The sequence below is a fragment of the Perognathus longimembris genome, chromosome 7 (assembly GCF_023159225.1).
Source record: "Perognathus longimembris pacificus isolate PPM17 chromosome 7, ASM2315922v1, whole genome shotgun sequence".
NCBI lineage: Eukaryota > Metazoa > Chordata > Mammalia > Rodentia > Heteromyidae > Perognathus > Perognathus longimembris.
In genome coordinates, this window is record NC_063167.1 from 63,387,581 (window position 1) to 63,493,364 (window position 105,784).

General features: G+C 39.1%; 2 protein-coding genes across 2 annotated transcripts; both read left to right on the plus strand.

Annotated features, from left to right (window-relative positions):
* The first annotated feature begins 1,949 nt into the window (after positions 1 to 1,949).
* Positions 1,950 to 30,040, plus strand: Clca2 (chloride channel accessory 2). The gene is made up of 14 exons (XM_048349951.1): positions 1,950 to 2,135; positions 3,018 to 3,155; positions 5,701 to 5,851; positions 8,521 to 8,629; positions 10,175 to 10,334; positions 12,197 to 12,424; positions 15,889 to 16,119; positions 17,231 to 17,408; positions 17,871 to 17,977; positions 20,936 to 21,160; positions 22,496 to 22,766; positions 26,426 to 26,596; positions 27,880 to 28,101; positions 29,598 to 30,040. Exons 1-14 carry the CDS (start codon positions 1,950 to 1,952, stop codon positions 30,038 to 30,040), a joined length of 2,820 nt encoding a protein of 939 aa, XP_048205908.1.
* A 22,496-nt stretch (positions 30,041 to 52,536) lies between these two features.
* Positions 52,537 to 77,585, plus strand: Clca1 (chloride channel accessory 1). The gene is made up of 14 exons (XM_048349952.1): positions 52,537 to 52,698; positions 57,060 to 57,200; positions 57,353 to 57,500; positions 59,875 to 59,980; positions 62,714 to 62,894; positions 65,897 to 66,115; positions 66,910 to 67,137; positions 68,245 to 68,419; positions 70,019 to 70,125; positions 72,266 to 72,481; positions 73,888 to 74,149; positions 74,805 to 74,975; positions 76,189 to 76,425; positions 77,209 to 77,585. The coding sequence occupies exons 1-14, from the start codon at positions 52,537 to 52,539 to the stop codon at positions 77,583 to 77,585; spliced, it is 2,730 nt and encodes a 909-aa protein (XP_048205909.1).
* Positions 77,586 to 105,784: the final 28,199 nt, after the last annotated feature.

Below are 105,784 nucleotides of genomic sequence, written 5' to 3' on the forward strand. Positions count from 1 at the left end.
ACAAGCAACATTCCGTTCTTCAACACACCCAAGGAACCACTAAGACCCAATGCAAAGGAGAAAACTGCCTTAAGCAATCTCTGTCAGTGATTATCCTTTCATAAACTGCTATCTTTCTTGTTAAGAGTGAGCTCCTTGGGAACAAGAACTGATTCTTGATTCCTAATATCACCAGTGCTTCCCCCTTGCATTGCATTCATGAACAATAATTGTGAGGGGAGAGAAGAGTTAGTTATAAATGCCATGGTATAGTAGCAATAACTGACATTTAATATATATATGCCATTTACTATATGCTAGGTAAAATTACTATTAATTATATTAGCTAATACTTATATCTACCAATCTGAGATGGATAATATATTTCCTTGTTTTCTGAAAGCTGATAAGCACTAATTCTTGATTTGTAATCTGAAGACAGCAATAACACTTTGCCCACCATAAAAACTGCCTGTTATAATTGTTTGCCAAAGGAAAATCAGGAGGCCCAAACCCTGGTTCAGAAAACTCTAATTTTTAGGGAAAGAACATCAGTGAACCGACTCTGAAGATGGCAAATAAAACAGCAAGAAGAATTCCTTATCAAGAACATGGGTAGACCTGCCCTGTTACTACCCTCTCCCTCCCCAATAGCTTTCAGAGTCACCACATCAGAGAAGAGTACTAAGTGGCTAAATGTTTTCAGACTTACTTACTCTTGTCCATAATCGAGTAAATAAAAAGCTCCCTTCGTTTTAGAAATAGCTGTCACTGCAAATGGAGTTCTTCTATGTAAATACAGGACAAAATGATGTTGCTAGAATTACTGGGTAACAGAGAAAACATATTACATGGAAAAATAATGGATTTAGAGTGCACTGGTCTAATTTTAGCAATATGCTTATGCTCAACCTTTAAATACGTTTTAGACATTACAAACCTTAGTTCTGGCATGTACAATCCAAGCAGAATAAAACCCATTGCTCAATTAAAAGCGTATGTTCCTTCCCTCATTGACTGTCAGAAATCTCTCTGAGAGTCAGTGTCTTTACTTAAAAATGGTGGGGGGGGAGTCAATCTATATCAGGGAATTGATATTTAAATTGGTTAATGTATGAACTCAGATCAATATACACTGACCAGTTATTACTAATGTGTCATAAAATATTTGTGAATCCTACTATATATTAAATTGTGTAATAGATAATGGAAAAAGATAAGTTGACAGACCTGGTTTCCTCTCAAGAGTGTGTTTCTTGGAGATAAATCATTTTCTCTATCTGATCCAGAAAAATAGTCGGTGAAGCTAGGGGAAAAGCTTTGTGGCCTGCACAGCATCCCTATTTCTGGCACTTAGCCCTCCCTGGGGATGGGAGATATCTGACACCCTTTCCACAACCATCAGCTGAGAGCTTGCCCAGACTGCCTAACCTGGGCTGCAGGATGGTTTCCAAGGCTTCAAAATAAGCAGGCAAGGAATCTTACAAACAACCCTGATCGAAGCACAGAAGGGAAGTAGTTACTTGTGCTGACAAACATGAGGCTGTCAGGAGGAGCAAATGAAAGGCACTAAAGGATTTTGTGGTTCTACTGCAAGAGGATAAATCTGAATACACTGAATTTCAGCCCAGCCAGGCAGCCCTCCTTCTTTTAAGGTCCATTTGTTTTATGTACCTCTTCCTTCTATGAAGATATAAAAATGAGCAAGGGGTGGAAGGTTTCTTGCCCAACTATGATTCAGGAGAAAGCGCAACTACAGAACAAGCAAGTATGGCATCACCTTAGAGAAAAAAAAACTTGTACAGACAGGTCTTAGATAGATCCACCCCAAATTTTTCAAAGAAGGCACCTCCTTCTTTTTAAATTCTAGGATCTTCCAGTTCAGGAAGAAGCTATCTGCTTCCAAATTGACCACTGTATACAATGTACCCTACTGGCCCTCTGTGAGTAAACTGGAGTTTATCTACAATATGACCCTCAGGAGTAATGCTGGAGCCTTCTACAGCCTGAAGTTTGTAACTCTTCTGATTGCCCTAAATCCAGAACTTCTATTCCTGGAAGCGGAAGTGCAGCTTCAAGGCAATGGGTATGATGGATTACTTGTGGCAATTAATCCCCTGGTACCAGAGAATCAGAACCTCATCCCAAACATTAAGGTGAGTAACATTATGAAGTCAATGCTGTTTTTCCATTAGACCAAACCAAACCAAACCAAAGGTGTTAACCTTTAAAAAAAAAAAAAGCTGACAAGATAACAAACCTTCCTGGCTTGAATTTGAGCCCTAAGGAGAGCAGTATTTTTTAAAGATAGCACCAAAAAATGTTAGTATAATCAGGTCAGTTTTTGCTTCTAATTCTGTGTAGTGTTGCTCACAGCATGTAATCCAGTAATCCAGCCCTCTTTCTTTTTTCCTTTTCTTTTTCTTCTTCTTCTTCTTCTTTTTTTTTTTTTTTTTTGGCTATTGTTAGTTTAAGGGTTTTTGTTGTAGTTGTTTTCCTATATGGCTCAGGGATTGTAACTTAAAAAAAAAATGCCAGCCCAGTGTAGGAAAGAAAGACAATATGTTTGTCTGATGAACAAACATAATAGGTATTTATTAAAATTATCTTTTGAATCCTATCCTGAAGTTGAGAATTTTCACAGAAAATTCCATTTAATTTCCTATAAAGTAACTATTTTCCTGTTACTGAGACAAGGGAAGGAAATTACTTAAGAGTCCTTTGTGTGTTGCCTGAGTGAAAATAATATCCTCATAAGGTGCAGACCTGAACATGCCCACAGATGTACCATGAGGATTTCCTTGGTAAAAGCTTCAAAGCCTTTCACACAAAGTTAAAAAATTCATAAAGACAAGCCCAGGCACCCAATCACTGTCCTCAAACCTGTTCCAGATATTCATTTAAATTTGTTTTATTTTACTCGTTAATTTCCATGAGCTCTTTAAAAAGAATATTATTTTTATGATTTATTTTAACTATAACCAAAAAGTCAAAGCATAAAAGATTTTTAAATGAATTTTTCTTTTGCTTAATTTTAGGAAATGATAACTGAAGCTTCTATTTATCTATTCAATGCTACTAAGAGAAGAGTGTTTTTCAGAAATATACAGCTTTTAATACCTTCCACTTGGAATGCTCATAATTACAGCAAAGTAAAACAAGAATCATATGAAAAGGTAAAAAGTCAGAATTTCATTAAATAAACTTCACTCACTTAGAGGGGAAATTTTTCAAAATACGAAATGCCATTGCTATTAAAATAGGTGGATGATATTGCTGGAGTTATTGGGAAAATGTATGCACTGTATCTTGTAAGCACAGGTAATTACTATGTATCCAGGTTTTAAACTAAAGAATATAAAAGGACAACAGAGGGAAATAAAACAAATGAGTTTTAAATTATGGAGGAAAATTAAATAAAATACTATTGCCCTAGGAACTTCCCATATCTCTTTGTTTTATACCTTAAAAGACTATCTTCATTTATCATCTTGTCAGGGGTAACAACATGCATATCCATATAGAAGCATAAGTCACCCATGTATATAAAAATATTGCTATTTTCTTCCCAGGCCAAGGTGAAAATAGCTGAAATGACCTTAACCTAAATCAAGCATGTTGACTTATAGGAGTGAGAAGAAACAAAGGGAAGTCCAGAAGGGTGTTGTTTAATGAGGAGCATCTATTTGTGACATTTGGTGTGAAATTTCATTCGATTGTTTTAATTCTTGGTTCTCCTTTGAGGATATGCTCAGAAATTGAATGGTCTAGCAATGTAGATGGGTATTCTAATGTCATGAAGAAGTTAAAGAAGGTCTTAAAAGCATGTGATTTATAATTGGATGAAAGTCTTTCACATTGCTAGACACTAAGAAAGATGGATAGGGTAAAATTGGGAAGAGGGCTAGTATATATTAAACTTTGATGCATGCTAGATATTTTGCATATGCTATTTAGTGTTCATATGTGCAATTTCATATCTGAAATTTGTTACTGTTATCACAAGTAAGGAAACTGAGGCTTAGGTAAATATTTTGTCCCCCAACAATGACGTCATGAATTACAGAGCCACAATTTGAATGCATATTTGATTGTAAAAAATCTGTTTATATTGAACTATACAGGCTCTTGCTGTCTATAATATTAATCAGTTTGTTCTTTATTAGAACTGAGAAGAATTAGAGACAATCAGCACAAAACCAGGTTGCCTTAATCCTAAAGGCAGAGAGAGAAAGAAACAAAACATACACAAGAGTATGACCAAGCCGAATGATCAGAGGAAAGAAAGTCATTAGCTAGCTATGTTCATGTATCTCATGGATGCCATTTCTGTTAACATTGATTAATGAATGATTTTTACAGAGGGAGAATTATCCAAAGACATAACATATTTAAAAATATTTGTGTGTGTGTGTGTGTGTGTGTGTGTGTGTGTGTGTGTGTGTGAGAGAGAGAGAGAGGGGGGGGCAGAGAGGGGGAGAGAGAGAAAGGTAATTCCCTTGGCTTTCTAAAAGTAATTGTTAATTATTCTAAAAGTAATTCATGTTCATTGGTGGAAAAATCCCAACATGTAGAAATAAGAAAAATATTTTGTATATTCTTCAATGGCACATATACATATGCAATGCATTTTCCTAGCATACTAGTGATATTTACATGCATTGGATTATATTAGAACTAATTGTTCAAAAATTAAGTCTTCCACACCCCCACCACCACTTTTTAAACTTATATACTTAACTTCTAAGGGTATGTCTCAGATAACATATTACTAAAATGAGAAAATATTTTCTATAAAATTGTTCTATCTCTGCAGTTATATAAATACTATTTAGTTTTTTACTTAAGAACTTGTTTCAGCAATAGTAATTGAAATGGTCAAGACACACAATGGAATATAATTTCACTAGAAATATTGCTTTTTTATGTCACTAGCTATGGACCAGGCTAAAAAGAAACATACTGTATTTCTTTGACTGGTGAAGTAACCCACTGAAATTTGTTTGCAAAAGGCTGTCACTCTTTACAATATGGTTTCAAATGATTTGTAAATGTTCTTAAAAGTTCTTTAAATATTTTATTATATATTATAATATTGGATAATATCAGACTTTTATAGTGTTGTCTTTTGAAAATATTTTAATCTGGAAAATAGTAAGGTAGGGTCTCACTTTAAACACTGCAACTGGTCTGGAACTGAGACCCCCTACCTCTGCCTCTTAACTGGAACTACAGCATGCAACTGGTGTAATTTGTTATGCTTTTTAACTAGATGGGTTGTTTGTTTGTTTGTTTGTTTTTGCCAGTCCTGGGCCTTGAACTCAGGGCCTGAGCACTGTCCCTGGCTTCTTTTTACTCAAGGCTAGCACTCTGCCACTTGAGCCACAGCGCCACTTCTGGCCGTTTTCTGTATATGTGGTGCTGGGGAATCGAACCCAGGGCCTCATGTATACAAGGCAAGCACTCTTGCCACTAAGCCATATCCCCAGCCCCTAAATAGATGTTTTTGAAATTGCCAAAAGATTTAGGTAAGGCTTAGCTATGAGTACATCCTCTCATTTACAGGGCATTTCTTTTCCTTCAATCAAGTTTTAAAGCAAAGTATAGTAAATGGTACAAGTCTTAGATATATGGTTCGAAGAATTTAAAAATTGTATAATTGTTTGTCCCCAACATCACAGTTAAGGTATAGTGTACCACACTTCATTCTTCCTAATTTAGGCAAATGTTATAGTGACCAATTGGAATAGTGAACATGGAGATGACCCATACACCCTACAATATAGAGGATGTGGAAAAGCAGGAAAATACATTCATTTCACCCAGAACTTCCTGCTGAATGATGACTTGACAACTGGCTATGGATCACGAGGTAAGTTTCAACTTATAAAAAAGTAGCCACTGGTCAGTACGATTTACTGTGTTTTGTGCTTAGTGATGAAAGGACTAGAAACCTGTTAAGGATTTAATGATTGGATGGGGAGACAGGCCATGTATAGGTCACATGCACATGCAACTATGAAGGACAAAATGAGCCAGGAAGGCTTAAGCACCAAATTAGTGGCCCAGAAGAATCCAGGGAAGCAATTTTAGTCTAGGTGGTTAGAACAAGACTCACAAAGGAGAGGGGCCTCAGGAGCAACATTATTTTTAATTGTTTTGAATTGTTTTGAATGAATCTATGGCTACAGAGGAATCCAAGGCATGTTCAACAGCATTGGGCCCACTGACAAGGCAGATTAGGTACAGGAGAAAATGCTGAAATGTTCAGCCTAAAATGCTGACATGTTCAAGTCACCACTGAAGGTTGGTAAGCACAGGAGTAACAGCATCATTAAGACTTGTTTTCATCTGACTTTCTCTGTGAATGCTCAAATAAACAAGGGACAAACTGGATAGCAGAAGAATAAGTGGGAAAAATCCAAGAATGAGGCCATGAGACTTGAATAAGGATGGAGGCAGTAAGACAAGAGGGCAAGAAAGATAGTCATGAGAACAGGAGACTTGAGTAAGGATGGAGGCAATAAGACAAGAGGGCAAGAAAGTCATGAGAAGAGCGAGGACTTCCTTTGTGCCTATTACTCTGTGCTTGCTTCCTAAATATTTTTGTATTTTATCCTAACAACCGTTGTGATGAAAAATATCTCAGACTTTAAAAAGAGAAATAGAAATCTGGATTGCCACACAGCAAAAGCTAAGCGTTTTATGCAAATGGTGTAATGAACAGGACATGTCAGAAATAGAGAGTATTACTGAAAGGGGAAACTATAAGTCTGAATTTAGGAGAGAAGATGGCCAGGTGCAGTGGACTATCTTTCTTGCAGAAATATTCAAGATATGGATAGAAGTTGATGGCTGGAACTTAGGAGAGAAGTCACCAGTCATATCTCTGTAGGTGGACAGTGGGTGATATCTGAGGAAGAAGCAAAGACATGCAGGTCAAGAACTAACTCTCCAATCTTAATTTTTGTTTTGCATTTTTTCTTATTTAAATTTGTTTTGTTTATTTTTGGACATTTAGACATTTGCATAAGATTAGTTTCTTGAAAACCTTTTTCATTCAGCCGCTACCTTTCAAATAATGTTCTAATTTTAATTTTATTTAAATGGCTTTTGTGATTATATTGTTAACAGCCAGCAAAGTGGCACACTCTATAAAATACACTTTAGGGCTGGGAATATGGCCTAGTGGCAAGAGGGCTTGCCTCCTATACATGAAGCCCTTGGTTCGATTCCTCAGCACCACATATATAGAAAAAGGACAGAGTGGCACTGTGACTCAAGTGGTAGAGTGCTAGCCTTGAGCAAAAAGAAGCCAGGGACAGTGCTCAGGCCCTGAGTCCAAGGCCCAGGACTGGCAAAAAATAAAAATAAAAAATAAAATAAAATACACTTTATAAAACTGCAAAAAGCCTAGTGCCAGTGGCTCACATCCTAGGTACTCAGGAGGCTGCTATCTAAGGATCACAGTTCAAAACCAGACTTCACCAGAACGTCTGTGAGACTCTTATCTCTAACTAATCACACACAAAAAAAGCTGGAAGTGGAGTGTGGGTCATGTAGTACAGTGCCAGCCTTGAACAAAAATGCTGAGGGAAGTATCTAGAATCTGAGTTCAAGACCCAGTACAAACAAAGCAAAACAAAAACCACCTGCAAAAAGTACCAGGAGATGCTAATAATCTCTGCACCAGCATATGCCTTCATCAGAATGTCTAAATTTCATAAGTCAACACAAACTTCCCCTTAACCATCCATCCAGTTTTTTCTCCTCTTTTTGTTTGTCTCAAGATGTAAAAATTGTACAACATGACATAACCTGAGTCAGCTTAGCAAATTAATGAGTTCCTAGAACTGAAAAGGATGATGTAGTTTAAGGAATTTCATTTGGAAAGCATCTATGACGAAGAAGTACGTTCCGATCTGAACTTTGAAGAAATGTGACACTTAAAGAGGTTGAGATAAACTTATAAAGAATTTGATGCTTAAGATACAAATTTCCTTCAATATGTTTGGTAAACATAAGCATGGAAAGCAATGAATAAAATAAAAGAGAAAGGCATATTCAAAAGTTCTGTGATATTTGTGTTTTTTTCTTCCTGCCTGGTTCCTGGGTTTCAGTCATTGTATATACAATGAGTTACGTGTAAGAAAAAACAGACATGCTTGGACAGCGCAGGCTGACAGCTGAAAAAGCTTTATTTATTTGCCTGGATAAATATTTTCCAAGAGGAGATTCTCCATGAAGCTAAATAAAAAGTTGTTAGAAACTTCACTGGAGAAATGAGAGAATACGGGATTCCTTCTTAGCTTCTAATAAATGGACATTGAGTAAATAACTGCTTTGCATTTATAAGACCAAATATATTTTCATGTAGCTTTTTTTATGATGATTGGATGTAGAATAGGAAAAAATACAAGAGAGAACTGGACGTTGGTTCTTAGGACTGAGGATTAGCAAGGCCAGCTTGACTGACTAGGTTTGCAAGGTCCATTGCTGAGATTTCTGGGAGCTCCAAAACAAAAGTTCTCTCTTCCACAGGTAGAGTGTTCGTCCATGAATGGGCCCATCTGCGCTGGGGTGTGTTTGATGAATATAACAATAACAAACCTATCTACATAAATAGGAGAAATCAAATTGAAGTAACAAGGTCAGTACTTTTCTTGTGTTTCAAATTTATTATTTATTACTCTAGCATTAATGAGTTTACTGAATATTTCAAAATATTAGAAAAAGGGACAGATAAATGGTTGACAATGGCAATGGAAACAATTGACAAGATCCTTCCATTTTGTTTTTAAATTATATTGCTTTTTCAAATAGGAATATCTATTTATCAGATTTACCATTGTCTTAATTGGGTTTCCTTTTGTCACTTCTATATTGGTTTCTTTCTTTCTTTCTTTCTTTTGACAGTCCTGGGGCTTGGACTTGGCCTGAGCACTATCCGTGGCTTCCTTTTGCTCTACCACTTGAGCCACATCTACTTTTGGCTTTTTCTGTTTATGTGGTGCTGAGGAATCGAATCCAGGGCTTCATGCATGCTAGGCTAGGCAAGCACTCTACTGCTAAGCCACTTTCCCAGCCCCCTATATTGTTTTCTTATTTTCTGTGTCTCTTCAGGAAAATCAGTAAACAAGAATACATATTCTTCCTTTAAAATAGTATAATATTCTATTGTGTGAATGCACCATAATAATTCAATCACTCTCCTCTTGTTGGACATCCAGATTAATTTCAGTATTTTGCTATTGCCAATAACATAGTATGCCATAGCATTATATATATACTATTGCTATGAATGCAAGAAGATTCAGGAATCTATAGGTGTCTTCCAAGAAATAGGAGCTCAAAGAGTTATTCTCTCAGCTGTAATTTTGATAGATATTCACTGACTCTTTTCTTAAAAGCAACAGTGTTTCAAGTTCATTGACAATATTTGAGATTGTTCACTGAAGAAGGAATTATTTTAAATATCATTATCGCATCTTCATTTTGTTTGTTTTCTGATGAACAAATTCCCTTCGTGAATCCCAAGTGAATACTACTTCAAGATATTGCTGCTCATGTCCTTCCTTAGGCCTCCCAAAGTTGTCCATTTCTGAATGTTTTGTTCTGGCCCTATTGAGTTTGGTTGTTGAAACCTTCAGCAATTAAAAAAAAATGCTGTTCATCATGTTCTGATAACATAATAAAGTGGAGTAATTTTTCTAAAGTAAGAACAGGTTTAAGCAGTGTGTGTGTGTGTGTGTGTGTGTGTGTGTGTGTGTGTGTGTGTAGCAAACTATAATCCTTGAAACAAATTATTATAAAAGCTAATCAAGAAAGAAAAACTATAGGGCTGGGGATATAGCCTAGTGGCAAGAGTGCCTGCCTCATATACACGAGGCCCTAGGTTCGATTCCCCAGCACCACATATACAGAAAACGGCCAGAAGCGGCGCTGTGGCTCAAGTGGCAGAGTGCTAGCCTTGAGCGGGAAGAAGCCAGGGACAGTTCTCAGGCCCTGAGTCCAAGGCCCAGGACTGGCCAAAAAAAAAAAAAAGAAAGAAAGAAAGAAAGAAAAACTATAAAGGCAGGATCAAGCATGAGGCCAAGTGTTTAAACTCAGTACCACCAAATGAAGAAGAAGAAAAAAAACTATAAATATCTCTAAAACAGATCCAACTCCCAGTTCTGTCTCCTTCTATTTTTAGGTGTTCATCTGATCTCACAGGTATTTTTGTATGTGAAAAAGGCCCTTGTCCCCAAGAAAATTGTATTATCAGTAAACTTTTCAAAGAAGGATGTATATTTCTCTACCATAAGATCCAAAATGCAACGGCATCAATAATGTTCATGCAAAGTTTGTCTTCTGTAAGTATGTCTTTGTAATTACATGCTTCTGTACGGTGCCATCACTTCCCAAGATAGACTAATTCTTAAATTATTTAAAATATAAGGCAGTTAAGATCAATAGGCCCTCAGCTTAGGAACCGTAGAGCTAGCTCATCTAATTTTTTATTTTACATATTAAAAAGCTGACTTTCCCTCAAGATGAATATTCCTTTAGAAAATGGTAATCTGCTTTTCAGGGAAGATGATTTAACAAGTGGACTCTGGTATCCACAAAGGAAATTACTCATGTGGTAGTGTTCTTATATCCATTCATAGGAAAATATATCAAATTAACGAAAGTGAAATAACAAACACTTGTGTTTCTCTTACTTGAGGTAGCAAGCACAACTATATTTTAATTGTTTTCTAGTCTAGAATTTGAAAAGTATTTATCACCAGGGGAAGTCAACTAACCTTCAGCTTTGCACCTCAATCTTGCTATAATTCTATGTTTACTTACACATGCTACCTGAATAAAATCTAAAGTATTATTTTAGAACTTATTATTTCTTAAAAGGGTATTCTGTGATGGGCATTTTCTATTATCTGGCCAGTGCATTTTCTGTGAAGGAAGTTGTCTGGAAGAGCCTAAGCTTGTCCAGAAGCATACTCTGAGAGAACTTGGAGTCAGAAAGGAAGGACCTAACAATTCAGAGGTTCTTGGGACTCTGCCTTCCCCATTGCACTTACCTACCCAACTTCCCAGAGCTCAGTGAGTGTAGTAGGCAGGTATCTTTGTTGAGTTTTTTGTTTCCATGACTGACAGATGCTGCTGGGATTAAAGCATTATTTTTGTTTTTGTTTGTTAATATTTTAGGTAACTTTTTCTTCAGTTTGGTTTTACTCAAGGATAGACATCATTTGTAACTTCGAGTTGACTTCTTGTTTTCCTTGTCCTATTTTTAAGTAACATGTTTAACATTTTTAAGCCAACATAGTTCTAGTATTTGATCCATATTATTTGACACTATTATTTTGGTTAGGAACACTCTTTAAAATCTTGTGAAAAACCTACTGAAATTAAGCAATCATGAATTCACTTTGGTCTAGGTATAGTCATGAAATTGAAAGGAACAAAACTGATTCTTCACCTGTCTCCCTTCCATCCTACTGAGAAATTCATGTACAAAGCAGACTTTCAAAGCCTCAGCTTTCTTGTCTATGAACTTAATGGGACTAGAGAGCCCAGAGGTTCCTTCCAGCTCTGAGATCCCACACTGTAAACAGGAAGTATCAGTTCTTGTAGAAAGAGAGCCAAAGGTAATAAATGATGATCACTTACTTTCACAATGCAAACCATATGTTAAAATGGAATTCTGACATGGTTTTGTTATCACTAAACAAGTTATACCTATATTTCTAAATATTAGGAGGGTTTGAGGAAAGTACATTTGTTTTTTCTTCTGTCTTGTACGTACAGCGGTCAATATTTGGACTAGATAAGATGCTTGCTTACCTATAAAAAAGATGAGGTGATCATTTAGTGATTCCAAAGAGTAGTCTGACCAAGATAACATCTCCTGGGGCGTTTCCTTAACATAATATGATGCTAAGGAAATCATGAACATTTTTTTTTAGATTAAGATATATGTACATGATCTGCTCTGTTATCCATGCACAAATAAACTTTAATAGAAATTACTTTCAGTACCACGAGGGAGCTAGTGATTCACACAAGGAGTGCCAAGGTTTATTTGTAAACTTGTGGTTATTTGTGCAGGAAGAAGTAGCACTTCCCTCTCAGCTTACCCTTTCTTTTATTTTAGTTTCCTGAGAATGAGAAGTATGTTTGGTCTGGGAGGAGTGCTTTTACTCTCTGATAGACTTTGCTCTTTTTCTAGGTGGTTGAATTTTGTAATGCAAGTACTCACAACCAAGAAGCTCCAAATCTACAGAACCAAATGTGCAGCCTCAGAAATGCATGGGACGTAATCACAGATTCTGATGACTTTATTCATAGCTCTCCCATGAATGGGATTGAGATTCCACCTTCGCCTACATTCTCCATCCTACAGGCTAGCAACAAAGTGGTGTGTTTAGTGCTAGATGTGTCTAGCAAGATGGCAGAGGTAACATTTTGAACTGAAGTGATGATAAACCATTCGTCTTTTTTTTTTCTATCAGGTTTAAATTACTTTTTTTCATGTGCTAAGAATGAGGGTGGGTGAGTGAAGGCTTGGAACAGCCAAAAGCATCTTATTTTCTTGGAGATGAGAAAAACAAATTCAAAAAATTGCAATAAGTAGATAAAATATGCAGATAACTTTTCACCCATTTTTTCCAACCAACTTTGACATATGACACACAGCCTCTATATGGTTACATTCTATTAGGGATCACACCTTACTGAGACCATAAACTGGATTTAAAGTAAGCATATATGTTCATTATGTGTTTGTGTCCACATTTTGTGGACAGAAAACCTTAACTCAGTCACCTGGTGATATAGAAGTCTTCTGGGAACCCTTTCTGGAAAATACCAGCTTGCAGAGGAGTTAAAGGAATCAAAACCGATGTTGCAACATCTTGGAGCCTTCACTTACAGTCTGTGTAATCAAGAGTAAGATTGGGCTGGGGATATAGCCTAGTGGCAAGAGTGCCTGCCTCGGATACACGAGGCCCTAGGTTCAATTCCCCAGCACCACATATACAGAAAACGGCCAGAAGCGGCGCTGTGGCTCAAGTGGCAGAGTGCTAGCCTTGAGCGGGAAGAAGCCAGGGACAGTGCTCAGGCCCTGAGTCCAAGGCCCAGGACTGGCCAAAAAAAAAAAAAAAAAAAAAAAGAGTAAGATGACATTCCTGAAACACAGCATTTTCTTCCTGTAAAATTAGGATAATAATATCTACTTCGATGATGTTGAACTGTTAAAAATTTTATGAAACATGTAATTCAATTGTTAAACATAGGCACTATAAATATAAGATACATGGGGGATGTTGCTCAGTTAGTAGGTGCTTGGTATATATGAAGGCCTGAGTTCACTTCCAACACCAAAATTTTTTTTTTACTTAAAGTTAAGCAAAATCTACTAAAAACACATGTACTAAATGCTCAAAACACATCACATCAGCTTTGTTTATTTTAACTCTTCCCTATGCCTAGGAACAGACAGCAGACTGGGCCCATGGGCCAAGACTGAGCAACAAGATTGATCACAGCTCATAGCAAACACTGTTTTCCACATTTTAAATAGTTAAGAAAAAAATCAAGAGAATAGTATTTCATGACAATTACTTTTTATGAAATTCAAATTTCAGTGTTTATAAAATTAGAATACAACAATTCACTTGCTATATGTTATTTATTGCTACTTTAGTCCTATAATAGTTGCAACAAAAAATGTATAGCCCATAAAATGTAAACTATTTGCCATCCAGCCCTTTACAAAAAGGATCCTTGATCTATATTACTAAGATTTTTCCTAGTCTATTAAATCTATATGTGAGCTACCAAATGTCCCTCACACTTCTGTATTCAGAGATGTCACACTGATAGCTTGAAGTCAGCCATGGTAAGAATATTTATCCCAAATATATTGGCAATTGCTAAGATTAGGGCTCATTTTCTAAAAAATAAGAACGCTGGCTATTAAATATTGCTAGAACATTACCACTGGCAATAAGGTTATAGGGGGGTGGTTGAAGTTTGAGGTTCATCAATATTAAAAAGAAATAACCATATTTTACTTAGAGTACTGAACAAGGAGAGAACTTGCTTTGCTTTAATTTCTAAATTTATAGTCCTGGATATTTGCATTTTTGACTTGTCTAATTAGAAACACCATTAGTAAGTAAAATCGCTACTGGGTAATTTTGTCATATTGCCTACCTGCATTTGACTAGGACATGGTTTTCTCATATATAGTCTCTGGGCAATTTATATTGGCTGTCTCTGTTAAGCAAGAACAGATGGAATGAAAGGGAAGAATGCTTATACTGAAGAAAAGGCATGAGATATGTAGGAGAGAAATAAGCCCATAGTAACACATTCATAGCAAAGAAACCTTTCCTCACTTTTCCTGAGTAGTGTCTTTGACTCATCTTGGTCAATAACTCATTAATCAGGTGCTCAAATTTATCAGGTGCTGGCCTAGGGGATACAGAGAGGACAAGAAAAGGCATCTGCTTTGAAACACAATCTCATGTCATGTATTTGCATGGCAGTGTGATGTGAACCCACAAAGCTGAGAGTTTCTGTGGCAGCATTACTAAAGCAGCACCTAGTATTATAGAAGACTTCATTACGAGGGTGTACTTGAATTGAATTTTGAAAGACAGTTAGTTGGGTTAGGTAAGGTGAGGTAAGGAAAAAAAGGGAGGACATTTCTAGGAAGGAAAGGTTATATAGTAGCCAAGAATAAAATTCACAAGCACTTGTTTAAAAAGAAGTTCTGTCTAGGATGGCTATCACTAGCAGAGGATGGATCTGAAGAAGTGATCAGTAGAATGGAGATATGGTATGTACTGAAAGAAATCTAGGACACTGAGTCAATAGATCTGTTAAGGATATGTCTGCTTACTGTTTACAAACAGTACAAGAGAGCCTGTGGTTTCTGACTTATTTAGTTGGAAGTTTATGAGGGAATGATGGCTTAATGACCATGGTGAGGGCAATCGTTGTTATATTCTGTGTGTTTACATAGTATTCATTGGGTGGATGAGAAAACCAATGCTATAAAAAAGAAGTAATTTTTCGAGGCAAGCACTCTTGCCACTAGGCCATATTCCCAGCCCTAAAAGAAGTAATTTTTCTATGGTCACATAATAATGCAAAGATAAAAGTAGGATTCAGTCTTGTTTTGTCCACTCTAGTAACTTATTTCCTAATTTGTACAACAAACAGTATTGCAGAAAAAATGTGGTGAATTAAAAGTGTATTGATTTTGAGAAATCAAGGGGACATTAAATTAGTAGTTTCCTGGGGGCTGGGGATATGGCCTAGTGGCAAGAGTGCTTGACTCGTATACATGAGGCCCTGGGTTCAATTCCCCAGCACCACATATACAGAAAATGGCCAGAAGTGGCGCTGTGGCTCAAATGGCAGAGTGCTAGCCTTGAGCAAAAAGAAGCCAGGGACAGTTCTCAGGCCCTGAGCCCAGGCCCCAGGACTGGCCAAAAAAAAAAAAAAAAGAAAAGAAAAAAGAAAAGAAATTAGTGGTTTCCTAAAAAGTGTGAGACGTAGGTCTGGATAGTAAGGAAGATACCTGGGTTCAAGACAGATCATAGTCATCCTTGAACAGGCAGCCATCAATCCTTGAACAGGTTTCCAGCTTTCCAAGGATCTTTAAATTCTGAATTGAATAGTTTGTTCCCAACCAATTTCTCTTCCCTTAAAAGCTTGCATTTTTTTCAAAGAATGTGTTTTATCTTCCAATTGATTAAGGTATTCTAACATTATATCATTCTTTACAAAATTGTATGATGCAACATATTTAAAGAATTAGCAGAGCTGTTTGCTAAGTGAATTATTGCTTATACTTTTGTCTATCATCCAAATGTTGTTCCTTTTCTTTGCTCCTTTTTTGGAATATAGTCTGGCAGATTCCTTCAACTGCAACAGGCAGCTGAATTTTACCTGATGCAGGTTGTAGAAATTCATACTTTCGTGGCCATTGCTACTTTTAATAGCAAAGGAGAAATCTTAACCCAGCTACACCAAATTAACAGTGATGCTGACCGAAAACTGCTGGTTTCGTATTTGCCTACCACGGTATCAGCTGATGCAGAAGCCAGCATCTGTTCTGGGCTTAAGAAAGGATTTGAGGTAGAGTATTCTAAGTCTCAATCACCACCATCATGATTTGCTTTTTCATTTTTTTTATCCAATGTTTCTCTGTTTAGGAGTGATCTGTTACAGTGCAGTCACAATCACCCCAGCTATTAGAGAACAGTAATGAATCAGCTTAGAGTTAGTAGTCATATCTTATTCACATGGTATTCTCTGTGCCTAGAAAAATACTTGCCATGTATTAGTTGCTTTAATGCTCACTGGGAGAATGAATAAATTCATGACTATAATGGTCAAGGCTAACCAAATGAGCACTTCATAAACTGTCCCTGTTTATTTTGAGACTATACCAGCTGTGGCCATTGTTGCCCTGGGGTTTTCTAAGCCAAAATGTGCATGTGTGATACCTGCTTGTTTAAGAGTCAGTTAAGGTCAAAGATATATATCCAAAATGTCAGAGTACATCTATCTCAGAATCTAAGATGGACCCATATGTCAAGCATCTGAGTTCAAACAAGACATAAACTGTGATAGTCACAACCTATAATTGCTTGGTTAAAAATCACTTAGGAGTTTGGGAGTATAGTTCCATGGCAGAGTGCATGCTTGGCATGCATGAGTTCCTAGGTTTGATCCTAAACACCAAAATGATAATGACAACACATCCAATGCTTGAGTTTCATTCCCAGAGATTCTGATTTCACCAATCAAGTATGTAACAATTTTTAATTTATTAACATTTTTTAATCCCCACTCCTATCTAATTCTCATGTGTAGCTAAGCTTGAGAACCACTGCTCTCAGTCTGTTCATTGGTCACTTACTGTATCTCAGAGGCAAGCTTCATGCAATAATGTATTGTGCATTCCTATACCTGGACACTGTTCTAAAACTATGAACACATCATAGTGATACAAACAGGAAGTATTCCTGCCAGAAAGCAAATTGGCCATGGCACATTGAGTGACAAAGGCTGTGAAGGGGTAAGGAGAGGGCTGGATGAGGGAGGAGCAAGGACATAGAAAACTGCAAAGCATCTTGAAGAGATTTATGCTCCACTGGTGGGGAATTTAAACTGACAGTGAATTCTTCAACTCCGTGAGACAATTTGAACTACTCCTTTCAAATGCCTGATGCTCTCTGTTCAGGTGGTTGAGAAGCTCAATGGAAAAGCTTATGGCTCTGTGATGATTCTGGTGACCAGTGGAGCTGATGAGCACATGGAGGACTGCTTGCCCACTGTGCTGAGCAGTGGCTGCACCCTTCATTCCATTGTCCTGGGCTCATCTGTGGTTGGAAAACTGGAGAAATTATCACATCTTACAGGTTAAAAACATTTCTAAAGCCTTGCCTTTTACAGCATTTTTAACAAATTTGAATATTGATAGTACAACCATAAAACGCAGATTTTGTGGCTTAATTGGGGGGAAAAAATAGAAGAGCCAGAACTGGTGGGTGCTTCATACCTATAATCCTAGCAACTCAGAAGGCAGAGATCTAAGGATTATGATTTATAGGCAGTTCTGGCAGGAACATCTTTGAGACTAATCTCCAATTACCAAAAAGCTGATGTAGAGCTATGGCTCAAGTGGTGGAGCTCCCAAAACCATCCTTTTATAATATACTAGCCATGTGGCTACATAGAAGATTATGCAAAACAAGCAAAGCTCCTACTTCCCCAAAGCTTACTCTGATTCAAAAAAAAGAAGTTATAGGAAAAGACCCAACTTTTTATTTTTGCTGCAATTTATCCATTTCAATAGTTAATGTTTTTCTTATGTATTTTAGGAGGTTTAAAGTTCTTTGTTCCAGATAAACCAAACTCCAACAGCATGACTGATGCATTCAATAGAATTTCCTCTGGAACTGGAGATATTTTTCAGCAAACTGTTCAGGTCAGAGTTTCCTCAATTATTATATGTATTTATTATATGTATAAATGGGGGAGATGTCAAGAAATAAAGAAAACATATGAATTGTGCTAATACTTTATCAACCTCATTTCAATATGTAGTAATCTATGTGTAAAAGGTTTGTAATGAGCCAGAGTTCATTTTTACTTGACTATCTGTGCTTCTTGGTTCTAGGAACCATTTCCTGTAAAGGTTCCTTTATTTTGACAAGGTGTGTGAGAGAGCTTTGTTTGTCTTGAGGGATCAAAATACAGGTAGCCACAAAGGCAAAGTAGAGGCTAGGCCCAGAAGAAAATTAAGAAACAATATACCTAGATTTAGTTCCATACTATTTTTCATCACCTACACTGAATTTTGGTTTTTCTTTTTTTCTTTTTTTTCTTTTTTTTTTTTTTTTTTTTTGCCAGTCCAGGGCTTGGACTCAGGGCCTGAGCACTGTCCCTGGCATCTTTTTTGCTCAAGGCTAGCACTCTGCCACTTGAGCCACAGCGCCACCTCTGGCTTTCTGTATATGTGGTGCTAGGGAATTGAACCCAGGGCTTCATGTATATGAAGCAAGCACTCTTGCCACTAGGCCATATTCCCAGCCCCACAGCTTCTCTGTTGAATAAGAACTATCAACAATTTCATTAAGTTCTAAAAATGTCTAGTTCTTACCACAACTTAGTTTTGATGATAAAAGTTTTCTCTAATATTTTAGATACAACTTAATATTTCATCTGTAGTTCCCTCACAGATGGTTAGTGAAGCTGCCAAAGTTAATGAGTTCATGTAAATAATGAAATCAGTAAATTACTGCTGGGAAATATTTAACATGAAGATTATATGTACAAAGTAAAGGTAATAACCACCGTTCTATCATTAGAAGTTAAAAATACCCAAGACATATTATACTCAAGTGCTGAAAGATTAAATATGAACAGAATATTCTATAGGCAGGAAAAAAATAGAAATAATGAATAGGGTAGCCCAATTTGTCTGACAGGAGATTTCTTTGCAGAAATCTTACAGACAAGGAGGAAATTTGACAGCACTACAGGGGAAAACCTGGTTACTGCACTCACCAAAGCTGACCTTTATAATGAGCAAGTTGAAGACAGTCCTTAAAACAATAGCTAAAATAATACATGTCCACTAGACCTGTTAAGAAGTAAGAACACATCAAAATATATAAAAGTCACTGCTATGAATAACTATACAGACAAATCAGGACAATTTAATATTTTTAATGTGATACATAAAACCACTCCTACCTGTAGTGTAAAAACTAAAGGCAAAAACCCTAAAAACAATAGTTGCATCAATAAGTTATAAAGCTAAGTAAAATAGAAAAAGTTGAAATTGGATGTCAAAAAATACGGAATGTGAGAAGGAAAGAAGTGAAAGTGCAAAGTTTGGTATTATATTTTATTTCTCTTTTTTGTTTTTTTCTCTTAACTTTGAAATCATGTTATTTTTCTGACACGTTGAAATAGTTTGTTATAATAAAAAGGAGATTTTTTGTAAGCCTTATGGTAAACCACAAAATACAAATCTATAATTGGCAAACTGAAAGTAATAATTAAAGAATTAAAACATACTGCTATAGTAAACAATTTACAAAAAACTATGGCAGAGGGAGAGAAACCACAATAAAACTAGAAACTGACATAAGGGCAAATTTAGCAAGAGGAAATAATGATTCTAAACACATATGCTCCCAATAAAAGAACACCCAATAACATAAAGTAAATACTAGTACCTGAAGTGAGAGATATACTCTAATAAAAATAATAGTGAGCTAATATTTAATAGTTCATCAATACAGTGATCATCTAGCTGTAAAATAAAATAATAAAATAATAGTGAGTTACTGTTTAATAGTTCATCAATACAATAGATCATCAACAAGGAAAGACCAGAGTAAAACTACACCCTGGACCAAATGAACCTAACAGGCATCTACAAATCATTCTGTGTAACAGTTGCAGAATGCACATTCTTCTCAACAAGATAAATCATATGATAGACCAAAAAGTAACCCCACAAACACTTTAAAATTTGAAATCTCATTGCTCATCTTTTCTAATCATAATGCAATAAAAATACTCTGAAGCCTATACACATATGTGGGAATGAAACAACTCTTTTTAAACATCCAGTGGATAGGGGGAGAAATCAAGAAAGAAATTTAATTTTACCCTGAAACAAATAAAAATGGAAACACAAAACACCAAACCCTATAAGGTATAGCAATAGCAGTACTAAGAGAAAGTTTATAGCAATATATCTATGTCAAAATGAGATAGATATAAATTTATACCAAAGAACTAGAAAAACAAGAGCAAATCATGTTCAATATTAGGAGAAAAGAAATAGTAAACATCTGAACAAAACAAAGAGAAAATATAAAAGATCAGTGAAGCAAAGAGCTAGTTCTCCAAAATGGATAAGCAAAATATATAAGCCCTTAGCTAGACTAACAAACTTACAGACACATATACTTAATCAAGATTAATACTTTCAGAATTGGACAAAGGCACAACTTGAAAATCAATAAAAACGCTACAACATGTCAACAGAATTAATACCTCAGAAAAGGCATTTGATAAAATTCAATATTTCATTATGATTAAAACTCCTGAACAAACTAGGTATAGAAGGAATCAACTCACAGCAAAAGTACAAGTATATAGAATAAACCTTCAGGAAACATGCTGCATGTGGAAGGCTGAAAACTTCCTTGTAAGATCTAGTAAAAGCAAACATGCTTACCTCACCACTTTTATTCATCATTGTATTGGAAGTTCTCACCACAACAATCAGGAAATAGAATAAATATAAAGCTTCCAATCTGGAGAAATAGGAAGTCCAGTAGTCACTGTTTGAAATGCCCAAATATAGAAAGAACTATTATTATGTGTACAGTAGAAGCTTTAACATCTATGCTTTATTCAACAGCTTGAAAGTCTGGGAGAAACTGTTGAACCCTACCACCAGCTGAAAAACACTGTGATAGTAGATGCTAGTGTGGGCAATGACACTATTTTTCTAGTCACATGGCAGACAAGTGGTCCACCTGAAATTGTAGTATCTGATCCCGGTGGAAGAAAATACTACACAAGTGATTTTATCACCAATTTAGCTTTTCGAACAGCTAGCCTTTGGATTTCAGGAACTGCTAAGGTAGGTGTAAAGTTTGTATGTAATGACATTGAGACAACAATATAATAGAACATGTGGAAGTTAGATCTAAATTATAAACATATGAAAACATATGTAGTGTCATATGTTTATATCCAAACATATTAGCTAAAGTGTGATATACAGAAGGGAGGATAACTTATAGTTTAACAAAATGAGTCCCAGGAAACTGGGTCATGTGCACTGTCAGGGCTGAGGGATGAGGTTGAGACGGGGAAAAGGGGGCACATGGATGGAGAGAAAGAGAGAAAGGGTGGACAAATCAATACAAAATGTGATGCTGTGGCTGAAAGTGGTAGAGTATTAGCCTTGAGCAAAACAGCTCAAGTCCAGAGCCCAGGCCCTGACTTCAAGCCCCATGACCAACCAAAAATAAAATAATAATAATAAATGTATTTATGTGAAAGTGGAACCAGATAACTTGAGGGCATGTTTGGGGTTCATAGATGGGTGAGGGAGAATTATGGAAGGTGTGACATTGACTAAGATGCACTATACTCATAAACTGACATGCTGAACTGGAAATCCTTTGTACAACTACTTTAAAATACTAAATTACAAAATTATATATTAAGTAAAAGCTTCTCACTTTAAAAATGGAAATTAGTGTGCCCAGTAGTAGTACAAATAACTTTGCTCCAATTTCCATCTTTCTTTACATAATCCATATAGATATACTTTCCTCCATTAGGAAAAACCATACATTGAATTTGTAATATGAATAAAGAAATACATCTGATTTTTAGTATCTTCTGTTCACCTACCAATATTGTAGGTAATTTACAATAAAATGTCCTGATAGGAGTAAGCACTGGGTACTACCAAAGGGCTAAGAAGAACGTTTTCTGGAAGTGAGGATATATTAATGGAAATGTGAGGACAAAGTTGCCAGAAAGTAGGTACAATATTCTAGGCAGATATGTCAACCATATATTGTAATGGCCCATTTAATCTGAAATGATTTCTCATTTATAAAAACAAATAAAAAAATACTTAACTTCCTTTATAGTAAAGGAGTCCAGATTAATGTTTGTAAAGCACTTTGAAGCTGGATAGTGTTACCATGACATACTAAACTTGTGTCTCAAGAGAACTTCCTCCACTTCCAAAATAAACCCAGATTATCATTCCCTACCACTTCCTAACAAAGGGGCTTGCTTGTTAGCCATCCCTTAACCAATGTTACTTTCCCTAATATTTTTGTTGTATTAAAAAATGCAACCTCAACAAGAGAAAGGACCTAACGGCTTAGACAAGTGCTTTGAAATTAAGTGTTGGTGTTTTTCTTTTACAAAACTAAAAATCTTTGTTTTGCAGCCAGGGAGCTGGATTTACACCCTGAACAATACCTACCATTCTCCTCAAGCCCTGAAGGTGACGGTGTCCTCCCGGGCATCTAGTACTGCTGTGCCTCCAGCCACTGTGGAAGCTTTCGTAGAAAAAGACAACACCTATTTTCCCCATCCCATGATGATTTATGCAAATGTGAGAAAGGGGTCTTACCCCATTCTGAACTCTACTGTCACAGCAACAATTGAACCAGAGACTGGAGAGCCTGTTACATTGCAACTTTTTGATGATGGAGCAGGTAACAAGGAATGCCATGGTGTTTTACCTGTTAAGAGTTGTGTTGTGGCGAGGTTGTAGTGATAGAAAGCTTACCTACAAAAATGTCTTTGGCTGTGAATTATTTTTCTTTTTTTTTTTTTTTTGCCAGTCCTGGGGCTTGAACTCAGGGCCTGAGCACTGTCCCTGGCTTCTTTTGCTCAAGGCTAGCACTCTGCCACTTGAGCCACAGCGCCACTTCTGGCCGCTTTCTGTATATGTGGTGCTGGGGAATTGAACCCAGGGCCTCAACTATACGAGGCAAGCACTCTTGCCACTAGGCCATATCCCCAGCCCCTGAATTATTTTTCTTATTCAATCTTATTTAACTCTCAAATTGTTATAGAACAATGGACATACTGAGTAGCAACAAGCTAACTGGTGAGGAATCTTGTGCTTCTCAGTGTGACTGTGTATGGGGCAAAGCATGGCATTTGCTGCTTGATGCTCTGCCTTAACTTCCCTGTGCAGTGGCACTGGCCACTCTCTATTGATGAGATCACTCAAGAACAGCATGATATGTCCTTAAGACATGTCTACATTCCTCTAAGATTCCACAGCCTTATTCACTGAAATAACCAGACTGGACAACTAAAATAGCACAAGACAATTCTAGAAGGCAGATGTAGTGACAGTGAATTCTTATTTTCTCTTTAGACTCAGCTGTGAAAATAAGCCCAGAAATTGAACTCAGGACTCAAGAGATGACTAGAGACTGTTCTTTGGCCAAGAATCTAACAGTATTATTTTGCGGGTGATTTGGCCCCAAGAAGTTCAGGCCACCAAGCTAGTGGAATCCTCGTGCAGATTTCCCCACCACTGACAAAAATCCTACTTTGGGGCTGTAATTGTGCACACACTCATCAAGCCCAGAATCAGGCCAGGTATCCCATAGCACTCCCACTCTTTCTCACCAACTTTCTAGACATAAAAGAGTCTTTTGTTCTTCCATCTTTCCTTCATCCTGCTCTGTGCTTGCTTTATCTCAGCTAAATTTTCAGAATGCAAATACGCCTTAAAAGCTATGGTGGCTGCCCTAAGAGTTTGATTTACAGATAAAATTACAACCTTTGCCCTGTTATCTTAAAGTTAACTTTGTTTCAAGATTCTTAAGTTTGGCAGCCCATTAAGAACTTGCCAAGGAATGATGTCTTACGTTTATGAACAAAAGCTCATTCAGAGGATTTTTGTTCAATATCATCTGAGAGGGACAGCAGAGAAATATTTTCATTTTGCTTACTGGAATAGATCCAAACAATAGTCTCAGGCTCTGATCATTTGTTCATGGTTCTCTTTTGTTTTTGTATGTGGTCCAAAAATGCACTTTGAAGAATGTTTCTTCTTTGCTCTAGCCTGTAGGCTGGCCTGGAGAACAAACGCTGCTGTCTTTGGAAAACATCACCTGATTGAGCTCAAGATGCTTCTGTATTTCTCCTTGGAATTATTTTATTTGCTTTTTGACATCTAAATTTATAAACTAATGAAAGAAACAATGAAAAATTACTTAGATATCAAAGTGTAAATTTAATTTTTCTCTAAAACTTGACATACATGTGTATAACTAATACTTTTTATAATGTAAACAATATTTGTCTGCTAGGTTTAATTAATTAGTAATAATTAATTGTAGTCAAAGTGTTTTATAACTTATAATGTACTTTTTCATGCATACTCTCAACCAGTACCGGTTAGATAAGCTATCTTCACATTGTAGGTGATACAAACTGGGCCTCAGAAAATTTAAGGTCAAAACTAAGAATTTCAATACAAGTTTTCTTACTCCCAATCAATGGTCTTTACTGTTTCTCTCTGATTTAGTGATTAAATGAAGTAGCAATACTGATTAGTAGCAATACTGATTGAAATATGGAGCAGGTTCCTTTGCCAATTTCTCAATGATGATTGACCATGTTCTTAATCATTAAACCACTAACTGCCAAGATATGATTTCTTTCCAAAGAAATTGTTTTTGGCTTCTACATGGATAATATGTTTAGTACTTATTTAACAGATTGCCTACTTTTCTCATGTGATTAGTCTGTGTCTGCAGGGGAGGGAGGACTCTTAATTGTCAATACTTTTTTGTTGTTCCTGTTGTGTGTTTTTTTTAATCAGCACTTTAGTGATGAAATCATATGGAACATAGGGCTTGGGTGTGTGCTGTGGGATCTGAATTTGCCTTTAGCATAGGGAAAGCTGCTTGTCCAGGTCCCTCTTCCCCCCCTCCCCCCATCCCCACACTTGAATGGTCAATGTGACCTGCACACAGACTTTGTCTGTCTTAGTCCATGGACTAAGATGTCCTACTTCTTCTCTCAGGTCTAATACTGCCCTTCTGTTGGGAGCCAAGCGGCAGTTAAATTCTTCCAGACCTCTGGCTGTGTTTTCAAGGACGTACAAGGACATGGCTTAATGGAAAATGGGAAATGCTTTACTATGTCTGCCAGAGTCCATTCGTATGTTAACCAACCTCATCCTGTCTTAGCTACCATCAGATATTTCTAACTCCAAGCCTTTTTGTGTTCTGGAATTTTAACCCTATGCTATTTCCTGGTTTTCAAACTGTATATAAGCTGGAAGTTAAGAATAAACATGGCTGCAGTCTTGAGTTGCAGTCTTGAGTTATAATCTTGAGCTGCAGACCTCCCGGACCCCATCTTTGTATCTTGTCTTTTTCCTCTTGTCTTGCATTTTTCTTTTTCTTTAATCCTCGCCCCCCTCATTCAGGATTCCCTTTCGTTGCCGGCTGGCTCCGGCATCCTTCAGGCATGGACTTGACTTGGAATTGAGAGACCTGAGAATTAGTACCAAAAAAGGTAGTTTAGTACAGGCCTTGAATTCAGAATGCTTGGCATGTTGAACAGAGCTGCCAAACTCAATATCAGGAAGCTCCTTTCTGGAACACTGCCCATGTTAGTTAACTAACGAGCAACATTTTTCCTTTGTTTATGGCTGTTTGTTCATTTTCAACCATGATTTTTAGTCAAATGGTTTCAGTATATTCCTAAGGCCTTGAAATTTCAGAAAAAAAATATGTTTAGGTTCATATCTATTTCTTAGAAGCATGTTTCACTTCAAAATGTATGTATCTATTAAATAATCTTGAGAATGTGTTTGATTTCAAAGAAAACTAGTATCATTTCATTGATAAGAATTTTTTTGTCATTCTTAGGGCTCAAACTCAGGGCCTGGGTGCTGTCCCTGAGGTGTTTTGCTCAAGGCTAATGCTCTACCACTTTGAATCATAGCTCCACTTCTAGGTTTTGAATAGTTAATTGGAGATAAGTTTCACAGGGACTCTTCTGCCCGGGCTGGCTTCAAACTATAATCCTCAGATCTCAACCTCCTGAGTAGCTAGGATTATAAGTGTGTGCCACCAGTGCCTGGCGCGTTTAATTAACAGTGAAGCAGGTGCAAGTCATTTACCTTTAGAAAACAACTTCTTTAGAATGAGTCACAGGACGAAATTATGGAGCCATCAGATTTTAAACCATTTTATAATATCAAAAGTAGCTATGACCATATAACATTTGCTCAAATAGAAAGGAGAGGGGTGAATTTTGTTTTAAATTACACTAAATATTTGCCAACAACTGTGATGACAAATGTTGACACTGAATTTTTGTCTATCCATATATTCAGGTGCTGATGTTATAAAAAATGATGGAATTTACTCACGGTATTTCTTCTCCTTTGCCGTAAATGGTAGACACAGCTTGAAAGTACATGTCAATCACTCTCCTGGCGTAAGAAATTTAGCCTACTTTGTCCCAGGAAGCCATGCTATGTATATACCAGGTTACATAGAAAATGGTAAGAATCATTAGCACTGGTAATTTGAGTGAAATCATTTCATGTATATATCTCTATCGTGTGTATATATGTGTGTATATAAATATGTGCATATATAATAAGCAGGGAGGTAAAAGAGAGAGACAAAAATAGAAACAGAAAGGAAAATATGGAGACAATATATCTCACTAATCCATGTAGGAATTTTTTGGTGATACAAAGGTTTGAACTTCAGGCCTTGTACTGACTATTTGCTATTTTACAGGATAACAACCCCTACAACTTAATTTTTGATAACTTTTTTAAGCGAGCTTCTCATAAATTGCTCAGGTTAGAAATGAGGTAGGCTATAAGTAGTTTGGTTTTTATTCCCCCTCTCTTTCATCATTGTGAAATCTATCACCAATGTTTGCTGATTTTGTCAGCAAAGTGCACTTTGAACTGCCCTTTCTTACCTTCCTACTACCACCCATCTGAAGCCACCATCTTCTCCCATCCATCTAGACCATTAGGTGGCTCAGCATGTGGGCCCCCTTGCAATGTTTTAACTCATTCTGAGCCAAGAAGCCAGAGACCCTTCTCCAAAAGAAGATACAATTATGTCCCTCCCCTGCTTCCCTAAAGCTTTAAGAACAAAATCTAAAGCTACTATGTTGGTCCAGGAGGTCATGAATAGATTTCCCTTGCTTTTCTCTTCTCAAATTACTTTTCTCCTCTTTTTCCTAAAAATTTACTTATGATGCTAGAGCTCTTGCTCACACATTAGGCAAGTGCTGTACCACTGAGCAATATAACCAGCTGTTCTCCTTTCTTTAGGTTTTCCTTTCTTGGGTTCCTCTAACCTGCAACTTTGACACAACTCCAAGTTTTCACACAGCTATCCCCTTTGTCTAGAATGTTTTGCCTTCTACTCTTTACCTGGATGACTTCTCAATTTTTAGGAAACCTTTTGATGTTATTTTCTTGACACCACTCTAAGTAATGTACCCAAGTTATTTGCTATCATGGCACCTTCTGAAGGCAAAAGACCTTCTTACACTTACCCTAACTTGTAAATGTTTATTTTCTAACAGCATTAGCAGAATATAAACTTCAAGAGGGATGGTTTGTCTGTGATGACTAGTACAATATATTGCTTCGATTAATGGAATGAATTGAATGATTGGATGTATGAATTATTTAATAAATAAAATCTTTCATTCTAAAAGAATGCAATAACAAGGTTCAGAAAAACCTCTTAATAATCTTTCAAGAACAAGCTATGTGAGAAATTTGTAATTTGGGTTTTTCTCTGTGTGCCCCAGGTAATATTCAGATGAATATGCCTAGAACATTGGTACACAGAAGTGAGGAGGCTTTTTGCCGCATAAGCTCTGGGGGCTCCTTTTCCGTGCTGGGAGTTCCAGATGGCCCCCACCCTGACATGTTTCCACCATGCAGAATTATTGACCTGGAAGCTGCAGGAGTGGAAGAGGAAGTGGCCCTGTCATGGACAGCACCTGGAGAGGACTTTGATCAGGGACAGGGTAGGTTTGTGAGCTTCATTATTCATTTTTCCACAAGGAAGCATTTCTAATATTGGGTACAAATAATTTGGGGGTTTAGAGATGAAAAGGGTGCAAAGGGTTGTCACAGAAACCTTCGAGTTGCTTGATGTTCATGGCTCACACCTGTAATCCTAGCTACTTGGAAGACTGAGATTAGAAGGATTATGATCAGAGATCAGCTCAGCAAAAAGTTCATAACACCCTCTCCTCTGCATCTCAAAATAAAAGGATGAGTGCAATGGCACATTCCTGACATCTCATCTACAGCAGGGAGCCTAAATAGGAGGATTGTGTTCCAGACCTGACCAAGCAAAAAACAAGATCCTATCTCAAAATTAACCAGAGCAAAAAGGGTTCGGAGGTATGATTCAAGTGGCAGAGCTCCTGCCTAGTAAGCACAAAACTCTGAATTCAAGCCCAAGTGCAGGAGGGGTAGAGGGGGTAAGCAGGGGCTGTTTGCAGGTTTCTGATAACCTTAAATTCTGAAGTCTAAGACAGTATCTTCCCCAGAGTGAAGAGGCCCCTAACACTAATTATACCAAGACCTGTATTGGAGAGATAAACACCACACTAACGTAGTCTATTCAGCAGGAATGTACTCTGGACTATAGTGTAACTATTCTCAAATACTGGAACTGATTAGATTACTGCAAATTGACTAGTGAATATTTACACATGATTTGCAAGTCAAGGTGAGAAAAGTATTTTTCATGAGTTGGGCAAACCTTGGTACATTTTCATGTCCACCTCTGATTTTCATGTCCACTTCAAACCAACATATTTGTTATAGAGGCTGAGAACAGTCTTCTGGCCTTGGTCTTTTGGCATTGTTAAGGAAATTGCACATGACCTTTGTCTACTTTCCCTTTTTTGAGGCTTTTGTTAGCTTTCAGGCTTCTAACTACATCAACCTTTTCTATTCTTTTACCATTAAACCATCCTTTATTGAGTATATTTTTTTTCCAATTAGCTTGATTCCACCTTTATTGGATTAATATATGATCATAGGCCTAAATATACTTTGACCTACTCTTGTTTATTCATGGACTAGCACCTTGACATTTTATTTATTGAAGAATTGAAATATTGTTATAACTAGTAGGGTCTGATGTTCTTTGGGTACTACTCTTTAGATATTATATGACCATTTTTGTTATTTATTTTTTATATAAACTTTACAATAAGCTTCACAAGGTACAGCAAGAACTGGAGATGTTGAAAATAAAACCATTTACCAGTTACATAATAATTTAAAGGAAGATGACACCTTTACTATGTTATATCTTGCTTTCAAAAGCATAAGACTTCTTGCTCAGGTTTTAATATGAGTATTTGAAAGGTCAGCATTTATTTATTTTTCTTGTTATCTTTATTCCTATTTCAACTTTTTGTTTCTATTCTCCTTTGTCATTTGTAATAAACTGGAAATCTTACTCAAGGTGACTTACCCTCTTCATTTGTGTTTTTAATTTCAGCTACAAGCTATGAAATAAGAATGAGTGGGAGTCTACATAGTGTTCGAGATGACTTTACCAGTGCCATTTTAGTGAATACATCAAAACTAAACCCTCAGCCAGCTGGCACCAAGGAGACATTTACATTTTCACCCAAACTTTTTACCAATGGACTTCAGCATCAAGCTGATGGGGAAACACAAGAAAACCACAGAATTTATATCGCCATTAGAGCAATAGATCAGAACACCTTGAAGTCTGGTGTATCTAACATTGCCCAGGTCTCTCTGTTTATTCCTCAAAACTCTGTTCCTATACTTAGCAGAGATTACCTTATACTAAAAGGAGTTTTAACAGCAGTGAGTTTGATAGGAATCATTTGCCTTATTATAGTTGTAATACATTGTACTCTAGAAAGGAAAAGGAAAGCAGGTAGGGAAGGGAATGGAATAAGGTTACTATGAACAAATATACAATAACACTTTCTGAAATACAAGACCCATGGGCTTTGTACTCTAAAAAACAAATAAAACAAAACAAAAAATACATAAAATCTACCACTAAAACTATATTTAAATACATTGTGTTTTCTGTAGCACTTTCGATTTTACACAGTAAGTAAACCAGAAAATTTGTTCTAATATTCTCTTGAGATTCCAAAGCCCTTAGCTTCCAGTTTTTGAAAAAACAATGGAAATATTGTTCAAAGTAATGTCTTTAAAGGCAAGGACAAGAGCAAAGTTGAATCTGAGTTTAAAAAAAACTTATTTTATTGAAGTGGAAAATTAGCTCCAAGTAAAGAACAGGGGATTAGATCTGAATTATGGAGTATAACTGTCTCTATAAAGTAATTGTTTAGTTATTTTGATTAATTTTTCATCTTTCCTTATCTGTGCAGATCAGGCTGTTTATGACTGACAAGCTGCATATACAATGTCCCCTTATTGTAAAGGTCTTTCTCTTTCTTCACATGGTTAAATATACTATAGATCAAATGCCACCATCAATGTTAAAAAAGACTTTTTTTTTTCATTGTAAGAGGTAACACATCAAAATGTGGCTATTGTCCTTAGCCCTTCATACTGATTTGGTAACAAAGGTCTACGGAGTTTATTATTTATGTAACTAGCTTCATAGTAGCTTCCTAAGTTATTGTCTTGAGAAGAATGAAAATATTTATAGTTTTCATAAGAATTTAAATTAAAAAATGAAAGACATTGTACTAAGCTTATTTTAATACATGTATACATTATGTAGTTTATTCAATTCCTTTCTTGTGTGCATTAAAATGCCCTTCCTGTTTTTAGTTTTGGACATGTGGCATGTTGTAATCACCAGTTTTGCATGCGCAACTGTTTGTAACATCAAAAGAAATACATTATATTTTTAATGAACCCCTCATGAATGTACCCTTGCTTTCAAATAAATGTAACTAGTGGGACAGAACCATGTTTCCCCTACTGACCAGTGCAATACTGACAGCTACTTTTAACAGACAAATTTATTTCCATCAGTTAAACAAGGAAATAATTTTAACTTGTAAATTAAATATCTTACAGGAAAAAGCAAGTGATTTAAATCTTGTGATTTCATCATAAATAAATGATACTTTAAAGGATTAAATGACAATTTGAAAAAGGGAACAAGAGAAAAGACTAATAGTGTGGCTTTAAAAACTGCTGAGCAGGATAAATCAAACCAAATTTTAACCATTTCTTATCTTACCATGAATAATGGAACTGTTTATCTCATATTTATCTCAGTCTCAGTGCATAAAAATTGTAGTAGGTTTGTATCAGTCTATCTTTCTCTAACAAAAGTTTCCAATTCATAGATTTTAAAAACTGCACTCTTGGATTCGTGTTTTTATATAAACAAAACAAACACACTTGTGTGTGTCACATCAGTGGCAACCAGGTAGTATTTATTTATTTTTTGAAGGAAACAGCTTTGTGAACGCTATTGTTTAAAAAAAAAACTGTAAAGGGGCTAGAGACATGGCTCAAGTAGTAGAGGACCAACTTTCAAGTTGCATTATTTTCCACGTGGGGAGTGGTCCTGGACTCATGAGTATCTCAGTATAAAAGGGGATGAGAGTGACAAGATGTTTAAAACCCAGTAGAAGAAAGCCTGCTTGGGAGTGGAATCCAGACTGACAGCAGCAAATCAGAGTCTGTAGTAATGAGGAGAATCAGAAAGAAGAAACTGTGGGCCCTTGTCATGGAAAAAGAGCTACAACATTTGGTATTACATTGGTCAAGTGCTCTGGCCCCAATCTTCAAGGCATAAGAACTGCCACACATGTCAAGAACAGTAAATCCGGGCTGGGAATATGGCCTAGTAGCAAGAGTGTTTGCCTCCTACGCATGAAGCTCTCGGTTCTATTCCCCAGCACCACATATATGGAAAACGGCCAGAAGGGGCGCTGTGGCTCAGGTGGCAGAGTGCTAGCCTGGAGCTGAAGAGCTCAAGGACAGTGCTCCAGGACCATTGGGGAATGCTGCTTGACTTGATACAGAGATCCATGAAAGTAAGTTAGTCTGGGTGGATTGCTGTGGCATTGTTTGCTTGAGTTCCTGAAACTTATTCCAGTGATAAAATCGGCGGTCTGGTTTTAAAATTCACTGAGAAGGGCTGGGAATATGGCCTAGTGGCAAGAGTGCTTGCCTCCTACACATGAAGCTCTCGGTTCGATTCCCCAGCACCACAAATATGGAAAACGGCCTGAAAGGGCTCTGTGGCTCAGGTGGCAGAGTGCTAGCCTTGAGTGGGAAGAAGCCAGGGAAGGTGATCAGGCCCTGAGTCCAAGGCCCAGGACTGGCCAAAAAAAAAAAAAAAATTCACTGAGAAGTTGATGCTAAGCTGGATGAGAGCAAGGGGTGACATTGTTCAAAAAGAAATATAATCTTTGCTGACATATAACTGTAATCCATCTGTACTTCACCTTTACAATAGAGATAAAAAAATTAAAACTACTAATAGTAACATACAACCTGGTTTGTATGCATCCAATAACTTGGCTTTAAATACATGTAACTTGACAAGAAGAAAGAAAGGAACAAAGAAAGGAAGAAGACAGACAAATCTACAATAACAATAAGGTGTTCTACAAATATGTTGTCAGTAGCTAAACAAATAAACAAATAAGCAGTTAATAAAGAAATAAAGCTGACTTAGTTAATTACCTCAGCCTACTTGTGATATATAGAATACTATTTGTAATGGCTATAAAATATATTTTTTTCCAAATGCACATTTGCCAAAACAGACCATAAACTGAGTTAAAATACAAATATCAAAAATTTTCAAGTGTTTAAGTCTCCAGTGAAATTAAATTAGAAATCAAAACTAGATCAACTAGAGAAGTCCAAAATATTTGAAAATTAAGAAACACATTTTAATTTAACATATATGATCAAAATAATTCACAGTGACAACTAGAAAATATTTGTAACTGAATAATTAAAATATGATATTTTGAAATGCATATGATGAAGCTACTTTGACAGTCCAAAGGAAATTTAAGGAACTAAAAATAGTTTTATGTAACCTATTTCAGAGAATGGTAAAAGAAAGAATGCTTCCTAACTCATTTTATAAAGCAAAATGTTCTTGATATTAATAATAGTTAGCAAGGACATTACAGGAAAGAAAAAGTATATAGAAATTTATCACATCAATGTAAATACAAAAATCCCAGGGCTGGGACTGTGGCTTAGTGGTAGAGTGCTTGCCTAGCATGCATGAAGCCCTGGGTTCAATTCCTCTGTACCATATAAACAGAAAAAGCCAGAAGTGGTGTTGTGGTTCATAGTGGTAGAACACTAGCCTTGAGCACAGAGAGGCTCAAGGACAGAACCCAGACCCTAAGTTCAAGCCTGAGGACTGGCAAAAAAAAAAAATTCCTAATATCAATAACTTGAAAAAGATACTACATCATAATCAAATAGAATTTATTTTAAAAATATAAAAGTGATTAACATTGAGAAACCAACTAATACAACTCACCATATTACCAGAATAAAAAGAAAATGACATAATTATCTTAATGAAGATATAAAAACATTTGGGTCTAGAGGCATGGCTGAAAAGGTACAGCACTTTTCTATTAAGTGAAAGACCCTGAGTTTAATCTCCAGCTCCATCCAGAAAAAAACAACAACAGATACCTGATTTTAAAAAAAATGCATGACTATTCATGAGTTTTTTAAAAGGTCTTAGACAAAACTTAAATAGCTATGCCTCAGTTCAAAGACTCAAGTTTTCAAAGATTTGAACTGATCTATAAATCCAGTGCTATCCTATCAAACCCAGCAGATTGTTTTGATGGAATTGACAAGTTGGTTCTAAATGTAATATCCAATACACCTAAAGTAGTCAAATAATTGAAAACAATTATCTGGATTGCTTACACGTCTGATAGACTTTCACAGAGTTGCAGTAAGAAGCATGCTATTGAGTTTGATAGTCACATGGCAAATGGAAAGAAATAACAGAAAATGCAGAAACAGATCTGCACATGTGTGATCATTTCATTCACTACAAAAGCACAACTACAATTCCGTGAGGAAAATTGCAGTCTTTTCAATTGGGGACAAATAGCAATCCATAAAGGAGAAAAAAAGTGAAACAAAACAAACACCTTGATTACCTTACACCATACAGAAAAATAAAGATGGACCATTCACCACATAGTTCAAATCTTAAAGATAGAATAATAAAACTTTGAGACTATAGTATCTTCATCATCTGGAGAAATGTCTTATATATGATACAAAAAAATACTCAGTACACATGTGTACTCTTAAAATGTAAAGAATTTTAAATTAATAAAAATACAACATAATTAAAAATTGGACATAAAACTTTGAATGGGCACTTTGCAAAAAATAAGATGTGGTGCTTAAGAGCATTAATCATCAGGAAATTCCAATTTAAAACCTACAGAGCAACTCACCTGTACTATCAAGAGAGGAGATGAGAGCCTGAAAGTACTATAGACTAGAAAAACCATAGAACAATGAGTATAACCACTTTGGAAAGTAGAACAAGTAAATAGTTGTTAAAGATTGTGTGGGGAACCACTTTAATGGAGTACTGTAGTGGGGAAGGGAAGAGAAGGGAGATTATACATAACTTCCACTCCACTGAGAACAAGTAGAGTTAAACAACAAAGGAATAATGAGAGGCTCAGGACCTAGAAACTTATTAAGAGGTAGCATCAAAGGTAAGGGATAGCTGACACCAGTGGCTCACACCTGTAATCTTAGCTAACTCAAGAGGCTGAGATCTAAGGATGGAGTTTCAAAGCCAGCCTGGACAAACAAATTTGGGAAATTTTTATCTCCAATTAAACAATAAAAGCTACAACTGGAGGTGTGGTATGGCTACATCTATGAGTGGCAGGAAAAAAAAAACCTAGCAAAAGTATGAGGCCCTGAGTTCAAGCTCTAATGCCAAAGCATACACAAATGTGCATGCATACACACACACACACACACACACACGCCAGTGTTCTGGCTGAACTTACTTGATAGGATTATTGCTGGAAACAGGACAGGGTGAAGGAAGTCACATACTCTAAATTGTTTTAACACAATTCTTACTCAAACTAGATTCTATAAGGATATGGAAGGAAGCCCAATTAAAATGTAGTCAGCTATACCTCAAGAAACTGACTGAAGGATTGGTCAAGTGAGGCTTTGCCATAAGATGTAGGTATATAAACTTGATGACCCAGAAACCCACTCTTAAGATACACCCAACTGAAGCAATGCTTATATCTATGAGAATTATATTCATAATAGCCCCAAACTGGAAGTAATCTAGATGTTCATCAACAGCAGATGGACATGAGCTGTAGTATATTTTCACAATGGAATATAATGGAAACAGAACATTTTACTGTCACATGCAAAGACATAGTTGAATTTCATATAGAAAATATGCGGTCACAGTAGCCAGACATAAAAGTTTATGTAAATTCATGTTTAAGTAAAGTTCAAAAACATAACAATATAACCTATGAGGCAGTAGAGATCAGAACAGTGATTATTTTCTAGGGGAGGAGGCTTTGACTCAGAAGGAACACAAAGACAGTTCTGGGAGGCTGTAAATACTTTGTCTTCAGTGAAAGGTCCTCCCTTGTAGTATTATTTTCCTACACCTTTAAGTTGTGTAGTTTGGCACACCCAGATAGCCTGAAAGGGACAGGGTGTAATTTGTACATTTGACAGGCCAGACTCTGGCACCAGGGAAGTAGAATAGCCACCTAGGCCCTCTGGTCAGGAAGCTGAAGAGATCCAGATGTAGAAACTGTGGTAGCAGCCAGGATGCCTCACTGAGCAAGCAGCCAGGGCCCAGCCAGCCAGAAGGTCAAGCAAATAGGTAGAGGTGACTGTGTCACACAGGGACCCCTGTTGTCAGGAAGTTGTGCAGCTTCAATCCAACAAAGGTAGAGCAACTCAAGGTCCCACTCAGTGAAATGCAAACAACAAAAAGCAGCCAAAATGCTAAGCAATGGTGATAAAGAATGAAAAAAATAAATACCGATAATGGACAAATTGTAGCAGCAAGCATTGCAATTTGTTAGAATAACTCTTGTGCCTCAGATATTTGAGAAAATTGTTATTTGAAGGAAATTCTGTGAATAATTAGATTTGTACATGCTCTCAGGAAAAAAAAGACAGCTTATACTCATACACATCACACACACACATATACACACACAAATTGTGAACCTTATGTTATATACTACAGTAAGGGCACTAGATATGAGGCAAGTAAACCTGAGTGATTCTGAGTGACTTTTCTTACTGTACCTATCAGACTGCTGTTGTTGAATATCTGTAGATTTTTCTGGCCCCATCTCTTTAGCAAAGCCTCAGTCGCTGGCTCCATCTCAAACATTACCCTGCTGCTCCTTGCTGGTCCAAGTAATTCCACTGCCTGAAGCCAACTGGTTACTTTTTGGGATTGCTCTCTCCTCACACACAACAGAGAACAGAGACTCCTTCCCCTGCAAGAGAAAGGAAGTCCAAGGAAGCCCATCCTCCATGAGATGAGCAACCAAATGCTTTCTCTTCATCCCTACTATGGTTCCTCCAGGCCTGGTCTCTTCATCCAGACTCATGGGAGACTTTCTGGTAGAAGGCAGGAGTGTCTCAGGATGGCCTGTGGGCTCTCCTCACTGTAAAACAGCAGGCAATTTAAGTTTCCCCTCTGCTTTTCCTGACTTATTTTCCCTTCCCTCACTCTACATGCCCAGGGTCTAAGTCTCACATAAGCCATCCGCACACAATCTTGCCTTAGGCACTAAGGAAATCAAGCAAGCTGAAGAGAGCTCAGAATTACATACTTTGGAATCCAGTTTTCATTTGGTATATATAATACCTGTATTTACTTTTTATACCAAAGCATATATTGGATCATCTAAACAATCACTTTGTAGATTAGTACCCTCTCTCTGTTTCAATCTTCATTTTCAGTTGCTTAAGATTATGTGCACAAGTCCTAATTTAATTTTCTGAGCCAGCGTAGAAGAAAAAGGGACAGACAAAATGAAATCTGTGTTTGCTTCTATCTGCAAACCAAATTGAATTTGGATGTAAGGATATTTCATTTTGATTTTATCACCATATATTGCTTTAAAAAAGGTTTTACTCTGTTTCTATACAGGTACATAATGCACTTTAACCTAGTCATCCCCTCTCTTACACTTATTTCCCTCTCTTCTTATAATTGTAATAGATTTCATTCAGTGTATGTCAATCACATACATTGCTCCCACCATCATCCCATCAGCTTCACTTTTCTCCATTCCTGTCACTGGTCCCCCTTCAACATAGAGGCCCCCTTTTAAATTCATGGCACATGCTTTTATTTTTGTGGCATTTATAAATATTTAAAAATATATGTGGATTATGCATCTATAAATTATATATATTTAGACACATATATGTATCAATATCTATATATCTATTTAGGTCTAAATTCTGTGTATGAAAGAAAATATGTGACATATGATCTGCTTAATATGATGATGTCCAGTTTGATGTATTTTTTCTGAAAATGATGGGACTTCATTCCTCTTTCTACTGTAATAACATTTCTATTGTATGTGTTATGGAGTTCAAGGGAGGGGATTCCCATCCCTCCAAGAGTCCAACACTCAGAGACAGTCTCAAGTAAAAAGATGAAAAAAGATGGCTTTATTGGGGAAGTAAAAGCAAGTTGACCGGCCAGGGCTGCAGCCCAACCTTGGAAGCTGGGTCCAGGCACACCGATGTTTCCAGATAGACCCGCCCCAGGTTTCAGAAAAACATAACACAGAACAGGACAGAGACACAGAGACTTACTTCTGCAAGATTTCTAAGTACCAACAAACCAATTCAACTGAATTAGAGAGCTGAACTGGGATGTCATGGGGATGAGAGACACAAGACGCAAACATTGAGACATGTGGCATAGCATAATGGCGCTTAACCTAGCCTGACATAAGGTCAGGTCAGGGGGCTGGGTCACAGGAAACTCCCAGTCCCATGCACTTGACTGACAGAGGTTCAGTAACCTATAGGCATGTGCCCACCCCTGTCTCTTGGGATTCAGGAGCACCCATTTCCTGGGGATGGGATTTCTCTTCCTGTACAACTTGCCATGTGGCCAATGATGGAACTGGCCAGATCTGACCTCCATATTACATTCCTGCCTTTTTTTCTTATCCCTGAATCAAACCTTTGATTCATGGTCCTCCTGATGAAGGGGATAGTATTTGGCCCTCAAGACCCTTAGTTACATGAGGAGATCTTTCTGGTTTACATTTAGATGACTTCACGAGTCCCTTAACCCCAGAGATACAGACAAACAAATTTATATTACAGCCAACTTGATTAAAGTGACTCCACCCACAGGCAGCTGGGGAGAGCAAAGATGAGACAAGGGCCAGTCCTATGGGATTGCTGTTCCTAAGCTTGCATCCAGAAAGAAAGAGGTTATCTGTGAGGTCCACCCCCAGGAGGGCTGCAGCTGTTCTCACCTGTTTAAATCTCCATTCAGTTACCTAGTTATCTGGCACACCTGGAGGCAGTTACCTCCTCCCTTCTCTGAGGCCATACCTTAATACACTTGGACACACACCCCACCCCAGGCATTGCCTGGGAGTGACTCTCTAGCCTGCCACGCATGCTTTCCAATTTTCTTAATAGATTGAGTCAACTCCAGCCAACTCAGAGTGGGAAGGTTACCACAGAAAGGATATCCCCCCAAAATCTTAGTCTCAGCAGATCCAAAGTGGCCTTCCAGCAGAAATCGGCTGCATGTGATGGTTTTACAATCGTAGGGGTACTCAGGGTAAAGATGTAGATTCTTCCAGATGACTCTCAGGCCGTCCTTGATCTTACCCCAAATGGATGGGCAGGGGACATAGCGACAGCAGGCAGTAGTGTCTCCCACTGGCTCCAATAAAATGTCATACCTTCTGCTGGGTTGCCTGCAATTTTCTGTATTGACTGGTTAAAGAAGCTTAACCTAAGGCCTGACTTTGCCTTTTTAAGAACACTGGCTTTTGCAGGCTGGCACCCCACTGAATTTCAAGAGTGCTTTAGGCAATCAATGACCCTTGGGTAATTTTGCCAGGGCAATAACTTTTAGTAATCAGTTATTTCCAGTAAGGCTAGGATTTTCTAGGCCAACATAGAAGGCTTGGCTTATTACCATTTCTCATAAGTGCAGTCTCCACTCTTGTACACTTGTTAGCACTGTTTTCTCTACCCCTATTTTATCCTGCCTCATCTTCTAAAAATGACTCTGGTCCCTTGATCTTAAAGGGGAGCTGATGGGCAAAGATCATCCTTTTTCTGTAACTTCTTCAAGCCGGCTTAGGGGCATTGACCTTACCTAGCCAGGAACCTATAACCTTAGTCTACTTTACCAAGGGGCTGCAGGATTAGATGTCCATTAGGAACTTTATTCCAAGCTAGAAATTACACTTAACATTTAACTTTTAACAACTATATAGACTTCTTCTTGGGCTATTTGCAAAAGCATTTTCCTGACTGGCTGGGGAAACTGGTATGTGATGACCTAACAATGCCTAAATTACCTCTGTAGGCCTTACATCTCAATAAAGACACAATCTTAGGTCCACAAGCTTCCTTTCCTGAACAGATGTGCCAGCTCAAAATTCATGTCAAGTTAGGGCTTTGAGCAGATGCAGGAGAGATGGGATTTTAAACTATCCCCCCACTTGACAAACTTAGCTTTACTACCTCTTGAGGGGGGATTTGAGGAAGGGGTGTTCCCTGTCCCTCCAAGAGTCCACCACTCAGAGACAGTCTCAAGAAAAAAGATGGGTTTATTGGGGAAGGAAAAAGCAAACTGACCGGTCAGGGATGCAGCACAGATGTGGGAGCTGAAACTACACCAGTGAAAAGCGGGCTGACCAGCCAAGGACACAGTGCTGACTTGGGAGCTGCCACTGTGACCCGGAACAGTCCTCAAATTGGCGATTGTAAAGGTAAAAGCGTAGCACAGATGTCGGGGCTTGACGCATGGAGTAGAGCAAGTGTGGCACAGATGTAGGAGGTTGACGTGGGCAGGGTGGGGTGTACAGCAAGCAACAAACAAGTTAAGCAGGCCATTTAAAGATGCATAATTTTGGGGTCAGGATGACCTAATCTACTCCCCCCAACATTTCCTACCATGTTTCCTACCATGTTTACCAAGATGGAATCAGCTATACTCCCTACAACACTACCAACTATCACAGATGTCTGGCAAGGTACTGTCCAGTTACAAGGTAGACAGACATGGCCATTAGAAAGGCATGCTTACAAACTATTCTTCTAGGACCTCCCGGCTCTAATTAACTTTTGAAAGGCCAAACACGAGTGACTCAAAGATCTGACACCATCTCTGCCATGCAAGCATTGGCTTACGCCTCTGGATGCTCTATCACTTTTGTCCCGGGAGTGACTTTTCCATTCTGAGGAAAATGCACCTTTGGCATTTCTCTTGGTCTGTCGATGGACTTGGACTCAGGGCCTGAATGCTGTCCCTCAGCTCTCCAGCTCAATGCTAGCACTCTGCCACTTTGAGCTCCATTCCCAGCACCCGGCTGGCCCATTAGAGACAAAAACTGTCACGGGACCTTTCTCTGCCAGGGCTGGCTGGGAACCGCAGATCATGAGCCTGTATATAAGGCCACTTTACTCCAATTAAAGCAACAACATAGTCCACACAGAAGTAGTTTTTAAGCATGCTCTTACCTGTAACTTATTAAGGGACAACATTACACCTGACAAACTTGTAGGAATTGTCTGTCCTTCTCTATGTATCTATTTGCAATTTTTACAGAAAACCTGCAAGGCAAACTAGAGTAGCAATTAAACAATCATTTTGATAGCCATAATTTTCCTTTATCCAATTTAAAACAAACATTTAGTTCAAATTTTATTTCCAAATTTCATATCTAAAAATCCGTTTTGATTTCTAAAGTCTCTTACTAATCCTCTGCTTTAACACTTACACTTTGGCTTTCATTTGCATTTGAAAAGCTCTGAAACCTAGAGGTACCAGGTGCAGCCCCATTGCTTCAGGCTGCTCATTTTAAAAGAGCCTTTTTTTTTTTTTTAATTCAGTCTGAGTTACTGCATGAAAACCTTTTAACTCAAACGACAATTTTTTCCTAATTCCACTTTGGAACAATCATTTAGGACAATTTCACTTCCGAATTTCTTATCTAGAAATGCATTCTTGATCTCTAAAGCCTTTTGCTGACCTCTGCTTTAACACTTACACTTTACCTTTCAAAGTTCTCCTTTGAATATTTGCTACTACCACCAAGATCTGCTCCTGTGGCAGCTCCACCTGGGCCAGTGCCCTACGCTTCAAGGCTCATGGCAGTGTCCCTCCTACTTGTCAAGGTGGCATAGTGTCTAATGGGCTTCCTTGAGGCGGGAGGCAGGGTCAGGAACCCCCCCTGCGCCAGGCCACACCACTCCTATCCCATAGCCTGCTGCAAGCGACAGCCCGGTATGGGCCCGCCGCTCCAGTGCCATCCATTTTCAGGGCTAGTTCATTCGGTCCTATTAGTTTAATACATATACTTTAAAATATTTGCTTGATTATATGTAACTTAAGATAGTTATGTAGAGTTGAAGTAAACCCCATTTTTGAGGCAGTAGCCATTTTGTTGACTGTTTAAACTATGAGTAACACAGGCCACCAATTATCCCGGCTAGCAGAACAAGCTTAGTAGGGCCCAACTGGTCAGGAAACTCCCTGCTTAACTCTAACTGCCTGGGAATGTTTAACTCTAACCTCCCCGGAATGTCTCTAGCCCTGAGCCAATCAGATTTGTACCCATATCCTAATCTTGCTTGAACACCTGATTGCTGTAACTTTGTGGGGTTTTTGCCTTTATAAGCCCTGTAAAATTTCAGCTAGGGGCCTTCCTCCTAACCTCCACTGTGTCGGAGTGTAGGACGAGGCCCAAGCTGCAGCCCACCTGAATAAAGCCTTGCTTTTGCATTTCGGAACGTCTGGCTCTCAGTGGTCTTCTTGGTGGTTGTCTCACAACCTGGACATAACAGTTGGGGGCTTATCCGGGATACCCCCAGAAACTCCTGAGACCCCAGACCCCGAAGGTAAGAACACAGCGCTGTTGATTTGTCTTGTCCTGTCATTTGTCTGTTTATCTGTTTTGCTTTCATTTTTCCTCTTGAGGACGACTGCTCCAACTCGTATTTCTTGAAGGGATTGTCGAAGCAGATGCGCTTGCATGACAATCCTGGAGGAACTGGGAGACGTCCCAGATCCTCCACCCTTGAAGGGGGACCCCTGGAACCCCGCCTTGATACTTGTAGGGCACAAGTCAGTTCGGTTTTTGGCCGGAACTGACCGGGAGGGCCTCCTAACCGAGGCTCATCCCACCCACCTTGATCTTGGGTCTGCTCCTCCTGTTTCTTCACAGAAGCCAGCGGATCAACTTGGAAGATCTCCATTTTGTAAGTCATTTACATGTCAGGCCTGCATGTATTGTATTTTCTGTTTTATTGGAATTATTTTGTCTCTTGTTATTTTGTGGACCGAATGACTGATGAGACTGATAGCCATGGGCAATGTCCCATCCAGCCCCCTAGACTTGACCCTAGCTCACTGGAAGAAGGTTAAGGAGATAGCTCAGAAAAGTGGATCACCTTGTGCAAGTCAGAATGGCCCACCCTTGAGGGAGCTAATTGGCCACCTGAGGGGAGCTTTGACATAGGTAAGATCAGGAATTTACAACCCCTCATTCGGGCCATCCAGACCAGGTTCCTTATATAGTCACATGGAGGGAACTCGTTGACAGGGATGCTCCAGCTTGGGTTAGGCCTTTTTTACCAACTCCCTCCTCCACTCCTTCCCCTACCCCAATATTTGTTCAAAAAACACAGGGTGAAGAAAAAGAAGACAAGAGAGAAACCAAGAAGGAAGAGAAGAAATTGTACCCACCTGTCCTCCAGGGAGGAAGCACGGAGGAGGAAATGTTTCCCCCTCCATACTCCCCACCCCAGTTAACTCTACTCAATGCACAAGAGGAGGACTCTGAGAAAAATGTTCCAGCTGTGCCCTCTGCTCCGGAGGGTCCCGCCCAGTCAACTTGGCAGTGCCAAGGAATTACACCTCTTTATAATTCTGTTGCCCTTCCCCTTCGCCCTATAGGTCCTGAGGATGCAGATGGTCGACAACAATTCCAATACTGGCCATTTGCTACTAGTGATCTTTACAACTGGCATACCCAAATTGCCCCCTTTTCTGAGAAACCCCAGGATTTAATTCGCTTGCTTGAAACTATACTTTTCACTCACCAGCCCACTTGGGATGATTGTAGCCAGCTTTTACAGGTCCTTTTCACCACTGAGGAGAGAGATCATATCCGGGAAGCAGCCCAGAGACTTGTTCCCAGCCCCACCGGAGCGCCCATCACGCATCCTGCCTTGATTGCTACCTATTTTCCCAAGACCAGACCAGCATGGAACTACAATATGGCTGAAGGTAGGGAGTTATGCCTCATCTATCACCAGGCTCTGTTGGCAGGTCTCAAGGTGGTGGCTCACTGACCTACCAATATGGCCAAAGTTTATGATGTTAGACAGGGAGAAAGTGAAAGTCCGGCAGCATACCTTGAGCAGCTCATGGAAACCTTTAGTCAATACACTCCGTATGATCTTGAGACCCAGGAACCTACTCAGATGATTATGTTTGCCTACATAAATCAAGATGCACTGGACATAAAGCGAAAGTTGCAGGCTCTAGACAGGCTTGGCGAAAAATCTGTTAGGGATCTAGTAGCAGTGGTGGAAAAGGTTTATAATAAGAGAGAGAAGAACAAAGATAGGAAAGGAAGGACAGAGAACGTGAAATCGAGCGAGAAAAGAGAGACAGAGCTAAGGAAAAGAGTTTGGCTAGAATTTTGGAGCAACAACAGGCACAACACAAGAAGGACCTCAGGGAAATCCTGACCTCCATGCAGGCAGGAAACTTTAGACAGTCCTCCTCTCCAAGTAAGGAGCAGAGGCCCAAACCTCAAACAAGAGTGGGGAAGAATCAGTGTGCCTATTGCAAGGAGGAGGGGCATTGGATCAAAAACTGCCCAGAGCTAGCCAAGTAAAAGGAAAAAGAACAGAAAGTAGGATCAAGAGTGTTGCCAGCCTTAGAGTTGGCTGAGGACAGTGACTGAGGGAGTCGGGGCTCAGACCCCCTCCCTGAGCCCAGAATAACATTGAAAGTGGAGGGGAATCCAGTCATGTTCATGGTAGATACGGGAGCAGAAAATTCAGTATTGCTAGCTCCGAGAGGGCCGATGTCCACTAAAACAACATGGGTCCAAGGTGCGACAGGCACTAAACCCTATAAAAGGACTACCCAAAGAAGAGTGAACTTGGGAGAGGGCTGGGTAACCCACTCATTTTTAGTCATCCCTGACTGCTCCTATCCATTGCTTGGATGTGACTTCTTAACAAAAATGAAAGCTCCGATGCAGTTTACAGGCAATAGGGCTTCTGTGATGGGCTCAAGAGGAAAGCCTGTTAGTATACTGATAACTAGTAAGCTAGAAGAGGAGTATAGGCTATAACAGCATCCCAAGCCTGAGTCTCTGGAAAATGAGTGACTATGGGCATTTCCCCAAGCATGGGCAGAAACTGGGGGAATGGGACTGGCAAAACATCTTTGTGGAACTCAAAGCTGGGGCCGACCCAGTAAAAGTCCACCAGTACCCTGTGTCACTAGAAGCAAAGAAGGGGATCACTCCCCACATCAGAAAATTGTTAGATTCAGGAGTCCTGAAGCCCATCCAGTCAGGCTGGAATACTCCATTGTTGCCTGTCAAAAAGCCTAATTCTAATGATTACAGACCAGTGCAAGACTTGAGAGAAGTTAACAAGATCATAATGGACATTCACCCTACAGTCCCAAACCCGTATACCCTGCTGAGGTCCCTGTCACCAAGCCATGTGTGGTATACTGTGTTGGATCTAAAGGATGCCTTCTTTAGCCTGCCCTTAACCCCACAGAGCCAAAGCTACTTTGCATTCACTTGGCATGATCCTGAGATCGGGATAAGCGGTCAATTGACCTGGACCAGGCTGCCTCAAGGATTCAAGAACTCGCCTACCATCTTCGACGAGGCATTACATGAAGACCTGAGTGAGTACCACTCCAAAAATCCCGGAATAAGTCTATTGCAATATGTAGATGATTTGTTAATAGCCGCTCCAGACCAAAATAGCTGTCTAAAGAGAACAGCTAGGCTCTTAAAGACTCTTGGCAACTTGGGCTATAGGGCCTCCACTAAAACGGCACAAATCTGTAAACCTGAAGTCACCTATCTAGGCTTCATACTAAAAGAGGGCAAGTGTTGGCTGTCGGATGCACGTAAAGAAACCATGCTAAAAATCCCTGTGCCTGGGGCTGGGAATATGGCCTAGTGGCAAGAGAGCTCACCTCCTATACATGAAACCCTGGGTTCGATTCTCCAGCACCACATATCTAGAAAACGGCCAGAAGTGGCGCTGTGGCTCAAGTGGCAGAGTGCTAGCCTTGAGCAAAAAGGAAGCCAGGGACAGTGCTCAGGCCCTGAGTCCAAGCCCCAGGACTGGCCAAAAAAAAAAAAATCCCTGTGCCTAAGTCAGCCAGACAAGTCAGACAGTTCCTGGGAACAGCGAGCTTTTGCTGGCTGTGGATACCTGGGTTCGCTGAGATGGCCAAGCCTCTATATGAAGCCACCAAAACTCTCCCAGAGTTTCATAGGACTGAGCAGATGCAAAAACCCTTTGAGGCAATCAAGAAAATCCTTTTGGAGGCTCCTGCCTTGGGTTTACCTGACGTGAACAAGCCATTCACATTATTCGTGGCTGAAAGTAAAGCAATAGCAAAAAGAGTGCTCACTCAGCCAATTGGACCTTGGAAGCTGCCAGTTGCCTATTTGTCAAAAAAAATTAGACCCTGTCGCTGCTGGCTGGCCCCCGTGTCTAAGAATAATAGCTGCAGTAGGTCTCTTAGTAAAAGATGCTGATAAATTGACTCTGGGACAGAACATGACTGTGGCCACTCCACACGCTCTAGAGGGGGTGCTAAAACAACCGCCTGACTGGTGGATGAGCAATACCTGCATGGTCCATTACCAGACCTTGTTATTTAGCCCCACACATATCAGCTTTTGCGTACCTACAGCATTAAACCCAGCTACTCTGCTGCTGGATCCGGATCTGGAAGCGCCCCTGCATGATTGTGAGCAGATCCTGGCTCAAGCACATAGCCTCAGGCCAGACTTGCTGGATTCGCCGCTATCACATGCCGAGCACACCTGGTTCACCGATGGCAGCAGCTTCATTCGGGATGGAAAAAGGTACACGGGTGCGACGGTCACCACGGACATTGAGATAATGTGGGCAGAAGCACAAAGAGCAGAACTAGTGGCACTAACAAAAGCTTTACAAATGGGAAAAGGAAAGCAACTAAATATCTATACGGACAGCCGGTACGCTTTTGCCACCATGCACGTCCATGGAGCCATCTACCAAGAGAGGGGGCTACTGATAGCCGAAGGAAAGGCCATTAGAAACAGCAGGAGATTTTAAGCCTCATCCGGGCCCTATGGGAACCAACAAAGATTGCCATTATGCACTGTTCGGGTCATCAAAAGGGAGTTGATTCAGTGACTAGAGGGAATAATCTGGCCGACCAGGCAGCTAAGGAAGCAGCCCTTCAGCCCAGAGAAGTATTGACTCTAGTAGACCCAGAGCCACAAGCTTTGCCTCCTGTGCCCCAGTATTCCCAAGAAGACTTGGAGTGGATAAAGAAAATTCCCATGGCCCACAAAACCCCGGACAGAGAAGGAAACAATGACTGGTGGAAAATTTGTGAAGGGAAACTTATCTTGCCACTAGGGCTGGGTAAGGGGATCCTTAAGAGAATCCACCAAGCTTCTCACATGGGAACCCAAAGAATGCAGGACTTGCTCTGACACTCCAAAGTGAAAATTAGACAAGGAAATCAACTTGTTGAAGATATTGTTAAAAATTGTAAGGCCTGTCAGCTCACCAACAGCCCCAATCAACCAGTTACAAAAGGAGCTAGCCCCCGCAGGGATAGGCCAGGTGTGTATTGGGAAGTAGATTTCACAGAAATTAAACCTGGAAAATTTGGATACAAATATTTGCTAGTTTTTGTAGACACCTTTTCAGGATGGGTTGAAGCTTATCCAACAAAGCATGAGACCACGAATGTAGTGGGTAAGAAGATCCTGGAAGAAATCCTACCCAGGTATGGCTTCCCATCCAACATTGGGTTGGACAACGGACCAGCCTTCATCTCAAAAGTAAGTCAGGGAATAGCCACTGCACTGGGGACGGATTGGAAATTGCATTGTGCTTATAGACCCCAGAGTTCAGGACAGGTAGAGAGAATGAATCGGACTCTAAAAGAGACCTTAACTAAATTGGCCTTAGAGACTGGCACAGACTGGGTGTCACTCCTTCCTTTTGCTCTGCTTAGAGTAAGAAATTCTCCCTATCAGCTTGGCTTTACTCCTTTTGAAATAATGTACGGGCACCCCCCCCGCCCATTATCCCTAGCCTTCAGACTGAATTGCTTGCTGATTTGGATGATACTGAATTTTTGTGTAAACTTGACTATTTGCAGCTCGTGCATAAGAGTATGTGGCCCCAATTTAAGGCATTATATGATTCTGCTTCTGTCCCTACCCCCCATTTATTCAGACCAGGGGACTGGGTGTTCATCCGGAGGCATAACCCAAAATCCTTGGAACCACGGTGGAAGGGACCCTACATGGTGCTACTGACTACACCCACTGCCCTCAAGGTAGACGGCATCGCCACTTGGGTCCTTTGCTCCCACGTCAGGCCAGCTGACTCCTTTGCCCTGGACGAAGACTACAGTGGTGGAACATGGAAGGTCTTCAAGCACCTGACTCAGCCGCTTCGCCTTCGCCTCAAGAAAAGAAAGTTAGACTGAATATGGTTATTGTTATAATTATTTTCTTTTTGCCTTCTTTTCTTCCTACCCTGGCTAATGTTGATGCTAACCCTCACCAGCCTTTCCAATTATCTTGGCAGCTCACTCCAAAGTGGGGTGACCCCCTTATTTTAGCAACTAAGGACGCCCCCTTAGGAACCTGGTGGCCAGACTTAGTAGTAGACTTATGTGACCTGGTTGCAAGCAACTGGGATGTGCCAGATCACTCAGACCCAAACCTGAATAAGCGACTTCCCAAGTGTGATGAGCAGGAGTCCTGTAAAGTCCCATGCAAGTGAGAAGGCATTGGTAGTTTTGGGCTTGCTCAGGAATATGGATGTAGCCACCCGGCCCTTAGAGCACAGCTGAGAAGTTCGCCATTCTATGTATTACATTCTAAATAAATTGGTACAATTCATGAAAGACAGATTAAACACTGTACAGCTAATGGTACAGCGAAGTAGGTACACACCTCTCCTGGACAAAGAGTTGTTGGAGTTTAGTTTTGGGTCTGAACCACAGGATTGTGCTTCATATCCATAAATCAAAGGGAGAATGTAGAGTTGAAGTGAACCCCATTTTTGAGGCAGTAGCCATTTTGTTGACTCTTTAAACTATGAGTAACCCAGGCCACCAATTATCCTGGCTAGCAGAACAAGCTTAGTAGGGCCCAGCGGTCAGGAAATTCCCTGCTTAACTCTAATTGCCTGGGAATGTTTAACTCTAACCACCCCAGAATGTCTCTAGCCCTGAGCCAATCAGATTTGTACCTGTATCCAGGGGGTGTCCTACCATGTGGACTGGCTAAGCTGCACCTTTGCCAGATCACCCCTCACTCCTGAGGATAGGCACACAGGACTGTCTTAAGTTTTCCTGTCTTTTTCTCTTGATCTCTGAGAAACCCAAGCAATTCTTTAACAGTGATAAACCTTTACATCCAAATTTCTGACATTTAGCCCCAAATTTTAACAGTGGAGGAAAATAAATTTCAAGTTCCCAATGCCTTTTGCTAAATTAGATAACTTGACAGTGCAAACAGCCTTTAGCATTAAGATACCAAATTTTTAACCACAAATTAAATATTTTTAACTATAGTTTCTCTTTTTTTTTTTTTTTTGGCCAGTCCTGGGCCTTGGACTCAGGGCCTGAGCACTGTCCCTGGCTTCTTCCCGCTCAAGGCTAGCACTCTGCCACTTGAGCCACAGCGCCGCTTCTGGCCGTTTTCTGTATATGTGGTGCTGGGGAATCGAACCTAGGGCCTCGTGTATTCGAGGCAGGCACTCTTGCCACTAGGCTATATCCCCAGTCCCTATAGTTTCTCTTTTAAATAATACAGTAATCCTCTAAACCATATGGTAACACCCAAACTTGATGACCTTTGGAGTTTAAACTTAAACTCACCCATCTTTACATTATACTCAGTTTTAATCTTGAACATGTTCATACTCCCACATACACACATACACATGCAAAAGATCTTAAAGCATGCAAAATAAATATCGGCCGTACATTTTTCCATGGCAAAAGGTATTTTGGCCAATTTTACTCTTGCAATGACCAACCAAAACAAAACTTAAGCAAATTACTTTAACATTCTCCAGCCTCATTTACCAGGGTTTCTTAGATTTAGCAAGACATTTTAGCACACCAAATACTTTTCTGCTGAAGATAGCTGGAAGGGGGTTCCCTGGGCTAAGACTCAGCCCACCCAGTACTTGTCTTTAGCCTCAGCCCAATTTTGACTAGAGCATTTTACAGATCAATTGACCTTTAAATACCTTCAGTTGAAAGAAAATGGTTAAAGAAACTTATCTCTCTTCCCCTCGGTTCTCTGGATCCTAGGGAACCTGGGGAGGCTGTTTGGAACTCCATACTGGCAGAGGCCACATGTCCCATGTCTTCTTGTCTTCTTGTAAAGTAAGTTAAATCACACCCAACACATCCCTCCCTTCAGAAGGGGGTCAAGGCATCCCTTGACCACCCCAGCCTTAGAGACCTCCACTGGGTCCAGCTTTTCTCTGTCTCAGGCCTACAGTGTACCTTCAGATTCAGATGGGCACTGGGCCCACTCAGACAGTGTTCTTTCCAGTGCTCTTCTACAGATGAGCCCACCCAGTCGGGCCCATTCGTACAGAGAAACAGACAGACAGAGATTGGTCGACCAAGCTCAGACATACCTCTGGAGGTTTTACTTCACCCAGGTGTCTGCCCCACAAAAAGGAAAGTGATTAAGGACTCTTCCCAGCCAATGCACCAGAAATGTTATGGGATTCGAGGGAGGGGATTCCCTGTCCCTCCAACAGTCCAACACTCAGAGACAGTCTCAAGTAAAAAGATGAAAAAGGACGGATTTATTGGGAAAGTGAAAAGCAAGCTGACTGGCCAGGGCCTCAGCAGAGCCTTGGAGGCTGGGAACACAAGCGCTGGTGTTTCCAGATGGACCGGTCCCAGGTTTCAGAAAAACCTAACACAAAATAGGACAGAGACACAAAGACTTACTTCCGCAAGATTTCTAAGTACCAACAAACCAATTCAGCTGAATTAGAGAGCTGAACTGGGACGCCATGGGGATGAGAGACACAAGACGCAAACATTGAGACATGTGGCATGGCATAATGGTGCTTAAGCTGGCCTGACCCAGCTTAAGGTCAGGTCTGGGGGCTGGATCATAGGAAACTCTCAGTTCCAAGCACTTCACTGAGAGGTTCAGTAACCTATAGGCATGTGCCCACTCCAGTCTCTTGGGATTCAGGAACACCCATTTCCTGGGAATGGGACTTTCCTTCCTGTACAATTTGCTGTATGGCCAATGATGGTGCTGGCCAGATCTGACCTCCATAATACAGTATATATAATAGAAATAAAATTTCTATTGTCTATTTATACCACAACTTCTTCATGCATTTTTTAATTGGTATTAGGCTGCTTCCATAGCTTGACTCTTGTGAATAAATAGTTCTGGAATAAACATGGTGTGCAGGTTTTTCTATTGCATGTTAACTCATATCCCTTCAGGTATCTACCGGGGATTGGTATTGTAAGATTATATTGTAGTTTTTTTCTTAGTGTTATGGGGGAGAAACTCCATACTGACTTATATTATGGTTACTCTAATTCAAATTCCCACCAACAGTGTAAGAGGGTTCCTTTTTTCACCCCAATTCTGGCCTGCATTCCTTGTTATTTATTTTTCTGATGATTGCCATTCTGAATGAGATAAAATAGAACCACGATATCATTTTGATTTGCATTTCCTTTACTGCTAAGGATACTGATATTTTCTTCCTGTGGTTTATATTTACTCTTAAGTAATTTGAATCCAGGAACATGGTGGGTTTAACTTGAGGTTCATCTGATGTTTTATGAACTTAAAAAAATCTATGTAGTAATTGACAGTCCATGATTCATGTTCTGAGAGACATTTAATGACAGCAAAATACTTTATTATTAATTTAAATTTTGTTGACTGGTAGGAAGCATGGAATGGACAAAGTAGAGATGTGGTGAGAAAACAAGAAGGGAATTTCTTTTTAAAAATGAGGTGATATGTTAGCTGGGCATTGGTGGTTCATGCCTGCAATCCTGGATGCTCAGGAGACTAAGATCTAAGGATCAAGGTTAGGAGCCAGCTTGAGAAGGAAAGTATGTTAGGCTCTTATTTCCAAAGCTAGAAGTGGTGCTGCTGGCTCAAGTGCTAGAGTGGTAGCTTTGAGCAAAAAAGCCTACGCCTCTGAGTTCAAGCTCCAGGGCCAGCACGCACACACACACACACACACACACACACACACACACACACGATGAAATGTCATATTTTGTTTCTCCACTATAAAATAATTACTCAATACTAAGGACATTAGTTGCAACTGTTTTGGTTCAAGTAGAATGCCCAAGGTAATTGCCAAGAAGTGCTGAGGTAAAAATGAGGATAAAAGTGAGACTAAAAATAAAGACCAAGAGAAGGGATAAGGAAATAGATGGCTTATACTTAGTGAATGCCTATGGAAAATATCAAGGGTCTGTGGGGCCAGGTGAGGGCTGTGGGTGGCTTGGGGTGGGTCAATGTTGCTGGCTAGGCAAATACTTCTAAGTAAGTAAACACATCTATCAAGGACCAAGCTGCTTGTCAGGGATGTGTTTCCAGGGAAGAGGGTGTGAACACTGCTCCCACCCTCACTCTAGCATCTGGCAAAGCCCAAAGCTCTTCCTCTTAAATTAAAACTCTTTAAAGTACACAAGTTGATTCTAAGTTGTTACTATTCACACATTGAAGATTAATGCAATAATGGAAGAATTTTAGGTCAAGAGGTCAATGTCCCTTGATAAACCACCCTTGACTCTTGGAAAATCCCTGCTTACATTTTCTCATAGGTATATATAGGGGAGTAAAGAAAGATACTCCACAAGGAGCATTTTCCAAAAAGAAATCAAAGAGCAACTTGCAGCAATGCAATCATTGAAGAGCTCTGTTTTCCTAGTGATCCTTCACCTTCTAGAAGGAGCCCTAAGCAGTTCCCTCATTCAGCTGAACAACAATGGCTATGAAGGCATTGTCATTGGCATCGACCCCAGTGTGCCAGAAGATGAAACACTCATTCAACAAATAAAGGTAAGTCCAAACTGGTCACTCTCTGTGCTTTGCTAATTACTTATAATCAGTAATTTTCTAGTATAATGCTGTAATACAAAAAAAATGAATTCTCACTTCAGCTGCATAACACTGGAAAGGGATTTTTATGCCCAAGGCTCAGTTTCTTCATCTGTAATATGGAAATGAGAACCCTTTGGGCATTAAAGTTCTTGTGAGGCAGGGTGCTGGTGGCTCACACCTGTAATCCTACCTAGTTAGGAGACTGAGATCTGAGGATCTTAGTTTGAAGCCAGCACCAGTGGAAAAGTCTTTGAAACTTTTATCTTCAATTGATTACAGAAAAATCCACAAGTGGTGCTATGGCTCAAGTGTTATAGTGCTATCCTTGAGCAGAAGGAGCTTAGGGACAGTGCCCAGGCCCAGGGTTTAAGTCCCAGGACCCCCCTCCCCAGTCCCTGGAAAAAAGCTCTTGTGAAAGACCACATGAATGCACTGCATATAATTCAAAACTAGATGCCTCGTTGGCACTTAATGACATGTATATTTATTTATGGTAAAGTATTTCCCTGACAGTAATTTTGCTCTTCATTAGAGCAGGGTTGATTACCTTTGGCAGGTGTGATGAGATGCACAGAATAATTTCTTTGTGTGATGTTCCTACTGGTGCATATTTGACTCTCCTTTTACTCTAAATTGTATCCCACTTTCCTGTGGTGCTAATAGGGACCTAGAAGACAAGGTCTGATGTAGGAGCAATCCTGACCCTACCAATGGAAGGAAACTGTATGTTATCAGCCCCAAAACAAGGAGTCTTCTCAGGACTGCAGAGGGACAGTTCCTCACTTTGTTGCCCCTTCTATGAGGAAGGAAAGGGGCGCAGAAGCATCTTGTCCTGGAAAAGATCTCGAACTAATGTAAAGTGGAGATATTAGAAAAAGTTTCAGACAACAACAAAGGGCTAAAAATAAGAGGGAAATGCCTTCTAAAATACCACCCTGGAATCTCATTGTAGCACCTTGAGAGATGGTACTGCACAACGAGAAAGCCCCTATCCTGCAAAACAGGACAGTAGTGAGTATGTCCTCATGTGAGCTTATGAGGATCAAATAGATAAATGCCTGCATAGTGACTGGTGCCTGATAAATTGGAAACATAGACCCTGATCACCAGTCTGCACTTGTATCTCTCCAGATGCAAAGGCCTCAGTATACTCCCCCCAAATGCCTTAAAGCAGAAGCAAACCCAGAAAAATGGTGGTTGGAGAAAGAACCATGGTGAACTGCCAGGAGCTTCTAGTTAGGTAGAGTAGGTGGCAGCTAGAAGGCGGGTGTCACTATTTAACAAAAAGACCACCAGAGTATATTTGGTAAAACATAGTCATAACTTTTGAACCCCAACCACCACCCCCCACACACAAACAAAACAGAAGCCTGGAGTGGGTTCTTAATTGCTTCTAAACTTGGAAAAAGACATCAGGAAAAGATATCAGGAAAAATGAAATACATAGTAGCAGAAATGGACAAGGGGGGAAAAGAGAACAAAAGTAAGTCCAATGTATTTCTGACTCTGGACAGTGGGATGAAGATCCTGCCAGGAGACCTCAGGTGCCTCAGATTTAGCAGTACTAGCAATGGGCAATTCTATGGTACCTCAGAGATTCCAATGTGCTTTCAGCTTGTGGTCTTTGGGGACTTTCCTCCTGAGAAATGTATTTTTCACTGGCTACTGAATTGGCTTCTGAAAATGAATACTAAATAGTTGGATGTGAGATAGCTGGTTCCAACCTCCCTTCTTTGTGGCAAGAATACATGAGTTACATGTAGAGGTATGCTCAAATTCTCTAATCTCTTAGGAAAAGTCTGTTCCTCTGTTTTGATTCCAAATCTTGAGAGCTGAGGGAGAGAATCTTGAGCTCTTCTGCCTTCCTGGCTCTCCTCATTCTCCCCAGGGATTTCTAAGAAAAGACTCCCCCTGGTGCCCTTGCCAGGAACAGAGCCAATAAATCAGCTTTTTATTTTCATTATTCTTTTTCTTCACTCATTTTTAAATTACTAGTATAAAGGTGATGTACATAGGGGTTACAGTTACACAAATCAAGTAATGAGTACATTTCTTTTTGAATGTCGCCCTTCCCTCGCTCTCCCAGTTTTCCCCTCCTGTCCCCATCCACAAACCACCCACAGCTATCTGTCAGCTTCAACCAGTTCTCAGTTTTTCCACCTGCATAACCAGTAGAGGGCACTGCAGCCGTTCTATCCAAGTCACCAGCACTCCCGCAGGTAGATGTTTCTTGGAGAAGGCCTGGAGAGCACCTCACAGATGAGAAGAGGAAGTCAGGGGAAGATCTAGCTTGTTCTTCTCCCCCTCACCCTGTTCCACCCCCCCACTCTGTCTCTCTCTGTCTCTCTGTCTCTCTGTCCCTGTCTCTGTCTCTGTCTCTGTCTCTGTCTCTCTCTCTCTCTCTCTCTCTCTCTCTCTCTCTCTCTCTCTCTCTCTCACACACACACACACACACACACACACACACACACACACAGCTTAGGGTCTCATAGATGTATGGAAGCCTAAGTTCTGCCTGTCTTGGTATTGCAATTTACCACTCACCATTGCAGTTATTCTGTTGGTCATTTGTTCCTTCATTCCAAAATATTTTCAGAGTATCTACATAATGTCAGGTGCTAGGAATCCACTTGTGAACAACATACTATCCTGTCCTTGTCCTACACCTGTGACTCCCCCTCCCCCCCTCTTCTTAGATCCTGAGAGTGGAAGCCTATTTGGGCATGCAGTTACCTTCCCAGAATCTGGAACCGATACCAAATGTTTTTTTTTCTTTAATTAAAACATGAAAGTTGGGCTGGGAATGTGGCTTAGCGGCAGAGTGCTCGCCTAACATGCATGAAGCCCTGGGTTCCCTTCCTCAGCACCACATACACAAAAAAGCCAGAAGTGGGGCTGTGGCTCAAGAGTTAGAGTGCTAGCCTTGAGCAAAAAGAAGCCAGGGACAGTGCTCAGGCCCTGAGTCCAAGCCCCAGGACTGGCCAAAAAAAAAAAAAAAAAAAAACCATGAAAGATAAGCGTATCTGAGCTTCTTCTTCAAGATCACTGATTGTTCTTCCTCCTTGTGCTCAAGGATAATGCTCTACCACTTGAACCACAGCGTCACTCCCAGCTTTTCCTGAGTAGTTTAATGGAGATAAGAGACTCCTGGACTTTTCTGCGCTGGCTGTCTTCGAAATGCGATCTTCAGATCTCAGCCTTCTGAGTAGCTAGGATTACAGGCTGAGCCACCAGCCTCCAGCTTAGATGAGATGTTTAAAAATAGTGCTTATTTTTAATTTTTTTTTTATTTTTTGCCAGTCCTGGGGCTTGAAATTCAGGCACTGTCCTGGCTTGGGTTTTCTGTTTGTTTGTTTTTTTCTCAAGGCTAGCCTTGAGGCACAAAGCCACTTCTGGCTTTTTTTGTTTATGTGGTGCTGAGGAATCAAGCCCAGTCCTTTGTGTATGCTAGACAAGCACTCTATCACTAAGCCACAATCCCAGCACTGCTCTTTCATTTTTGGAGAAATAAAGTTACATATAAATAGAAAGCACATAATGTTGCTATTTCTTTTTCTTTATAACTAACTCTGAATCGGACATTGAATTTAGTTTGAAATTCCAAGATTATCTCAAGATTTAGCAGATGTTGAGGTCATGTTCAATACTCCTATTTGCTGTGAGATTCTACTACTATACCCTATTAATTCTCATCTTTTCCCTCAAAGACTTACTGATTCTCAAGGTATCTAAAGCAATGAAATTACTGAGGGCATTTAATAAGCACTTGTGCTAAATAAGCCTTTTCCCAACCAGTCCAGTTTCGATTTTATTCATTCCTCACTCCAGCCTTATATGACATATCATATTTTCCTTTTTTGTTTTGTTTTGTTTTGTTTTTTGCCAGTCCTGGGGATAGGACTCAGGGCCTGAGCACTGTCTCTAGCTTCCTTTATTTTTGCTCAAGGCTAGCACTCTACCACTTGAGCCACAGCGCCACTTCTGGCTTTTTCTATATATGTGGTGCTGAGGAATCAAACGAGGCAAGCACTTTACCACTAGGCCATATTCCCAGCCCCATATTTTCCATTTTATAAGTGGCTGCAGGATTAGAAAATGCCTATTGTCCCACAGGAAGTGGCCAAACCAGGATTACATCTTCCTCTAGAGTCTGCATTTCCCACCATTACCCATGGTGTACAAATGTTAGAAAGGTTAGCTTAATTAACAACAGCATTTCCACGTTCTCCCTTTCCATGGAGGTGTTTCAAAGGTAATATGCACAAGCAAATTTTAATGACTGGTGTTTCATATTGTTGCATAATTTCCTTTCTCCCCAGGACATGGTGACTCAGGCATCTCCATATCTGTTTGAAGCTACAGGAAAAAGGTTTTACTTCAAAAATGTTGCCATTTTGATTCCTGAAAACTGGAAGACAAAACCTGACTATGTGAGGCCAAAACTTGAGACCTTCAAAAACGTGAGCAAATCATATTTTTAAGTCAATTTTCTTTTATAATCTTTTTTTTCCAAATCAAAATGCTCTAAAGTCAAATGAAGTTGTATCTAGCTATTCTAGTCTTAGATCAATTTGCTGACATGGTGTGATAATAACTTCTCCTAAATGTTCAGGCTGATGTTCTGGTTGCTGAGACCAGCCCTCTAGGTAATGACCAACCCTATACTGAGCAAATAGGAATGTGTGGCGAGATGGGCGAGAGGATTCACCTCACTCCTAACTTCCTAGCCGGGAAGAAGAGGTCTCAATATGGACCCCAAGGTATGCATACAGCTGAAATATTCTACTATGTTATCCATTAGCTAATATTTTTTGTAAGAACAGATAAACTCACAATTGCCTTTGTGAGCAGACCACAAAGACCAAGTAAACTAGCATAAATAAAATGACAAAGCAAGTTTTTTCACTTGAAACAAGGAATAAAATTACTGCATTTCTCAGCTATAATTTAACTTATTGGTTTGCATGTGTTCATAAATGTAGTCTTCATTTTTTAAATTATTATAATTGAATAATTGTTGGCATTATATATATATATAGTGAAATTACCTGATATTAATGAATAGCATTAAGTTTCTATAGCACTGTGAGGAGACTTAAACTGAATGGATAAAACATTTCTCCTGCAATTCACATGATAGCCACCAGATGGAAGCTATGCCCAGCATTATTTGACATCTGTGTACATTCAAGTTATAAATATTGTTTAAACACAGACACAGTAGCTATGGGGAAGAGATCCATCTGAATTTTAACCAACCTTCCAGGTGATATCACTTCAGGTCTATGTGACACATTTTGAGTAGCAAACAAGAATATCTTTGCTGTTCAGCTCCCAGAAACTGCTATCAAACATGGTGAGACAGCATGGGGGCTAAGGCGAGAGGAACTCTATTCAAGATCAGCCTGGGCTATAAAATGAGATCCTGTTTAAAAACAACAAACCAAGTCCCCCCCAAAAAAAAACCCCAAAAATGTAAAAAATAGGGAAAACACTAACTTTAAAAATCAAATTTTCCTTTGTAAAAGAAAACCCTTTGTCATTCCTATATGTGCTGATAGAGCTAACTAGAGGAAGCTTTGAAATACACAGCAACAAAGCACATAAACTACATGCTTTCTCTGTATAATTGAATGTAGTTTGCTATTAAACAAGTTGCATTAGATATCTTTACTGTCTTAAAAAGATTAGATTCCTTCAGAATCAGCTTGATTTTCTTTAAAGAGAGAGAGAAGACAGAGAAAACAAGCAAAGAACCCTGGTGTCTCCACGTCCCACTCCTAAATACATTACAGCACATATCCAGAAGGTGCCATACTTACTTCTCAGTTGTTCAATACTTCATTTCAACTCTGTAGTAGGAACAGAAAATTCTCAGCTCAACAAATGCATGTTATAGCTATTTGTTCCCCCCTACTCCTAGCCCACTCCAGCCCCTTGGGCTCCAGCATGCTCTCTCCTTTAAGAGATCGTCCATTGCTCTTCAGTACCCACAGAACCCAGTGTATAAATCCATAACTATGGAATTTTAGGGCTCCTTCTTCTTGCTCTCTTTCATCCACCATTCCTATCCAGCCTACCTTGAAATCCCCAATTCAGAAAAGCAAAATTGTATATGACTCATTAAAACTCCAAATATTTGATGCAGTGCCTATTAATTTATAGATAGCATGTGCTAGATAGGACCATGAAGAAGACATAATATTTGTCTTCACAGAGAAAAATGTGTAATGGGGTACTATCCATGAAGCAGCTATGACAGCAGAGCACAATATGTGCCATAATGGAACATCAAAGACGTACACCACTGGAATTCCTGGGCTAATCTGAACTTGCCAGGGCAGGCACTTGGTTATAAGGAAGAGTAGAAGTTGCAGTAGCAGAGAGAGGGAGAAGAGATTCCTAAAGGAAATGCATATAAAAGGATCCATAGTGAAGAAAAGTATTATGCGAGCTGCAATGCACAAGTTAAGGAATTTCTGGAATTAAGAGTGTTGAAAGAAGATAGAAAACAAAAAAATAGTAAATCAAGCCAAGGGAGGCAAGGCTTAAATCATCAGGTCTCCAGAATACTGTGGTAAGAGTTGGGCTTAGCCCTCGTACCTTGAGGCATTTCAGTTTGACTGAGCCTGTGTGTCCTCCATTGTCCTAAGCATGGGGCAAAGATAGTTGAGGCTGCCTCATCTTTGTATGAATCAATGCCTGCTTCTCAGTTGGTGACTGATTAACAGGTAATGAACCAGAGTCTTTGATAATTCCAAAGAATTCATGTCACCAGGGACTGATGGCTCACAACTATAATCCTACTCAGGAAGCTGAGATCTGAGGATCATAATTCAAAATCAGCCTGGGCAGAAAATTCTGTGAGACTCTTATCTCCAATTAACCACAAGAAAATGGAAGTGGTTCTGTGGCCCGAAGTGGCAGAGCACTAGCCTTGAGCGAAAAAGCTCAGGGACAGCACCCAGGCCCTGAGTTCAAGCCCCACAACCCCCACCACCACCAATAACAAAAGAATTTGTGTCTTTAGTTTTCAAAGATCTTAGCAAAGCATAATAAATATTTTTCTCTAGTGTGAAAAGGTGTTCTTTTTATTCTATTTATTATTCAGGTTTTTAAAATATTTTCTCTCAGGTAGGGCATTTGTCCACGAGTGGGCTCATCTAAGATGGGGAGTATTTGATGAATACAATAATGAACAGAAGTTCTACTTATCCAAAGGAAGACCCACACCTGTAAGGTAAGTATATTTAGATTTCACTTTTCCCACGTGATTTTAAGGTGAAACCATTTTTTTCTTGAATTGATTGCATTAAAATAACAGTTTTTGGTCTTGTTTTCAAAGTCATTCCTTAGTCATAGTATATTCTTTCTCAGATTTTCACAGAGCTATCACATTTGTTTTCTTGCCAGATGTTTCTGTTAATTGAAATCTTCTTTTTGAAGTTTTTAATTCATCTGCCTTTCGTTATAAGTGGGCCAACTATTAAAAATAAATGTATAGCTGCAGAACTACTGGGGCTCTTTAAGGCAGAATGTTACCTGCAAAGACAGTGCTGGGATGCATAGGCCTGTGAGGGCCTGTGGAATTTGCAGAAAGGTAACCAAGTGCTAAGACAGCAAAACAAAATCACATCAGAGTTTTAACTGAATCCAGTGTGGTATCAATAGAAAATAAAATTATGTCATATCTAGAAAGTACTATTCACTGTCATTATTTCAATGGGCAAATTTTTGTAACTAATAGTTTCTATGCATATAAACTGGTTTGACACAACCTAATAGGGAATTTTCTGATTTATTTTAAAGAATTAGCATAATTCAGGTACCTGTCAGATGGAGTAAAAAATGTTGTTATTAAGCTCTCTAAAAAGAGGCAAAGATTTTAAATAAAAGGGAAGTAAAGTGGGGTAGAGTTAAGAGAATAATAAACATACTGAGGCCAAGTAGGATGCTCCCAGCAATCCAAAAATGGTATCATGTCAGATGAGGAACTGATACACTTCATCAATAAGGTAGGAATTATTCCAATAGATTCTCAAAAGAAACTTGGTAAACTTACACATTTATTTCTGGGGTTAAATTTTATTTTCTTACTTATTTTTATCCCAAACTGGCCTCAAACATATAATCCCCCCTGCCTCAGTCTCTTGGGCGCAGCAATATCTATTTTTAAAACAAAAAAAAGTTGAATCAACACACTCTCCACTTCTGCTCCCAGTCTTGCTCAGTTGATGTCCCTTTAGAGGAAATGCCCTAAGCTGTGGTTCATTTACAGTCTTGTCTTAGTAGGATTCTTTCCATAGAGAGCTACCCTGATCTCAGAACTCAGCACTGACTTCCCATTTCTCCCACATGAGCATCACCTTTCTCCACACCCCTGTGCTTACTACTCAGGCTCTGTCAGCAGGATCTGTCTGCTCCCATTATATCTTTGCTCATTGTTAGAGCACTTCAAACAAATGAACACTAAATACATTGCTGTTCCTACAATTACACAGTCTACCAGATTACTTCAGCATATGCCCTCAGGGTCACTTCCCTGATACATCCAAGCACTTGTTTAACCTTGCAAGTCTCCATCAATGGGCACCATTCCAAAGCCAATACTGAGTTCCAAGCCACCTTGGACACACAGTAAGACCCTGTCACAACTTGAAGAACAGTTAATAGGAACCGAAGAAGATATTCATAATTTTTTAAATCAAGATTTTAGAACCTTATTGTGACTCATGAAGAACTTTTGAAAATTTTGTGAGATCCTAATAGAAAAATAAGCAAAAGAGAATATGTAATTCCTAAAAGAAATAAAATGGTCACTGTGTGTATATATATATGTATATATATATACATATATATATAGTGGTCATACTTCCTAGTTATCGAAGAGTTGAAATTGGATGAGCAGAGACTCATTTGCTTCCTAGCAGGTTACTGCCTCTGGTTAAGAGATCCTGGCATCATCATTAGAGGAATAACTTGTAACAACTTTTCTGGAAAGTGACTTGGGTGACACATCAAATTTTGAAATGTTTTCTCCTTTCATGGCCCAGTAATTTCATGTTTAAAAATCCCTCCTAAGGAAATAATAGAACGAGCCATATCAACAACTCTGGATATCAATCACATGAAAAACTTGGAAGTAGAGTCAAAACGTCATGTAAAAGTTTTTTATTTACATTTAGATTTTTAGTACTGACAAAGTAGAGGAGAAATTAAGCTAAACAAGGTAAGCTAAATTCGTATCTCAATATCAAAAGATGAAAGCATTAAATAATATTTTTCAAGAATATGAAATGATATATTATCAGTTTAAACATACTTATATCCCAAGCTTTTTAAAACCAGAAAACAAATTGTGTTCAATGTTACAGCGATATAGTAAATATTTTAACATGTTAACAATAATTTAATTCTAATGGTAAGGTATGTTTAGTTTTTTGTTTTATTCTTTATATTTTGTGTGTGAATGTACAAATACTCTATCATACTCACATATTATTTATATACTCAAAGGTAAAATATGACCAGAAAACCATTCCACTTATAATAAACTCAACTCATAAGTATATAACATAAAATTTCTAAATAGCCAGGAGCTATGCAAAGCCTATTCGAAATAAACCAATAAAAAGCTGTTGGAAAATATCAGCAAATCTTTAGTGGGAAACAAAAAAGGCTCCTGACTTCCAAATATGAGGAGGAGAGATTAGAAGGAGCCTCAGGATCGCAATGCTTACTAATGCTAACAGACTTAGCTGTTTCACTTTATTGAAATTCTGGTACTGTTTTAGTAACCCTCGGATACTTTCTACCAGCAGAAATGACTTTGATAGAAATTTAATAATTTTGCAATGTGAGATTATTATGTGTGTGTTCCTTAGTTTATGAGAAGAAATCACAAACAAAACCACCTATCACTCCATTTGAAAGGGTTATATTGCCTAAACATCAAATCTTAATATATTTTCAGATGTTCAAAAGCAATCACTGGTAAAAATGAAGTTCAGAAGTGTCAGGGAGGCAGTTGTTTCACAGACAGAAAATGCAGATTTGACAAATTAACAGGACTGTATGAAAAGGGATGTGAGTTCATTCCTGAAGAGCAACAGACTGAGAAGGCTTCCATAATGTTTGCGCAAAGTATTGGCTCAGTAAGTTCCTTATTCTTTTACATTTCCCCCAATCTCTTATGAACTCAATGAAATTTCTCATCCTGATACTCTAAGGAATGATCAAAGTTTAGAGAAAATTTTATGGAAACCATCAACTTTAGGGAGAAATCAGCAGTGGGCTCTCTCTGGAATAAGGCAAGACCTCTATCTTACCCTTTCCTCTGTTCATTCTTTCTTCTCCACTATCTACCTTCTACTGAGTTTAACTGCTTAGAATAACTTCAAATGGCTTAAAGGCATATAAGCACATTTCTTAAGGCATTTACCTGGGGAGACTAGTCGGGTCTTTTTATTAATTAACAAAACCTTGAACAGTAGTCCTTTAACTTCCAGAGAACTCATTTCAGGCTGTGCATTTGCCTTTGGTTGTGAACTGACATTCACTATTATTTTAAGACTATTAATACCCTTAGGAATTTTTCCAGTTTTTTAAATAGTTTTAAAATGTTTCTTTTTTTTTCTAAAGACCAAATGGACATGACTAATTACCTATGTTAATGCTAACTATATAACTCAGCAGACTTATGCAAATTAAGATTCATTATATCAGTTAACTGATTTCAGGGAGAATCCTTTTTCATGTTCCAGTATTCAATTTTATCCTAGATAAAGTTATGTGTTCCCTCTAGGAAGAGAGGGTGAAATAATTTGCAAGGATCTATGATGACAATGGGGCATCAGTCTTTAAAATGTTATGCATCATTGCGTGCAAGGTCTGTCCTTCAATATGACACCACAGTCCATTTGAAGGCATATTTAGACTTCAAGGAGTGGTTGCCAATAATATACAGATGCATTTTGACTTACCATGGGGTTACATCCCAACAATTCCATCTCAAGTTAAAAATATGATAGGTTGAAATACATCTAATATGCCTAAGTGTCATTTTCCTGGTTGTCTTGTGTTGACCTGGGAGGTGTGGCTCGCTGCCACTATCCTAGCATTGTAAAAAAAAAATAATAATAACACCAGAAAAGATCAAAATCCAGAATAAAGTTACTACTGCATATGTATTCCTTTTGCACCACCGTAGAATAGAAAAATTGTAAGCTAGAATAACTATATTTTAAATTAGCTAGAGTTAGATTGGATGCATACCCAGATCTGGAAACATCTGTCTAGTATTTACCACAGAAGTTTTACAGGTTATCTTGCTAACCTGTACTGATAACAGGGAAACACTACCAAAACAGATGATCTAAAAAATAAAGATAAAACATTATTTTGTGACTAATAATTGCTTTCTAAATTACTAAAATCCTAGTTATTTAAGTTTTTAGTGAAATGATAAAACTATAAAGTCTCCAAGAGGACAAAATAGGTTGTTCCTTCTTTTTAATACTTTGTCTCTTTTCTTTAGTCCCCCAAATACAAAAGGTATAAACAACAAAGAAAAAGAGAATTTGTGATTGTGTTAGTATCAATGGCATTGAATATTTTTGGTGTAATTTTTGCATAACTCTCCTATTTTGTAAATAAAAAAGTGAGGTACAGCTAGCTGGATGTTGGTGGCTCATGCTTGTAATCCTAGCTACTGAGGATGCTGAGATCTTAGGACTGAGATTTGAAACCAACCTTGGCAGGAAGTCCAATTAACCACTCAAAACCCAGAAGTAGAGGTGCAGATCAAGTGGTAGAATGCTAGATTAAAGCTAAGGTGTAGTGTCCAGGTCGGGAGTTCAAGCCCCAGTATTGGCAAAAGAAATAAAATGAGGTACAAAGATGTCAAAGTTACTTTAAAAAAACAACAAACTTACGTTGAGCTTTACCTTTGTGTAAGACACTGAGCAAGAGTTTGAGGAAGCAAAATTTAATGAGATAAGTTTCTGTCATAGATGGATTAGTAACTACAGAGAACTTACTAAAGTTTCTGCATTGTACTTTTAGTCAAAAAAGGATGCAGGGGAAACTCTCTGAGGGAATAATAGAAAATGAGATAACAATTGGGCAAGTGACCTTTTGGCTGAATCAGGAAAGTAGAGCTTACAATGTGGTGAATGGAGGAATGGAGGAAGAATTCTTGATGAAGTACCATGAACTATAGCAGAAAAGTATGGAAATCTGGCAAGTGTGGAAGTGAACAGGTCAGGAGAAATTAGAATATTGGTGTGCAAAACTAGGGTAAGGATTGAATGCAAAGCAAAAAAAACCAAACGTTGGAGATGGCTATGTGCTATGAGAAGTCCATCTTGTAGCCTGTGGGCAATTGCTAAGGACACAAAGGGTCCTATTTATAGGTGGTGGAAGAAGGAAGATTTCTCAGACAGTTGGAGGTAGACCAATCTGAGAAGAAGCAAGATAGAAAGTGAGATAGGACATTTCAGGAGTCTTAGGGAAGACCCTCCAGAACTTGGATGTTGGAGAGTCAATTGCAATGAGAGGTAATGTGTACGACTGGAAATATTGTGATCTTGGTTGTTTTGTAGGATGAAGAAGATAGGAAAACTCCTCGTTTCCTGTATCAGGTGACTGGATGCATAGTGGTGATTCCAAGTTAGGAAATACGTGAGGATGAGGAGTAGTGTTGGAAGAACATGATGAGGTTGTTGATGAACTTGTGGAATTGGAAGACTCTGGGATGCCTGAATGGGTTTTAAAGAGAGCTAGCATGTTGGGTGTTGAGAGTCAGAGGGTGGGATGTTGGTCCAAAAGTACAAAGGAAAGTATCAGGATCCTATGATACAGGGATGGAGAAGAGGGGCTTAGAGAGTGATGATGTCTTGAAACAAGCAAATCTGACACACGGGAAAGAAGTCATATAGATCAGACAAATGGATTGTAGAGGAGCACTCAAGGTCAGGGAAGTAAAAGACAGGATTAGAGATAGGATTGCACATCCTGGATGTAATTTTTCCATAGCTGAGGTCTGTAGTAACTGTGAGACTGAGGCTGAGTAAGCAACACAGAGTAGGGAGAAGGACAATTAGCCATTTGAACCAGCAGCTTACTGTTGTCTATGTTGTTTGATTGACAATTTCAGGTTGTGGAATTCTGTGCAGAAAAGAACCACAATGCTGAAGCCCCAAACCTGCAAAACCAAAGATGCAACCTCCGGAGCACTTGGGAAGTCATCCGTGATTCCGAAGACTTTAAGAAAACCACTCCCATGAGCACTCAGCCACCCAGGCCCACCTTCTCATTACTGCAGACTGGAAAAAGAATTGTGTGTTTGGTCCTCGATAAGTCTGGAAGCATGTCGGTATGTTCAGTGACTCATGTTCCTGCAGATGTCAATCATAGATATGCGTAAAATATGATCGGAATCACAATTTGGAACTGGCTGGGCTACAATATAACAAGATTGTCAACATCATCGGGATAGCACTGCCATCAGAGAAGCTAAGTCCTTCATTCCACACATTCAGCATCAACAGACTTATTTGCCATATTAAACCACTATCAATTTATGAACAATGATCTGATGAAGTACATAAGCTTAATAGTTTTTTTTTGTGTGTGCCAGTATTAGACTTTGAACTCAGGGCCTGGGCACTGTCTTTGAGCTTTCGTGCCCAACGCTAGCACTTTACTAAACACTTGAGTCACAGCTCAACTTTTGACATTTTGGTGGCTAATTGGAGATAAGAGTCTCACTGATTTTCCTGCCTAGACTGGCTTTGAACCATGATCCTCAGATCTCAGCTTCCTAGAATTATGCTTGTGAGCCACTAGCACCTGGCTCGTTAAGTTTCACTAACAATCTGTAGTACTATAATCATGTAGCGGACTTATCTAGAACTATTAACTAGAACATGCATGTACTTCTATGACTGCATCATGTGGCTCCACCTTTTGTTATTCCTGCAAATGCTCTAGAATTCTACCAGAAGATGCTGCAAATTGAAATGGAAAATTTTCCTATAGAAATGTGTCTCCACTGCTTGTCATTTACTCTGCATTGATACAGCCATTCCCAAATAGTCTAGCTTGTTCTGTTATTTGTCTATTCACATATACCCAAGCTGAGTGCTTTTCTTCTATTTGTCCAAACAGAGTGGCAATCGTCTTAACAGAATGAACCAAGCAGGCAAGCTATTCCTGCTGCAGACCGTGGAGCTGGGGTCCTGGGTGGGAATGGTGATGTTTGACAGCACTGCCTACGTACAAAGTCAACTCAGACAAATAAACAGTGGGACAGACAGGGATGCGCTCACCAGCAGCTTGCCCACCGTTGCCACAGGAGGGACATCCATCTGCTCTGGACTTCGATCAGCGTTTACTGTAAGACACATATCCCCTATTGTAGTTTCTCAGTGTTCTCAGTGTTTGTGACTTTGGTTCCATGAAATTTCCATTTCAAGTACATGACTAGAATCTAACTGAATTAGACAACCAAGGACAAATCAAATGCTACAAAGACAAAGCCCTCCAAAACTATTATTAACACATTTATTCAAGTCTTTTTGGTTTTCTGCATCAGTACATTCATGCTTTTTTTGTATATATGTCTGCAATCAAATATTTTTGGTGTGCTAGGGGCTAAGACTACCAAAAAAGCCAAGCAGATACCACACCTCCTGTCACAGAGCTTAAGAGTCTTACTGGGGGAATGTATTTATCACATAATAATGCACACCACACGTGTAAATGCTGCGAAGAAAGTTACACAAAGACTCCAAAGTGCCATCTTTCTTTATGTATTTATTTGTTCTCACAGTGTGTTTATGTGTGTGCACATGCATGTGCCAGGATGGTGCTTAAACTCAATATAAATAGGCAGTAATTGATAAAAAAAGGTAGATAGATGGAAAGATAGATAGATAGATCAATAGATAGGTAGACTTGCAACAGGACCCCAATAGATGCATTCATAGAACCAAAGTGTTTTTCTTTCATCAGAAGGAATATTAAGTTATAACTGCCATTATGACCTGGTTTATGGCCAGTCAGAACCACTACCAGTGACAAACTTATACCATCATAATGGTGAATGTCATACAAGCTACAATTTCTTCTGGGTACTATATGTTCCAAATAACCCCCATTATAGGGATATTCTATAAAGGCATCCTGAAATTTCTGGAAGTCTTTGAAGGAAATACAGATAATAAAAACTAGAAAAATGTTTGCTACCACTCCAGCACTACCTATCTCTAGAACTGCCCTTCCTCACAGCTCCTCAGAGACTAGCAGAGAGAAAAGACCAAAGTGATGTTCCATGAGGTTGCTGTAAACCTTCATTGCTACAGAACTTACAGATACTTAAACACTCCCAGACATTTGTTTTTCCCCCTCCAGAATGTCTTGTGTTGTCCCACATAAGTGCAGATTTCACAAACACATTGGCCACTCCAAACTGCTACCTCAAGCTCTGAATCTTGTCTTCAGGTGATTAGGAAGAAATACCCAACCCATGGCTCTGAAATTGTGCTGCTGACTGACGGGGAGGATGGCACTATAAGTGGGTGCTTTAACGAGGTGAAGCAAAGTGGAGCCATCATCCACACAATCGCTCTGGGGCCTTCTGCAGCTAAAGAATTAGAGCAGCTGTCCAAAATGACTGGTAAGAGATGATCTGCAGAGGCCCACTGCCACCTTCCCATGATACTCTGAGCTCCAGTAAAGGCAAGGAGGGAGGGGTCAAGAGGAAGGTGGGATGAGAGGACACATGGTAAACACTAGCTCCCCTTCCTCCACATGGCCAGTAGAGCTGACTCAGGAAACTTAGCACACAAGGCAATTTCTTTATAAAACATTAAGGAAATAGGCAATTTATCTCATATACAGGCACATAGATGGCTCAAACAGATCCTATACTTCCCTGGCTTCTTTTGCAAAGTAAATGAGAACATTTTCTTCTTTTTTTAAGTTAGGGATATAAATTATGACAATGGTCAGTTTCCTGGGGTAGCTAAAATGATAGGACTTTTTGAGCCCAATACAACTTTTTCTAGAGTAGATTTCCTAGGAGCCACATCTGAGACAGGAATCTGGGTACTTGTGATTTGTAGAAAGCTCTCAGGAAAAGAGGGAAGGAAGAATAGAGCAGGGGAAAGGGCCAAACATGGATGCAGTCTTAGAATTTAGATGAAAGGCTGACCATAGGGCTGGGAATATGACTTAGCAGTAGAATGCTTGCCTAGCATGCATGAAGCCCTGGGTTCGATTCTTCAGCACCACATAAACAGAAGAAGCCAGAAGTGGCGCTGTGGCTCAAGTGGTAGGGGGCTACCCATGAGCAAAAAGAAGCCAGGGACAGTGCTCAGGCCCTGAGTTGAAGCCCCAGCACTGGCAAAAAAAAAAAAAAAAAAAAAAAAAAGGATGACCATATGAAGGCCTTGACCCAGGAACTACGTCACATTGTTGATCACAATTTGAGAAAAATGGGTCCATCAATGGCCATGGACTGTCAGGTGAAGGATGTCTCATTTTCTAAGTAGAGAAGTCCTTTTTTAGTGGGAATTCTCTGGTAAAGGAGGCAACTATAAACCATTAGCCAACACTTAGAGCAGGAAGAAGAGATGGTACACACCTGAATAAGGGAATAATGGATATGATATCAGCAGTGCTATAAGAATTCTTCCACTTTTGTTGGTATGTTAATCATTTAAAGTTGACTTTATAATATCTTAGTAATACTAATTCTAAGTAACCCACCAAATTCAGGGCTTGTGTATTATCTCACTTGTACTATGTATGCTTCTTTACTGTCACTGTCCTTTTGTCCTCTTATTTCTTGCTTGTATATATATATATATATATATATATATATATATACATATATAAATATATATATATATATAAAATTTAGAAGATAACTTAAAAGCCAAGTAAATAGCAGTAAGCTTAGAGTAAGGCTAAATGAATTTGTTTTTTGAAAGAACACAATCTTTACAGTGTAGACTTTATTATGTTAATGTTGGCCTCTGAGATATTCAGAGCTAATTTGTAGATAGTTGAAGTGGCCATATGCAGAGATGTGACCGCCGCAATTATTTGCAAGAACTAAAACTCAGCATGAACTTCTGAATTATTTGGGAATAGAGCTGACAGTGATTTATTTTTACCTTAAGAACATATTGTACATTCTGTTATCTTCACAACAGCTTTTCCAGGAAGCAAATATTGGAAAGTAACTTCTGATAATGTCATTGTACTTTAGGAGGCTTGCAAACATCTGCTTCAGATCAGGCTCAGAACAATGGCCTTATTGATGCCTTTGCAGCCCTTTCATCAGGAAATGGAGCTCTCTCCCAGCGCTCTATCCAGGTTGGCATTCTTACTATTAGGTTTCTCATGTTTATTCATGTTTTTTGCCAAATTGGAGAAAATAAAGGTTAAGTACTTTAAGTTCTACATTCCCCTTATCAATTAGAAGGTTAAGCCAGATGTTGGACAATATTCTTACAATACAACATTATCTGCACAAAACAACTTATGTTTACTTGTTTGGAAACAAACTAAGTTTATCTCTCATAGCACTGTATAAAAATAATGATTCTTTAAAAAAAATAATAATGATTCTCTGGGCCTAAGAATATGGCCTGGTGGTAGAGTGCTTGCCTCATATACATGAAGCCCTGGGTTTGATTTCTCAGCACTACATATATAGAAAAAGCCAGAAGTGGCACTGTGTCTCAAGTGGTAGAGTGCTAGCTTTGAGCAAAAAGAAGCCAGGGACAGTGCTCAGGCCCTGAGCTCAAGCTTCAAGACTGGCAAAAATAATAATAATGATGATGATTCCAATAATTTTTTTAACATCTGCTAACAAGAACCTATAAGTGGCTCAGAACTTTCTTTAGAATAGATCATCTCAATTACAAATTTTCTGAAACAAGTATTTTGAGATTATTTTCTCATTACTTGAACTCCCTAGTAGTTGTCCAGGATTTTCACATGATTGAGAGAAAGTACTTGTACTGTAGAAAGCCATTGGGACTATCCAAATACCTAGTTATCAGTCTTGGGTCAGCCAAATTAAAAAAATACCTCTCATGGATATATCTGGTTCAAAACTTTCAAGAAAATCATCTTTCAAATTCTTGGGAAAACTTTTTTAAAAGGATATATATATATGTATATATGTATATATATGCTTTTATACTGCCTAAAGAAATTACTTAGCTGTCATATTTTAAACTAGAAAAAGTAAACAATCAGTACCCACTAGTGTGAAGTTACTTTTATTATGAAAGTTTGGGTAGAGGTAAAGGAATCCTGTAATAATAAAACTTAAATGACAGATTTCAAAACAATAGGCTTTTAAGCCAACAAAAGCACATTTAGTCAGTCTCAGAATAGCAATATATAGAATAGCAATTATGCCTATCCCCGTTATCCTGGGTCAGATTTAGAAATCAAACAAAAGGCCTGGTTTTGAGAAGAAAGGAATGTACTCTAGAAAAGTAGTTGGAAAGGACAAAGCTGAGCGCCTCTACAAATTATTTTTGTATTCAAGAAACCTAAGAGAGAATAAGTAGAAAATATGAGAACTGAGCAGGACTTATTTAGCAACTTGTCACAAAACAACAGATGTAAGAGTCCTTCATATCTAGAATCATTACTAATCAATCAGCCTGCCAAACTAGAAACCTAGTTTGCAATAGCAGCTTCTAATAGGTGTCAACTTAGGAATAATTGATAACCAATATAGCTTCTAATAGATATCAATTTAGGGATAATTGATAACAATCTAGCAGACAATTCTCAAATCACATTTCTTATACAAATCTTGTTAATCATTCTCTACGCCAATCCCTGCTCTGCAGTTCCTCTTTTGCACTCCAATCCACAATTCCACCTATCTTCCTGGGAACAGCCAAGATGCTTTGCCTAGTAATGTGTTATCTGTAATTTAAACAGTTTCTATGAGGGTAAGATATGAGTCTGTCCTCTTCAGAGTTCACAATCTGACAAAATAAATTAACTGAGCACACTAGCTAGTGAATAAAGCACAGTGTAAGGAACACCAAAGGCTGATAGAAATAAAGTCCTCTAAGAGTTCACAGAAAGGAGAAATGATTTACATCTAACAAGTAATATGGACACCAGAGACAGCTTCATGAAGAAAGAGAATTCTGAAGGATGAGGAAGGCTTAGACAAGTGCAGAGGAATGTGAAGATATCTAGGAAAAACAGAGCATGATGTAGTCCAGGATTCTTAAGAATCCTTTGAGAAGTCATTTTGTTTTGGTGAAGAGGAAATACAGTGGAAATAAGGGTTCAAGATGTAATTCAGAAGTAGACCAGTGTAGTCCGAAAAGACAAACCATGATTTATGGAATTGCTGATGGGATGGGCATGTGGGAGTCGGGTGGAGTGGAAAAGACTTTGAAACTTGTCTGTTGGGTAGAGTGGAAAAGATCTTGAGACCTTTCTCTCCAAAGTAAAGAGGTGTTTTTCTTAACAGCTGGAGAGTAAGGGATTGGCCCTCCAGAAGACTCAGTGGATGAATGGCACAGTGATCTTGGACAGCACTGTGGGAAATGACACTTTGTTTCTTATCACCTGGACAACACAGCCTCCCCAAATCTTTCTCTGGGATCCTAGTGGAAGGAAGCAAAATGGCTTTGTAGTAGACAAAAACACCAAAATGGCCTATCTTCAAATCCCAGGCACTGCTGCGGTAAGGAGATTCTTATTTCTTGCTTGCAATTTGTCAAAACAAAATAAATGGTTTTACAGGACAATGATAGCTTTTTAAATGGCAGTGTTTGCTATGAGAAGAGTCAGTACTGCCTCAAGAGAAAAATAAACCAAATATTGGTGGCTCACACCTGCAATCCTAGCAACTCAAGAGGCTGAAACCTAAGAATCCTGGTATAAAGACAACCCAAGCAGGCAAGTCCATGAGACGCTTACCTTCAATTAACCACAAAAAAATGACAAAAGTAGAACTGTGGCTCAAGTGGAAAAGCACTAGCTTTGAGAAAAACATATTCAGAGTCAGAGCCCAGGCTCTGAGTTGGTCTCAGTTATAAACACACATATACCAAAAATGAAGACAGAACTGGAATTTTTTCTTCCATTGAAAAATCATTCTATTTGCCAGCAAATCAAGAGAAAAATAATATTGTATATAGATAGAAAAAGAACTATGTCCTTTACCTCAGAAACACATCTCTTAAATATGTAGACAACATCTGAGTATAAGTGGCTGACTGTAATCCTAGCTACTCAGGAGGCTGAGCTTTAAGGATCATCGTTCAAAGCCAGCCCAGGCAGAAAAGTCTCTGTGAGACTCTTATTTCCAATTAATCACTCAAAAACTAGAAGTGGAGCTATGGCTCCAAGTGGTAGAGTGCTAGCTTTGAGCAAAAGAGTTCAGGGACAGCACCCAGGCCCTGAGTTCAAGCCCCACAACCAAAAACAAAACAAAAAAAGAAAGAAAAAGATAAGAAAAGAAAACTCTAGACAAAGATAAATGAAGACAGAGCTTTCATACCTCATTTTCTATGACTTGGATTTTCTTGACAATAGCAACCATGTATCAAACATACTGCAAGTTGCCTTGGGACAGAATATTAGGGGTGCCCACCCTCTTAGCTGTGCTTACAAGACGCTTGTAGCAGACAGGCTTTCCTATGAGTGATGCTAGTTAGGTCCCCGAGGGAGAAAACGGCCTCTCTTCCCTTTGTTCTCCCTCTGTGCACACCAGGCCCCTTTTCTAGAAGTCTCTGCCCAGCACTGGAATCCCAGGGAACTAACACACCTGGGGGCAGTAAGGAGATTCCCCCAGGCTTTGAGGTCATCGCTGTGGCCACACCTCCTTCCCCCTCTTCTGGTGCAGCCACACCTTCTCCCTGCTCTCTCCCTATATAATCCCTCGCCTTCATTAGTTCCGCCCTATTCCTTTCCCCTGCATCCCTTGCAACCCCTACACCGCCTATCTGGTGCAGGCCCACAGTTTGCTCTCCCCAATAAACTCTTTTCTGACTGAACCCAGTGGCTGTCTCCTTTCGGTTAATCTTACTGCACTGAAGTCAGGTCTTGGTTACCCACAGTTACTCAAGGGAAATCTGTTTTGGTCAGGTTGGTGTTTGGAAATACAGTCTGCAAGCAAGTTCACAAACCCTGACTCTGACCGTCACCTCCCGTGCATCAAGTGCTACCCTGCCTCCCATTACAGTGACCACCAGAATGAACAAGGACACAGGCAAATTTCCCAGCCCTGTGGTAGTTTATGCAAATATTCGCCATGGGGCCTCCCCTGTTCTCAAGGCTAGAGTCACAGCCTTGATTGAATCCGTGAATGGAAAAACAGTGACCTTGGAATTACTGGACAACGGGGCAGGTAATTGTCAAGAACATCAGAAAAATATCTTTCTTTTTCCAAGAAGCAATCAGGGAATGGCAGGAAGGATGGTTAAAGGTAGAGCACCTGGACCTAAGACTTTGATTTAATGAAGTCTCTGCTTTTCCTGAATCCAGTATTCTAAAATGCTGGAAAATGTGAAGAAGGGCCTACCTTTAGCTTTTACAAATCCCAAATGGATGTCTTACATTCAATATGGAGTTGTCAGATCTCCGAACTAATATTTTATATTAAGTATTGCCTAGGTAAATTTATAGATACATAGATAATGTATAAAGATTTATACACAAAAATATATACAAAGACACATTATGAATCTATATATCATACTTTAGTACTAGAACTTGAATTTAGGGATTCCTTGTCCTTGGTTGGCTTTTGGGTGTTTTTTTTTTTGTTTTTTGTCTTTTTTGCTTACAGCTGGCACTCTCCCACCTGAGCTATGCCTGCACTTTATCATTTTGCTGATAAATTAGAGATGGAATCTCATAGACTATTTTTTTCCTGGTTGGCTTCAAACCATAATTCCGAATGTCTCCCTGCTTTAAGGAAATTATTCCACCTGTGGATTGGAAACCTCCAAATACCCATTGACATTTAGAACATTCATTAATTCTTTCATCTCATTGTCAAGGTGCTGATGCTACCAAAGATGATGGTGTCTACTCAAGGTATTTTACAGCTTACGATACAAATGGTAGATACAGTGTGAAAATATGGGTTGTGGGAGGAAGAAATGCAGCCACACAGATAGCAATGCCTCAGCAGAATGGAGTCATGTACATCCCTGGCTGGATTGAGAATGGTAAGTAATCTAGGTAGCATGACTAGTTGAATAAAAGGATTTGGCATCAAGAGGAAATCATTAAGCCTGTGAGATAGGATAATGGCAGGATTGACTCACCATCACTCACCATCAGCTCTATTGACATTTTGGGCCTGGTAATACTCTGTTGTTGGCCACTGATTTGTGCATTATAGTGTCCCTGGCCTTCACCCACTGGATGTCAGTAGCATCCCTCCCTGTCCAGTTACGACAACCAGAAATATCCCCAGACATGTCCCATTTCCCCCATTGGGTGAAAATAGTGAGGTAGGAAAGGGAGCTGCAGGCCAAGTGTGGAGGGAGAGTGATTGGGAAATACATATATATTTTGTGTTTTGTGCCAAGTGCTCCATTAATGACCTATATACATTAGCTTATGTAATTCAATTAATTCAACAAATCACTAGATAGAACATAGCTTCTGATTGCCTTGGTTAGAATCCTACTTTTTTTTTTTGCCAGTCCTGGAGCTTGAACTCAGGGCCTGAGCACTGTCCCTGGCTTCTTTTTGCTCAAGGCTAGCACTCTGCCACTTGAGCCACAGCACCACTTCTGGCCTTTTCTATATATATGGTGCTGAGGAATTGAACCCAGGGCTTCATGTATACGAGGCAAGCACTTTTGCCACTAGGCCATATTCCCAGCCCAGAATCCTACTCGTTTATCAAATAAAATATATCTTTGTCCTTCCTTTTCTTTCATTTTAGCATAGGATTCGTCATGACAAATAAAGCCATATGTATACCCCATACACTGCCACTTGCAAAGAGCAAATGTTCAATAAGCGATTTATCATTTTCAATAAAAAGATTTTGTAACGAAACTTCTTCCACTGATATCGACACTTCTACAAAACAAAAATATATAATTCAGGGCTCATTACCTATTTCAGTTATCACTGACTATAAGCCTACTAACCCCACTTCCTTCTGCTTCTTCCTGTGCAGAATAATAAACCAAGCTCCCAGTATACACACTAAGCCCTCATGTGCCAAGTGGAAAAAATAATGCCTAGAAAACAGACAACTCTGATGTAACCTGATTTGGGCTTTTATCACCAAACATTCAAAGTGAAGTTTGTTGGTGGGAGGAAAGAGGAAAGGAAGAATAGGAAAAGGCTGATTCAGTTAAAAAAAAAAGTATAGCCATTTTGTCGTGTTGCTTACTATATTTTGAGTACTTTTTAATACAGGTGAAATCAAGTGGAATTCACCAGCTCCTGAAACAAATAACAAACTTCAAATGAAGCAAGTGTGCTTCAGCAGAACATCTTCAGGAGGTTCATTTGTGGCCTCCAATGTCCCAAAGGCTCCCATCCCTGACCTCTTTCCACCTTGCCAAATCACTGACCTGAAGGCCAAAATCCAAGGGGACAATCTCATTAATCTGACTTGGACAGCTCCAGGGGATGACTATGATCATGGCCGAGGTAAGAGGAACATGAAAGAGTTTCCTGCCAACAGAGATGGAGGAGGTGGTGAGCCAGAAGGGGGTATTGAGAAGCAGGAGGGGGAAGCTAAGCAAGGAGGTCTTTAATGTCTTCTTAAATGAAAAGTCAGGATTTTTAGATTTGAGAAGTTTGAAACAGGAAAAGCTATCCTACTTGAGGAGTAAAAGGTTTTAGGCAGGAATGACAAATTCCCAGGGTTTTTTTCTTTTTGCCAAATAGTAAGTCCGAGAGGAAATCTAATTTTCATTAGTTATTTCTGGAAAAACAGAAGAATACATGAATGAGGACTCTTGATAGACCTCACCTCTCACCCTGTGGTCTGTGGATTTGGCAGCATATACATCACATGAACGCTTCTCAGAAATAGAGAATCCCAGGCCTGCCCCAGAATAATGAACCAGACCTTTGAGATCTCCTGTGTGATTTCTATGCAAAGGAATGTTTAAAAAGCAGTGACATAAATAACTCTCTTTAAATAATAAAATAATAAGCAATAATTAAAGAACCTCTTCTTTCAGCCAAGTCCAATACCCAGAAATGCTAACCAAGGCTTTACGTCACAGCCAATCCAATTTTACATTTATTGCTTTGTCAGGGTATATAAATGAGAACATAAAAGAGATATTAACCTTCGTAATATGAGACACTAAGTCCATTTATTCCCTGGAATTTTATGGGATGGTAATATAATTTCTAATAGACTTCTAAAGCTTCAAATTTGAGAGTTAACAATTCACATCCTCTTTCCATTTTTCCTTTTAGCTTACGAGTATATTATTCGAATAAGTGCAAGCATTCTTGACCTGAGAGACAAGTACAATGATTCAGTTCAAGTGAACACTACTAATCTCATCCCAAAGGAGGCCAACTCTGAGGAAGTCTTTGTGTTCCAACCAGAAAACTTTGCAAATGGCACTGATCTCTTCATTGCTATTCAGGCTGTTGATAAGGCCAATCTGAAATCCAAAATATCCAATATTGCCCGGGTATCTTTGTTTATTCCGCCTCCAGAGTCACCTAGTCCCACTGAAATTTCTACTGTTTGTCTTAAAGTCAATAGTACCATTTCTGGACTTCAATTTTTTAAAATTATGTGGAAATGGATTGGAGAAATGCAAGTGTCACTAGGTTTGCACTGAGTTTTTATGAAATATACCCAATAAATCCTCCATTCTTTTTGATTATTGAGGTTTCTCAAATGTACTTTAGACTTCCTGTAGAGGGCAGTGTAATAAAATGAGTGAAGCAATTCATTCATGTGTAGTAAAATCATTTAAAATGTAATCGGTGCTGTCCTTTAGTAATGAGTTTGACTACCAGATATAAGTGGTGCTTACATCAGTTAGTGGGAATATGTTTCAACTCATCTTAAAGAGCTTTGCCAGCTAAAAAGGACATGCAGTTCCACCTCATCTAATAGAGTTTTCTAAGAGCCATTTTTTTTTTCCTTTTGAAGGATACCAGAAATACCCAGGCCAAAATATTTCAAGATAAAAAGCCTGACTTTGTTACTTAAGAGCTTTGGACCAACAACACCAAGGATCTAATTTTCTGTATATCTAGTAACATGATATATTTAAAGGGACTGTAGTATATAAAGAGGTAACTGGATCTGAGGAGTCTGCATGCACAGTAACATGTGTTATGTGCATGAAATTAGACATGTCAGTACCCCCTAGAACCACAGTAGTGAAAGAGAGGTAGGAAAGGGATCTGTAGGCCAAGTGTGGAGGGAGAGTGATTGGGAACTACATATATATATTTTGCATTTTGTGCCAAGTGCTCTATTAATGACCTATATACATTAGCTTATGTAATTCAGTTCACTCAACAAATATATGTTCATCTGCTGTTAACTATATTTCAGTTTTATGCTAGGCCCTGAGGAGACAAAGATAAGTAAAAGTTGTTTTTTCTTTTCCTTGTCCTAAAGATCTTTTGGGGATGTTTCTGAAATCAGGGGGCAGCTTTGCTTTAAAAGGAGGTTCTAAAGGTAGTATAATGGGCTGAACAAGGATAGGACAAGCTAAGGCAGGACAGACAAAATGAGTAGAAAACAAAAGGAGGAAATGATGCAAATGTAGGTCTAACTGCATGGTACTCCCCAGTTCCCAAAGGCTGGTATTAGTGTGAAGAGTGTTTCTAGTCCTCAGTTCACAAAATCTTCTCCCGTCACTTCCTAACATCATTCTCAGTGATATCAGAACCTCCATGAATGAGTCAATAAATACCCTAACATCAGAGTTCTCTGGTCTTCACTCTATAGCCACTAAATTTCAGATCCCTATGTGATATCTTACATTCCAATATCTTACACTAGCCACAACTTGCAAACTCTCTGAGTTGCTCACTTTCACACTGAACTGGTTTTGTAATCTCACAATGGTACTCATCATTTAATGGTCTTTTTACCAGGTACATCATTACCTTCCCTCCTCACCCTGTGCATGACTTGGCGCATCATTTCAAGTTCCTCCTTGACAACTCCTTTGTGTTGATAACTCTACCTCTACAAATCCTCTTGTCACACTTGTCTTGAAAATATGTACTCTTCCATTAAGTATTGCAGGATGGCTTGAGGCATTTGATTATCCATTGAACATATATCTGTAAGCCACTGCCTTGTAGCCTAAGCTCTGTGCCAGATGTTAAAGACACATGGATAAATAAGTTAGAGAGAACACGTACTTAGGTTACTTTCAATTGTATTTTAAATAACTACATGGCACATGACCACAGTGAAATCTTTCCCTATTAGGGACAGAAAATTCTTTAAATTGGAAAGCCTACACAATGTTTAGTTATTAAAACTGAGTAAAATCCATTGAGCCTATTTCTGGGACCCACTGTCAAAAAGAAAAACATGTTAAATGGTTCTTCCTATTTCAATTGTTACTAGGCATAAACACCTTCCAATTTTCAGGAGCAATTTTGAACTAAAAGGAGGGGGGAAGTAAATAGCATGATAAGCTATAGACGGACAGCATAATTCATACTCCAGATGGCACACCAACTTTCTCAGGATCCAGGCACAGAATGCAGCCAACTGTAGTGGAATGGCATGGCATGGTAGATCCTAGCAGCAGGATGCAAGCAACCAGGCCATTTAGAGCAAAACCTTAGTTCTAAGGGTTGGAAAGGACCCAATTACTACCACCATAACCCAACTCAATAAGTATAAAAAGGCTGAAGGGAGCAGAGATTCAAGTTCGTGGCCAAGAAGAGAAAGATATGACCTCATTGAAATTAGTATTCATTATTTTATCTGAGAGTAAAAATAGCCACAATTACTGGCTTCTGTTCTGAGTGCCAGACACTGTTTCCTGTACTCACATCTAGAACTTGGAAGGGCTTGAGAAAGAGTAAAAATGAAGACACCTTGTCCAAATTTGCAACCATTATATAACAGGATAACAATTTTCTAAAATGTGTTTGTCTTCTGTCTTGGTAAATATGTCTTCATAATGACCTAGAAGGCCAGGTTCAGATTTAAAATTCTTGAGAAATCATACAGCATTATGATGAAACATGGCAGCCAAGAAAAAGATGGGCCCTCTTGGGCCTTCTTTTCTTCCTAATCTTTATTACACAATCCAAATCTAGAGCTTCCTGCACCTGGTCATGATATCTTCCATCTACATATCACACCGACAGTTGCCCTTTGGCCATTATGCCAGCCTGGATGTGGACACACCTTTTATACTCTCTGCCCTTGGATGAATTGGCCCAGTACCAAAGTCACCTCTGGTCATGCAGACCAGACAGGGAGATCAGTTACTAGCCAGGGAATTGCTGGTATATTAAGTATATTGTGGTGGTGACATTTATTGGATGGACACCACCTCTTGGCACTGTGGGCTTTTCAAAAGACTTGACCAACCACAACAATTCAACAGCTATGTACATATGATTATATAAGATGAGACCAAGCAAAATGAACTCCAAGATATGGAAACAGAAGGATTTTATTGTTGTTATTATGTTTAATATATGAGGTGAATTTCCTATGGCACAGCCCCTGTGGTCACTGTATATGATTTTGGTACACTGGATATTGTATATATGTTTATCTGAGCTAAGAAAGGGAGAGAAAAATGAGGGAGGATGTAACAAATATGACACTAAATGTACTCACTACCTTATTATGTAAACCTTCTGTATATCACCTTGACAATAAAATTTTTAAAAAAGACTTGACCAGCTACATAATTTAGGAAGACCAATGAAAAATGAAAATGTAGGACCTCCTTCAAATAGCAAGAAGAAATATACTAAAATATGAAACATTTCCCTTCACTTTACAGTTTCTCAGCTTGTCATGGTGTTTTTTGTTTTGTTTTTCATCATTTTAAGTGTTCTAAATGAAGAAAATTACAATTTTGAAGAGTTCAAATGAATTACACCATTCATCTTTATATTAATTAGTAACTTTGAAATTCAGTTTTAAAAAAGAGCATTTAACTTGTATTGAATATACAGGTATTTTGTAGTTCATACAGGAAGTTCATAGCACAGCACCCTTCTGAGTAGAGTCATATGTAATTATACAGGTCTGATGCCCATCAAACTAGCTCTTCAAGAGGCACAGCCAGTGAAGGGCCAAAGCAGAGTCCAATAATGGATAGAATGTCCTATCAAAAGGCTACACAGCAAGGTGCCTATAATCCTAGCTACTCAGGAGACTGAGATCTGAGGAAGCCTGGGAAGGAAAGTCCATGAGATTCTGCATCCAATTACATAGCAAAAACCCAGAAGTGGAAGTGTAGCTCAAATGGTAGAGCATTAGCCTTGACCAAAAATCTCAGGCAGAGTACCCAGGCTCTGAGTTCAAGCCCCAGAATTAGAATATACACACAATAAAAGCTGCATGGGTGGATAATTAAAACATTGATGGAATACTCTGTCATCTAGTAAGAGACTGATAGAGTATTAACTCAGTCTGATTCTGGAGATCAAGCTCTCTAATCAGCTTATTTATTCTACTTCTCTAGAAACAGAAACTCATTTTGCAGAACTGGGACCAGTGCCATACATGACTCAGATTTTTAGGGTTTTTGTTTGTTTGTTTGTTGTTTCTCATAGCCAAGAAGCATTTTCAGGTTAATTGTTTAATTTGTTTGCAATTTAGCTCTAGAAACAATTGTATTAATCTATTCCCAGGACATTAACATGGGAAATAATTATACTAGTCTATTCCCAAAACATCAGCATGATGAACAGAAAGGAGGTCAGCTACTCCTTAGTAGTAACAGGTAGAAAACAGAATAATAAAAATATTTAGTTGCTTAGTAGTAATAGTAAAAATAGTATTTACTGACCTACTACATTCTAGGCACTGCTCTAAAAGCTTGTTAAAATACCTCATTTTTCTTCACAGAAACTTTATGAAACCAGTAATACTATTAGTTATATTTAATAAATGAGGATGCCAATTTAGAGTGCTTCAGCGCACTGAGTAAGATCATACAGCTATTTAGTGATAAACTTAGCATGTTGAACTCAGGCAGTTGGCTTCTTTGAACCATCTCTGAGGTAAGTCTTTTTTTTGTGTGTGTGTGGGGGGGGGGGCAGTCCTGGGCCTTAGACTCAGGGCCTGAGCACTGTCCCTGGCTTCTTTTTGCTCAAGACTAGCACTCTGCCACTTGAGCCACAGCACCACTTCTGGCCGTATTCTGTATATGTGGTGCTGGGGAATTGAACCCAGGGCCTCATGTACACGAGGGAAGCACTCTTGCCACTAGGCCATATCCCCAGCCCCTCTGTGGTAAGTCTTAATTGCAGGTAGGTAGCAGTAAAGGAACTGACTCAAATGAAGGAATCTTGGCTATTTTTTTATAATAGTACAAGAGACCTGAATAACATTTTAGTTTATCTGATATTACTAAAAGATCATATTGGCCAGTATTCCTTACATTTACTCTTTAGAATTTTTAAATATTCTCATTCTAAATTAAAAAAAATTATTTATGCCAGGTATCATAGGCACTAGTCTTTCAAATGCAGGGGGAAATTAGTGTTTATGCAGAAAACATTTTTCAGGGCTCCACATAAACATTTTATATATTTATCTGAATTTTTCATTATCTGAATTGAAGATAAATCCAGGAACCAGGAAATAAGGAAAAACCCCAACTGACTCATAGAAATAATCTCCACATAGCTACTGACTTTAACATTGTATGCCAATCAAATTTACTAATTTAATGTTCCTGGTTAATTGCCTAGAGTGTTTTGTTTTGTTTTGTTTTGTTTTGTGCTGTATAACACAAGGATGGAGTTGGTAATTTATTGTAACACTGTTGCCTAGGTACTTTTCATTTTGTTGCTCTGCATGACTTTTGGACTGCTTTGTGGAAACTCACATTGTAAATATGCATACCTGGTACTGAATCAGTGACCTTGAATAGCAAATAGTGAAAAGGTAACTAAGAGCAGCAAACAGAAGGTCCTAAGCACTAGATTCATCTGTTCAGTCTCCTTATCTGATAGATCTCATCCTAATTTTTTAAGTGCTATAAGAAGTTTTAAACATTAGTATCAATAAAAAATAAAATCATATCATTTGATAAAATTATGTTTTTCTTTGTGCCATCCCTGGGCCTTAAACACCAAGCCCTGAGCTTTTTGCTCAATGGTAGCACACTACCACTTGAGCCATGGCTCCACTTAGTTTTTTGTTGTTGTTATTTGTTGTAGTTCATTGAAGGTAAGAGTCTCATTGACTTTCCTGACCAAGCTGGTTTCAAATTGAGATATTCAGATCTCAGCCTCCTGGGTATCCAGGGTCATAGGTGTGAGCCACTGGTGCCAGGTTAAAATCAAATTATGTTTATATTTCAAACCAACAATGTTATTTTCAAGTGTTCATCTAGTGAGGTACATGGTCTCATATACTTCCTGAGTCTATAAATCAGCCATATTTTTAGAAAGCAGTAGATAATCCTAGGCATCATAAAAATCTTAACCCCTTGACATATCGGTTTAGGTCCAGACATATATCATAAATAACTAAAATTGATAACAAAGATCATGAGTTAAAACATCTTTAACAATAGGATAATTGGAAATTTTACTCAAGTACTGGAATGCTTTTCTAGAAAAGGCAAGGTCCTGAGTTCACACCCTTGAAAAATAACCTCCAAAGAAAAATAGAACATTATTGTAAGTTCTTGTGTTGCAATTCTCATTAAAATTGGATTTTACTAACATCATAAAACTTTAAAGATATATATGTATATATTACATATGTATATATTACGTAACACTAAGTTAATGTATTTCTCTAACTTATCTATTTTCAGCACAGAGGAAATGCTAAGTCATTATTATATCATGACTAGTATTGTCTTTCTTTTTACTACAAAGTGACCTTTTGGTGGATTATTTATGATGATGAATATATAGTTTTGTCATAATGGTTTAAGGGGGGGATGTGTGTGTGGCATGTATGATTAAAATCCCTTTCTTTAAACCTTATGTTTTCCAATACTTTTATAAGCATGCAATACTTATTACAAGAATAAAAGTTGTGGTTTTTTATGAATGAGACAGTGGAATTTTTAATTTCTAAACTTCATATGGTTGTATAAGTGGTTACAATTTAACATGTCCAGTTTCTTAATTAGCATTCTTTCTTTGGCAATCTCTCCTCTATCATTCTTCTCCTGTTTTACTTGTTCCTTCCGCCAAGGTTCATCTCATGTTTTCTACTTCCTTTAGCACTGACTGTATTGCCCTTTATTCATTTTTCTTTCACCAATTGGCCCCTATAACTACTCCATTCAAATTTATGTCAACTTCCTGATTGTTAGTTATTATTCAAAAAGCTTACTCTATGGAGTTTCATGCTTCAGGAGTTTCCTGCTTATGCTATACTTGAGTCTCATCATTTAAATATCCAAATGTCCCTGTGAGTGTTCACATGGGATGTTGAGTTTTGGGTCTAAGAACCACATATGAGACAAAACAGGTCCCCTTTATCTTACTGGGCCTGGCTTTCTTCCCCCACTATATTTTTCAGATCCAAAAATTTTCCTGCAAATGATATTTCATTCTTCCTGATGGTTACATAAAATTATGATCTGTCTGAGTGTATATATATATATGTTAGAAATGTAAATCATGTATATGTGTATATGTACACAGAAAGATAAGTAGATACACTTTTGATCCATTCATTTGTTGTAAGGCATCTAGGCTGTTTCTTGGCTAATATAAACTGTGTTGCAATGAACATAGGAATGCAAATGTCCTGTCATACAATCTTTCCAATAAATGCCCAGAAATGGCATTAGTGGATCACAGGGTAATTTTGTTTAGTTTTTTGAGGAATTTTCATTCTGATTTCCTTATTAGTTGCCCTAATTTACATTTCCACCATCAGTGTACTGGGTCCTTTCTTCCTCACATCCCTGTCAGCATTTGTTGTTTGTATTCTTTTTTTTTTCAAATTTTTATTATCAAACTGATGTACAGAGATGTTGTTTGTATTCTTGATGATGGCCATTCTGATGTGAGAGGCAATCTTACTTTTTTGATGTTGCTTATCTTGAGGCTTGAACTCAGAACCTGGGTGTATGAGAACCAGAGGGGTGGGAAGTCCTGGACCTCGCTGATGTCACCACCATGCATGGGGCTGCCTGAAGGCTGGGGTGTCAAAGGGCTGTTGGAGTGGTTGGATAGTGGGTGACTTGGGAGTGAGCACCATCTATATAATATGCATGTTCCCAGGGGAGGGTAGGAGACCTAAAGCAAGATACTTGCCCCCTTGGAGGTTGCAACTGCTCTTAGATCTGAGGTAGCCTAGGACAAGGCAGTTGCAAGCTGCCCAATACAACTCCTTTGTCACCTTTGACCGTGTCTCAGTGGATTTTCTCAACTCCAAGGTCATTGCATCAGAATTCTACTCAGAAAGCTCTTGGCTATACCAATGAGTTCTATTTTTCCCTTGTTCCTTCCTATAGAAGTTCTGAAATTAAAGTCTTACATTGAAACCTTTGATCTCCCACCTCAACTCTGTGAGGCTTGGGTCAACCATGTGGAACTAACAGCATTGTTGAGGGAGCTAAGGTGCCATGAGTCTGAAGGCTAATGGCATTACCCTTGTTGCCACAGCTGCCAAGGTAACACCACTGCTGCCTGGACACTGTCCATGATGCAGCCAACATAGCCCCTGGGCCCCACTTTTCTCCTGGCACCCTTACACAGCCATGGTTGGAGACCTCACCACATGTGGCCAGATGTGATGTGACTATGTGGCAGTTCCGTGGGGCTGAGGAGGGCTTCCACATATCACCATCTTCACCACAGCTTTCTTCATTAGTGGCTGCTATCCAAGTTCTAGCATGGCAGCAGCCATTGCTAAAACCTTCGGGTGCCCTGCTCTCTCCTCTTCTTCCAGCCTGGGTGTGGATGTCCCATGCGTCCTTGCAGGTGCCCAGGACTGAGGCCTGCACTGACAACAAGGAGGTCCCTTGGGCTGTGGGCTGTGGGCTGCTTTCATGACCATCATTGCCACAGCAAGGGTATTGAGGCCTGCATTGCCAGAGAGCTTGTCCCCAGGCATCTCTAACTGAACCCTTGATTTTCCCTGCTGTTTCTCGTCATGATCCTGTGTGGCAAGGAGAGGACACTGCTTGCATCCTCAACAGCTGCATGTTTGGAGATCCACGGTGACCTCCAGCTTCCTTGCAGATGGGGGATGCTGTGTTCTCATTGTAGCCGGAGCCACTGCCAACAGGCGCGAACCTCTGGGCAGCCACTCTGTAAACCTCAGTGTGTGTGCTGAGCTTCTTGCTCCTCGGTGAGGCACAGGGAGGCCATCGTGCGCCACCTCTTCAGCACCTGGATCCAAACTCAGCAGTCACAGTGCCCAAGGATCAGGGGTCTGCTGGGTGTTTATGACATCACCATCACCAAAGCAACCATTGTGATGACGCCCAGGCCAAGGGACCTGACTCAGGTATCCCTGATGGAGGAGCTGGGTAGCCTCTCTCCATGTGCTCCGCAAGGCGGAAGGGTGCCAGCTCTCTGAACTTGCTGACTACTGGTGTCCTGCGGCTGGCTCCTGGTGCCAGAGGGTTTTTGCCATCACTGTGTGTCCCTAACCTCCAATCTGCCATTGCTGCAACCACTATGGCCGCCACTGTTGCTATGGCCTCTGCCAACAATATGGCTGCCATCAACCATACCACTGCCATCAACCATACCACTGCCATCAACAAAATTGCCTCCATCAACCATACTCCCACCATCAACAATATAGCTGCCACTAATAAGGCCACGGATGTTTCTAAGGCCACGTCTGTCAATATGGCCACCGCCATTATGACTGCCATTGTTGCTATGGCCACTCACACCAATATGGCCGGCCTCAATATGGCCACCGCTGTTGCTATGGACACCACCTCCAACATGTCTGGTTGGCCAATTGGGTTGGCCCCCAAATCGCTACCACTCCATAAGCATGGCCGCTTCCAATAGGGCCGCCACGTTCTCTGTGCCCGCTGCCATCATTATGGCTGCCCATATAGCTGCCAGTGTGGGCGCTGTTGGCTCTGCCTCTATGGCCATTGATGCTACCAAAGAGGTTCTGGTACCCACTATGGCTGCCCCGAATCTTCACTGGACACTGCCATTGCCACCGTCACCGAGGCCTTCACAACTGTCACCAACCCCACCCCTGTGGGCCCTCCTGCTAATGCTGCGCATACTCCTGCTGGTCATGGCCTCCCCTGATCTCCAGCACTCAGCTCAGGGTCCCCGCGTGGTGGCCTCGTGGGGAAGCGGGCCCTTACTTCATCGACATCTCCATAACCGTTTCCACTGGCAGCCAGGGTGTGGAAAACCTGGGTGACAACACTGCTGCCTGAACCGGGGCCTGCAATGACAGGCCTGGAGGGCCCTTGTGAAGATCGTTATTAAGTTAAGGTTTTAGACAAAAATGAGCTAGAATTCACTTATCTGGATAAGTGATTAAGCCTGATGTTAGCATACATGCAATAACAACAAGGAATGTCAGTGGTATGAAATTGGTGCTCCCAGAGCAGCCTACAGACTAAGGTGATGTTAAAAATCAGGATGTTTTCATCGGGATCCATTTTAGGCATCATGGCCTAGACAGTTTCAGAATTTGGTCTAGATTGAAAAAGTTGCCGGCAAAATAGATTCTGTCTTGCCTCCTGGATAATACACAGTCTGGCTTGGTTCAGAATTGTCTCAAGAACTTACTTCCTTAAGGAGAAACAATGTACTTATTGTGTAATAAGTCCCTGGACCAAATGAAGATAGTGGCCCTTGGCTACTAATTTCATGGCAATTCAAATGAATGATTGCTGTTTTAGAAACCGTCTAATCATGTGTTCTGAAAAATCAAAGGGGCATGATTCAACATATGCTCTAAACTTTTATTGTACGATGTTATAAAATAATTAAAACATAATGATATATAGCCTGTCTGCTGCAACATGGTTGTTTGTTCTCTAACTTTCTTTCATGAAGCGTCCTACAAATTGTAGACTCAATGGCACACAATATAATAGGAGACTCACTTGTTAACATGTCAACAAAAGTGTTCAGTAGTTGTATTGACTTCTCTATTATCTCTATTTCCCTCACTCTGGCTCTTTTCTTTCTCTTCAACATTAGAATTTTAACTCCTAGCCTTGCCTTTCCAAGAAAGGCCCTCTAACTGTTGACCCATGTCCCCAAGATTTTGTTTTTGTGTTATTTTTGAAATAGAGTCTTAGATGTTAACCTGGAGCCAGCCTCAGACCTCAGTCTTATTCCCTATACCACCTACATAGAATACAAATACACACCCCTATACAATTGGTTTGTTAAGATGTAGGGGTCAATAGATGCTGACCTTGAACCAAGATCCACCTTTTCTCTGCCTCTCCAGTAGTTGAGATCATAGGCCTACAACACCAGTGCCTCTGCATAGTGCATAAGTATATTTTGTAACCCAGACAAACTTTTATTTCCAATTTCCTTTGCATAAATAGGAATCTTTCAAGGTAGATGCCAATGACTTATGCCTATAATCCTCAATAGACTGAGATTTGAGGAGAGAAGTTGGAAGCCAATGGGCACAAAAGCCTATGAGACCCCCCCCCATCTTGAAGTAGAAAAAAGCTGGGCTGGAGATGTGTCTCAAGAAGAAGAGCACCAGTGGAAAGCAAGCAAGCTAAGGGAGTATGCGTTCAAGCCGGAGGGAGGGAGGGAGGGAGGGAGGGAGGGAGGGAGGGAGGGAGGGAGGGAGGAAGGAAGGAAGGAAGGAAGGAAGGAAGGAAGGAAGGAAGGAAGGAAGGAAGGAAGGAAGGGAAAGAATTTTCATACTCTGTAACAGTGTATTAGATAATGTGAAAACAATATGGCTTGAATTTTGATTATGGAAACTGATTTTAAATTCTTAAAGTCTTAAAAAGAAAATAATCTAAAATGATTTAACCATTAACCAAAAAAGTACCATTATTAAAAAAAATACTTTTGTGTTTTCATTAAATCAACATAAGAAACCAAAAACAATTCTATAAAAAGTCAGTGTTCCGGCTGGGGATATAGCCTAGTGGCAAGAGTGCCTGCCTCGGATACACGAGGCCCTAGGTTCGATTCCCCAGCACCACATATGCAGAAAACGGCCAGAAGCGGCGCTGTGGCTCAAGTGGCAGAGTGCTAGCCTTGAGCAAAAAGAAGCCAGGGACAGTGCTCAGGCCCTGAGTCCAAAGCCCAGGACTGGCCAAAAAAAAAAAAAAAAAAAAAAAAAAAAAAAAAAAAAAAAAAAAAAGTCAGTGTTCCTTTGGAATTATCCTTTAATCCTTTGGGAGTCTATCATAAATCCTTCTTTTAACTAGTAGCAGAGGTAATTTGATTCTTTTTCAAGTCCTGATTTTTGTTACAGGGTTAGAAATGGTACAGGGCTTGAGGGAGGGGATTCCCCATCCCTCCAAGAGTCCACCACTCAAAGATAATCTCAAGCAAAAAGATGAATTTATTAGGGAAGCAAAAAGCAAACTGACCAGCCAGGGATGTAGCACAGACTCAAGAGCTGAAATTACGCCAGTGAAAAGCAGGCTGACTGGCCAAGGACACAGTGTAGACTCGGGAGCTGCCACCATGACCCCGAGCAGTCCTCAAATTGGGGTTTATAAAGGTAAAAGCGTAGCACAGATGTAGGGGCTTGACACAGGGGGTAGAGCAAGCAATATTAACAAGCAAGTGTGGCACAGATGTAGGAGGTTGACTGAGGGGATAGAGCAAGCAACAAACAAGCAAGCTATTTACAGAAGCAGAATTTTGGGGTCAGGTTGACTGAATCTACTCCCCCCAACATTTCCTACCATGTTTCCCTAGTCAAAATGGAGTCACCTCTGCTCCCTACAACAATTTTTAGAGAAGAGGAAGATGATTGATTCTTGGAAATATTTCTCACTCCATGCAACCAAAATAAAAACAAATTCTTTGCTGTCACTCAGCATCTTCTATACCTCACCTGTAATACATAGGAAGAGAAGATTGATAAACATAAGAATCCTATTACTGACAGAAGCTGGTGGCTCATGCTTGTAATTCTCCCTACTCAAGAGGCTGAGTGCTGAAAGATTGAGATTTGAAGCAAATTCAGACACCCACTTGCAATTAACCAACAAAAATCTAGGCTGGAGACATGGTTCAAATTGTGGAGCACCAGCCATAATCAAGGCAGCTGAGCAGTTGTGAGGTCTTGAGGTACAGTCCTCAGTACACAGAATCTAGAAACTTACACTTGCTGACCAACTGACACATACAATCCAAAAAGATGTACTACTGATACCATGGTAGGACCACCCTGACAGCAGTGTTATTGAAGAATCATCTTGGGGAAACAGTGAGAGTGGAGCTCAAGAGAAAGTGAGGAGCCATGTACCAGTGGCTCTCCTAGGATTCTAGCTCCTCAGGAGGCTGATATGTGAGGATTGTAGCTTGAAATCCACTTGAATGGGGTAGGTCCACAAGACTTCTGTCTCCAATTAATCCTCAAAAAAAATCCAGAAATAAAGCTTTGGCTCAAGTGGTAGAGTGCTAGCCTTAAGTGTAAAGCAAAACAAAACAAAACAAAAAACCCAAAGCTCAAGATAGTGCCAGGGGAATGGGGGAAGAAGAGAGAGACAGAGAGGAGAGATCCAAGCACAACAAGGAAATGAGGACATGTAGGCATCAATATTAAGTCACTAGTATGTGAGATGAGCTAAGTAAATGTTATAAATGAAGTTGAAGTGTCTATTTGCATACTCTCCCAGAAAAAAAATAGTACTTGTAAAATTCAAAAAAATTCCAAAACTTTTCATAATATTTTTAAGTTTTAAGGAATCAAGATGATCTTGCAAACATGTTCTTAAATATCTCCTACTACAGACTAGTGCTAATTTCCCCACCTCAGAAGAAAGAGAAAACATATTTTGGCTAGTGTACCCCTGTGTCTCAAATTTGTATGTATTCCCAAACCACTTGGAGCTAGTTAAACAAATATGCTAGTTCAATAGATTCATAGACCCAGGAATCTTCATTTTAAATGAGCCTCAGATAATGCTATGAATCACGTTGAAAAAAAGCAAAGATTGAGGTCAGCCCTATTTCTCATTTCTTTGATTATCTGATCTTCCCTCCTTTATGGGTGACTCACAATATGACCCTGACTGAGTAGTAGTTCGGTGGCATCTCCTAGCTCCAGGTGATTCATTTATCAGGGTGGACACCTGCCTCAGGTAGATCAGTGTCTCTGGTTTCAGGTGATTCATTTATTCAGGGTGGGTATCTGACCCAGGAAGATCAACGTCTTCTCTTGGCTACAGGTGATTCATTCATTCAGGGTGGCTACCTGGCTTATGAGTGCTGTTTTTCAGGACCTTTTTGAGGCAGAACTAGGGAAGAACACATTCTCTCTGGCACAAAGCTGTGTGTTATGAGGTTCAGGGTTATTCTTTACATTTTCCTGCTGAAAGGGAAAAGGTCATATAAAAGATGAAGCCCAGAGGCTGGAAAAACCCAGACTACATTTATCCCCCTAGGTTGCCTAGATCCCTCTGAACTCTAATGGCAGCCCTGCCTCTGCAGTGTTATGTGAAACAGTATCCTTTACATTTGTCAATATTTATTTCAGTTTATTTTCTGTCACCTGAAACAAAAAATGCTCATACAATGAAATTGATATTTCAAGATATAACTTATATATCTACTCCTTTGAACTAAATAAAAATTCTTTGTAACACAGAACCAACTTCCTAAATTTTTGCTTCTTACTTATTGGTCTGTGTATTAGTTACTTTTCCATGGCTGTGGTCAAAATACCTGAGAGAACAACTTAAGGGAAGGCTGATTTTATTTGGGCTCATGGTTTCAGAGGTTCTGTCTGTAATTTCTTGGTCTTTTGTGCATGCTATTGGCTAAGCCATGTGGTAGAGATGTTTCTCCTCATGATAGACAGGAAGGAGAGAGAAAAGAAGGGACAGGAGGCCAGGAATATCCTTCCTAGATATTTCCCCAGTTATCCACTTTCTCCAACTAGGCCTGTCCAACTGCAACCGAAAAGGTACTGGAGATGAGCCTCAGAAATAGTGCCACTGCCTGGGGACCAAGATTTCAGCACATGATTGTATGGTACCACTTCATATTCAGATGGTCTGTGCATGACACTGTCTAGCACTTGGTACATAATATTTGTTGGTGAATTTATTGACCCATTGAACATCATGTGTATCATATGGCAAGTACCACTTTGAAGGCTGGTTCCTTCTAGCTTATTATAGTTTAGTAGGGGAGAGAAATAAGCAAAATAATTTAAAATTATGGAATACATTACAGGAACACAAAGAAGATAGCATCAGGATGGATGTGAAAAAAAAGAAGAAAATTCTAGTCAGAAAGAAACAAATAGGCGAGGGCATATAAATGTTCCATTTAGGAAAGTATAAATATTTCATCCTGAAGTGTGAAGACAGGAAGGTCAGGGATAAGGAGGCCATGAGGGAACTACAAACCAAAGAATGCTTTCTATGATGTTCCAAAGTTATTGAACTTCTTCCTGTAGGCAATGCATAATGGCTGTAAGAGACAGCAATAGGACAAAATTGTGTTTGTGTTAGAAATGTCGAGCTGGAGGATATGATGGAAAGGATTAGGATAGAGATAAAGTGTTCTGCTAAGCAAGCACAAGGCCCTGGGTTCAATCACCAGTACTGGAGTAGGGCACAAAGTACTGCTAGAACAAATTGAAATCATTGGAGCTAGTGAAGCTATTGTGCAAAGGTATTTTGAGGCAAAATAAACATTTTCATAGGCAACTAATTTCATCTTCATTCCCTTGTACAAATATTCCACTTTTCCTATGATTTATTTATATACAGATAACTTGAGAATTTCTTGATTATTATAATTTAAAACATGTCTCTATAGACAGCTTATTATTGCAGCCTTAAAAAACTTCAGCAAAGGGTCTTAGTAAAAGTGACTTTAACCAATTCTTATAGGATTATTTCTTCATTATTATCATTTTATTTTTATGCATATTTAATGGATAGGTTATTCATTTTCTGAGGCCATCATGAATACAATTGTTCTCTAATTTATTTTTCAGCTTTCTTCATTACTGCTATTTATTGTTGGTATACAGAAAAGCTGATTTTTGTATGTTGACTTTCCATCCTTTTATGTTCAAGAAAGTGTCAGATGTAGGACTTTTGGGATAGAGTCTTTTGAATTGTTAAGTATAATCATATAATTTGCAAGTAGTAATAATTTGACTTCTTCCTTCCCTATTGGGAGCTCTTTTCCTTTTTTTCTCTCTTGCCTTATTTCCCTAGCTTGAATTCCAGTTCTATATTGAATAGAAGTGGAAAGACTGGATTTTGAATTTTTCCTGACCTTTGTGAGATTATTTTAGGTGTTCTTCTCCACTAAGTATAATATTGGTTGTAGATGAGTTAAATATACCCTTTATTGTGTTGTAGTGCATTCCTGTCATTCCTAGTTTATTCAGCACTTTTATCATAAAAAGATACTGAATTTGTTAATGGCCTCATCTGCATCAATTGAGGTCATCATGATTCTTGTCTTTGAGTCTGTTTATTATACGTTATGTTTTATTTATTCATTTGCATGTATTGAACCATCCTTCATAGTTGGAATAAAGCCAACTTTTTTCATGTGTTGTTAAATCAAGTTTACAAATATTATATTGAAAAGTTTGGCATCTATGTTCATCAGACTATTCTTTAATATTATTATGGGTTATTATGTAGTCAAATTGGGCAGTGGCTAAACAATCTTGTTTATCTTGTCAAAGAACCAGTTTTTTTGTTTGATTGATTCTTTGTACAGATTTTTGTCTCTATTTTATTGATTTTTTTCTCCTGATCTTTGTTACACCTTTCCATCTGCTAATTTGGGTTTAGTTTGTTTTTTTCCAAGGAGCTTGAGGTATATCATTAGTTGTTTATTTGGTATCATTTTTTTTAATCTAGGTACTTAAAGCTATAAACTTTCCTCTTCGTCCTGAAGGTTCTGATAGGTTGCACAATAATTTTCATTAAAATCTAAGAAATTTTGCATTTCTGTATTACTTCAAGGACACATTCATTCAATAATATGTTTTGTAGTCCCTATGTATTTGAATATTTACTAGATCTTCTTTTGTTGTTGAGCTTTGCTTTGATTCCATTATGAGCTGACAGAATACGAGGATTTATTTATACTTTCTTATATTTTATCTTAGACTTGCTTTGTGCCCTAAAGTATGGTTTATTCTGGAGAAAGATCAATGGGCTTTTGAGAACACGTGTGTTGTGCAAGTGTTTGATAAAATACCCTTTAGATACTTGGCAAGTCCATTTGTTCTATATTGTCATTAAAAGTATATTTTTGTGATCTCTCATACTTTTTATTTTATGAAATTCCTTTTTGTTTCTTATGTTTCATTCCTTTCCTAACTTCCTTTGGATAGTCTGAATTTCATTCTGCAGGACTGACAATCACAATGTGATTTTTTTCTATTGGTGTCTTTTAAAATTTACAGCCTATCCCTAAATTTATCATTTATTTATCTAATTTTATCATAATAGAACATAACCATGTGACTATATATTTCTCTTATTCCCAATAGAAATGCTTCAGAAAGATCCTTTGTTAAGACCAACAGCAACCTGCCTCTTCTTGGGGTTTTTCTAGAGTTTAAATTATTTATCATTCAACAGTTCAGTGGATTTTCATTGCTTTCTTAGGCAGGAAAGTTTGCTTAAATATTCACTGATATCTGTTTATTTCTTATGTATTATTTAGTCTCAGATTTATTTTGCCTCTTGCTAGGGAATTTCCTCTACAAATCCTTCATCAGATTTCCACAGTAATTTCCATGTTTGAGGGTATATGCCTAAACTACCCTTCTTATAAGAACACAAGTCAGAACAGGATAGGGGTCCAAACTGCGTTGGTTTCATCTCATTTTAACTAATTATAACTACAATGACCCTATTTCCATTCAAGGTCTTATTTTGTGGTACTAAAGAGAAGGTTGGATGAAATTTGCTTCATCAGTTCTCTATAACCTTTATTACATAGTACCCATATTCTGAACACATTGTTTTTTTATCTTTTTTTTTTTTTTTTTTTTGCCAGTCCTGGGGCTTGGACTCAGGGGCCTGAGCACTGTCCCTGGCTTCTTTTTGCTAGCAAGGCTAGCTCTGCCCCTTGAATCACAGCACCACTTCTGGCCTTTTGTATATATGTGGTGCTAAGGAATCGAACCCAGGGATTCCTGTATACGAGGCAAGCCCTCTTGCCACTAGGCCATATTCCCAACCCACAAACACATTTTATTGTTTAGGGATTGGTATCTGATTCAATTATAATATCTCATCTCCCTCTTGTGCAGTTGACTAGCCAAAGCATAAATGTATACAGTCCAAACTCTATCAAAGCATTGGCCCAAGAAACCAAATCAGTTCCTTTCTCAGAGAGAAGTTTTAAAACTGTAAAACTCAGTTCCAGTTCTTGATGTGCTTATGTCACAAGTCATCATTTGTGAATATTTAGCAAAGAAAATAGGTCAAGCATGACAGACTATATGGGTGTAATAGCCTGTTTCACCACACCAGAGAGGTCATTGGTAGTAACAGATTTACATTCAAATCAAACTAACAAAATCTGTGTGCTAATAATTTAGTGAACACCAGTACTTCTAAAAACTTAATAGGCAATTGAATTACCTGGGCTCTTGTTGAAATGCAGATTCTAATTCATTAGATCTTGCTCAGGGCCTGAGTAAACATTTCTAACAAGATGTCAATGTAGCTCGTTCATAGGCTATATTTATTTTCCTTCCCTCCCTCTCTTCCTTCCTACTTTCCTTCCTTCTTTCCCTCATTCATTCATTTCTACCTTTCTCTCTTTCCTTCCTTCCTTCCTTCCTTCCTTCCTTCCTTCCTTCCTTCCTTCCTTCCTTCCTTTCTTTCTTTCTTTCTTTCTTCCTTCCTTCCTTCCTTCCTTCCTTCCTTCCTTCCTTCCTTCCTTTCTTTCTTTCTTTCTTTCTTTCTTTCTTTCTTTCTTTCTTTCTTTCTTTCTTTCTTTCTTTCTTCCTTTCTTTCTTTCTCTCTTTCTTGTGCCAATCCTGAGGCTTGAACTTAGGGCATGGGCTCTATCCCTGAGATTTTTGGCTCAAATTTAGCACTCTACCACTTGAGACACAGTTCCACTTCCAACTATTTCTGATGATTAATTGGAGATACAAGTTTCAGGGTCTTTCCTGACTGGGCTGGATTCAAATCAAGATCTTCAGACCTTAGCCTTTTGAGTAGCTAGGATTATAGGCATGAGCCAATAGTGCATGGCTGACGACACTTTTAGTAGTATGATATATACAGTGAGAAAGTCTGAACATTTGATGGAAATTGAGATCTTCTGCAAGTTTTAGCTACATTTTTATTTTCTAGTAAAAAAATCCACACATTTTGGGGGCTATCACATTATTCTGTTCAATAGCATATATATAAGACCTATGGCTACAGCATCCATCTTTTGATCATGATCAAACGTCATCAATCCAAAGTTTGGGGAAAATTTAGGTAAAATGAACTTGTCTTCTAGATTCTATCATTAAGCCTCTAATCCAGCCCTAGTTTTATAAAGAAAGTAATACTGTCTGCATTGGATTAGACAACTGTCAGATTTTATAAATAAAAAAAGCTCCTAAACATACCTATAAGAAGAGTAAGGGAAGAAGGTGAATAGGGGAGAGATGAATGAGAATGTTGAAAGGTCTGACATGGATCAAGATATTGATGCACAAGACACCAGTGTGGTAGGTTCTTGTTCTCTGGTAGTATTGAAATAATACCAGGAATGATGAGCACATGTGTAAAGAATTTCTTTAGTCAAGAGAAAGTAAAGGCCACTCAGAAGAATGTGTTGGTCCCAGAGCCAGTGGTCCTGGGCTGTTGCTTTATGGTGCCTCTATCCTCCCCCTTTCTCTCCTCCCTTCAGGCAATCTGTCAGATTATGACTGATGTGTTTGAATCAGGCCAGACCTTCTCCAGAGCAGTGGCTCCAAGATGAAACAGGCCAGACCCTCTCTGGGGTGGTGATCAGGGAAAGGCAGATTAGGCCTGAGACATGGCAGTACCAAAGGCCCTCGTCTGCATAGTAGCCTTTAGGAGGGCTAGCCTGGGCAAGACCCAAGGCCCTCCCTGGGTGGTGGAACTGTTGATTGTGGTAGAACACTAGCCTTAAGAGAGAAAAAGCTCAGCGACAGTGCCCAGGCCTGAGTTCAAGCCCCACTACTGTCAGCACACACACACACACACACACACACACACACACACACACACGCTTCTTTGTACAACTACTTTTAAATAATTTTAAAATTTAAAAACCAAATGCAGTTAGGCTAAATATATTCAACTGTGAAGTACAAACAAAACAAGCTATCAAGATAGAGAGAGGGAAGAAGAGTAAAGAACCTGAAAAATCCAAACTGAGGTGCTTCTTCTAATAAGCAAGGGTCTGCTGTACACCAGTGATCCCTAGCTAAAAGAGAGTTTTACTACTTCAAAGCAGGTCTAGGTTCATAGCCAAATTTGAGGGAACTGAAGAGAAATAATGTGAGAAATCTATATACATAACCCCCGTCTCCACAAATGTACAGTTTGCCCCATATACTGACTTCTCTTAACATGCTGTAAGATAAACCTGGTTGGCAAGACACAGAGAAGCCACATTTTGAGAGGTTGTATTATTGACTGGTCTTGATTACAAAGCTGGCATCTGCAGGAGGACTCCTATCACAAAGACCTGCAACCCCGCAAATACACTTAACACTGTTAGGAAACTGAGCCATGAGAGCAGGAGAGGAAAGAAAGAACAGAAAAACAATACCAACAACCCAGATCATCCCTAATGGAGAGCTGAAGTGGAACACCATGTTGACCTGAGGCAAGACAGGAGACAGGAGACACAGCACAAGAAGCCTGGCATAAGGATGTGGGAGCTCATCTGACCCTAAAATAGGTTCAGGTCGGGGGCAAGGTCACATGAAACTGGAGATTCTCCCAAGTTCAAGGCACAGGACTGACAGGACCAGTAACCCATCATCCAAGTCCCCACCCCTGCCTCAGGAATTCAGACACTCCCATCACCTGGAATGTGACTGTAGGCGGAAGGAGATTTCCCCTTCCTCCACCATGAAGACAGATGGTGGCAGTTAAACCTGATTCCCTATCTACCATGTGGCTAAGCACTTCAAACACATCGGTACACTTGCTACAAGTGATGACCTTCCATTGGGAATATCATTAACACCCAAAGCCAAATAATTTACTCTTATGGTTATGGTTGCACATTCTATAGGTTTTAGCAATGAAGTATCACATAGATATAAAAGTAATATACTTACCTTTAAAAAATCCTCGTGAACTACTAACCAAACCCTGGAACCACAAATGTTTTACTGGTTGCCAAAATTTTGCTTCCTACAGAATGTCAGCTTGCTGGAATTAGATACTATACATATTTTGCAATACAGTTTTGTACACAGTGATTATTGTCTTATGGCTGAAAGAGTGGATAATGTATTAACTGATATTAACCTCATATTCTGCTTCTGTAAACCTGCTTGCTGTCCCCTCCCCCCCCCCCCCATTCCCCTTTTCCCTAGAAGCAAATAATAGGGTTCCAACAGCTGGGTGACAAATACCATTAGAAACCCTTCCAGAAAGAGCCTCTGGCCGAGTCTGAAGATTAGAGAACAGCAATAAAACTTTCCAAGAACTACCCCACCTCGGGGGAAAGTTCTGGATTGCTGTCAGGTCGTCTTAATCCTAAACAGTAATTAGGAAAAACCAGATGCCGGCAAACATAGATGTGAGTCAAGATACGGAACCAAGTGACCCTCCTAGACTTCATGTAAGAGATCATTCTCTAGTAACCAATCCTGTAACGCCAAATGCATATGAACTCATGCCACCCCAGCTTATGATTTTTTGGTCTTTAAAAGTCCCCCTCTTTGGGGCTGGGGATATAGCCTAGTGGCAAGAGTGCCTGCCTCGGATACACGAGGCCCTAGGTTCGATTCCCCAGCACCACATATACGGAAAACGGCCAGAAGCGGCGCTGTGGCTCAAGTGGCAGAGTGCTAGCCTTGAGCGGGAAGAAGCCAGGGACAGTGCTCAGGCCCTGAGTCCAAGGCCCAGGACTGGCCAAAAAAAAAAAAAAAAACTAGCAAAAATCCCCCTCTTTGGGCTGGGGATATGGCCTAGTGGCAAGAGTGTTTGCCTCGTATACATGAGGCCCTGGGTTCAATTCCCCAGCACCACATATACAGAAATACATGAGGCCCTGTGTTCAATTCCCCAGCACCAGATATACAGAAAACGGCCAGAAGTGGCGCTGTGGCTCAAGTGGCAGAGTGCTAGCCTTGAGCAAAGAGAAGCCAGGGACAGTGCTCAGGCCCTGAGTCCAAGGCCCAGGACTGGCAAAAAAAAATCCCCCTCTTTGAGAGCTAGGGGCCTCGGGCCCCTACCCGATGTGCTGGAGTGCTGGCGGACGGCCTGAGCTCGAGCTTGCTTTCAATAAAGTCGGGTCTCGTTACTCAGGGTCGTCACGGGAGTCTCGAATTCTGGGCACTTCAAAAGCCCTTGGATATTCTGTTGTACTTTTTTGTTTTTTGTGTTTGTTTGTTTTTTCTTGTTGGTCATGGGGCTTGATCTCAGGGCATAGGTGCTGTCTCTGAGTTTTTCAGCTCAAGGCTAGTGCTCTACCACTTTGAGCCATAGTGCCATTTCTGGTTTTCTGGTGGTTAATGCACATAAGAGTATCACAGACTTTTCTTCCTGGTCTGACTTAGACCTGGTCTGACTGCAATCCTCATATCTCAGCCTCCTGAGTAGCTAGGATTACCGGTACGAGCCGGCAGTACCGGCTTCTATTCTGTTTTTGGTTTCCTGTGTGTATGTTTTTGTTTCTCTACTTTTTGTTCTCTTTATTTTTAAGTTTTGGAGGTTTGTATTAACACAGCCTTAAACTCAGAATATTTCCGTACCAGTGTCCAGTCTTGGACACCTACCAAATGCATTTTTTATTTGTTACAGTGATGTTTTTTCTCTAGTATTTTGCTTTATTTATTTGTAGAATTGCTAATTATATTACTTACCTGCTTACACATGTTGTTTGCTTTATTCATTACAGCCTTTGTCATATTAATCAATATTTCTAAATTCTTGACCTCATAAGGTCAATATTCCTGCTAACTCTGGTCCTGATGCTTTATTTGGCTCTTCAAGTTATTGTTTGATTTTTATTATGCCTTGTAATTGTTTCTTGATAGACATGATGTACTGGGCAAAAGGGATTCAGTAAATAGGCACTTGCTAATGTAGTAAGGGAGTAAAAGAGAAATAAGTAAAGGAAAAACAGGTTTATGATCCTATGCTTAGGTCGCAATCTCTTAGTGAGCCTATGCCTTTGAATGCCAAAAGTATGTCTCAGGCTTTTTCTCCCTCCAAAGGTGAGACAGGATGGCTAAAGTCATCGTAGTTGAGTATTTCTCTTCTCTATGTGGAAGATTAGAGTAAGAATAGATTGCTCTAGCATATTTCAAAGATGGTTTTGTTTACCTCTCTGCTACACACATGAAGGGTCTTTCTCCAAACTGAGCACAAAAGGATGAACTCCTCCATAACAGAGTCCCTTAACAACGTCACCTTAGCTTTTCAAACTCTCCAATTTGTCCACACTGAGTACTTTAATAGGGACTTTTCATTTTTCCTATTTTGACACTGGTTCCCACTGAAGCGTCTTATAGGTCTGTCTGTCTCTCTCTCTCTCTAACAGTTCCAAAAAGGGTTAATTTTTTCAGTCTGTTCAGCACTTTGTTAGCACAGAATATCTTATGAACTCCTCACATATAGAACAAAGACAAAAAGTCAATCCTCAGCTTTTTCAGAAATAATTCAGTAAGAAACATGTTAGGCTCCACCAGAAAAGAAGAAGTAAAAGTGTGGTTCAGAATGGTAGGGTGCTGTATTTGAGAATAAAAAAAGGTCAGGGCTAGGGACAGTGCTCAGGCCCTGAGTTCAAGCACCATGACTGGCTGACAAAAAAAGATATCAAGTTCTACTTTCCAGAATACATAATGATAATAGATATTTGCTGAGCATTTGTCATATGTCAGCCAGTATTCTAAGCATCTTATTTTAAATTCACTTTTATCTTAAAACTCTCTGAAAAAAGTTTTATTATACCTTCTCTCCAGATTAGAAAACTGAGGCACAAAGAGTTCAAGTATCTTTGAGTCAAAATAGATAGATGTGGGAACAGGGAATTATATTATTTTTAACACATATAAAAGGAGACAGAATCACAAGTTGAAACCAGAAAGCAACTAACTGAAAAAAAAGTCTTTCTTCCATGTAGAAGAAATAAAAAACTAAAAAGAGCTATCTAAATTTTCCCTCTCCTTTAAAATGGTTTAAAAAAACAAACTTGGTAACTCTCTGTAAATGGGTAGGAACGGTAAGATGAGAAAGTTATCTAAAAAGAGAAAGCCCTAAATTTCACCTACTGCTATCTATGTTTTGGGTAGGACCAGAGGCACATCCATATTTTAAAACAATAAGCAAAAGCACCCATGTTGGCAACCTATAACCTTTGCCTAATTGTTGGAAGTTGCTAGACTGCATTACCATGTGTATTTATTTGCTCCACTCAGAAAGAATCCAACAGCAGATACCAAGTACCATTTTTAAGCTTTTAACTCCTGTTTCCTGCGTGGGTAGCACGAAGTGTTTCTCTCCATTTCACTGTTGAAGCCTCTTTTTGTGAGTCACTCAGAAATTCTTTTCCTGCATAAATTTCAAGGACCTGTGGTTTTGTGCAGAACCTGGAAGTTGAGGGAATGCCATCTATTTTCCAGTGACAGCTTAACCAAGTTTACCCACTTACTAAGTAACGAACATAGGGTCTGAATTTAGCACAACTTCAAACCCTTGTACTCTCAGCTGATTTATCTTATTTGTATCCAACAAAGTAAGTTTGGAAGAGTTTAGTTTGGAAGACAGTGCACATGCACATACTAATTTGAATATTCATCTTAATAATCCCCAGTCTCAACAGGACTCTTTGGAAATCATTCCCTGTTGTCTAATGTTGCCATTGGTATCTCCAAGTTCTCATATCCATTTAGAAACACATGAAATTGTGAAAGCTTAATTAGAAACTCATGCATGTAACATATTTTGAATACATAAACAATCGCTGCTTGGAAGTAAACATTATAACTATAAAATAATTCTAGGTCATTTAAAGACTACAGCAATTCTACATACGCTACCAGTCAGAAAGAAATTCTGCTACACCTACCAGAGAAAGTATTTTGGGGATTTAGGCCTTTGTGATAGAGTTTTTAAATGGCTGAATTAGAGATAGAAACCATTTTCTTTTCTTTTTTTTTTTTTTTTCTGCCAGTCCTGGGGCTTGGACTCTGGGCCTGAGCACTGTCCCTGGCTTCTTTTTGCTCAAGGCTAGCACTCTGCCACTTGAGCCACAGCGCCACTTCTGGCCATTTTCCGTATATGTGGTGCTGGAGAATCAAACCCAGGGCCTCATGTATATGAGGCAGGCACTCTTGCCACTAGGCCATATCCCCAGCCCTAGAAACCATTTTCTACTTCTGTAATTTCAGCCAATCTTTCCAACATGATTCTGATATGCATTTTTCCTTCGTGGGATGGAATAGAATGGGAAGGAAAGGAACAGAGAGGAACATAAAATAGAAAGACTAGTAACATAGTAGAACCAAATAAAATGCAAGAATATTGTCCACTCTTTACAACTAAGCTTAAATTTCATTACTCCCTAACTCTCACCAGCCCTGACTCATGCAAAGAATCACTAGAGAGTGGGTACTACCTTGTACCATCCTTTTTCCTATCATATACTTTTATATGACACTTATCAGATTATATGCTAGGTCTTCATAGGTCAATCTTCTTCACTAAATTATATATCCCTTAAGAGAAGGAAACATGTATTTTCTGAGCTTATCATTAATCATACATTCCATAACTATTCAAGGGATTAGTGTACAGACTATATGCCTTGTCATAGGTTTTTCCCAGACAAGAAATCATTATTTTCTCGGTTACAGAAATCTACATTCGGTAAGAAAAAAAGAAATTGTATAGTAATATGAAAATTAGGTTTTGAACTGGAAATTTAATTATTCCTTTTTAATAGTCTTCCTCAGATAAAATTTAACCAACTATGAATTGAAACCCTTGAAAAGGGAAATGATATATCCTCAAGGAATGAAGCATAAGGGCTATAAAGATGTCTTAGATTCAGATAAGGGTTATTTGGTTCTGACAGTGAGCATGTCATTGATAACAACCTATCAAGACTTAGTTTCTCATTTGTAAAATGAAGAAATTCATCTACTCATACTATTTGGCATATAATAAGTGCTTAATAAAATTTATTTGGTAAGTTAAAGCAAGATACCTTATCTTAGGCTGGACTCACCTAAAGTAGACCCTGAGACAAACAGTTGTGTGTAAGCAATTTACTAAGGAAATTCTCCGAGGGAAAAAAAATGGTAATAGGGGAAATAGGACTACTGAAAAGAAGCAGCCAAGCAGGTGTGTGATCAGAGGTAAAGTCCTATCAAGATAACGCCGGTCATACCCACAGGAATCTGTTGTACCTCAGAATGTGTTCCACCCAAAAGTAAAGGCACTGAGATTTAATTTTCCTGCATTGTTAACATTTGGCTGAAGACACAAGCTACCTTCTTGCTCTCTGCAAGAAGCAGATTCAGTAGCCTGGGGATCGTTTTCCAAAGAATTGAAAGAATGAGCCACTGGGAGCAAAGGCATGTTAATATAGGCATAAGAGTATAGAGGAACAGTAAAAATGGGTACGAGAAGATTTGGGATGAACACCAGATCCCAAAGTGTAACCAACTATACCTAATATAAGCACCATAGCATGGGATAGAGACAGATAAATATAGGTTCAAATCCTGTCTCCTCTTCTATTTTGGTTATATAAACTCAGCTAATTTACTTAACATTTCTATTTTTCTACTTATAGAAGTCCGTTGACAATACATATTTCAAAAACTGGTTATGAAAACTAAATTAGTTAACATAAAGCAACTTTCAGAGTGCTAGAAATACCCACATATGCCCAGTTCATATTAGTTCTCTCTAATTCTTGTAAAGATCTGTGTTATACACAAAGGATACATTTTATAGACCAGAGTGAAAGTGTGATTCATTAATTATTCCTGTTGTGATATTCTGGAGCAAAACCCTGTTTAAAGGCATTTTTTTCTACAGATATTTCTACTTATGAAGAAGAAAACATATTTGAGTTTGTATACTAGTATTTCTGTAGAATTAGCTAACTTACAGCTTCTAAGAAACTGGTACCCTGAACTCATTGTATACAGAGCTCAAGAGGAGTAGTAGTGCATTGACCAGGAAGAATCTGGGAGGAGAGATCACCCTGGGTTAAAAAATAGTTTAAGGTAATTTCCTTACATTACAGTGTCCTCAACTCCAAATCAGCATTTACACTACATGATCTTTACAGTACTTTCTAGCATTAAATTTCTTCTATATGGTTATTCAAAACTCCAACTCCTAAATCCTGAATCTAGTCAATTATCTATGTGGAAAATTCCCTTTATAGTACAAAGTGTGAAAAAGTGCAGAGACAGGAAATGACAGCCTAGATTACATAAGAAGTATTTGTAAGTAGAACTTAAGAAATAAGTAGAATACAAAATGTGTTCAACAGTATGAGTGAAAAGTAAAAATAATTTTTACAAACTTAGAACATTTTACAAAGTTAGCAGACCATTTTAATAGGAGAACTCTTTTAGAGGGGCAAGTTGGAAATCATGAGGAACCAGATTGTGATGAGTTATGAATAGTAATTAAAAGGCTGTGCCACAGGTCAAAACTTTTTAAATAAAGACCCAGAAACACAACAAATCAAAGAATGGCTGTATAAATGGGATTGCATTAAATTGCAAAGTGTCTACATGGCAAAGGACATACCTAGTAAGATAAATAAAAATCTCACTGATCTTTAGCAGCTATACAACAGGCAAGGGCCTCATATCTAAAATATGCTTGGAGGTAAAAAAATATGTCCTCCAAAAATAAATCCTCAAAGAAACAACAATCCCATTAATAAGTGGGCTAGACTTAAAGAGAAACTGCTCTGAAGAAGAAATAAGAATGGCCAATAGACATGTGAAGAAATAAATGTTCAACATCTCTGTCCATAAAAGAAATGCAAATCAAAACAACATTGAAATTCCACCTCACTGCAGTTACAATGATCATTATCAAGGAAACAAATAATAACTAATGCTGGTGGGGATGTGGCCAAAGGGAACTCTACTACACTGCTGGTGGGATTGTAGACTTGTTCAACCACTATGGAAAGCAGTATGGAGGTTCCTCAAAAGGCTAAACATAGAGCTTCTCTATGACCCAGTAATCTTAATCCTGGGCATTTATAAAATTGATAACAAACAAGACAACACTAAAGCTACCCACACAACCATGTTCCTTGCAGCATTATTCACCGTAGCTAGGATATGGAACCAATGCATATGCCCTTCAGTGGATGAATGGATCAAGAAAATGTGGTTTGTACACACAATTGAATTCTATACTTCCAGCAGAAAGAATAACATTGCCCTACTTGTAAGGAAGTGGACGTATATGAAAAAATGACATTAAGCATAGCAAGCCAGAAGCAAAGAAGCATAGGCTACATGTTTTCCCCAATTGTAATAACT

Excerpts from the sequence above, each read along its gene's own strand:
- Clca2 (XM_048349951.1), top strand. The coding sequence starts at position 1,950 with ATGACCCTCAGGAGTAATGCTGGAGCCTTCTACAGCCTGAAGTTTGTA. Across the intron at positions 2,136-3,017 it reads ACCTCATCCCAAACATTAAG|GAAATGATAACTGAAGCTTC; the intron begins GTGAGTAACATT and ends GCTTAATTTTAG. Across the intron at positions 21,161-22,495 it reads GGATTTCAGGAACTGCTAAG|CCAGGGAGCTGGATTTACAC; the intron begins GTAGGTGTAAAG and ends TTTGTTTTGCAG.
- Clca1 (XM_048349952.1), top strand. The coding sequence starts at position 52,537 with ATGCAATCATTGAAGAGCTCTGTTTTCCTAGTGATCCTTCACCTTCTA. Across the intron at positions 52,699-57,059 it reads CACTCATTCAACAAATAAAG|GACATGGTGACTCAGGCATC; the intron begins GTAAGTCCAAAC and ends CTTTCTCCCCAG. Across the intron at positions 70,126-72,265 it reads TCTCCCAGCGCTCTATCCAG|CTGGAGAGTAAGGGATTGGC; the intron begins GTTGGCATTCTT and ends TTTTCTTAACAG.